Source organism: Onychostoma macrolepis, chromosome 14 (genome assembly GCF_012432095.1).
Source record: "Onychostoma macrolepis isolate SWU-2019 chromosome 14, ASM1243209v1, whole genome shotgun sequence".
NCBI classification, from domain to species: Eukaryota; Metazoa; Chordata; class Actinopteri; order Cypriniformes; family Cyprinidae; genus Onychostoma; species Onychostoma macrolepis.
Window position 1 is genome coordinate 2766962 of NC_081168.1, and position 144179 is coordinate 2911140.

The 144179-nt window shown below is 36.0% G+C and overlaps 7 protein-coding genes across 9 annotated transcripts in view; 6 read left to right on the forward strand and 1 right to left on the reverse strand.

Annotated features, from left to right (window-relative positions):
* Positions 1-507: 507 nt before the first annotated feature.
* On the forward strand, positions 508-31242 carry atp7a (ATPase copper transporting alpha). The gene is made up of 23 exons (XM_058797651.1): positions 508-921; positions 2168-2294; positions 5189-5654; positions 9164-9844; positions 10352-10376; positions 13862-13874; positions 14926-14942; positions 15651-15741; positions 15781-15873; positions 16010-16243; positions 17222-17313; positions 17404-17531; positions 19457-19611; positions 20604-20738; positions 22033-22227; positions 22307-22489; positions 23374-23584; positions 24480-24626; positions 25570-25712; positions 25788-25991; positions 26459-26576; positions 27443-27545; positions 29802-31242. Exons 2-23 carry the CDS (start codon positions 2175-2177, stop codon positions 30073-30075), a joined length of 3828 nt encoding a protein of 1275 aa, XP_058653634.1. The 5' UTR covers positions 508-921; positions 2168-2174; the 3' UTR covers positions 30076-31242.
* A 6159-nt stretch (positions 31243-37401) lies between these two features.
* sowahab (sosondowah ankyrin repeat domain family member Ab) lies at positions 37402-39361 on the forward strand. The gene has a single exon (XM_058798238.1). The coding sequence runs from the start codon at positions 37558-37560 to the stop codon at positions 38920-38922; it is 1365 nt and encodes a 454-aa protein (XP_058654221.1). The 5' UTR covers positions 37402-37557; the 3' UTR covers positions 38923-39361.
* A 2959-nt stretch (positions 39362-42320) lies between these two features.
* On the forward strand, positions 42321-48453 carry gdf9 (growth differentiation factor 9). Its single transcript, XM_058797078.1, has 2 exons — positions 42321-43076; positions 46317-48453. Exons 1-2 carry the CDS (start codon positions 42734-42736, stop codon positions 47255-47257), a joined length of 1284 nt encoding a protein of 427 aa, XP_058653061.1. The 5' UTR covers positions 42321-42733; the 3' UTR covers positions 47258-48453.
* Positions 48454-48965: 512 nt separating this feature from the next.
* On the forward strand, positions 48966-54073 carry nudt22 (nudix (nucleoside diphosphate linked moiety X)-type motif 22). 3 transcript variants are annotated; one of them, XM_058798521.1, is made up of 7 exons: positions 48966-49034; positions 49269-49445; positions 49972-50476; positions 52196-52309; positions 52439-52536; positions 52634-52727; positions 52972-54073. In XM_058798521.1, exons 2-7 carry the CDS (start codon positions 49360-49362, stop codon positions 53071-53073), a joined length of 999 nt encoding a protein of 332 aa, XP_058654504.1. In that variant the 5' UTR covers positions 48966-49034; positions 49269-49359; the 3' UTR covers positions 53074-54073. The 3 variants fall into 3 exon arrangements, with proteins under 3 accessions (XP_058654504.1, XP_058654506.1, XP_058654503.1); XM_058798523.1 differs by having other exon boundaries at positions 49024-49042; XM_058798520.1 differs by lacking the exon at positions 48966-49034 and having other exon boundaries at positions 49049-49445.
* A 243-nt stretch (positions 54074-54316) lies between these two features.
* On the reverse strand, positions 54317-64590 carry si:ch211-107m4.1 (heterogeneous nuclear ribonucleoprotein U-like protein 2). Its single transcript, XM_058798519.1, has 14 exons — positions 63857-64590; positions 63628-63757; positions 62525-62601; positions 62289-62428; positions 62078-62180; positions 61834-61946; positions 60660-60923; positions 60459-60581; positions 59202-59312; positions 57625-57793; positions 57350-57532; positions 57210-57259; positions 55051-55140; positions 54317-54962 (listed from the first exon to the last, which is right to left on the reverse strand). Exons 1-14 carry the CDS (start codon positions 64371-64373, stop codon positions 54903-54905), a joined length of 2130 nt encoding a protein of 709 aa, XP_058654502.1. The 5' UTR covers positions 64374-64590; the 3' UTR covers positions 54317-54902.
* A 2824-nt stretch (positions 64591-67414) lies between these two features.
* smyd5 (SMYD family member 5) lies at positions 67415-81134 on the forward strand. The gene is made up of 13 exons (XM_058798896.1): positions 67415-67552; positions 67879-67987; positions 69075-69214; positions 71162-71283; positions 73675-73744; positions 74083-74187; positions 74330-74392; positions 75451-75521; positions 75600-75706; positions 75958-76014; positions 76195-76289; positions 77533-77603; positions 79280-81134. The coding sequence occupies exons 1-13, from the start codon at positions 67460-67462 to the stop codon at positions 79422-79424; spliced, it is 1248 nt and encodes a 415-aa protein (XP_058654879.1). The 5' UTR covers positions 67415-67459; the 3' UTR covers positions 79425-81134.
* A 34805-nt stretch (positions 81135-115939) lies between these two features.
* gfra4b (GDNF family receptor alpha 4b) overlaps positions 115940-144179 on the forward strand; it is a 56786-nt gene continuing 28546 nt past the window's right edge. Inside the window, exon 1 of the mRNA XM_058798191.1 lies at positions 115940-116274. Coding sequence (XP_058654174.1) covers positions 116232-116274 — 43 coding nt within the window. The 5' untranslated portion in view covers positions 115940-116231. The remainder of the gene's footprint in view (positions 116275-144179) is intronic.

A 144179-nucleotide genomic window follows, 5' to 3' on the forward strand; every position in this document is an offset into this window, starting at 1 on the left:
GTTTATATCTCGCAATTCAGAATTACGAGTTTATATCTCAGAATTATGACTTTTTAACTTGCAATTGCGAGTTTATATCTCACAATTCTGTGAAAAAAAAGTCAGAATTGTGAGATAAAAAGTATTTTTTTTTACTTTTTATTCAGTGGCGGAAACGGGCTTCCATAGATTAGCATCAAGCAAAGGAGGGGTTTGGAAAAATGATTCGTTGAGCAAATAAGGTAAAAATAAATGCATATTATAAGAAAATGAAAGTGCATGCATGTTAACCTGTTGTTGAGGACTCCCAAAACCAAAATATGAATCTTTCATAACCCATAATAGGGGCGCTTTAAAAGCTTATTCAGCTTGCCACACTCGCAGATCTAACAAAACAGTGTTCTAATATTGTTATATGATGTATCTGATATATCATTTATTTTTTTGGTTAAAAAAACGTATATAACAGTGGTTTTAGATGTTGAGCTCAAATAAAAATACAGTAGTGTATCCTATCACAAACTTCCCACACGTGGCGACGCATTACTGAAGCCCTTGAATCTGCCACGCCGTCAGTGATGTCTGCGCAGTCGGCAGCGGCGGTTGACGCTCTTGAACACGCTGGGAAAGATGTGCGTTGTAGTCTGTGTGATAACCAGACATTCCGCATGGATTTAACAATCTCCAGCGTGATTTCTGTTAGGATACACTCTCCTGCTGTGGGCACACACCACACACGTTTGTGTCTCGCTCGATGTGGACCGGCTTTATACTAGTGAGGACTTAAAGGCTGCTCGAGACGAGGGAAAGTACATGTTAGCCAGCTAACTGCTGCTGTCACTGTGAAAGTGACAGTAAAACTTCCCTAACAAGTGACTTAAACGTCCTGCGAGGCTCAAACTCGCTGTTCCTGTGACTCTGGATCATCACTTCGCATAAAAGGTAAAGAAATCGTGCTGTTTTGTGCGCTTAGCATCTGCTGTTTATGTTAGCTTGAGGGCAGAGAGCTCGAACGAGGCACGTATCTCCTTAAATCTGCCCGAAGTACTGGTCTTTCCTCGTACACTAATGTACGTTTTATTCGTTTTTTTGTAAATAACGTTTAATGACATGTCAAAGCTTTGTTTTATTAATAATTAGCAGCATTTCGGATGAAAATTGTAGCTCTTTTGTAATGGCCAGGTGTTGATTATCGAACACTAATCTGTATTAGTGTTTATCATGTCGCTCGGATTATTATATTAGTTTTATGAGGTGACATTTTATAACAAGGCTAATGCGTTAAATAACATTAAAAATGAGAAATACGTTTTATAGTTATTATTCATATTTATTAACGTTGTTAGTTGTTTATTGTTCGTTAGCTCAGGTCCATTAAATAACTAACAGATATAACGTTCGATTTGAATAAAGTATTAGTAAATGTTGAAATTAACATTAACTAAGATTAATAAATACATTAGTGCTAGTTTATGTTAACTAATGATAAACAAATGGAACCTTATTAAATGTTACTGTTAATAATTCTTGTTTCTTAGATCTAATGTCTTACATTTTCATTATTCAAACAGGCATTAAAACAGATAAAATACCGATTTAGTTTTTTTTTTTTCAATTTTGTTGTAATTTTGTAATCTTGTATTAACACACACACACACACACACACACACACACATATATATATATATATATATATATAAACAGGCTTGTGATGTCAAAATTGTGTAAATATTGATTTATTTAGTCACATTTACGTATTTTTTTTCTCCTGGAAGGGAGGCTTTAAGTAAATACCAATGAATTCAATCAGTAACATTCACAAGGTTTTTAGCGGGTTAATTATGCTTAATTGTTAGGACAGTCAAGTTTATTTGATGAGACTGTTATTAAAATTGTTAACAGTTTAATACTAGCAAAAACTACTCATAAAAGTACCATCTTTTGGTCTTGATAATACCATGGTATTTTTAAAGTACCTTAAAATACCATTCATGCAATTGTTTTTCATAGTTTGCTTTTGTTGCTGGAAAACTGCCCTTTTATTTGGTCATATTTGTTTCACTGTTTGATGTCTAAAGTGGTTGAAGAAAATGTAAAGATCTCTGCTCTCGTGGGTCAGAAAGCTGCCTGTGTGTCCAGTTTTACATGCATGTTTGTACATGGCGTCTTGTTCGCTCTCATCTTCCAGAGGAGGAATGGCGTTGAGCGCTAGCCTGTGTCGTGTGACTCTGGGGGTCGAGGGCATGACCTGCGGCTCCTGTGTCCAGTCCATTGAGGGCCGGATTGGGGGTCTGCCAGGTGTCAATCATATACAGGTGAGAGCGACATTAATGCTAATCACACCAAATAAACACAAAGTCATTACAAATGAGTAGATGTGATGATAACCTGTTGTTATCTTTAAATGAATCTTTTTATGAAAGCAATTATTGAAATTGTAACCATGCATGCTTGGCCAGTTAACAAAAGTGTTACTACTTCCTTGTGTGGGTTTCAAAGTATACATTCAGTCTATAAACATTTCCTTTTAGTGTATTTTCAGTAAACGTTGTGCAAAATATGCATGCATGTATATATGACACACATTTGTTTGCAGTATTTAAAATTTTAATATCCTCGTACCTTATAGTTGCAGGTATGTATTTAGTTGTATATTAAAGGTTTTATTTCACAATGAAACATTTAATATACAATTTTAATAGACCATAATGTATCCAGGTTTATTGCTAGACTACATATCTCTCTGAGTTTATTACTGGTCTGAGCATATGTTTAGTTTCACTATTATTAACACATTTCTTATGGAGCGTCTCACAATGATAATGAGTGTAAATTTCATCCTTTATCCCTAAACAAGCACATATAACCCTAGCTAAGCCACAGATTAAATTTCCAGGTGTCCTTTTTCCACGAATCATTGTATGTGACTTGACTCTTGGCTCTCTGGGTGGCTGACAAAGCAATCTGACAGAAATATATGGTGGTAATAATATTTGCCAGAGCCTTCCCTCCAGCAACAGTCGTGTAATTGAAGAAAGTCACTCGTATGTTCAACTTAGAGTCAAAACATAATCGTTGCTAATTCGTCCTGCCCTTTCCCTTAAAACACAGTTACCCTGCAGACACGGGTCAAATGAGCGGATAATTTAATAGTTTGTTTGTCTAAGATGCTGTTTTAACCTTTAAAAGGCCATCTGGTGGCATTACTATTGACCAGTACTGGCGAATGCCAAATACTGTAAACGTCTTTGTTAAACACAGAAACGAACCGTATGCTTCTGTCTGAGAGAGCAGTCAATGCACTGAACACAAAGAAGCAGCTCGGTCTAGAATTGTGCTTATTGTGCGGAAACAAACTTCCTGGTGTCTCCTCGTGAGGATTTGAGGGTTTAAGGGTCATATGATGACATGTGAATCACATTGGGTTCATCGTTGTCACGCACATGCGATAGTTTAAAGCTCAAATGCAAATGTAATCATTAGCAAAACACATGCTTAAAGAAAGTAAATAATACCTACACTACCATTCAAAAGTTTGTGATCAGATTTTTGATGTTTAATGTGTTTTTTAAAAGAGGTTTCTTATGCTCACCAAGGCATCATTTATTTAATCAAAAATAGTTAAAATATTTTGAAATATTATTATGATTTAAAATAACAGTTTTCTATTTGAATATACTTTAAAGTATTTTTTATTTCTGTGATGCAAAGCTGAATTTTCAGCATCATTACTCCAGTCTTCAGGGTCACATGATCCTTCAGAAATTATTCTGATATGCTGATTATCATCAATGTTGAGAACAGTTTTTGCTGCCTAATAGTTTTTTGGAACCTGTGATACCTTTTTTTCAGGAATAGAAAGTTGCAAAGAACGGCATTTATACAAAATATAAATATTTTTTAATAAGTTTTTACTATGACTTTTTAGCAATTTAACACATCCTTGCTGAATAAAAGCATTAATTACTTTAAAAAAAAAGAAAAGAAAAGAATACATACTGACCCCAAACCTTTGAACGGTAGTGTATATTGTTTTGAATAAATGCATTTTTTTAATTTTTTATTTTATTTTATTAAACAGAATCTTGAACAGTTTATGACAGGTTCCAAAAAATATTAAACGGCATTGAAAGATTATGTGTATCTTTAGTCAGATGCGTTTACATGTGACTGCACCTCAGAAAATGGTTATTTTGAATTGTAATAATATTTCACAATATTACTGGGGGGTTTTTTCTGTTTTTTCTCTTAATCACATAAACTCGTTGATGAGCATACGAGACTTCTTTAAAACCCATAAAAATCTTACTGATCCCAAAAGAAAATTGCAGCAATCTAAAAGAATATAAATTTTCTAGTGCTGTCAAACGATTAATCGCATTCAAAATAAGTTTTTGTTTAAATGATATATGTGTGTGTGTGTACTGCGTATATTTATTATGTGTATATATAAATACACACACATACATGTATATATTTAAGAAAAATGTTTATATTAATGTTAAATATATTTATAAATATAAATTATATGAATGTACACACATGCATGTAAATATTTTCAAAATATATACATGCATGTGTGTGTATTTATATATTCATAATAAATATAGACAGTACGCACACATACATTATGTAAACAAACTTTTATTTTGGATGCGATTAATCGCGATTAATCGTTTGACAGCACTAAAATGTTCCCATGAGATAATTGTTTTGAATGTTGCAGAAAATTAACAGCGGGTTTTATCAGATAACATCATGTTATTCACAACAGAGTTAATCATAAAATTTATGGCCAAAATTTATAGTCTAAAAGAAAACCCATAGTCTAATGATACTCTAATGTCAGAGGTATGCATCATAAAAGTCAACATATGTATTTTCATATGCATCTTCAGCGGTTATACCAGGAGTCTGTAAGCTTGCTGGAAAGGTTCTCAAGAAGGTTTTTTTATATTAATATGCTGTTCAGCAATCTATCTAAACAAATATACTGTATTAGAGTACAGCTGGAATGCTGCATTAGGCAATCAGCTTCCGGAACCGGAACTATCTGCTGTATAACGAAGTGTTGTGCAATCACAAGCACGTGTGGCATTTCTAGTTACTGGAACAATGCCGCTCTACGAGTAACCGTGTGGCTTTTATTGGGCAGTTTACTATTTTAGAAGACAGATTAGCACATTATGAGTTTTTTTTTGTTCCACAGGTGTCTCTGGAGCTGAATAATGCAACTGTGACATATGACCACACTCGACATAGTCCAGAATCCCTAGCAGAGGCCATTGAAGACATGGGCTTTGAGTGCAGCCTGACAAACGCCACGTCAACACCAGTCCAAACAGAAACCAAAGTCTTCAGCACAGCAGGCTGTAGCACAGACTCTATCCAGCAGGCACGGAGCGCGCTGGCCCAAACTAAAGGGGTGGTGGAGACACAGGACAGCGCTGATAACCAAGGCCTGGCTGTCACGTACGTCCCGTCTCTGATCAGTGCGGAGCGGCTTGAGGACGTGATGAGCTGCCTGGCTCCTGATGTGCAGGTAGGGCCGAGTTCTCGCTCCTCCAGCGGAGTGGAAGCGGTGAAAATGCGTATTGAAGGAATGGTTTGCCTGTCCTGCACTACAACCATAGAGGGCAAGATTGGGAAGTTAAAAGGCGTTGAGAAGATTAAAGGTATGAAGCCTGTGACATTTGCCTTTACTTTAGTTAAACAGTGGTCACATTGAACTTTTAACATTTACTGGTGAATCATGTCATGCATCGTGAAGTTTACGTACAAGGTTAAAGTCATTGACATTGTGCCATTGTACTGTAGATAAGAAATGAGATCTTACACAATCTATACGTTTAGGTTAACGCAATATGACCTTCCCTTTCTCATATCTTGCTTAAAGTTGCACTAAAGCAAGGCCGTAACTAGAGCTGGTTTGATTACCTACATATTGTAGTCCGTTACTGATTACAGATTACATGATGAAAATTGTACTAAGTAATGTAATCTAGGTTACTCATTTTAGGTAATGTATTCTGACTACTTTTTTGTATTACTTTTAGATTTTTTTTTATCCAGCTTTTTCTAAATTTACCATTAAACATAATATATTCATATAAAAAAGCAAAGAGAAAATTTATTCCATTTTTTGATAGCAACAACATCATAAAATGTGTATGATATTTCAAGTAAATATTTTATTTTAAGGCGTTTGGCCGACAAAAACATTTGGAAATCCCTGCATCAGTGTTTTGTAGCAATAGCCAAAAATACATTGTATGGGTCAAAAATGATAAATTTTTCTTTCTTTTATGCCAAAAATCATTAGGATATTAAGTAAAGATCATGTTCCATGAAGATATTTTATAAGATATTTGTAAATGTATAAAAACTTCATTTTGATTAGTAATATGCATTGCTAAGAGCTTAATTTGAACAACTTTAAAAGCGATTTTTTGCACCCTCAGATTCCAGATTTTCAAATAGTTGTATCTCAGCCAAATATTGTCTGATCCTAACAAACCATACATCAGTGGAAAGATGATCAGCTTTCAGATGATGTATAAATCTCAATTTCGAAAAATTGACACTTAAGACTGGTTTTGTGGTCCAGGGTCTTAATATATATATGTATATACTGCTAGCAGGAGAGAATTGATTACAAATAAATCAATGTATGGGAAACACTGCTGCATTATATTAATAAACATGAAAACAGCGATGACATGCTCAAAGTCTTCCAGGTCTGAAACATTTTTGTCCAGATTTCCAGAATCAACAGTTACTGAAGGCCACTGGATATGATGACTACATAGTGTTTCACAGCTACAGGTGCTGGTCATATAATTAGAATATCTTCAAAAAGTTGATTTATTTCACTAATTCCATTCAAAAAGTGAAACTTGTATATTATATTCATTCATTACACACAGACTGATATATTTCAAATGTTTATTTCTTTTAATTTTGATGATTATAATAACTGACAACTAAGGAAAATCTCAAATTCAGTATCTCCAGAAAATTAGAATATTTACATTTGAGTTTGAATAAATGACCATCCCTACAGTATAAATTCTGGGTATCTCTTGTTCTTTGAAACCACATTAATGGAGAAGACTGCTGACTTGGAAATGATCCAGAAGACGAACATTGACACCCTCCACAAAGAGGGTAAGTCACAGAAGCTCATTACTGAAAGATGTGGCTGTTTACAGAGTGCTGTATCAAAGCATATTAAATGCAAAGTTGACTGGAAGGAAGAATTTGGGTAGGAAAAGGTGCACAAGCAACAGGGATGACCGCAAGCTTGAGAATACAGTCAAGCAAAGTCGATTCAAACACTTGTGAGAGCTTCACAAGGAGAGAACTGAAGCTGGAGTCAGTGCATCAAGAGTCACCACGCTCAGACGTCTTCAGGAAAAGGGCTACCAAGCCACTTCTGAACCAGAGACAACGTCAGAAGCATCTTACCTGGGCTGTGGAGAAAAAGAACTGGACTGTTGCTCAGTGGTCCAAAGTCCTCTTTTCAGATGAAAGTAAATTTTGCATTTCATTTGGAAATCAAGGTCCCAGAGTCTGAAGGAAGAGTGGAGAGGCACAGAATCCATGTTGCTTGAAGTCCAGTGTGAAGTTTCCACAGTCAGTGATGATTTGGGCTGCCATGTCATCTGCTGGTGTTGGTCCACTGTGTTTTCTGAAGTCCACAGTCAACGCAGCCATCTACCAGGAAATTTTAGAGCACTTCATGCTTCCTTCTGTTGACAAGCTTTATGGAGATGCTGATTTCATTTTCCAGCAGGACTTGGCACCTGCCCACACTGCCAAAGGTACCAAAAGCTGGTTCAATGACCATAGTGTTACTGTGCTTGATTGGCCAGCAAACTCGCCTGACCTGAACCCCATAGAGAATCTATGGGGTATTGTCAAGAGGAAGATGAGAGACACCAGACCCAACAATGCAGATGAGCTGAAGGCCACTATCAGAGCAACCTGGGCTCTCATAACACCTGAGCAGTGCCACAGACTGATCGACTCCATGCCACGCCGCATTGCTGCAGTAATTCAGGCAAAACGAGCCCCAACTAAGTATTGAGTGCTGTACATGCTCATACTTTTCATTTTCATACTTTTCAGTTGGCCAAGATTTCTAAAAATCCTTTCTTTGTATTGGTCTTAAGTAATATTCTAATATTTTGAGATACTGAATTTGGGATTTTCCTTAGTTGTCAGTTATAATCATCAAAATTAAAAGAAATAAACATTTGAAATATATCAGTCTGTGTGTAATGAATGAATATAATATACAAGTTTCACTTTTTGAATGGAATTAGTGAAATAAATCAACTTTTTGATGATATTCTAATTATATGACCAGCACCTGTATACATCACCAGTGATTAGTAACTGGCATAATTATTTTTTTCAATTATTGGTTGCAAATTAATTTACATGATATTTGTGAATATAGTTCAAGCTAAATAACACACAGTAGGATTGTTAGTAAGGAAAATTTAAAAGAGAAAAAAGACGAGTTGGGGCAAATCAATATAATATGAATAATTTACTGCCTTTGTGTGAATAATCATGTAATCCATAAAAAAAGTACCTATAATCTGATTATAAGCATTTTAAAATGTAATCTACTGTAATTACAAGTACTTAATTTTTTTAATCTGATTACGTAATCCTGGTTACATGTAATCTGTTACTATCCAGCACTGGTCAGTGGTCATAACCATATCTTGAACATTGGGGGTCCATTGTTTAAAAAAATAAATAATAAAAACATTTTAAAAGCTTAAAGAAATAGAACACTGAAGGAAAAACATGCATTTTAAGGTTAAACTTTACATTTTGATGTTAAATCCACTATTGTAATGTATATTTCAGTATTAAGTTCAATTACATAAGAAGTAACTGTAACTAAATTACAGGAAAAAAAAATAAGAGTAATCCCTTACTTTACTTTTTCAAGGGAAAAGTAATTAAATTACAGTAACTAATAACTTAGTAATTAGTTACACCCAACACTGTTCCTAACAACAAACAGAGAGGTATGGCCATTATTGCATGAGCAAAACATATACAAACTTTATTTATTGAGACAAGTGTGCATATTCTTATTAACTCTCAAAGACTATAATTTCCTGAGTGTTATTGATTTTGGTTTTGTCCGTGTTTTTTTCAGTCTCTCTAGAATCCCAGGAGGCCGCTGTAGTGTACCTGCCTTACGTCGTCACGGTGGATGAGATTGTGAACCAAATCGAGGTGGCTGGTTTCAAGGCCATTGTTAAGTCAAAACCTCGTCAGTTAAAGCTTTCAGTGAGTGAACTAGAGCGCTTGCTCAGCGCTCCCAAACAGACTGCCGCCTCCTCTCCAGAGGAGAAGCTTTCAGAGCCGTCCACAGACTCCAGCATCACTACAGTGCTTCAGGTGACAGGAATGCACTGCAAGTCTTGCGTGGTCAATATTCAGGACAATATATCCAAGCTGCCTGGAGTGAGTTCGGTCGTCGTGTCCTTGGAGAACAGACAAGCTTCGATTCAACACAACCCAAAACAAATCTCAGCGGTGGAGCTACGGAAAGCCATCGAAGGCCTTCCTCCAGGGAAATTTAAAGCTATCCTCCCAACTTCCTCAGAGCCAAGCTTCCTCCAGCCGCTGGTATCAGTCACAGAGATCCACATCGAGGGCATGACCTGTGGCTCCTGTGTTCAGTCCATCGAGGACATGATCTCCCAGAAGAAAGGAGTGAGATCGGCCCGAGTGTCACTGTCCAATCATCAGGGAACCTTTGAGTATGACCCTTTAGTGATGACCCCTGAGGAGCTGAGGGCCACCATAGAGGACATGGGCTTTGATGCTTTTCTCCCTGGTAAGTGCTTCTTATATCTTCCCTTCTTTACTACTGACAGTTATATAGACTTGATAGCAGCTCTACATTGTCCCAATTATGGTGCTTTTTGGTCATAAATACCTCTGATGCAGCACTTAAAAACATAATTAGTGCTGGTAGATTACTTACAAATTGTAGTCTGTTACTGATGCCCAATTGCATGACAAAAATTGTAGTTAGTAACGTAATCCATTACATTACACATTTTAGGTAATGTAATCAGACCAATTTTGACCTAACTCGTTTATCACATTGATTTAAATTGGATGATCTTGTATCATATTTATATGCAGGGGTTTGTGAGTTTAATGAAAACTAAATCATAAAAAAGTAAAATTAAAATAATTTCAAAATAACAACGATCAAAATAAAACACTTACTAAAAAAAGATGAAATATTTTATTTGTCTATGTCATGTGACCATTAACTAACATCAGAACTGCGAACATGCAAATGTGTTACTTAATTATTAACTTTTTATCTTAAAATCTGAGGGGTACTTCAAGTAAATATCTTAGATGAAAGAGGTTCTTATGACAAAAAAAAGTTTGTGAATTCTTGCATTACTTGTAAATAAGAAGTAATTGTGCATTTTAATGCGTTTGAAAGACCAAAGCTTTCTAAAAACAAAGACTTTTGTGAATATGTAATCAATAAAAAAAATTAAGGGTATTTTAAAATGTATTTTTGGAATCTGATTGTGTAATCCAGATTACATGTAATCAGTTACTACCTAGCTCTGCACATAATAAACCTGAATCATAAGAGTGACAATAACTGGGTGAATCTCAGAGGCATCGTGCCCAATTTGTTTTGAGCCAGGTGGATTTTGAATGCAACTTCCTAAAATGTGTCTGTCTTTGGTAATTTAGTATGATTATTGTAGGTAAAAAAAATATTGTAAAAGTGTTAGGTCACCCAAAAATGAAAATTCAGTCAAATCCGCAAGACTTTCATTCATCTTTGAAACACAAATGAAGATATTTTAATGAAATATGACAGATTTCTGTCCCGTCATTGAAAGTTTATTCCACCATAACGATGATTCTTCAGAATATTTGTGAAAAGACATTGTAAATGAATCTAACCAGTTTAATCCATGTCTTCTGAGGATACATGATCACTTTAAATGATGAGCAGATTTAATTTAGGCTCTTCTTCACATGTACACATTGATCAATGCACATAAATAGAGCTCATCAAACATGGTAAAGGAAGTTAAAATGTGCTTACTTCATGCATGAAAACCAATGAGATTTGTTTTTGCATTTGAGCTTTCATTTACCAGATTTAATAACATATATAAAGACAGACACTGGATCAAAAAAAGGTAAAGGTTTTACTTCCCCACACAGTAAAATGAACAAAAATAATAAATAATGTTGTGCATTAAGACGTGAAGTCTAGTTTAGGGCGGTCAATATTTTCTGGCACTGTGACACTATTGTCATGACAAAAGCACATTCATTTCCTTCCCAGTTCTCAATAGTGTCATGTGTCCTGATGATTTATTTATAGAATACAGAAATGCAAGTCATAGTGTTATTTACAAAAAAAGAAAAAATCTCAAAAACAGTTCAGTGATACCATGATGTTTCAATACATGAATTTGTCTGGTTCTGTTAACGTTTGATACAATTTTAGTTTAGGATAGTATAGTTTTAATTTAACTAAAAAGAACGAACAAATTAATAAGTTATAGGAGTAAATTCTTAATTTGTGGCCACAATATCCTGTTGTTTTTTTCATGTTATGTTATTGCTTTGGGATGCAGATTAGGCAATTTCAGAAAACACAGCAACAATGTCCTATATTGTCATTTCCACGGAAACCAATATCAGGTCACTTTTAACTTTGTCCTGTCATGTTTACAGAGACTAATTCGTTGGTGCCTTCAGTGGTCAAAAGCCCATCGCCGCCAGCACCGTCTGTCCGGAGCTCGTCGTTATCTCCGGTCTGGTCAGCTGTGAAAGAGAATGAAGCGGAGAGTGACGCTGAGCCTTCAACAAACACTATTTCCAAATGTTTTATCCAGATTGGTGGAATGACCTGTGCCTCCTGCGTGGCCAACATTGAGAGGAACCTGAAGAACGAGCATGGTAATCCCCTGTGCTGGGTCCGTTACTGATTACAGATTACATGATGAAAACTGTAGTTAGTAACGTATTTTAGATAATGTATTCTGACTACTTTTAGATTACTTTTTAAATCAAGCTTGTTTTAAGCTTACCATTAAATGCACCACACTGATATAAAAAAGCAAACAGAATTTTTTTAATTTTTATTTATCAACATCATAAAATGCATTAAACATTACATTACAACTGGGCTTGATGTAAGAAATGCAGTGGGTTTGTAATAATTAAATAATTAAATAAAATGCAGTGGGTTAAGCTACTAATTAAACAAAAAAATGTAAAATAAAAAACACTTGAACACTAAAAATATAAATGTTTTATGTTTTTAAAATTTAATAAAATTTGACCATTTAGAAAGGAAAATTAAAAGAGAAAAAAAATTGGGGAGAATCAAGAAATTATGAATAATTTACTTCTATTGTGCGAATGATATGTAATCCATTAAAAAGCAATGGTAATTGATTATTATGAGCATTTTAAAATGTAATATACTCACAAGTACTTAATTTTAAAACGAGGAATCTGATTACGCAATTCGGATTACATATAATCAGTTTCTACCCAGCAATGGTAATCCCAGGGTGTATTCCAGAAAGCAGGTTATGTGACATACCGGGTATGTTTGAGGATAAGTGAGCGGATAACCTCAGCTTTCGGTTCCAAAATCGGCGGTTACTTTCAGGGTATGTAAGTAACCATAGCAACTGCTCTCTGAAGATAACCTGCTCCAGAGCAGGTTATGTTCCAGGGTTAGTTCACTTCAGCGCTATCAGAGCATGACAGATAGCACACAATATTATATATTATTACAATACAGTTATGTGTGTGTATATATATATATATATATATATATATATATATATATATATATATATATATATATATATATATATATATATATATATATATATATATATATATATATATATATATATATATATATGCTATTTTAATGATAAAGTGCTAATTTAAGTAATAAATAAGGTTTGCCTATATATTGCTCTAATATATAGGCAATTATTATATTTATATAGGCATTTATATATATATATTATTATATAGGCAATAATATTTTATTGGCATATACAGGTGCTGGTCATATAATTAGAATATCATCAAAAGTTGATTTATTTCACTAATTCCATTCAAAAGTGAAACTTGTATATTATATTCATTCATTACACACAGACTGATATATTTCAAATGTTTATTTCTTTTAATTTTGATGATTAGAGCTTATAGCTCATGAAAGTCAAAAATCAGTATCTCAAAATATTAGAGTATTACTTAAGACCGATACAAAGAAAGGATTTTTAGAAATCTTGGCCAACTGAAAAGTATGAAAATGAAAAGTATGAGCATGTACAGCACTCAATACTTAGTTGGGGCTCGTTTTGCCTGAATTACTGCAGCAATGCGGCGTGGCATGGAGTCGATCAGTCTGTGGCACTGCTCAGGTGTTATGAGAGCCCAGGTTGCTCTGATAGTGGCCTTCAGCTCATCTGCATTGTTGGGTCTGGTGTCTCTCATCTTCCTCTTGACAATACCCCATAGATTCTCTATGGGGTTCAGGTCAAACGAGTTTGCTGGCCAATCAAGCACAGTAACACTATGGTCATTGAACCAGCTTTTGGTACCTTTGGCAGTGTGGGCAGGTGCCAAGTCCTGCCGGAAAATGAAATCAGCATCTCCATAAAGCTTGTCAACAGAAGGAAGCATGAAGTGCTCTAAAATTTCCTGGTAGATGGCTGCGTTGACTGTGGACTTCAGAAAACACAGTGGACCAACACCAGCAGATAACATGGCAGCCCAAATCATCACTGACTGTGGAAACTTCACACTGGACTTCAAGCAACATGGATTCTGTGCCTCTCCACTCTTCCTTCAGACTCTGGGACCTTGATTTCCAAATGAAATGCAAAATTTACTTTCATCTGAAAAGAGGACTTTGGACCACTGAGCAACAGTCCAGTTCTTTTTCTCCACAGCCCAGTTAAGATGCTTCTGACGTTGTCTCTGGTTCAGAAGTGGCTTGGTAGCCCTTTTCCTGAAGACGTCTGAGCGTGGTGACTCTTGATGCACTGACTCCAGCTTCAGTTCTCTCCTTGTGAAGCTCTCCCAAGTGTTTGAATCGGCTTTGCTTGACTGTATTCTCAAGCTTGCGGTCATCCCTGTTGCTTGTGCACCTTTTTCTACCCAAATTCTTCCTTCCAGTCAACTTTGCATTTAATATGCTTTGATACAGCACTCTGTAAACAGCCACACCTTTCAGTAATGACCTTCTGTGACTTACCCTCTTTGTGGAGGGTGTCAATGTTCGCCTTCTGGATCATTGTCAAGTCAGAAGTCTTCTCCATTATTGTGGTTTCAAAGAACAAGAGATACCCAGAATTTATACTGTAGGGATGGTCATTTATTCAAACTGAAATGTAAATATTCTAATATTTTGAGATACTGAGTTTTGACTTTCATGAGCTGTAAGCTCTAATCATCAAAATGAAAAGAAATAAACATTTGAAATATATCAGTCTGTGTGTAATGAAGTTTCACTTTTTGAATGGAATTAGTGCAAGAAACCAGACCAGACCATTATTTACAACATTATTACCTGTAATCCAGAGTCTCAAACAAACGGATAAATCTGATTTTTTTGCGCAAACTGGTTCTTTCGGTTTACTAGTTTGCTTACATAATCACGCAAAGATGTAACATATACACAGTTATATTATTAAAGCACCCAATAATGATGTAAAAAGTGAATGTTTTACATGTCTAAAGCTTATAAAGTGAATTAACTAGTCTTCATCAGCTCATCCTTTTACATCAACGATGAGAAACCATAAAACCTTTCATTTAGTCCCTTCATTCAAGTGTTCACGCATGCTCATATCAGCAGTTTCCTCAATTCAGTGACAGTTGGAGGAACTGAATCAGTTCATTCTTCATAGGATCAGATACGCCGCTATTTTGGTAATCAGTCGGAGTGACTGTCAGGCGTCTGAAAGTGAGATTTGATTGAGTAACTTGTAGATCTGTGCTGCTCAAGCCGTGAACAGTTTCAGATGCTTCAGTCCGATTTGGTGAACCGATTCAACTTGTTCACCAAAGAAAATGACATCCAAGAAAAGGACCGCTTGCCTGAGACTCTGGATTTTCTTGTTTGATAATGTCGCAGATATCTCTCTTTCTACAATCGTGAACGTAAACACCACTATGTCTGTTTTTCTTCCACACGTCATGTGTGGGGCTCCATGCCAAAGCAGGCGTGCAATGCTGTCTTAATCTTGACAGAAAAGGTTGCTGTTGCATCTACGATGCCTTAGGGGCCATTCAAACATTGCTTTGAAAAATGCAAGATTCAGGCACTGGAAAGGGGTTAAAAAATAAAAAAAAAGATACTTAAAAAAAAAAAATTTTTACTTAAGCGCTGCATTTTTAGATTGCTCTCTCATGTGTGAGATGCTGCAGAAGACATGAGACAGGGCTTACAACAGTGATACACGTCTGTCTAGTGCATTTACATAGAAAGTGTTTTGTGTTCCATTGTTTTTCTATGTAAACAGTCTCTTAAAATGCAGTCTAGTTAGGCAGCTCACAAGGCAGTAGATCAGAGCTAATGTTGGTGTCCTGTTTCCTCGCAGATGGAAGAGATCATTTCTCATCAGCTTGTTTTTCTGCGTGCCTGTTATGGGCATGATGATGTACATGATAATCGTGGATCACCAGATGGACGTGTCCCACCACCACAACACCACAGCCGAGGACAGAGAGAAGTACCACTCCACCATGTTCCTGGAGAAACAGCTTCTGCCGGGGCTTTCCATCATGAACCTGATCTCGTTTCTCTTCTGTGTCCCTGTGCAGGTCGGTTACCTGCCAGTTTGTGGCTTATTAATGCGCTTTCTATGTTTAAGTTCCTTGCTTACTGAAAATATGCCAAGACATTGGCAAAGATCTCTTTGTATTTAGTCACCATACCGGTTTTGTCTGTCTTAAATAGTTTATCGGTGGGCGGTATTTCTACTGTCAAGCCTATAAAGCTGTCAAGCACAGGACGGCCAATATGGATGTGCTGATTGTTCTGGCAACAACAATCGCATTTACATACTCATTGGTGATTCTCCTGGTTGCCATGGTGGAGGGAGCGAAAGTGAACCCCATCACCTTTTTTGATACTCCGCCCATGCTGTTTGTCTTCATCTCGCTGGGCAGGTGGCTGGAGCAGATAGCAAAGGTGAACAAGCATTTCCAGTTACACAAGCTATTCATCTGCATGCTTGTAATTATTTACATTTACATTTAGGCATTTAGCAAACACTTTTATCCAAAGCGGCTTGCAAATGAGGACAGTAGATGCAATCAAAACCAACAAAAGAGCAATAATATGCAAGTGCTGTGATAAGTCTCAGTTAGCTTAAATGTAGCAAGGTTGTTGTTTTTTTTTTAAAGTAATAAATAAAAAAAAAATCAAGTAGATAGAACAGAAAAAGAATAGAGAACGTTGGTGTTAGAGGGTCTCTTTTTCCTTTTTTTTTTTTTTTTTTTTTTTACAAACAAAGAAAAGTCGAAAGAATTGAGAACATTAGTGTTAGAGGATCATTTTTTTAAAATAAAAATAAAAACAAGTAGATAGAATAGGCAAGGCAAATTTTATTTATAGAGCACAAGTTTAACACAAAAGTGCTTTACAATAAAAATTTTAATTTAAAAGAGGAAAAAATGGGGGGGAAGATAACGGAAAATAAAACAAGTATCAAAAACAATTAAAATGTAAATTCATAAAACACCAATTAAACTATTCAAATTACATACACAGCATCACTCAAATGCTAAAGAGTAAAAGTAAGTCTTTAAGCTAGATTTAAAAGCGTCTGATGATGGAGAAGCTTTGATGTTCAAAATATAGAATAGAAAAAGAATAGAGAATACTAGTGTTAAATACTCTATTTTAAATAAAAAGAAAGCAAGTATTGTAAAGAGTGCAAGTGTTAAATAATCAAGCGTTATTTTTTTATAAGTAAATAGAAAATGAGTAAATAGAATAGAAATAGAATAGAGAGTGCTAGTGTTAGAGGGTCAAGTATAGATGGAAGAGATGTGAATTTAGCCGTTTCTTGAGTAATTATCAGAATTATAAAAATCCAGAATTATATCTCTTAATTTGTTGCATTGTTCTGCGCTAATGTTTATACGGCTTTGTCTTTAATCGCAGAGTAAGACCTCGGAGGCTCTGTCCAAGCTGATGTCTTTACAGGCGACAGATGCCACTGTTGTTACACTGAACGATGACATGTCCGTGTTAAGGTTTGTGCGTCTCCTGTGCTGTGAGTTTGTATTTCCTATTAAAGCTGACTGCTTTGCACATATGACCTTGTGTATCTCTCTGTCTCTCAGCGAGGAGCAGGTGGATGTGGAACTTGTGCAGAGAGGAGATGTTGTGAAGGTTGTGCCCGGAGGGAAGTTTCCAGTCGATGGCCGAGTGATTGAAGGACACTCGATGGCAGACGAGTCTCTCATTACAGGTTCAAGAGGGCACTTTTATCTTTACTAATATGAGAGCAATCAAACGAGGCAGGAGAATTGTTGTGTGTTCCATGTATTAGGGCTACACGATGAATCGTATTGTTAATCATGACCACAGTTTCTGCTTCTCTCGATTTATAGAGCATAATCATATGTGACCCTGGAGCACAAAACCAGTCTCAAGTCGCTGGGGTTTATTTGTAGCAATAGCCAACAATACATTGTTTGGGTCAAAATGATCGATTTTTCTTTTATGCCAACAATCATTAGGATATTAAGTAAAGATCATGTTCCATGAAGATATTCTGTAAATTTCCTACCGTAAATATAGCAAAAAAAACATTTTTGATCAGTAATATGCATTGCTAAGAACTTCATTTGGACAACTTTAAAGGTGATTTTCTCAATATTTAGTTTTTTTTTTGCACTCTTAGATTCCAGATTTTCAAATAGTTGTATCTCAGCTAAATATTGTCTGATCCTAACAAACCATACATCAATGGAATTTATTCAGCTTTTAGATGATGTATAAATTTTAATTTCGAAAAATTTACACTTAAGACTGGTTTTGTGGTCCAGGGTCACACATGTGATATTTGCCCACTGGTTGTTTATGCAGAAAAAAATTCAGTTTAATTTGCCTCTTGCATTGGTAGCAAGCCTCTACAAGCATGCATTGTTGCCAGATGTCAAGAGTTTAAATCTCCCAATAAGTTTTTTTGAATTGATACATTTTCTGCCCGTTGGTATAATTAATCTTCTCCTCCTGGCAGCCATGCAACCATTTTTGCTTTATGAAAACAAAAAAATATCCCTGCATGAGTTTTTATTTGAAGATGCAGTAGGACATCTTGGAAAATACTAATTTTAGCCTGATAGCACTGAAAGCGAACGTCCCACCCTCCCTTCAAATCACTGTCCAAAGCCACGCCCCCTGTACACATATATACACACACAGATCAGACGACCAGAGACAACATTACTACAATACATCATGTGTCATTCACCGCTGAGAGAACTTTATAGTACAGTTAGTAAATGTACTACCATACCAGGAAGGAAGATCAGGTTGTTAATGATTGCCTGCCAGATAAATACAGTTTAGACCACTGAACTTAATGATTGCTATCGGGATGTGAAGAGACTTTCAACCAGCATAACAAAAAATGTTTCTGAAGACAATCACCTATTGTATCACCTATCATAGTTACACAATATGGCACAAGCAACAGCTGTTTTCCTAAATATTGGTGTGTGAGCCTGATCGCAAATGTGATTTTAAATTTTATACAGTTCAACAAACAAGTTAATATTGAGTGAGTTACATTTTAGACACAATATTGTCTGTTTTTCTCTGTTTCGCCCACGAAAATGGTTCCAGTCAAAGCCAGAGAAGAACATTTGTGAATCTCAGAGCAACACTGCGGTGTTTCGTTTTTGAACGAATCATTTGAGTCAGTAATTCAATGATTCGTTTGTAAAGACAGCCACTTGCTTCATTTATAAATGGATCATCCGCTTTGAATTAATGATTCAATGAATAACTCATTAAGTCAGGGGCTTGCTGCCACCTGCTGGTGGTTTTAGTGTCATATTTGTTAATCCATCACAGGCCTAAAACACACTCAGCAAAGTATCATTTAATTATTGTTCTCGAATAAATCCCAATAAATATTGGGATATCATTTTTTCAGTATCGCAAGATATAATGATCATGACATGGGGTGTGCTCTTATTACTTGGGCCAGTAAGTAACTACGTATCATCCTAGCAGTGTCGAACAACTGCTTAGCAATGTCAGAGCGACCTCACCTCTCCTCAAATTGACTAGAAATTGACTTTCTGTGTAATGTTTTATCACTTTATTTGCCCATTTGTGCAGTGACTGAAATCTAGAGGTATAATGATGTGTCTCGTGGTGTAGGTGAAGCCATGCCCGTCACTAAGAAGCCGGGCAGCACCGTCATCGCGGGCTCCATCAATCAGAACGGCTCTCTGCTGATCAAAGCCACTCATGTGGGCACAGACACCACCCTCTCTCAGATCGTCAAACTGGTGGAGGAGGCGCAGACTTCAAAGGTGCGTCTGTCAGATCAGCATCTGCTATCACAGCATGTCTTTTGAAAATAACAGCTTCTGATTCTCCAGATTAGTCCAGATTAATGTGCATTTGTTTATTTATTTGCAAGACAGAGTAGTTATGTCAATTATACTTTTAATTTGTTTTTTATTAATATTATTATCAAATTCATGTAAAATTTATGACAAAATCCGAATAATAAAAATCTACAGCCTAAACTATGGTTAATATATAATATTGTCCAGTTGCATTGTTGCATTACACTTGAAAGTTCGGACACAAATACTCATGCCTTACTATTAAACTAGAAAAACAACATGAAATAAAAACAAAGCCATCAAAACTATGAAATAAAATAAATATAAAAATATTTTATAGTAAAAATTTTTTAATTTTTTAGTCTTACAAAATAAATGAATAAATGTATGAAATAACCAGATAGTGAGTTTATTTTTATTTTTTTTTATGTTTTTGACTCAAAGGCCCCCTCCATTGTCCACAACAATTTTTAAGTCTCAATGACTTTTCCAGTCTCATGTGATTTTTTTTTTTTTTTTTTTTTTTTTTATTAGATAATGATTTTAAAAAATAGGTAGCAAAGTGTATATTCATTAAAAAAAATGCTCAGGTAGATGTAAGAATATTATCAAATTACATTACTTTTCCAGGTCTAGAAATCACACCTTGGTCTTGCTCTTATATTAAGGTTTTATTAGTCTGGTGGGTAATAATTACAATAAATATATTTAGATTTTTAGTTGTTTTAGCGTTGGTTTTTGTTATTATATTAGCTTTGTGTTATTTTAAATAATTTGCTGAGGCCCCTCCTGAGAAGCAGTGCTTTAAATCTAAAGGTTTTTAATATCATGAGAAACAAACTCAGTGATGTTTGTCCAAACATTTGCATTCTTTATAACCAGTGTACAGGATCTGCATATCTAACCTCACCGTTGGTCTTCACATCACCTTCTTTTAAACTTTCCAATCTCAGGCTCCCATCCAGCAGTTTGCGGATAAGATCAGCGGCTACTTCGTCCCGTTCATCGTTGGGGTTTCCTTCCTGACTCTCGTAGCCTGGATTCTGATCGGCTTTGTGAACTTTCCGCTTGTGGAGAAGTATTTTCCTGTGAGAGAAGCCGTCTCTGTAGATGCATGTTCGTCTAAGGCTAGAATGCCATTTAGTTTTTTCTCTGAAATCCACTTACTTAAGGTTAAGTCAAGGTTTCAATTAGTCTAGGTTAGCTTTGTGAACAGTAGAGTGTGTTTACACAGTTCATTGAACTCCTATTTCAGAAGGGCAAGAAAAATCCTGTTTTCCCATGACATGCCCTCTTGAAAATATTCATACTTGAGGGTTTTAAAAGGATAAATGAACATTTGCTGTTAATTCACTCACCTTCAGACCATCCGAGATTACTTTTTTCTTCAGTAGAACAGTAAAGAAGATTTTTAGCTGAAACTGTGCTCCTTAGTGATTTATAAAATGCATATCAGTGGCTGCACATTTTTGAGAATAAAAAAAGCATATCAAGGGACACAAAATTGTTACCCATGGCTCCTGACAATATATTGAGGCCTTATGAAGCGAAACAATTGGTCTGTGCAAGAAAATGAGCATTATTTACAGTATTATGACCTGTAATCCAGAGCCTCAGAGGCAAACGGTCCGGAGTGATGTCCGGGTCACGAACAAGTTGAATCAGTTCATCAAATCTGACTGAAGCTTCTGAAACAGTTCACGGCTCGAGCAGCACAGATCTTCAAGTTACTCAATCAAAACTCACTTTCAGACGCCTGATGAGCCACAATAGCGGCGTATCTGATCCTGTGATGAATGAACTCATTCAGTGCTCCGGTTCCTCAAACGGTCACTGAACTGAAGAAACAGTTGACTCGAACCAAAGACAATGAGCTGCTGATATGCACAAGTGTGAACCAAACACTTGAATGAAGGGACCAAATGAAAGTTTTTATGATTTCTCATTGTTTATGTAAAAAGGTGAGCTGGTGAAGACTAGTTCACTTTATATGTTTTAGACATGCAAAACATCCATAATTATTGGGTGCTTTAATAATATAATTGCACATATGTTACGTCATTGAGTGATTACCTAAACAAACTAGTGATTTGAACTGTCCAAAAGAACCAGATTTGCCTGAGGCTCTGGATTACAGATAATAATACTGTAAACAATGTTCAGATTGATCGTTTTGCTTCATAAGACCTCAATATATTGTCAGGAGCCACAGGTATTTTTCCTTGATGTGCATTATTTATGCCATTGACTTGCATTGTATGAATCACCAAGGAGCACGGTTTCAGTAAATTAACAGCCAATGTTCAGGTTTAGGTGAACTATTCCTTTAATGCTAGACTAGGTTTACGTTCACACTGAATTAGTTAATGTCTCTCTCTGCAGGGTTATGATAAGAGCATTTCTGAGGCAGAGGCCGTCATCCGCTTCGCCTTCCAGGCCTCCATCACTGTCCTCTGCATCGCCTGCCCCTGCTCTCTGGGTCTGGCCACTCCGACCGCGGTTATGGTGGGAACCGGTGTGGGAGCCCAGAACGGGATCCTCATCAAGGGAGGAGAGCCGTTAGAGATGGCACACAAGGTCAGAGACGGGCCGCTTATTTTAAAGCTGTCGTGTTGTGCAGAGGAAGACCATTTTATAAATCTGTTTGTGCTTTCAGATTCAGTCTGTGGTGTTTGATAAAACCGGCACCATCACGTACGGAGCTCCTAAAGTGGTCCAGGTGAAGATGCTGGTGGAGGGCAATCGGATGCCACGCTCTAAGCTGCTGGCGATCATCGGCACTGCTGAAAATAACAGTGAACATCCACTGGGTGCTGCCATCACCAAATATTGCAGACAGGTCAGTTTGACTTCATGGTGTGTAGTTTCTTTACTTAAAGACATGTGGTGGTATTTACATGGTAAATTAAGCCAATTTAATTAAAATATGTAAATAAATTGCAAGGGCTGTACTGCATTAAGAAAACAGAAAATCCATAGTTTAAAAAAATAATTAAGAATCCTTTTTATATGCAATTAATAACATTGTAAAGCTATGTATTTATTATGACAAATATAATTTTAATTCAAAACTTTTTCATTTCTACTGTTGTCAAATGGCATGAACTTTACTGAAAATATTAACGTGTTTTCTTAGGTGCAACTTTAAATAACTACATTTACTAATTATTGTTTTTTTTAATGTACTTGGAAAAAAAAAATACAGTAAATTTTTAAGCCATAATTATCAAAGTGTCTGCATGACTAGGGTTTTTAGATGTAAATCATACCAAAAGATTCACATTTCAAATAAATGCTGTTCTTTTGAATTTTCTATTTTATCAAAGAATTGTTTGATAAATAGAGCAGCATAACTGTTTTCAACATTGATAATAATCAGAAATGTTTCTTGAGCAGACTGGAGTAATGATGCTGAAAATTCAGCTTTGATCACAGAAATAAATGACATTTTAGCATATATTCAAGTATAAAACAGCTATTTTAAGCTGTAATTATTTTTTACTGTATTTTTGCTTGCCTTGCTGAGCATAAGAGACTTCTTTCAAAAACATAAAATCTTACTAATATATTTGTTGTGCTCTTAGTGCCAAATCAGTTTCAGTACAGCTTGTTTTGGGGTATTTTGTGACTGCTTTAAACATCATTCCCTGTATCAGTGCACTCCTGATATGCACGAGAGTCTGTATTTGGCCTTTAGATTCACAATGTCTCTTCTGTGTTCAGGAGCTGGGTACGGAGTCTCTTGGCACCTGTACAGATTTCCAAGCCGTGCCAGGTTGTGGGATCAGGTGTCTGGTCAGTAACACAGAAAACCTGCTGAAGAGAGACGACAGCGACAGTGAGGAGAACCAGCGCAATGCCGTCTTGATCCAGATCAGCGACACCAGAGCGCACGGCAATAACCACCCGCTCATCATGGACCCGCAGCCGCTCAGTGAGTGTCACATGACCGCTTCTGCAGGATCCCATTGGCTGCATACTCGAACTGAAATACAAATCTGGAAGTTCTGAGAGTGTAATTGTATGTAATCTACTGTGAACACACCAAGTCAATGCAAAGACGTGAATAGAGGTGAATTAGCACTGCGACTGCGCGATATTCGCCTCAATCGCGTCTTTCAAGCAAGTTCAAAAATATCAACACGAGCAGAAAATTTGCATGACGTGTTCTCACGCAAGCCAATCAGTGAAGAGCTTATTAACAAGTCCGGCTGAATCAGAAAATGGAAGAGAGCCGTCTGTGGACACCCCGAAATGTATGATATAGGTATCTGGAGCATAGAAAAGAAATAAAATCAGTTGTAGTGGTTGGCTAGTTATATTTTATTAGCATGGCTACAGAGATGCTGCTATCAATTAAAAAAATGTCAGTGTATATACAGTAGTAAAATGTAATACACACATATTGGATTTATTGGATGGGACGCGCACTATATGTACGGTTCATTCATCAACTGAAAACAAAATCGATTGGGATTTAAGAATCGATATTGGTTCATAAAAATGAGAATCTATTGAAATCGTTTTTTTGTTTTACCCAACCCTAACATATTTCGTTGTGTGTGCTGAATATGAAAAGTACTCACAGTCTCTGCTCATCTGTTCTCTTCATAAATAAATAAATAAATAAATGCATAAGCCTATATGCCCGTCCTGTAGGTTCATTATGAAAAATGAAAATGTGAGCAAAAATACAAGCAGTTAAAGGTATTATAATTAAAATATGAAAATTTAAAATGACTGGTAATAATAGATTATGACGGAATTTTTGCGACCCCCGTCCATCAAAATGACGGAAAATGTTAAAATCTAACGGTTTGTGGTTTCAGCTGTAGTCCAGACGGCCTCGTTCACCGTGCTGATAGGGAACAGAGAGTGGATGAGGAGGAACGCGCTGCAGGTGCGAGCAGATGTGGATGAAGCCATGACGGAGCACGAGAAGAGAGGACGCACTGCTGTGCTGGTGGCTGTGGACAGTGAGTGAGACTCTGTGATTTCAGACACACTTTGATCACTAGGAATTTCCATATGAAACATCAGGTGAGAGATTGATTAGTTACTGAAAGAAAAAATCTACCGAGGTCAGGAATATTTTTACAATCCTTTTACAATGATGCATTCAGTTCTAGGGCTGCTTCTGACTAAATATGTGACCCGTGCTGTGTTCTTCATTTAAAATACCTTCAAAATGACGTGACCCTGGAGCACAAAACCAGTCTTAAGTGTCCATTTTTCGAAATTGAGATTTATACATCATTCTGAAAGCTGAATAAATAATCTTTCCATTGATGTTTGGTTTGTTAGGATCGGACAATATTTGGCTGAGATGCAACTATTTGAAAATCTGGAATCTGAGGGTGCCAAAAAATCTAAATATTGAGAAAATCGCCTTTAAAGTTGTCCAAATGAAGTTCTTAGCAATGCATATTACTAATCAAAAATTAAGTTTTGTTATTTATGGTAAGAAATTTACAAATATCTTCATGGAACATGATCTTTACTTAATATCCTAATGATTTTTGGCATAAAAGAAAAATCGGTAACGCTTTATTTTAAGGTGTCCTTGTTACACGTTACATATACACTTACTATTATAATAACAATAAATCACGCATAATTACATGCAAGTAATCCTAAACCAAATCCTAACCTTCCCATATAGTAAGTACATGTAGCTAATTAATATTACTCAGTACTTAAATGTATAATTACACTGTAACAAGGACACCTTAAAATAAAGTGTAACCGAAAAATTTATAATTTTGACCCATACAATGTATTGTTGGCTACAAATATACCTGTGCTGCTTATGAGTGCTTTTGTGCTCCAGGGTCACAAATGGAGGTTAATTAATTGCAATTGAAGATTGATAAATATGCACATTGTTTATCTTGAGCATGTTTGCTATTTCGTTCTCAGATGAGCTTTGTGCAATGGTGGCCATAGCGGACACGGTGAAGCCTGAGGCTGAGCTGGCCGTCCGCACTCTCACAGCGATGGGGCTGGAGGTCGTGCTGATGACGGGAGACAACAGCAAAACAGCTCGAGCCATCGCTGCCCAGGTACAGCAGCCTTTAACATTCAGTAATAATTGTTCTCCTGGAGCGGTGATTATGAGCAGCTGGGTTTTTTTACAGGTGGGCATCAGGAAGGTGTTTGCCGAGGTCTTGCCATCTCACAAGGTGGCGAAAGTGGAGCAGCTCCAGCAAGCGGGAAAACGCGTCGCAATGGTGGGCGACGGAGTGAACGACTCGCCGGCGCTGGCCATGGCAGATGTGGGCATCGCTATAGGCACGGGCACAGATGTAGCCATCGAGGCAGCCGACGTGGTGCTCATCAGGGTACGAAGACTAGGGCTCGGAAAATAAATTGATGCATTTCGAGTCGATTCTGAGCTTAGTTTTGAACAGCAGATGCAGCTGCATGCTTTAGAAACAGCCGTACTCTGCTTGTTTCCAAATCCTTACACACACTTGAACCTAAAATTCATAAAATTCAAAAAGGTTGAAGCAAATTGCAAGGGTGTTCACAGTGGGCTGTGTTTACATTAATCTTGGATGTTAGAATATAAAAGTATAAAATCTGCCTGTTTGAGATTTTTTTTTTTTTAAGTGAATTATTTCTTTATTTTTACAAAAGTAACATTTTTAACCATTTGTAGGGCTAGAAATTTGTTTCCTTTTCTTACCCCCTTTTTAACCCAAACACAAAGCTGTTTAGATTAACATAAGTTTCTTGAGATGGCACTTTTTGATTCATCTATTTATTTATTAATAATTAAATTTTTTGTTGTTGTTGTTATAAACAGAATGATCTTCTTGATGTTGTTGGGAGTATCGACCTCTCTAAGAAGACCGTGAAAAGAATCAGAATCAACTTTGTATTTGCACTGATCTACAATCTTGTGGGGATTCCCATTGCTGCAGGTAAGAACAACTAAACCAAATAAGATTAAAATATTAAATTATATCCGTATTATTGGCACTTTCCACAAACAGGGTACAGAATAGAGCCTGAAATGCTTAAGAAATAGTCAACAAATGGTGAGAGAAAAGAGTGTGCATTCTCTAAAAACCTTGAACTAACTGTTGAACTAAATAATAAATTAGCTATTATATTTTCTATTCATCCAATTGTTTGAAAGTTTAGGGTCAGTAAGGTTTTTAATTATGTCTCTTCTGCTCGCCAAGGCTGCATTAATTTGATCAAAAATACAGTGAAAACAGTGAAATATTTTTACAATTTAAAATAACTGTTGTCTATGTAGATATATTATAAAATGTAATTTATTGCTATGATCAAAGCTGAATTTTCAGCATTAGTCTTCAGCGTCACATGATCCTTTAGAAATCATTATAATATGCTGATTTGCTGCTCAAGAAACATTTCTGACTATTATCATTGCTAAAACGTAATTTTTTGATGAATAGAAAGTTCAAAGGAACAGCATTTATTTGAAAAAGAATTGTTACATTATAAAAGTCTTTACGGTCACTTTTGATCTATTTAATGCGTCCTGGCTGAAAAAAGGCTGAATTCTTTTTTTTTTTTTTTTTTCCTCCAATGTTTTACAGTTCTTTTTCCAGTAGAATAAAATAGAACACGTCAACATAAACAATATTGTAAGTTTTAGTAACTTTTCATTGAAGGTCAGTATTATGTTGGATAATAATGTATCAGTTAGGTGTCTCAGCAGAAAGCACAGGATTTATGCTTTTAAATTGTATTTGGACACTAATCTGAACATTTGTATGATTTCTTGAGTGTCATTATTGGATGCTGTTGTGTGCAGGTGTGTTTATGCCGGTGGGTTTGGTGCTGCAGCCCTGGATGGGCTCTGCTGCGATGGCCGCCTCCTCCGTGTCTGTAGTGCTGTCCTCTCTCTTACTCAAATGGTAAACCTCTCTGATCTTCACACAGTTCGCTTTAATAAACATTTTTGCATGCTTTAGTAACGTGCTTTATTATTTTGGACTCAGCAGGCTTTGTAACCGTTTCCTTTAGGTGTTTTAAGATGATCGAAAGAGAACTTGACTAGGCCTGGGTGATAAAACAGTATCGGTATTTATCAACTGTACACCTTCATTGATAATGACAGAAAACATGTTCGATATACCGCAAAGCTCATGCACGTTTCATTTAAAGGCGCGTGCTATGAGTGACATGCAGACAGCCAATAAATTGTGACAGCAGAACACACGAATGCTGAAATAAGTGTCATGCATGTCTGCATGTCTCTTTGGGTTTGAGACTTTAGTCTTTGCAGCTTTACGGATCTTATCTATGCACAAACAGCTTATAACACTCCAAAGAGAAAGGAAAACTTGAAATTGCCTCATATGAGCCCCTTTAACGCTAATCTGCGTATAGATAATTGTTTAAATTTTATTTTGTGTTTAAACTAAAACTAAAATTATTTGTTGTTTGTCTTAATAGATTGTGTGAGTTAGAACGGAGAAATGCACACAAAATGATGTCGAATTGTCTGTTTTGACGAGCATTCATGTAAACACAGTTGTTTACATCTTAAGTGAATGTAAACAGTAGGGAGAATATCGGACGTGTGTCAGTACATTGCATCCATTGCATTCGGTTTTAAAGGGACAGCAGCCGAATTTAGTTGCTATTGTCTGTGGCATCGATGTTAATCAAGCAACAAAAGACAGACAAAAAAATCACTCACTGCTCTTGACTGAATCACCTTAGTAGCCCTAAAGATTAATCTAAATTATTTATAGAAATAAATATGTCTGCTTGAAAGAATGAAGAATATGGTAAACAAGTTGTTATAAAGAATGCATAATTAGCCTATATAACCATTATTTCATTGAAAAGAAGACCATGTTCTTGTTCTTTATGACAGCGTGTTTATGACCACATCAAACCGGAGATGTTTCAGACGCGCGCTCCAGCTACACCTCAGTGCCAGGTGCGAGTCAAACGAGTGCAGGGTTACAGGGCTCGTAGCGCGTGATCTTCAATTGCATGCACAAAGGCGCCGTTGCGCTGTAGCCTGTATCTTTGCATATCAAGTCGCGAAAGAAACTACGAGCATGCAATGTCGTAGTTATGTCCTCAGTTAAGCTATGAAGTCACCAAAAAGGCAATTAAAGCTGCCTTAAAACGGTGTATGTATTTGTTATATGAGTCACATTTAAGAACATGTCTCTGAAATGCAAACTGTCCTGGAGCATCCCAGCACTGTCTCCCTCATCTAACACACCCGATTCAACTCATTCGAGACTTTAAGAACTGGAGTGGGTCAGAATAGGTAAAGAGATGCGTGTCAGATCCACATCACGTTCAGCAGCGGCAGCTCTTAAAGGGACAGCAGACCAAAAAACCTAATAACCAGCTGCTGTGATGTCTGGTAATCAAAGATCAAACGAAAAAAAGGGGAAATCAATAACTTCTATAGCTTTAAGGATTCATCTATATTTAATTTAGAATTTAGTGTTTCTGTATGTTTCCTACTTGCTGAAGGGCACAGGTAAATATGACATTATAATGGGTTTATTGTTAAGATTGTTTTAAGTTCACTTGAATTAGAAGTTATTTGAAGTAGTCTAATAAATGTAAAAATTTACATAGCTTTGTAATGTTGAATGGCTAATCAATGGTTAAATATTAGGGGGAAAACTATTATATTTGAGTGATACTGGCCTTCAGTCATAAAAAAAGATGCCTTTATACAAATATTAAAGATCTTTGTACATTAATTTGAAGATTGAATGTTAAATTATTGCAATGTAAAAGTATTTAAAAAAACTTTAATGTTAGGTGGGATTAATCACGATTAATTTCAGAAAAAAATGTGCAGCACTAATTTTAACATGAAGGCATGTTGTGTCATCGCAGTTAAATCGGTGTCTTTCATGACAAAACCTTGTGAATTTGGAAGTTTTAGAGAAATGCTTAATTAAATGCATTACACTGTAACTAAACCTTTTAGCCGACTGAATTTACTGTAGATTTAGAAACTAAAACGACTCTGATGATTAAAACTAAATGGCATTTTAGTCAAAAGAGTATGATTAAAACTAAATCAAAATTTGCTGTCAAAATTAACACTGCTGTTAAACGGTATGTCGTGATCATTTTTAGCTATATCATCAAGCCCTAAACTTGACCCTCGTTTCCCGTTTCTGCAGCTACACTAAACCCAGCGCTGAGAAACTGGAGAGACGACTGGGCGAGGTGAGGAGACACGGCAGCCTGTCGGACGTCAGCGTTCACATCGGCATGGGAGAGCTGCGCCGGCCCTCGCCCAAACTCAGCCTGCTCGACCGCTTCGTCAACTACAGCCGGGCCTCCATCAACTCGCTGCGCTCCGACAAGCACTCGATGAACAGCATGGCCCTCAGCGAGCCCGACAAGCACTCTCTGCTGGTGGGAGACGCTCACTGCGAGGAGGAGATGGTCTGAGCTTTACCTCAGTGCCTGTAGACCAGGGGCGTCCCGATTCAGTCGCCTCAGGAGAGGTTTGTCACAGTGATGCTGCATGGGTCAGCTTACACAGCTTTGGCTGTCCGGCCGTTCGTATCACTAAAGGCTTTCAGAGGCGCTCCGTTTACATTACGAGTATTCTCGCTGACCAATTTAAAGGGATAGTACACCCAAAAATTCTATCATTTAGTCACACTCAAGTTGTACCTGTATGAGTTTAGCCACAAAAAAAGAAGGTATTTTACATATGTTTGTAACCAAACTGTTGCTAAATGCTATGAAAAAATACTATGGAAATCAATGGGAACCAGAAACAGTTTGGTTACCATCATGATATCTTCTATTGTGTTCTGCAGAAGAAAGAAACTCATAGAGCTTTGGAACAACGTGAGGGTGAATAAATGACAGGATTGTCATTTTTGGGTGCACTGTCCCTTTAAGGATGACAATCCAGGTAAGGAAAATCAACTAAAAAAAAAAAAAAAAAAATATTTTTGTGAAAACAGCAATTTAAAAGTGATTGTGTTTTATGATCATGATTAAGTGAATATTTATTACATCTTTTATTTATAGTATATTATATACTTTTTTGTGGAACATGAAGGAATGTGAAAATTTCTTTTAAAGGCGAACAAATGAACTCTACGTTTTCATATTCCTCAAGTGCTGAGATGCATTACATTCCAAAGAAACCGCAATCTGCCGTCAAAGGATCAGGTCGTTTGTGATGTTAGTAACCAAGAAAACGCTAAACCATTTTAAGTGTCTTTTAAGATTCAGCATATTCATTTTATCATTCAGCAACACTTGAGCTGCCTTTGCCATATTTAAATGTAGATTAGCTCGTCAACTTTAAGCTTTTAAATGTAGTTTTGTTTTTATCTTCATTTAATTTGAACACCCAGTGGTTTGTGTGAACTGACAGCGTGACTGAGCGCAGCACATTTGTATACAGCCGTTTGCATTAATGCCCTTAACAGATACATAAATATTCAACATGTCACAGCGCGACCTGAATCAGGTTACTGAAATACATTACTGACTAACACGTTCTAAGCTTTTGAAATTATTTTGAAAATTATTATCCTAAATAAATAAATAAATTTAAAAAAAAAAAATATATATATATATATATATATATATATATATATATAAAATTACCCAGCGGTAGTTTTGTTACTGTATTATTTAAGGTCAATTAAGCGATGCAGTCTTCAAACGAAATAAGTGCACTCGTTAGTAAGTAATGATTAGTTGTTGCTTGTTTTTGCCAAATGTGTTCAAAGTGGAATGACAATGTAAACATCCTGAAATTGTGATTTATGCACTTGATTGTTTTACTAAATGTGGTCTGGGACGATTCTTATTGTAGTTTTGCATCTTATTCTTTCAATAAACAGACCTTTTTCAGTAAGCCAGCATGCATTCATTAAGTACTTTTTTCGGTGTAAGAGGATTTTTGATTTGCATATAAATGTGCACTTGCTTGCAATGTTTGAAAAAAATCAGATTTTGGTAGTTTTGTAATTTCTAAAAGTGCTGTCACATTAACATTTCTATAAAATTTAGCATTCAAAAAAGGTGTATTGTCTATTGCCAGCAGAGGCGTGAGCTATAGATCAACACTGCAAATTTGGGAGACCAACTTGAACGCAAGTGACATTTGGTTTGAAAGTGACTTCTGTGTGAAAGTTTTTTAATATGAAGAAATCAATAATAAAAAAAGTAAAAGTTCACCTCTGATCTCTAATTATCAGTCAGAAATGGCATGCATCTATGCAGTGCTGGGTAGATTACTTACAAATTGTAGTCTATTACAGATTACAGATTACATGATGAGAACTGTAGATAGTAAAGTAATCTTTTGGATGTATTCTGACTACTTTTTGATTATTTTTGACATAACTCATAATAAAATATTCTCCATTCTTTATCAACATCATGAAGTGCATTGAACATTTCATTACGCCAGGGTTTCCCAAACTGTTTTCTGAAAGAAACGGGGTTTGTTTACAAATGTGTATATATATACAGTTTTTAAAAAGGAAAATTTAAAAGAGAAAAAAGAATAAAAAGGGCGAGTCATTACATTATGAATAATTTACTGCCATTTTGTAAATAATATGTAGTCATGTAATCTATAAAAAGTAACTAATCTGATTATGAGCACTTTAAAATGTAATGTAATCTAACTAGGAGTACTTCAATTTTGGAATCTGATTATGTAATCCAGGTTACATGTGCCCAGCACTGTCCAGTTTCATTTGACAATGTCCTTGTTTCATTCCTTCAGTTGTTTGTTACTCATCACAACAGCGCTATGTTTTTTTTAAGCTCATATTGTTCTCCAGTAATTATACATAATGCCATTTGTTTTGTAATTCAACAAGTACATTAATCAGACATAAACCAATGATAAGCATTCTGATTTAGTTGATTATTATTATGATGCCTGTTTCTAGCGCACGAGATAGAGCAAGCAAAGCATACACAAGTAAACAGACATTCAGATGAATAGAATTTTTATTCTTTTTTTTTTTTAAATGAAAAATCCATAAGGTCAAAAAATAGCATTTTTGCAACCCTTTTTAAAACCATTTTGATTGAGAGTTGTAGACAAACCTTAATAAAAAGATTTTTAAAGGGCCTTCAGTCTCTTGAGCACTTCATCTTTATGCTCATTTACAGACAACGGTCTTAAAAAATATAAAGTAAAAATATTGAGTTAAAAGTGCAGCTAGTAGTTGAAATGAGTATCGCAGTCCAAATTCAAAATATTGGAGCGAGTCGTTTCTCCCAACCCCGTCCTCCTCAGACTCGATGCCCAAGCGGGTTGCCAGATTGACAACACACAATAGGAACGACAAGCCTTATACTGTAATTTGATTAACTGAGTGTTAATATTCCTCCCCTCACAGAGCTTTTTAGATGCATGCTGAAGCGCTTCAGGTCGGGTGGAATCTGCGATCTCTGACCCAGTTCGTTGCTTTCATGGCTGCAATACTGGCAACCCGAGGTGCTGAAATCCTATTGGTTAAAACTGCAGTGGGCGGAGTCACACAAACCAAAACAAAAACAGATATTCTGACACAGAACGCACATTTTAAAGTAGAATAACTGGCTGTAGTGTTGTTTTTCAGAGAAACAAGTGTGTGAACTTAACATGTTCCCTAAATATCTGCAAACATACTATACTATTTTTATGCTTTAGTACAGTCTAAAATTACAGCACCTTTAAGATTTTAGAGCTTGACATGTATATGGAATTTTCTTGTTGACGACTTAAAATCAAACCAACAGAATATACGTGTTTAAAAGAGTTTGATAAACAGAAGCTGAAGAAGCTGCGTGGTTTGCAGTGTTGGGGTTTTGTGACCTCTTCTCTGCGTCCGACTCCAGAAGAAGCTCAAGCATACTGCCGTATCTGTGATGCTGGTCTGCCGCTCCACATACTCTTCATCTGACAAGCAGACAAGGACACACAGTGGTGGCCAAAATTATTAGTACACTAGTATTTTCAGTCTATTATTTCTATCTTTTGCTGTAGTGTGTCAGAAGGAAATATCAGTTTACATTTCCGAACATTAAAGATAGAAATAACTGACTTAAAACCATTTTTAGCTGCTGAAGATACTAGTGTTTTAATAATTCTAGCCAGCACTGTAAGAACAAAACTCTCATGGTAGGCCACAAATGACTGAATTTGTAATAGTTGAAACCGTTCCCTGCTCCCATCTTACCTTTTTGTCGAGCAGAACGTCAAACCCATCTGTGATTCTCCTCGGTTTTCTGCCGTATTTCACAGCAGCGTTTGGAGGAGCGGAGATGAGACGAGGCCTGCAAGGCTGAAGATCAGCTTTCCTGAAAGTAATTACAGCATCCATCGACTGGACCCTCTGCCTCACACATTGATCTTCTGGAAAATAATAACATCTGGCTTTCAATGCATTTAAGGTTTTCATTTTACCAGTTCACCGATCAGTCATTTTGAAGCACAACTGAAATACTACAGCCGTTTCTGACTGAAAAAAGTTGCATTAAGGGCAGAAAACCTACTATTACATGATAAAACACAATTTAATGCTATAAAACATAAATATATGTTGACATGTTTGAAAAAATGATATGATTTAGGCCTACCGGGCACAGCGAGGAGCTGCTTTTTCAGTTTTGAAGCTAAATCGTACCAGTCTTTGGGTGTCTCTGACACCTCAACAGTGTGTGTCAGCTTTTGTGCCATAACTCTATAAAATGTTAAATTGAGTTATTAATCTCTTTTCTACTTTGTCAATTTAAGTGTAGATTCATGTTGAGAAACTGAAGGCATGAACGTCGCCGGCCATTCAAGCGGTTTTTCCAGGAGGTGCTTATAAAGATTTTGATTTCAGCTATAAAACAAAAAATAGATTCAAATAATTAAAATCAATTAGGCTAATATCACTGCAACATTAATTAGGTCACAATACAATATATGCACAAGCAAACTAAATTAAGAATTACTGCAGAAATCAGAAACATGATATATACACGTTATGTTTTTACATACTTCATCTTTCACACTTTTATTTCAAAGGGTTATTAATGACACATCATGTGGATATTTTCATGTCTGGGAAAAAAAATAGGGATTAAACTGCCATTAATTATCTGCTGTTCGCCCAGTATAACAAAGCCATGTCTGTTTTATTAATTAATATTCATACACTGTACATACCTTAATTGATTCCATATTATACATACACACTCTCAGAAATAAAGGTACAAAAGCTGTCACTGGGGTGGTACCTGTTCAAAAGGTACATGTTTGTACCTAAAAGGCCCATTTTGGTACCTTAAAGGTACATATTAGTACTTAAAGTGTACATTTTAGAACCTAATAGGTACAAAACTGTACCTTTTGAAAAGGTACCGCCCCAGTGACAGCTTTTGTACCTTTATTTCTGAGAGTGTATTATATTCCATATAATTATATATTATATTCCACATGATGAGGGGTAATTTGTAAATTAGGTTAATTTATGTGTGTTATAAGTGCTCCAGTTAAAAGCAAAACTTGAGTACTTGGCCACATTAGTAATATTTTACGTATTTCATGGGCTGTTGTAGTAAAAAAACAGGGATATCCTCAAGGACAGGCCACAAAAACAGCAATGCCAACATAACACTGCCAACATTCACGAACTTGCATAACAGTCAAATCAAGCACGTTATTAAGTTATATGCGCTGACGATTCTCTGATGTGATGCTTTCAGAGACAAAGCCTGATGCAATCGCACATAATATGCTAATCTTGTAAGCGTAGTTAACGATTTAGCAATGCCTTATCTGAGTTTTTCGTGATCTTACCTTCAAATGGGCTGGTGTTCAATAACACCGAATGTTAAATTCCGATTTCTGCGGTTGTTGGACGCAGTTTATGATTTCTAGGCCAGGTATTTTCATTTAGTTATCCCTGCAGCCCGGAGACCTACGAGTGGGAGGAGCTTGAGAACAGCAAGTGGGAGGAGCTAGTTACTTTAGGCACGCACCCCAAAACAAGGCTCAGTTCAGCGACCAATCAAAACTAGTTTCACTTTCCAGTTTTCAACGTCATTGCATTTCTCAGTCCTGCAGGACTCTCTAGTGTGAATTTATGGAACTTAATACCAAATTTTATTTTTTAATAAATTAGGTGTTTTTTTTTTTTTGAGTAATTAGAATCCTGAAAAAAAGTCATCCAAACTATCTTATTTTCAAAAAAAACTTTTTAAAATAATACAATCTTTTTAATCTTCATATTTGTATTTAATCTAGGATAAAATTTTAAGTGGTCTTTAATTTACAAGCATAATTTCCCCCACATAGTTAGCTTATATAATTTGGCACAACAGAGATATACTGTACAAAAATAAATCAATTTACTTTAATAGTTGGGCAAAAAAATATAATATTTTGGTTTGTCAGTTATTTAATGGCAAGGGAATGCCTTTTAAATATGAGGAATTTTTGACCTACTATAAAAATCCCAGTTTCAGCGAGAGAATTTGCTATTGTTGGAGCCATTCCTTCTAGTATTTTTATGTTTATGAAGGGTTTTAATAACCAGTTTCCCATTAACTGGGAAAGAGTGTGTGGACTTTACCTCAGAAATTCAAAGAAGTGTCTTATAAAATGATACATCGATGCTATCCTAGTGTTTTTTGGTGTTGTTGTTGTTTTTTTTTTACAAAGGTTTTTTTCTGATGACTTTGTAAATTGCTCGTTTCTGTGATCAGCAAACTGAAGATTTGTCTCATCTTTTTTGGTATTGTGAGTATACTAAGAATCTCTGGAAAAACTTATTGAGTGTTTTTTGTGGTATAAATTCCTGATTATTTCACTTGATTTTGTTCCTGGCTAAAATTTTATACATAAATGTAAATTTTATAAGCGTAAGCCTTTCTTTAGAATTTTTCTTGACGATTTAAAACTCTATACGGTATTTCTGACTCTTCTAATAAGAAAGCTGTAAGAAATGTGAATCTGTTCAAAAGGTATAGCCTACATTATTGTATTGCTCCCTATGTGATATATACTGTCATTCTGTTACATCTGTTTATAGCTAATAAAAAAAATAAATTAAAAAAAACTCTCTAGTGTGAGACTTTTGATGGGGTAGTCTAATTCAAAATGTAATGTTTTTAATGAAATATAAATAAAATTGTGTTATTTTTAGAGTGTGCAAATTGGTGTTTTTCCACATCAATATATGAAGATCAACAGGTCTACCAGCATTTTTATTTTGTAAAGCCAGCCTCCATCATGAAAATCAATCATGGAAATTGTGCTTTTCCAGTGGTGTACAAAGGAATATTAATTGTTAATACTGTCGGCGTGTATTAACTACATATTAACTAAATTATACTACATTTTTTAAGGTAAGTGGTTGCAAACAATTTATTTGATCTACATTTAAGTAAAAAATATATATGTTGAAAGTCAGTCAACTAAATTTGTTTATTTAAATGTAGCTAAAATAAACTGATTGCAACCACTTACCTTACTTTTTTTTTCAATAATTCAATAAATCATTTTTTTTTTTCAGTGAAAATATTACCAGAGCGATAAAAATGAACTAACCGGAAGATGGCATGCAAACCACCATATTCTCGGCTTGGCGTGTATGCATTTAATATTTAGGATTTCTTTGTTTGTTTGTTTGTTTGTTTAATGACTTAATGTGCTATTAGATTCGTTTGTATAGAGTTAGAGTTGTGGACGAGATGCACACTTACAAATCTTTTCTATCTCTTTAGAGGATGCTGCTGCTGCGCGTGAACTCCGCTCCCCTCCGCCGTGCACGCGCAGCCGCATCCTTCATTCATCCGCCGCGCGTTCGCGTGCTGGTCTTGGATGCACGCGGATTTCAGAGGATAACCGGAAACAGCAGGTTGTTTTTGAAACATCTCACACAGACACTAAAGAAGAAAAAGTATTGAGAAATGGCTCTGACTCAAGATATGATCCTAAGCTTTTTACTGGCGCGCGGGGGGAAAGTGAAAAACTCGGAGCTCGTGAGCAACTTCAAAGGACTTATAAACTCCAGCGATCCCGCAGAAAAGAAACAAAACCGAGAGCTGTTCAAAAGCCTGGTCAACAGCGTCGCCGTGGTGCAACAAGTCAATGATGTAAAGTACGTGTCTGTGAAGAAAAAGTACCTTGGATGCATCGCAGGTGGAACAAACAGTTTCATTGAATCTCCGTGCATCATCAAATCCGTGCGTGATTCCAGTGAAATAGAGAATGTGGATATTATTAATAACAATTATTGCCATTGCTCCCCGCAAGCTGCGAGTAATAGCTGCAAAAGTGGATTTGATGTTGAGTTTGTTCACTCAAGAAGTCCCTCTGATTATAATGTGAGGGAGTCTTTGACAGCAAGAGTGCTTAATGTGACAAGTGATGCTAGAAGTGCCAAAACAGGGGCTGTTTTTGCTCTTGTGGCCGTAAAATCTCCATCATGTGAGCTGCAGCATGAGGAAAAGAGAAAAACGAGCTTAAAAACACTGATAGTAGATGCTAAACCGCCATCTACAGCGACTGCAGAGCGAGCTATGAAGGTCAAAGCATATCAGAGCTGTGTTGCTGGAGAAGGCTTTCTCTACAGGTCTCTGAGAGCCAAACGAAAGGAGCTGGATGCACAGGGTTCACCACAACTGAGAAGGTGTAGCAAACTCACCAAATCTGGTGGTAATGACTCTGATGGGATTCCTTTGGGACCGATGGAGCATGAGTGGCTTGTGAAATCAGCAACGGGAAGCTGGCGTCAGATCTACGGCCTCCTGCTGCAAGACCCTCGGCTGGCAGACAAGCCAAATTTCATGTCTGGATTCACCGTCCTGCATTGGGCTGCTAAAAGCGGAAATGGTGAAATGGTGTGTAAAGTCATCGATGTTTCCAGACAGAGAGGCACAGGGATCGATGTGAATGCCAAGTCTTATGACGGATACACAGCGCTCCACATAGCCGCCATTCACAGTCACGAATGTGTGTTATCGCTGCTGGTGAGCGAATACGGTGCCAACACGAACATACGGGATAACAGTGGTAAAAAACCCTACCGCTATCTAAGTCCAGACGTGTCCATTGAAATCCGAAAGATGCTCGGAGACCCTCACAGCCTGCAGAAGGATGCACAGAACCTCTCAGACCTCCCTAAAGGATTCAACACCCTGAGTAAACTATTTCAGCCCCACATCGCTGGACATAAAAAGAAATACAGACGTCGACCGAGCTTCCACTTCATCAGAGATGATCGTGAAGACCCCAAAAAGAACGTCGCACTTAATCGCAAACTGTTACAGTAAAACATATCAACTGAAAGATAACAACGTGCACTAAAAATAGACTTGTGTTACTAGGTTTAATGTAACGTGTTCATTTAATTGGTGATTGCACAGTGACAGCCTTGCGTCTACTGATGATTGTGTTTGTTAATGAGGTTGATAAGTTCAGGAAAATGCATTTAGCACTAACACAGCTGAACGGCTGAACAATATGTACAGGTCGTGTTTTACCCCAAAAGAAGGACAAAAATGCGTTATGTAAATATTGGGTTACACTGACATTTCAATGAAAGGTTTTCCTAAAAAAAATTAGCATGCTGTAAATGCAAAAAATAAATAAATTAAATTAAAATTTCATAAAGCTTAAAAATGTAATACTTAAAATGTACTCCTCAGGCCATCCAAGATGTAGATGAGTGGAACAGATTTGGAGAAATGTAGCATTGCATCAGTGTCTCAGCAATGGATGCTCTGCAGTGAATGGGTGCCGTCAGAATGAGAGTCCAAACAGCTGATAAAAACATCACAATGATCCACACCACTCCAGTCCATCAGTTAACATCTTGATTAGCAATATTATGCTTGTTTTGTTTCTTACAAACACACAGCTTTTGTCTTCTCCAGATGTTAACTGATGGACTGGAGTGGTGTGGATCATTGTGATGTTTTTATCAGCTGTTTGGACTCTTGTTCTGACGGCACCCATTCACTGCAGAGCATCCATTGCTGAGACACTGATGCAATGCTACATTTCTCCAAATCTGATGAACAAACAAACTCATTTACAGATGGCCTGAGGGTGAGTAATTGCCGAGTATTTCATGGTACTAATTGTACTGCTCTTAATTTATGCTGAAAATTATGGAAAAGCTTGTTACAGTATTTTTAATCTATTCTGAATCATTATTGAGAGGAATTACAAAAAAACTCAAAAATAAAATATCTGAATTCTTTGTAATGCAAATATGGGGGGAAATATGCTTCATTGTCAGAAAAATAATGTCACCATGTGACTTGAGAACATTTCCTCAAACAGTGACTCTGTCATCTTTCTTATCTGATCGCTGTGCTGTGAATAATGCCTATAGAGAAGCACTCATGCTGCTGAATGAATGGAGAGAGAGAGAGAGAGGCCTCTTTGTGGGATGTAGCATGTTGTCCTTGAACTCATTATGCTTGATGTGATGTCTGTGTAATACTGAAGAGATAAACTGTAGCTCGGTTCTTTAACTTTTAAATAAGCCAAGGCAAATTTAGGTCAACCTTTATGCAAATAGCCATTTTACTGATCTAATGTGTAAGAATGATTCCACAGTTTTAACCAGGAATTTATCAAACAGCCTGGAAAATATAATGAAGCCTTTGTCACAGTCAGGCAGTGATTCAGGCATGATTTCATGGGTGCCGGAGCTTAGCATAACTTCATTCAGAGCCTTTTGACTGGTGTGCAGTGATCTGGAATGATGTTGCCTCTCAGTTAGAGCTGCTCTTGTTCAGCGCCGAGGTGAAGGTCGTTTCAGAAACTATATCCTTTGGGTTTAGAGCGGTTCACTGTTGAACGTGAAGCTGTCCTGAGCCAAATTTGAGCTCTTAAGTTGCACATTCTGACTAGCATTGTAAGCATTAATTCTTTTATTACTGGTAGTGATATTTAATTCAAGTTTATGTAAATAATGTTGAGTGAGTTGTGAATTCTTCATTTTATGGTCTCTGTATTATCTGTCTGTCACAAATGTAGGCAGTTTGCATCTGTGTTAGAGAAAGCAAAATAATAGTTCTTTGTGTTTTGCTGACTAATTTATAGGGTCATTGTTTGACCTGTGGGATGTTTCTCTTTTTCATTTCTCGGCCATTATGCAGGATCCCACGGTCAGCCTCAACATTAAACCGCCTCAATTCACTGCAAGTGTCATGGAAAAAATGCTTATAATCTAAAGGCTTGCTAAAAATACAAATGTCAAAAAGCTTATTTAGCTAGGAAATGATAATTTATTAACAGTTCCACCCTTTCAAATAAAATGGAAAATTAAAGATAATAAAATAAAGCACAGATGGCATTGTTTTGGTATTTTTGTCAAACAAACAACAAATGTAACATTCAGAATGATGTCATGTTTGTAATTCCACGCTCAAACATTCTAAAGTTTTATTTGAATGCAGCTGGATTTAGAATGTTGGTAAACAGAACTTTAAATAGCATTTCAAACAAAGTATGAGAATAGATAAGTCCACACACCACAGTTATACTGATAACGACACAGAGGAACAATATCAGAGATGGTCTTATCCTTAAAGCTTTGACAATATCATTGGAATCACTTTTTTTCCCAGCTGATGTATGACAACAACAATCATGTCTTTTAGTATTTGTTGGGTCAGGGTAAACAAGCCTTAAGAAGTTGAACAATTTAATAAAGGTAATCATTTGACAGCAATTTGAAAAGAGTGATTGGAAGCCATACATTTTCAATAAAAGTTGGCAATTTGAGGTGATGTTGCAAAATTCATTAAATTGCATGTATTTATGCTGTTGTTCTCCCACAGTGATGTCACTTCCTGCAAGGTGATATAATTAGGGAATGCAATTTTGATATTAAAAAAACAAAATCCATCCATTCAGCATTCCAATAAAAAAAAATTTTGATGAAAGAAAAATGAAGAAATGCTTTAAAAGAATATTTCTTAATAAATTGTTAAAAGTTAGCTTACATGGCACCACGGGAACATCAAAATCAAAGTTTACCTCTATAAATGGTGATATTGTGACCAAAGAATCCTAATATTTTCCATCTTTTTTCAAAATACTAAGACATGCATGATGGGAACAATGAATGTAGGCCTACGTTTATTCATTCATTATAAGCAGCTTTTTCCCGGACATGTCCTGGCCTGGATTTCTAAAATGTCCAGGTTTTGGCTTTGTTTTTATTTATTAACGTTCTCAATGGTTCTCATACATTATATTCAGTGCTGTCAAACGATTAATCGCATCCATAATAAAAGTTATTGCTCAAGTAATATATGTGTGTGTAGTGTGTATTTATTATGCATATATATATACACATCCATGTATATAGGCTAAATATGTTATATTTATATATTAATAGCATATATTTATATATAATATAAATTATATGAATATAAATAAATACATGTAAATATTTTCAAAATATATACTGTATGTGTGTATATTTATACATATATATATATACACACACACACACACACTATACACACATAAATTAACACAAAAACCTTTATTTTGGATGCGATTAATCGTTTGACAGCATATAATATTATTTGCATTACTTTGGCCGTTGTCTGTAGACGCCTTCTCGCACGCCGTGATTGGTCGATCATGTACAATACCTGCACGCTATTGGTCAAAATAGCCTACTTTTCAGTATAAACAAGTGAGACAACAATGGGAAAACAGCGAAAACATAGACATTTATTAAGCAACTTGGAAACCCCGGTCAGGGGTCTGACGCAGACCCTTGACTCCCTTAAAGTAATTAGCGGTGTTTCTTTTGTTAACCAATTTCACTCTTTTGGTCATAAAATCCAAACCATCACTTCAGATCCGCTCAAACTCGTGGACACGGATCTAAAATAAATGTGGCGTTGTTTGAGACGTGTAAAATCAAAATCTGTGAAATCGTACTACGTATAACATTTTGTGGATACCTACACCGGCTTTTCTGCCAAAAAAAAAGAAAGAAAAGAAAAAAAAAACAAGTCTTCCTGATTGTGCACACCTGTCTGGCAGGTAAGGGCGACGGAAGCGCGGTTTGGCCGGAGACTCTGAAGCCTTCTCCGGCCTGTATTTATTATGGCGACGCCGCTATTTAAACGTGGTGCGCGTTGTTCGTTTATGGTTCTCGCGATTATCTGCCTGTCGTTTCCATCATGCTACAACTTGGAAAACGAATCTGTTGAACCCGACTTGTCCCTTCACCATGGCAATATCCTGAGCCCTTTGCTGAAGGCTTTGTCGGATCAGAACCCATGGGGAGATTTCACACCACGAGCCAAACCTGACTCCATATATGTGCGCTACATGAAGAGACTGTACAAACTATCCTCCAAACCGGACCGGAGTCACGAGGCCTCTCACCTGTACAACACTGTCCGTCTGATCACGCCTCGAGAGGAGTGTCTCGAGCAAAACCGAGGTATACCCGCTTCTGATTACTGTTATCTGAACCTTAGGGCTTGATCAGACATGTTTACAAACTATACATGCGGTAGCTTTAGACCCGTAACATCGATTTGTGTTCAGAATACTTTGCCATTTACTTAACTGTTTACAGTATGCAAGTTATCTATATTCATGGACTTAAATTTCCCAAAGTAGTTCACATACTGCATAAAATACAGTTCAATATCAGCTGCGGGATATATATATGAGTACAACGGGGCTAAAGGCCCACCTTAAGAAAAAATGTGTTATTTACTGCGCCTAAAGTGTATAATTGCAGAAAAAATATATACGTCGTATTGAACATTAATGGAGCAACAGATTCTGTGTGAAAATGAATCATTCAAGTTGTTTATTTTGTTTAAAAATATTAGAAATGTGTGAGGTGACCCCCACACACACACGGTATTGATACAAATACTTCAGCTAAAATAATGCTTTTTTAAAGTTAATACTTGTTCAAAACAATCACTTTAGCAAAGTTTGTACCATTTTCTGCTTATTTTGAAAAATAAAATAAATTTTTGTTTGTTATACTGTCATTAAAATGTTAATATAAAAAAATATATTTTAAAATACAGAAACAAAATCATTTTAATAAGTAAAGATTCCCATAGTATTGAAGGAAATCCAATTATAATTGAATATATATTTACAGTAGTAAGAACAAATGATATTTTATTATATGATATGATTAATATCATGTTTTTAAATATGATGGTTTCATTCTAAACATGGTGATTATCTCTGATATGGACACCCAACATAATACATGATATTTACCATCTGAATCTAACCATGTCATGTCAACAAATGCCAAAGTCAGCGATCTATTAATTATCATGTTAATTACTGTGTGCCTTTAGTCCCAACAGCAGGGGTGCTTTTTACCCCAAATACCATACTTTTACATATTTTTTCGTTATTTAAACTGTTGCTTTAATTATCTTAAACAAAACTGAAAATCATAAAGAAGACCTTTGTCTCAAAATATATGCATTAATTTTAGTGATTCTCATTTGCTACTTAAATCTACAACATTTAAAAAAACATAAAATATGAAGTATGCACAGAATCATCTTTGCGCGGCTGCACGCGATCGCGTCAAGGATCAGACAAATTTGCACGTGCAACTTGAAAAGCGAATGTTTCGGAAAGTGCTACCCAACGTTTTTGTGCCATCTAGTGGTTTAGATGAAAATAATATCAAAGGTGCTTTACCCCGTTGTACCCTATATACAATATCACATTAATAGGCTATATTGATGTAGGATATTAAGTTGCAACAGCATGATTGCAAGTGTGATCTTGCTTATACTGTTTAATAAAGTTAATCTTATTCTTTAGGCAAAATGTATTGAAAATGCAAAAGAAAAGACAAATCTAATGTTTTAATCTTTAAGAAAGAGTTCAAAGCCATGAACCAAAACAACCAACTAAAAGATATTATTACCTTTGGAAAAAAAAAAAAAAAGAAAATCTGAGAAGTACATTAGAATGTGTATTTTTCATTGAAATACATATTTAATGTAAGTGCAAAATATTTTACATTTATTGCAAAATATATACAATTATGTACATTATTTAGGGAGACTACCTCTTTCTATGGTCACAACACTTTCCCTGATTGGTGGACCCAAGGGGAGAGTTCACCCAAAAAATGTCATAATTTACTCAAACTCATGTCATTCCAAACCCATAAGAGTTTTATTCTCTTCAGAAGACTTCAAATAATATATTTTACGGCCTTAATATATCTTTATGACCTTTGGTGGACAGAGGTTTCAATAAAAACCTCTTCATTCATTTATTGAGAATGAGTGAAAGTCTTGTGGGTTTGGATCAACATGACCATTCTGTCAGCGTTACTCACCTTCATTTCTGAGTGAACTAACTTTTAAGGATTGTGGGTAGGATTTTAAAAAATGTATTTTTGTCTTGAAAGTTTATGTTCTTGGTTTCAGCTGAGATTCACAGCCACATTACGGGGGATAACATGACTTCAGAAAGATGGCAGCATCATTATATTATTTTTACACAGAGGTTGGTAGGACTGTTGGTTGACTTGATCTGATTATATGCCAACGGTGACAGTTCAAAAATGGAAATAATGTGTAGAATCTTATCTATAGACTACTGAGAGGAAGTTTATATGCCTTGACCTTTTCAGTGTATTTTTAGCACTCAGACAGTATGTTCTGTACAATTGTTTTGATCGAGAGAAACAACCTACATCTACTGGAAATGGCTATTATTCAACAATCTGGACCTGGAGCCACATTGGAACCCCTCTGAAATATCTCTGAGATTGAACCATACAGGGTCTTAAAAATTAAGATTACAAAAAGAAAGTTGATTTAAGAACCGTTATTCAAAATGATACTGAGATATATTTAACATTTCTTGAGTTACAGGCATGTGAACTTGAAAAGTGTTTTCCCCCATTTTTAATTGGTCACCATTAGCATATAATGCAACAAAGATTGCTAAAATCAAGAGATTTTACTTATAAATCTACCAATCTCTGTGTAAAATTCAAATAATGATGCTGCCATCTTTCTGAAGTCATCTGGCTCCAAATCTCAGGTGAAAATGGTAATTTTGACTCTTCCCTATAAAGTGGTTACTCAGTAAATATACATCCATGTCGCTTAATATTTTGGCATTACTGTATCTATTTAATCAGAAGAAGTAAATGTTTACATAAATGTTTAACAAACATCTCAGGGGCCTGTTTCATAAAACAAGTTTACCAAATAAGCCAGGTTTATTTGGGCTGGTTGCACTGTTTAGACTAGTTTAAAAAAAGTTAGTAATCAGATTTTTTTTTTTCTTCTTTTCCTTTTTCTTCAAGACTGGTCATAACTTTTTAATTTCAGTTATGAAAAGGTAGATTGGTCTTATTTGTATTGGGAAAGTAAGACTGATTACACCTTGGCGACTGCTAGTTGGTCAAACTAGTTCTTAAGACAGGTGGCTAAGTTTATGCAACGGTTCAAAATAAGTCAGAATGACTGAATTAAGCCTGGCTTATTTGGTAAACTTGTTTTATGAAACAGGCCCCCGGTTGAGTTGACGCAAAATGACGGAATTTCATTCCAAACGAACTGCAGTCAAACAATCACAAGTCACTCTCAAGCAATAAGTAAACACGGTATAACTGAAGTCAAGCAAAGGATGTGTTTCTCAATGGTGCTATGTGTTATCTTGGCAGAGTTCTTCATGCAGGATATTTCCTACAGTCTGACTCGAGTGAGGTCTCAGGAGCAGCTGCTGAAGTCGGTCCTGCTTTACTCTTTTGACCACAACCACATCGCCCCCTTCACATCGCTCTGCTATCTCGATGTGAAAGAACAGAAGCCCTCGAAGGATCAGATGTGTTCTCCACACTTCGGCACGCAGCAGTCAGTCCCTCTTCTCAGCTTCCGCGTTCACACCGAGAGAAGGGTCCGCCGCCGCTGGGTGGAGGTCGACGTGACCTCCTTCCTCCATCCTCTCATTCAAGCCCATAAGAAAGACATCCATCTGCTGATCAACCTGACCTGCGTCAAAGACATGATCCCAAGACCCGGAGGCCAGGTTCATAAGAGCCCGGTGGAGTTAACTCACAGATCTCCATCTCTCCTCCTTTACCTTAACGACACCAGCGAGTTCGCGTACCACAGAAGAGCCTCACGAGGTCAGATGGTAGATCTGACGTCAAACCAGTGGGATGGAAAGTCCACATGGTGGGATTCAGCTTCACGAAAGAGACGAGGCACACTAAAGAGCACCAATTCGCCGCACGCAAGTCCAGAAACAAGCATGCCCAAACTCGTCCCCATGTACGACTTTCCCACAGATGACTGTGACTTGTACGATTTCAAAGTGAGCTTCAGCCAGCTCAAACTGGACCATTGGATCATAGCGCCTCACAAATACAACCCGAGGTACTGCAAGGGATATTGTCCGAGGGCTGTGGGATATATTTATGGGTCGCCGGTGCACACGATGGTTCAGAACATCATTTACGAGAAGCTGGACTCTTCTGTGCCCAGACCTTCATGTGTGCCTTCAGAATATAACCCGTTAAGTGTTTTGACCATTGAGAACGACGGCTCCATTGCTTATAAGGAGTACGAGGAGATGATTGCTACCAAATGCACCTGTCGATAAGATTCATTCAGCTTTTTTTGTTTTTGTTTTTTGTGATGCATTGCTTTTTGTTTTTTTTGTACATAATGAAGATGATTAATGACCAGATGTATCGGATAATTTGCGGCAATGCTTTGTTTAACATTACCTTTTTATCTGATTCATTAATGCTTCGAATATTCAAATCAATTATGCAATTTAATTAATTTGGTGTTTTCTTAGACCCTTTAATATTTATATGTGGGGTATTTAATTGGCTAAAAGGATATCTTTCTTCTATAATGAGCAGTTGTGTTATTTTAAGTTTGGTTCTTTCGGTTGGTGGTCTTGTCTCGCACTTTCTATTCCTTAAACATGAATGACAGAATTTTAAATCTTCTAGTTCTGGACAGAATATATATATAAAAAAAGTGTATTTCTACTGTCTTATCAGAACACTTTTACATTGTATTTTTTAAAACCTGGGAATTGCAGACGGTTGTCTCATGGGCAACCTCTCTCTTCTTGATGTCCAGAAAATAAGTTGCCTTAATTGTGGGCAACTTGATATTTTGTGTATTAAGAACGTAATAGATGAGAATGTGTCACATGACTATTTATATAATTTATGTCTGTGTAAATTAGTCAGGCTAGCTTTGGTTTCACAAAAGATGAAAGAAAAGAAGGAAAAAAAAATAAAAATCCCACATGAAAATGTAAAATAAAAACATAAACTCAGCAAACAAACTTTTTATTTTTTATTTAAATCAAACATTGTTGGCTTGTCATTGTTATTTCGTAGTTTAGAGAAAAGCTAACATCTATGGTTCGAAGTCTTAATTGTAGTGCTGGGTTAAGAACATTTCTTTGTAGTAAACTTTAACAGGACTAAAAATGAACAAAAATATTTTTCTCTACTTTCAATTAGTATGATGAATGAAGAATTGATTTCGTTTATTAAATATTGATGGAGCACTGGAAATAAATGGTAAAGTTTTTGATAAAATGTCAATTTAAAGTCAGCTAAACAGGCATTTCACTCCTCACTTGGGATAAAAGTGTGGTGTAGAAAATTATGCAAATACTATTGATGTAGAATGCAATCATAGTTTGAGTAACATCGAAAAATTGCAATTTTCTATTCATATAATTCTGTTTAAATAATCTCTTCAGACCCATTAAGCGAAGCTGCCTATCTCCTGCCAACACAAAATAATAAATTATATGTACAACACAAGATATGATTGAGCCAGTTTCACTTTACTCGGAAAACTTTTTAGTGCTGTCAAACGATTAATCACATTCAAAATAAAAGTTTTTGTTTACATAATATATGTATGTGCACTGTGTATATTCATTATGTATAAATACACACACATACAGTATATATATTTTGAAAATATTTACATGTATATTCATTTATATATTTATATTCTTATATTTTATACAAATATATATAATATATAAACATAACATATTTTTCTTAAATATATACATGTGTTTGTTTTTTTATATACACAATAAATATACACAGTACACGCATATATATTATGTAAACAAAAACCTTTATTTTGGACGCGATTAATCGTTTGACAGCACTACTTTGAATATTCTGGACTCTCAGGTGAGCTTTTCTAAAAATATAGAAAATATAGCGTGTATCATCATGTGCTTAATTTAAACGCATTACAGTACGTTTAGTTGTTATTTCTATTTAATCTTTATCGTTTTCAGCAGACGCTCTGGTTGCAGACCTTTATTTTGAAGTGCAGCGCTTCCGGAAGTTGTTGAGTTAAGAGTCCGACTGTGTTCGGTTTAGGTAAGGAAGTAAGTTTTGCTTAGTAGCTGTAAACAACAGAATTAGTAGCAGTCTCAAAAAATACATTTAAACGTAGCGTTTCTTAGAAATTAAACGACCACTTTCTGTTAACTTAGTTCGCTGTTTTTTTATTTTTAACCGTTTGTAAGGTTAATTTAACTGTTTTTAAAGTAGGTATGTCAAATGTTTCACAACTGATTAATTTAACTCTCTCAAAACAAACTTTCTGTCTAGATATACACTGTTCAGAAATCATATCTAGGTAGGCGCTGAGAAGACACCCATGCTGAAAGTCCACTTTGGAGAAGTTTGAAAGGGTTTTGTCATGGATCCAGAGGTGTCTCTCATGCTGCACTGTGATCCATTACAGGCTCTTGGAGAACATCAAATTCACGTAGAAATTTCAGACAGGTACAGTACAAATATCCATCACAAATATGTTTTCTAAATTGTTATATGTCATATTAGTTAAAAATATTTGTACTTTTAAATATTAAACTGTCACGAAACAGGATTGTAATAATCAATAAATGGTGACCAGTTAGTGCTGTCAAACGATTAATCGCATCCAAAATAAAAGTTTTTGTTTACATAATATATATGTGTGCGTGTACTGTGTATATTTATTATGTATATATAAATACACACACATACATTATATATTTTGACATATATATATATATATATATATATATATATGAATATATTTAATATATAAAAATGTTTCTTAAATATATACATGCATGTGTGTGTATTTATATATACATAATAAATCATTAAAAAATAAAATAAAAACACAGTACACACATATATATATATATTATGTAAGCAAAAACCTTTATTTTGGATGCGATTAATCGTTTGACAGCACTACTCTATACATTTTTGATGCTACAAAAAATGTCAAAGTCTTTGACTCGCTGCAATCCCACTTTAGGTTCAATCGGCAGAGTTTTCCTGAAATCGAGCAGCACATTGAAGCTGTATGGAGTGACCGAGTGACCAAAGAACCATGGCTCTTCAATGGAGCTAAATTCAGATTGCATTCAGCGGTGCTCTCCGTCATGGAAAAAGGACCAGTGGCAGAACAGGCCGTCCAAAACCTAACACACTCACAACGTGGTGAAGGAGACCAATTAGAAAGCGCTGATAAATCCTCAGACAGATTGGCCAAAGATGAGCAATCGTGTGTGCTCACATTACAGTTAGGCCTGACCTGTTATAAAGACTATCTTGGGACTAACTGGTCACGAGAGGCGGAGAGGCTGCAGAGTCACGGACAGAACGAATGCGCAGATCCGCAGGCCTTCCTCGCACAGCCGCTGGGGGTCGGCGTGGTCATGGCCACGGCGGACGGAGACGTCGTCCTGCTGAGGAGAAGTCAGAAAGTGGCAGAGGCTGCAGGCCTGTTAGACATACCTGGAGGTCATCCTGAGCCAAAGGTCAGAAACTCTGAGAGCCGCTCGTTACTGCCATCATCAGGAGTCCTTTCGTAAATGTACTCTTCTGCTCACCAAGGCAATATGTGACCCTGGAGCACAAAACCAGTCTTAAGTCGCTGGGGTATATTTGTAGCAATAGCCAAAAATACACTGTATGGGTCAAAATTATAGATTTTTCTTTTATGCCAAAAATCATTAGTATAGTAAGTAAAGATCATGCTCCATGAAGATATTTTGAAAATTTACTACCGTAAATATATCAACACTTCATTTTTGATTAGTAATATGCATTGCTAAGAACTTCATTTGGACAACTTTAAAGGTGATTTTCTCAATATTTTGATTTTTTTGCACCCTCAGATTCCAGATTTTCAAATAGTTGTATCTCAGCCAAATATTGTCCGATCCTAACAAACCATGCATCAATGGAAAGCTTTCGAAAAATTGACTGGTTTTGTTGTCCAGGCTCACATATTTATTAGTAAAAACGGTATTGTGAAATACTGTCACAATATAAAATACCTTTTTATTTGAATTAGTGATCCACTGATAATGACTTTTCATGGCTGATTCCAATTTTTTTTTTTTTAAGTAAATTGCCCGATTGCAATACCAGTTGTCAACTTTTTTTTTCTTTAAGCAAATTTATTTGTTGCTCTATTTATTTGCTCTATAACAGGCAAACTGGCTTTAAACCAAAATATCTGTAGCCATTTGAAATTAGAGGCAACCACTGCATTTTAATCATGATTCAAACAAAGATGCTACACATGTAGCATGAGCATTTCTTTTTTTTTTTTTTGGTCAGAAAAAAATAAAGATTCGCAAGCCCACTCCGATTCCCTGAACTGAATCAAATGATTTGCAAACCACACTCCGAAGTCTAAATCAAATGTTTCACAATATGCGAAGTTCCGATCTAAATCAAGAGATTTCCGAACCCACTCCCAAGTCCCGATTTAAATAATGATTTGCGAACCATCATTTCAGATCAGGACTCGTAGAGCAGATCGCGAATCATTCAATTATGTGAAATGATTTGCGAATCCGCTCCGAAGTTCCGATCTGAATCAAATGACTCTGAGATCCGATTGGAGCGCTTCGAAACAGTGAATCATTTTGCGACACAATGGTTTAACTGATTCAGAGTTTAGAAAAGCTAAATTTCACACATCACTACGTGCTTTTTAAGTGAATGGTTCTGCATGGCTTCGAACGTAAGACTGTGAATTGTTATTGTGGACAGTTTTAGAATCCATCTGTTGCATTAAATTGATCAAAAGTCACACCTATAATAATCTTGCAAAAAAAAATGTAATTCAAATAAATGCTGTTTTTTTTTTTTTTTTTTTTTAAACCTATTCATTAAACAATCAAAAGTTTTTTTTTTCACTAAAATATTGGGCAGCACGACTGTTTTCAACATTGATAATAAACAGAAATGTTTCTTGAGCAGCAAATCAGCATCTTAGAATGATTTCTGAAGATCATGTGACACTGAAGACTGGAGGAACGATGCTGGAAATTCAGCTTTGATCACAGCAATAAATTACATTGTACAATATATTCACATAGAAAACATTCATTGTAAATTGTAATAATATTTCACAATTTTTGATCAAACAAATGCATCTTTGGTGAGGAGAAGAGACTTATTTCAAACACATTTAAACATCTTTATTCCAAATGAAATGCAGTAGTATCTGTGTGTGTCTGTAGATGTTGTGTCCAGGCGTCAGTGAGGAGGCCATATGTGCTGATCTCCTGCAGGGTAAGGAGAGAGCCGTTGTTTCAGAGATCTTCTCCTCGGTGTGTGCAGAGATCAGTGATGAGGTGTGTATCTGTGGATTTACGTTCGATAGGCGACGCTTCAAACCCGTACTGGGAAACTGTTGAAATTAATGCTGCTTTGTGGTCTCGTCATCGCTTTGTTTTTTGTTGTCATTCCTATTCTCATCACAGGTGAACGTTCCTATCAGTTCTCTGAGCAAACCGTTGTTTATGGGAATTGCGCTGAACCACACTAGTGCAGGACGACCCAGTGCAGAGTTTTACGTCCGGTAAATATCATTCACATGATGTTTAAATCTTTAACAGCCACATGATGAGCTGTTAGCTTAAAGAGCCAGTCATTTATGTGTTATTTACTCTGTGAAGATGCACTTTGACAACAGAGGAAGTGAGAGATTTCTACAGACATGGAGGTCCAGAGGCCCATGAGTCCACTGAAATACTGTTTCTGAGTCGAGCGGTAAGCGTTCATATAAATGCAGACTAATCCACCACATCAACAGATGAGGTTTTGTTTATTCTTACTCTTCTTGTGCTGTTTTTTTTTTTTTTCATATTCACATTCTCTTTACATATGCAAAATGCTTATAGGATGTTACAAAATCATCAAAAACAGAGTACAAGTACATAAACGGGAATTTCAAAAGACATTGTTGCAATAAAATATTGCATTTCTATGTCATTTTCTTAATTCTATTCTACAGAAAATGTTCCAATTAAACGAGTGCTCCCCCCTGTGGTCAGAGATGTGTCCTTCAGCGAAAGGTGCAGTGCTGCTGTATCAGAGGGTGATGCCTGATTGCTGAATTTAATCAGATACTCGACCACCTCTGAATAATTGCACAAGCAGGTTATATAAACATGAGTAATTACATCATTTAAAGGAATAGGTCACCCAGATATGAACTATCTTACCCTCATATCATAGATGAGTTTCTTCTTTAGACTTGGAGAAATGTAGTATTACATCACTGTCTCAGCAATAGATGCTCTGCAGTGAATGGGTGCCGTCAGAATGAGAGTCCAAACAGCTGATAAAAACATCACAATAATCCACACCACTCCAGTCCATCAGTTAACATCTTAAGCTGCGTGTTTGTAAGAAACAGATCCATCATTAAGGCACTAAAATGCGAGTCCATTATAATGTTATAATTATAATCTCCTGTTGTCTCTTACATCAAAATCCACTCACATATTTGTTTAGAATATTTTGGCTTGTAAAGAGTTTTTTTTTTTTTTTCACTGGAGGAAGTGTTGTAATGGATTATGGACTTAATGATGGATTTGTTTCTTACAAACATGCATCTTTTCACTTCATAAGACATTAACTGATGGACTGGAGTGACGGCACCCATTCACTGCAGAGGATGCATTGCTGAGCAAGTGATGACATGCTGCATTTCTCCAAATCTGATGAAGAAACAAACTCATCTAAATCTTGGATGGCCTGAGGGTGAGAGCATTTAAATATTTGGTTAACTACTTTTTTTAATCAATTTTATGCTCTATCAGGGCCAACAGATTTTTTTTGTCCTGCATACAGTACTGTTTTGTATAAGGGACTTGTTTGGAAGGTTGCAAAAACATACATTACAAAACAGTAGTTTTTCCCCCTTTTTGCATACTGGTAGTCATTAAAAGTTTTAATACTTTTCATAATATTTATACAGAAGTTCTTGTATTGAACACATGTAAAGTATATTTTGCATCGTTTCTATGGGAGTGTATTATTTGTGACGAACTTTAATTTGAAATTTATTCTTGGTGACAGAATTTAAAGAAACAGCTTTTTATATTAAATTAATAAAGGTTTAAAAAGAAATGACTATGACCTTTTAATTTGGTGAAAGATTCAGTTTGGGATTCTCAGTGAAAGTCTTTTCAAATAAGCTCAAGTGAACATTTATCAAGCCAAAACAAGTTAAAAAAATATCATCTGGAAAATATTCACTTTGTAGTCCCACTATTGATGTTAGATGCATTAACCTGATGAGAAACATTTTCAATTAAAATTTATTAGCAGAGTTTCCACAATAAATATTTGTCTAAAACAGTTTTACAGAGAATATTCCCTAAATGTGACAAGGGCAAGGAGAAGCTCTGAAGAAAGATTTACACACATTTACAAAATGTCCTTGAATGTCTGTTGTGCAAATAAGTACAGATATTAAAAACCGCCTTCTTCACAGTACACTGTTAATGGTAAAATATATGTCTGTCGACGAAATCAATCATGATTCTGTGTTTAGAAAGCAGAATAAAACTGTATCAAATTCAGAACATCCCTAAAAAATACATTTTAACAATCCTTGATAATTGTAACAGATGAATATAAACATAACCATCTATGTATGAGCAGCTCTGACATTCAACTGCTTTTGTGTTCCACAGAAAAAAGCCACGATGACAGAATGTTCAGTTTTTGGGTTTAACTGCCCCTTAAAAACAAACTGCATTCTGGTACTCAAGCTGGCTCCTCATTATAAGCAATGACCTTTGCTAATGAAATTACAGACAGACAGAACCAATTATTTTTGTAAAGGTGAAGCACTGCTTATCAAAGTCAAACAGGTTCTGATTGGGGTGTTTTTCCTGCTGCATCAAAGTTCTGGGTTTATCAGAACGATTCCAACTAACTCGAACAGCCATAATACACACTGCCATAACTCTGGTTTTGCTCAGACAAGCTCCCCTGCAAGAAAAAATCTGTTAAGTATATGCATTTTTTTCAATTCTATTCTTCAAACGTCCACAGATTGGCACCCATATGATTTTCTTACCTGGCCAGTGTACGGTCTGTAATAATTCCTGTATCGCTGTGGGTCGCTGCTGCATCCGTAAGAGCGACCGAAGGCAGATGCATGGCAACCCTAAGAGTGCAATCCGTCAATATATACAGTTTCTGAGTAAAAGTATAAATATCCTAATAGAATATTACTCTAGTAAAAGTATTAAGTACTCTTTTTCAATTTTACTAGAGTAAAATTACGAAATTATTTGACTTCTAGTGTACTTAAAGGGGTCATCGGATGCCCCCTTGAAGTTGATATGATTCTTTAGGATTTCTTAATGAAAAGTCTATAACATACTTTGGTTAATTTCTCAATGGTAGTGTAAAAAACTCCCTTTTTACCCTGTCAAAATCAGTTCTGTTTTTTAGTCCATGTCACTTTAAATGCTAATGAGCTCTGCTGACCCCGCCCCTCTCTTCCGTGGGGTGACGAGCAGACTGTAAACTTCAGCCGCAAAACTGGCTAACTAGTTCATTATTAGTTTAGGCGATTTGCAAAGATTCATAAAAACCCTTATACTCACTTCTTCTGTAGATGAAGCTGGATCACGAATGATTCGCGTGAACATTGACGCATTTAGGCAGATCGGGGATCGTCGCATTCCCTTAAGTACATTAATCCTCTGCGTCTTCAGCGGCTCAGATGTCGGGAGTTAATAACGGCTGCTATATTCATTACTACACATCCAACAACAAAACCCCTCAATCGCTTAATCGGAGACATCTTGTCTTCCCCAGCTCTCGGCTAACTGAGGGCGGGTCTAAGGTAAGACGGCCTTGTCAATCAACTATCGTGGGAGGGGCCTGCACAGAACTACGTCATTCTGACAGGAATCTCAGAACAGCCTGATTTGAGAGAGGATTTTAAAACAAGGATTTAAAAAACACTGGGTGGATTTTTATCATTATAGGATGGATGTGTACACACACTTCCAACACATTTATGTTCAAACAACTTGTAAAGTGAATTTTGCATCCGATGACCCCTTTAAGTATTAAAAGTAAAATGTATGAATCGATGAATGATTATTTTGTAATTTCAACATATACTTCATGCAAGGTTGCCAGGTCTGCGAAACAAAACCAGCCCAATTGCTAATCAAAGGCTTGCTCTGACTGGATTATTTGAATCGGTGAGTTGTTGACTTGAGAACAGTTGCAGTCCGATCAGTCCAATTCACAAATGAATCATTCAGTGCAATTTGCGAACTGATTTAACAGGTTCATTTAAAAGAATCCACTTGTTCAAGAATCTGACACCGCTATTGCATCTTCACGTCTATTGCAATTTCTTCAGTTCAAAGTAACGAGGAACGACGTGTTTTTAAGAAATGTAGTGAAGTAAAAAGTATGATACTCTAGAATGTAGTCAAATAAACTACAGATACTGATAAAAATACTGTATTGACCCGAATATAAGACGACCCTGATTATAAGACGACCCCCCTTTTTCCAGATGTACCTTTTGGAAAAAGGCTTTTTGAAAACCAAATCTTGTTTTGTTTTTTTCTCTCTCTGTAAAACACATTTTTTCTTAAATTATTTTCATATTGCATATTTTAATATATGCCTATTTTAATTTTTGTTTTGAAAGAATGGTAAATACTGGTAACATGTACCAACAATGACATTGAAAAATATACACTTTTTGATATACCATAAAAATAACAGGTAGCCCATCTGAATTATATAACATTTAGGCTATCCATCTCATAGTAGCCTACCAAAATTTTATTAACAGTAGAAGTGAAATCTTATTGTAGTCTTCAAATCTGGGTACTGTCTTATGTTTTAAAATCACTTACAGAGGAAGTTTGGTCCCATCAGGCTAACATGACAGTCACGACTCTGCCGCTGTAAGCTTTTCTTTTTGTTTTCACTCACGAGCTTTACAGCACACATTACATTACATATTTCATGGCACACTCGTTTTAAGCGTGTATGGCGCCACCTATTGTTGTGGGTGTATTATTGACATGTCAAAGTCTAGACCCTGAATATAAGACGACTGCGTTTTTTCAGATGTATTTCCAAGAAAAAAACTGTCTTATATTCGGGTCAATACGGTACTTTGTTACTATCCACCTTTGGTTCCTACAGATTTTATTTTGAATATCTAATCGTGTAACATCACATTAACAAGGTTACCTGTGCTTTCCGGGATGTATAGTGTGAGCCGAATGGACCTCCTCTCCATCCTTGGAAAATGAAAAGGAACATGTTCATGACTTAAATTCAATATAATGCTCTAGGATCAAGATCTCAACGATGCAATCTTCTCTTCTTACCACACTGATGAACGGGGCGGTTTTGATTTCCTTGTCTGTGTTTTTTGCGTTTGGGAGGTGTGGGCAGGAGGTGGCGAGCTTCCTCTTTATAATGCGTTAAGAGCTTCAGGGCCTCGTCGGAGCTGAGCTCCACAAACATCACCTGATCCAGATGCTCTCCCTGCTCCGGCAGCGTGAAGCTCGCTGGAAACAGAAGGAGAGAGGAACACAACTGTTTCATGAGTGTGCAGCTGTAATGTGTCTTCACACTCATGATCGGGTCATTTAAGTCTGACCTTTGGCTTTAAGAAGAGACGTGTCCTGAAGAGCCGTGCCCTCCTGCTCTTGCCGCTGTACAAGACGTCTCCTCCACACCTCATCAGGTGGAAGAACAACCACCGCTCTTCGCTGGTAACCATGGAAACACAGCATCTTGTGTCGCCGGGCAGATGGATAAATGTTGGCCTAGAAGATGAAAGTGAAAAAGTGAGAACGTGCATTTTCTGAACAGGGTTTCTGCAGGGTTTTTAAGCTCAAATGTAAGACTTTTTAAGACCTGCACAAATAAAATGAATACCATATGGGCAGGGTAAGGCAATGTCTATAGTAACACATTAAACTGTAAAAAGCATGATTTACAGTTCAGATACAAGTTTTCACAAAAACACTTCACATTTCAGCCTTTAACCCATTTTTAAGAAAATGGATTGACTTGAAAGTATTAATTATTATATTAATTTAAACAAATATTATCAATAAGTTATTTTAATTAAATTACATATAAATACATTTTACTGTTTAGATTTTTATTATGCATTATCATTTTATCGATAGACCAGTTCACATTTACAGCTCTGCGTGTTTGCAGGGTAAAAACATGGGTCAATTTTCGCATTGGTCTGAACAAAAACAACAGGCTCATTGAAAATGTACATTCATTCTCTGCCAGCAGGTGGCGCTTTCGGAATGGCAGAAATATAACCGTTATCCCGGTAACAGCGTTAAACAAAGCAGCGGAGCACTGGACTTTGAAACATGCAGCGCTCATGTTTATTTAATAAAATCATAGCCTTTTGGAAGTTAAATCGTCACATTAAGCTGTATCGCAATTCTTGTCTTACCATCTCCAAATTTAAGACCTCTTGAAATCATAATTTAGATTTAAGACTTTGTATGGCCCTAAATTTGATACTAAATTTAAGACTTTTTCAGACTTTTTAAGGACCCACTCTGGCCCACCTGACTAGTGATGGGCAAATGAAGCCTCGTGAAGCACTGAGACTTTCCTCAGACTGTTTCGGTAAAAGATTCAAAGCTTTGAGAGTGTCGAAAGCAGTGCTATCTGGTGGTTAGTAAAAAAAAATTAAGCAGCCAAATGCCGATCCGTCGGACGAAGCAACCACCACACATTCAATAGATCGATTCATGTTATGTGCACAAATAAAATCCTAACTGTGTGTTTGTTTGTTGAATTTCTGTCTCTGATAAATTCATTTACCCATTAAACTGTGGCATTTAATGCCAGTACAAATATGATGTAGTAGAAGAAAAATGTATGGCAAGTATTTAATTTTCCTGAAATAATGAATATTATTCATATTACTTGTATGACTGGGCACTTCAAAATGTAATTGAATAAGTCTGAATGAAAACTTACTAGTAAAGATCTGGTGGTTCGGACATTCCGACATGCGAAGTGAATCGCTCACGTGATTGGACAGAATGTGAGGCTTCGTTTGTCATTGGTCACGTGATTTCAGTTAACAATACAAGCCTCGAATCAAGGCTTCATCTGGCACACCCCTTTATTCTCGAAACAAGCTTGGGTTCACGTCACATCACTACACCTGACTGCACACGTATTCCTCACTACCTGATCGAGGATATAGTTCCTCCTCTGGGCTGCAGCTCTTCTGATCAGCTGACTGACGCACTGAGTGGCCTGCTGCAGCATCAGCTCTCTGTGACTGGCTCCAGGAGGCTCCTACAGGACAGGAAAATAAAGAAAATAGATCCATGCTCAATGAGTAACAAAAGAAATGCTAGGGTAGGAATTAAGATTTACAAATTTCTGTGGCTCTCCCAGATCTAGTTATTTATTGCCATATCAGCATTTAATGTTATCTTCATGGTAAAAACTGAGTTGCGAAATAATGCTGAAATAAAATTAAAAATACATAAATATGAGCCTTGGCAACTAATATAAATAGTTTTAAAGTACTAAAATTACTTAAACTGAAATATATAAATTAAAACGAATAAAACAAATAAATATACATATCAACTCTTCTAAAATAAAGTTGTAAAGCACTAAAATTACTAAAAGTGAAACTAATAAATTAAAACTACTCATATATATATATAAAAAAATAAAAAATTCCAAAAGCATATAAAGATAAAGCTTAAACTGAAAATATAAAAAATACTATAATGATTCTATATTATACTATACTAGTATAATAAGAAATAAAAACACCTAATAATAAATAATAAGAAGAAGAAATTATAATTCTATAATAACCGTGTATAACACTGGTACTAGTCTGGATCTCATCTTAATGGTAAAGGCCCATTTACAGCATGATAAATATTCATCACATAAAAATCGATGCAATAAACATTTTAATGTGAATCAATATTCACATGCCATCAATGCAATTTTTTTTTTTTTTTTCTAATCACTTTTTCAAGACGCTTTGATGAAAAAATGGACAACCAATCAGATTTGTGCTTTGGGTCACATGACCAGAGCTGCCATGGTTTATAGTTTTACATAAATCTATAACCTGGTGGCATGTGCAAACTAAATTGTTTTGCCCCAGTGAAAGTGGATACACAAGACGAATCCCAAACTGTATGTGGATGTCAAGCAGCTGCTGTGTTTGGTGTTGACAGCCTTTTGATAAACTCACAGAGGGACCTGCTGTAGTAAGGAATTACACATTAAACCGTAGTTGACGGAGTTATTTTTTCTGTATTTCTTTTCTATAAGTGCCATCGTGGCAGGGAATGCATTAGCATTTTCATTCAGCCCCTCTCCCTTTTTCCACATCGATATGAACCAATTATAACCAGACATTGTGTCTATATGATTTCAGTTCCACACAATAATCTTGATAGATTTTCTCACCCTCATGCAGTTCAAGATGGAGTTTGTACTCAGAAGATTGTAACATTTCCTTGGGTTCTGGAGCATGTGAGCCTGAGCCCACTGGCTTTTACCAGAACCCGGCAAACCAACCATCATCAACACCTGAGAGATGAAGAGGGCGATCGTGAGAGAACATTCATCTGATGTTAATTTTTGTTAGGGTTCAACGTGCTTTCCTACCTCACATTCACTTTTAGATGCTGTCGGCAAACGTGCACGAGTCCTTTGACCGGGAGGAAGTGTGAGCAGCGTGCGGAAACCAGCGGGAAAAGGATGCCAGGGAGATTCTGGGTCGAGATTTACAGAAACTGAACAGTTTTTGCAAAGCACATGGGGAAAGAGGGCTTGACCTCCAAGTGTAGAAGAGTTCAGGTGAAACGCCACTCCAAGAGAACGTCCATTCTTGTGAAATGAAAGCGTCGCCTCTCCTGTCTCACTGATGAACTGGATAAGGAATAGATATGTAGCAAAAATTAACTTGAACTGAATTAGAGAAATAGCTCACCCAAAAAAAATGCGCATTTGCTGAAAATGTCCTCACCCTCAGGCCTTTCAAGAGTTTGTTTTTTCATCAGATTTGGAGAAATGTAAAATCGCATTATTCGCTCAGCAATGGATGCTCTGCAGTGAATGGGTGCCGTCAGAATGAGAGTCCAAACAGCTGATAAAAACATCACAATAATCCACACCACTCCAGTCCATCAGTTAATGACTTGAGAAGACAAAAGAAACAAATCCATCATCAAGATGTTTTTAACTTCAAACCATTGCTTACTGCTAAAATTCGAGTCCTCTTTCCATAATATTGCTTTCACCAGTGAAAAACTCATCTGGTCTGAATCAGGAGAGAAATCTGCACAAATCAAGCACCGTTTGCAAGTGAAAACAGTCCAAAACGGTTATGTGACACAAATATGTGGCTGGATTTTGATGTGAGAGACAACAGGAGATCTGGAGGAAGCGTTATTATGGATTATGGACTCATAATTTGATCAGAAGAGAAAGTATAAAGTTAAAACGCCTTAATGATTGATTTGTTAGCTTTCCACTTTTTAAGACGTTAACTGATGGACTGGAGTGGTGTGTATTATTGTGATGTTTTTATCAGCTGTTTGGACTCTCATTCTGACGGCACCCATTCACTGCAGAGCATCCATTGCTGAGCAAGTGAAGCAATGCTACATTTCTCCAAATCTGATGAAGAAACAAACTCATCTACATCTTGGATGGCCTGAAGGTGAAGACATTTTCAGCATGTTTTCATTTTTGCGTGAACTATTCCTTTAAGCCAAGAGCTAAAGAACATAGTATGCATACTTTAACCTAATTATGTACAATTATTTTTTAAACTTACTGCATAGCAACCGATGACATCTCCTTCTGTGAAAGCCTCCCCAAACACCTCTTCCTTTCCTCCAGTTACTATCCTCCCCCGTCCATCAAAACCATATGACAGCTCCACCTCGCCTGAGAAAACAAAAAGCAATAAAAAAATGCTAATTTATAACAGGATACTCAGCACTTTTTGTTTATCATCTATATAATCATCAAAAGCATTCAGATCTGTAATATGTATTATTTTATAATGTTATTTTCACCTAGCTGAAGGCTTGTGTTGTCCACAGACCAGCCCACTCTGAGCACATGTCGATCCGGGTCACAGCTTGTGTCTAATGCAGGAGCTGACAGTCGCTTCACAAACTGGGGACCCAAATAAGAAATAGTAATTCACCAAAGGTGGCATTTAATTAATTACTTCTGTTGCTTGCCGTACAAAACATTTACCAGATTCAAACCTCAAGTTCACACCTTGGCTTCGAATCCGACCTTCCCTTCACAAAATCCATGGGTCATCCTGCACCCTGACCACAGAAGGGGGAATTTCTCCCAGAAGAGCGGCTGGCCGCTGCTTCCATCAGAGTCCACCTCAAAATGCAGGTCACAGTTATCTGTGAAACACAAACACAGGCTTTCATGAAACTTTCATCTTGAATCAAATGACTCATTCAGTATCTGAAGATGTATCGGGGTCATGATGAATTTACAGGAATCCAATCGAACATCTTCAAAATCTATTTCAGCTTCTTCCTCGGGCTCCGGCAGCAGCTCTGGTGTTTTAGCTCTGAGGACAAACAAATCACGGAGAAGAAGTCAGAAATGTTCAAATCTGTTTTGTAAGATCTGTTTAGAGTCAGTAGGACTTGTTCATTCAGCAAGGACACATTAAATTTAGTTATATAAGATGATACAAACAGTGCTGGGTAGATTGCTTAGAGATTGTAGTATGTTACTGATTACAAATTACATGATAGGATTGTAGTTAGTAACAATCTGGATTACACATTAGGTAGTCTGACTACTTTTAGATTACTTTTGACTTGTTTATCACATAGACTTGCATGTGGGATTATATCAAACTGATAAAACAAGAGAAAACAACAAAGAGTAATTTAACTGTAATCTGATATTAAAATGTAATATAATCTAATTACAAGTAAATCCAAATAATATCATTACTCTTAATAAATATCATCGCTCTTTTGTTGATTTTGATTGCTTCCATTGTCATTTGTAAGTCGCTTTGGATAAAAGCGTCTGCTGAATGACTAAATGTAAATGTACAAGTACTTAATTTTTGCAATCTGATTACATAATCCAGATTACATGCAGGGATGGGCAGTATTTCAAATAAATGTATTTCAAATGTATTTTGTATTTAAATGCATTTAATCTTAGTATTTTGTAAGCTTAAATGTATTTAAATGCAAAAAGGTAAAAACAAAATAGTATGTATTTGAAATACTGCCCATGTATATTATACATTATATTTACATTTCAAATAAATGCTGTTCTTTTGACCTTTTTATTCATCAGAATTTCATTAATCAGAAATGTTTCTTGAGCAGCAAATCAGCGTATTAGAATGATTTCTGAAGGATCATGTGACACTGATGCTGAAAATTTAGCTTTGCATCACATGAACAAATTATATTAAAATATATATGCAAAAAGAAACCAGTTCCTTTAAATTGCAATAATATTTCTTGGTCTTGGTGAGCATGAGCAATTCCCCCCAAAAAAACATCATGTTCTTTGAAATACCTTGAATTACAAGCTCCTTTAGTTTCTACAGACCGATAATCAATACCTGTTGTAATGAATGTCCTCTTTGAACTCGTAATAATCTCTGCCTCTCTCCTCACAAGGCCTCTTGAGCTCCCTGCTCTCCTCTGTGGTGGAGTCCACTGTCTCAGGTCCACCTGACAGTCTGCGCAGCACTGCCGGAGAGAGCAGTCATCATATAATCATATTACTTTAATTTTAGTATATGACCAGCAAAGAAACACTTTATTAATTGTGTTCTAATGATGACTCACACTGCTCTTGTTGCTGTGCTGCTTCTGGCTCTGAAGTGGCTAAGACTGATGGTGAGCATCCTGACTCTGCATCTTCCGTAGCAGCGGTTGCCAAGGCGACAGGATGCAGATTCGCGGCTGGATATTCGCGGCTCTGCTCTTCAGATATAACGGCCTCTGCGATGGCTTTTGGGGCAGTGCATGAGCACAGCTGAAGTGGGTCAGTCTGTGTACTTTGATCAGTATAAGCAGTCATGCTCTTTTTAGGAGGACTGATGCACACTGGAGACCGCGTCCTAACGCACTGCTCGGATTCAGGGGAGTGAGACTTCTGCGGCTCTTCTGCTGGCTCTATACTCGTCGTTTCACTACCATTTCCCCCCTCATCTCCACTTTTGACGGGTTCAACACCGGCTTCGATCGCAGAGATCAGCCTAACCACCAGCTCGGCCTTCAGGCCTCTCGAGTCCAGACCTCTCTCCGTTAACAGTGCACGCAACTCGGCCACTTTCAGCCTTTTCACTTCCGCTAACAGCATTTTCAACAAGAGCTGTCAATTCCACGTTAAAACTAAAACGTTTACACACGCTGTATGTTGTTATTTAGTGACGGTTGGCCAGTTAGGCTCACTCTCGAAACTTTTTGGGAATTTTCTCACTCTTACCTACCAAAACACACGACGACCCATTGAGACAATTCAAGAGAGTGGACTGAGCACTGATTGGCTACCGAGAGGAAGCTGGTCGTTGATTGGTTACCAGCAGTGACGTAAACTGACTCTTTTTCGCGAGTCAGTTCTTTCGAACAATTCGTTTCAAAGAACCATTTTTTTTAAATAAAACGATTTATTTATTTATTTTATTTAGCTAGCACATAACATTCACAGGGAATACATACAACAGAAATATTGTTTAAAATATTTTTGTTTACACTATCATACATTTATTCATTTAACACACATAGGCTACTTATTACATTTCAAATTTGCACCTAACATACCTGTATATACTAAATTGTCTATTTTGTATATTGTGTTTGTGCTATTTTGCACATTGCCTATTCTGTATATTTGTTGTATAACATATCTTTATTGAGTTTTTACAAAGTTTTCAAAAAACACATCTTTCCCCACAATTTACCTCCGACAGGTTAAAAAAAAAAAAAAAAAAAAAAATATATATATATATATATATATATATATAATTAAATAAATAATAACAAATACCATACACTTCTTACATTCCATAACTTCACACATCTAAAGCATCTTCAAGATCTCCATTTTTAACAAAGTCCAAAAACACCTCCCAGATATCAAGAAATTCAGAGGGTTTCTTTCTTATTATGTATAGTTTTTCAAGAGCCAAACATGTTTTTCAGCCATAGTCCAATGGAAGGGCGATTGGTATTTTTCCAGCACAGGGCAATAGAACGTCTTGCTTGTAATAGACACAAATCCACCAACTTTCTTTCTTTAGTGGGCAAAGAGCAATCATCTTCATACACAAAACACATAATACAGGACTTTAACATATCGAGTCACCCCGACCCAAAACTTCTGCACCTCCTCACATTCCCACACAATGGAAAAATTTACCTTGAAGCATATTACATTTAAAACACAGATCGGGAATATTAGGGTTAAATTTATTTAATCTTACAGGGGTTATATAAGTTCTCATTACCCAGTTATATTGTAAGAGGCTTAACCGAGAGCTCAAAGTTTGTGTTTGTGCATTTAAACAGTCATCTACTGAAATATCCATATTTATATCTTGGATCCATGCTTGTCCTTTATTTTCAGAGCTTTCTTTCTGATTTCCTCTTAGTGTGTTGTATAATTGGGTAATCCGCCCTTTAATGTAACAATCTTGCAATGTGAATGTTTCCAATATCGACGTTGTGTAGAATTCTTTAAACGTGTAAAAATAAAACTTCTAGGTTGCAAAAGTGTTTCTAAAGGTATGTGAAATTTCACAAGATTATCAAATGACATTAATATATTATCGTCATACAAATCTTTCAATCTAACCATGCCCTTATTCATCCACAATTTGAACCCCATATCCTTTTTAGCTGGGCTATATTTTGTATATTTGTATATTATTGTCTTTATTATCTGTGTCTTGTCTTGTCGCTGTCATTCTGTCGCACTGCGGAGCTTCTGTCACCAAAACAAATTCCTCGTATGTGTTAACATACCTGGCAATAAAGCTAATTCTGATTCTGATGCTGAAAAAAAGAACAATATGTGACTGATGCAAAGCAATAACATACATTGGTTGAATATTTACTCACCTTCAGGCCATGCAAAATGTAGATGAGTTTGTTTCTTCATCAGATTTGGAGAAATGCATCAGTGTCTCAGCAATGGATGCTCTGCAGTGAATGGGTGCCGTCAGAATGAGAGTCCAATAAACATCACAATAATCCACACCACTCCAGTCCATCAGTTAACGTCATTCTTTTACTGAAGAAAACAAAATTATGGATAGAGGACTCGTATTTTAGGTGAAAGAAGTGGTTGTTACATGCACAACCAGAATACAAAACACAATAATATTCTACTAAAATAATCAGGCCAAAAAAAAATAAAATTATAATAATAATACCGTAAATAAAAAGAAATATAAACAGAAAAACAAATAGATAAAACTTAACACAAACCTCTTAAAAAAAATAATAAACTAGAATAAATAATTGCACATAAGAATGTCAACTTCAAAGAATAACCAGGAGGTAACCCTTACATCAAAGTCATTCTTTTTTCCATCAATACGGTTGTTTTAGCAGCTTTCGTATTAAGTGATGAGCAGAGAGATTAGAATAGTTTCTGATCCATGCAAAAAATCCTAGGCATACAATCAGTAACTTTACATTAGTGAAGATGAAATATAGGCCACAGAGAGTTAACAGAAAACTATTTAGGGTTGTGACTAGAAGCAAAAATAACAATAAATTACATCTGCTACCTATTAGATTGTGTTTTATTAACGTCTACCCCTTACAATAATGCAAAAAACAGTAATTTTCATTGTACAGTGTGAGAAAAATTAGGCTGTATTGATGTGCGCATGCTCATTTAGGGACCACATCTATTATGTAATTTCAACGTGTTTTAAAATATTAAAATCAAATTTAAGTTTAAAGGGTGTTTATTGTAATTTTGTACATTCCAGTTCAACTTGTTGCAGCCATGATTCAGCTCGAAAAATATAGGCCTAAAACAGAACCTAAATATAGTTTTAATAAAGCGAAACTCATTAAAACCAACTCGTATGTTTGTCTATAACTGTCACATTCAAGTTGTTAGCATATTTCCGCGATGTTTAATTTGTAACAATTCTGCTTTTCAATAATTGTCCGCGAGTCAAAAGATCCGACTCAGAAGAACGATTCATTCAGTTGCTCCGCCTTCCGATGCCACATTTTTATGTTTTTACCAAGCAGTACCAGAATAAACATTCTCAGCGTAGCATTTATGTTTACAGCATACAGCACCGATATTTTCTTCCAGAATAAATATATTTTTACGCAGTCGAGCGTTGGCAGAGAAATCAGATTTGTCCCATGTACACTATTGGTCTATTCGAGAGGTCAGAGGTTGATATGTAAATATCCAACATGGCGGCGCCCGTAGATGACATGTTTTCTCGCTGCGTGGATCCTGCCAAAGCCAGTAATTGCGTGGAGGTCCGATTTATCGATAATGTTAAGGTATGCAACAGTTAACCCATGACAGAGACGCATCATCCTCATATAAAGTAGTTCGCTTGTGTTTTTATTTAGCGGTTTAGCTGTGATTGTGGAGCTCGCACCCCTCCCAGATCAGCCGGTTTATTCTCATCTCACGCCAGAACCTGCTGATCAAAGAAGTGTAGACAATCCAAAATATGCAAACTGTGACAAATAATCACGTGCATGTTCTCTAAAGTGGACACATGTATAAGACCATGTAGTTTTAAATGGGGTTCTCCCATCTCGCGCGTCAGACAGCAAACGAAAATATATAATTTTATAATTATTGAATTATTTCTCCTCAGGGCAAAGGATTATTCGCGAAAAGACCCTTCAAAAAGGGTGACACCATTTTTATTGAGCAACCTCTAGTCTCATCCCAGTTCTTGTGGAATGCCTTGTACAAATACAGAGGTGAGTGCATAGATTCCTATCATTCATACAGATGTTTTTGATCATATTTTTGTGATAAAAGACTTTAAAATATGTTATTTATTTATGCGTCACTTTGAGACCCTGGGATGCCAGAATTATTGCAAAAGTTTGGGATCAGTAAGATTTCTAATTTTTTCTTTTTCTTTTTAAAGAAGTGTCTTTTGCGCATCAAAGCTGCAGTTATTTGATCAAAAATACAGAAAAAAATAGTAATATTTTGAAATAATATTGCAATTTAAAATAACGGTTTTCGGTTTTAATATATTTTGAAATGCAAATTTATTTCTGTGATCAAAGCTGAATTTTCAGCATCATTACTCCAGTCTTCAGTGTCACATGATCTTCAGAAATCATTCTAATATGCTGATTTATAATCAGCGTTGGAAACATTTGTGCAGCTTAATATTTTTTTGGAACCTGTGATACTTTTTTCAGAATTCTTTGATGAATATGAAGTTAAAAATAACAGCATTTATTCGAAATAGAAATCTTTGTATAACAATATACACTACTAGTCAGTAATTTGGGGTCAGTATTTTTATTTATTAATTTATTTATTGAAAGAAAGAAATGTTATTTTTATTTTTTTCAGCAAGGATGTGTTAAATTGTTAAAAAGTGATAGTAAAGACTTATGTTGTTAGAAAATATTTTGAATAAATGCTGTTCTTCAGTATCACAGCTTTCAAAACAATATTAAGCAGCACAACTGTTTCGAAAATTAATGATAAATCAGCATATTGTTAATAAATCAGAATGATCATGTGACACTGAAGACTGGAGTAATAGCTGATAAATTCAGCTTTACTATCACGGGAATAACTTATATTTTACAGTATATTAAAATAAAAAAAAACTGTTATTTTAAATTGCAATAATATTTCACAATATTGCTGTTTTTTCTGTATTTTTGATGAGCATAAGAAACATTAAAAATCTTACTGAAACCAAACTTTTGAATGGCAGTGTACATTATGCATCTCATACATTTTATTATATATAATATTTATCCTCATAGTTTTATTTTAGTTGCAAATACATTTCTATTGTATTTATGCCATCTTCAGCATGTGAGTACTGTCTGCGAGCTCTGGAGACGGCGGAGGAGAACGCCAGGCGCTTGAGTGGTCTGCCGGCTCTCAGTCTGCCTCACCCCGAGCTGTGTAAAGTGCGTCCGGATCGACACCAGGCCTGTCCACACTGTCAGGTACACGTGAGCTTAAAGTCTTGATGTTATCTAGTGTTTGATTCAAGTGGCACTTCATAATCTGGTTACTGCTGTCGATTGATTACACTGATTATGAACATTTCACTTAATATCTGTTGTTCAGAATATAATCTTGTAGACATTAGAAGAATGAAAAATGTTGTTGTTTTTATGGAAAAGGTTGTCATTATGAACAAACAAACAGACTGTATGATATTAATAACCCTGTTAATGAAATAATTGGCAAAGTGTTCTTTTTTTTTATTTATTTTTTTAATAGAACTGTTTTTGAACCTCCAGACAAAATATTAAATAGTTTATAGATGCATTTCATGTTTTGTATCATGTTTGTACACCAGGCTTTTAAAGCTCATACAGTATGATATAGTGTGTTTGTGGAGCTCATATTGGAGAAAGAATAAAACCGTTTTATTTAGAGGCCCAAACCGAGCAAAACTCTGCAATTAGGTGCAGATGCTGATATTTATGTGGTCTAAAAGTACGATTTTTGATAGCTTGTAATGTAAACAGCCAATATGCTAGTAATATGCATGCTAATTAATAGTGAAAATTGGTCCCAAAAATAAAGTTATTCTTGTTTACTTTATAAAAATCAAAGATTGTACATTAAAAAGACATGTGTACCACAACCTGATGTTGGACATTTTACAATTATACTAAAAGGCCTTTTGCTTGCTAAAAAGGTATAAGCTATCAGGAAACAGGAGGCATGTAGTAGATTGCGTACAACAGGTTTTTCAGCAACCGGAAGAAAAAAACACTGATAATCTAAATGCCTTGGAAATTCATGTATCAAATAAGATGAGATTTTATTTTATCCCCAAGGGGAAATGTAGACAATACAGCAGTATTGACAAGACACTAAAATAAGGAAAAAAACAATAATGCAATAATGGTGATGGAATATACACCAAAATCATCACAAACATGCACTGAAGAAAACAAAACATTATTGCAACAAAAACAGGATTATGTGTTCTGATCATAATTATACAGGAATACCAGCAAATAATTAAATACAAATGAGAATATTACATAAATGAATACATTTCCTGAATATGGGTAAATATGCTGTCCTACGGCTAAAGCTGGTCCTATAGGAGGGTCAGACCTCAGCTTCAGTGCTGTTATTAAAGATACGATATCAGATATGTGACCCTGGACCATAAAACCAGTCATAAGGGTCAAAATTGAGATTACTGAATAAATAAGCTTTCCATTGGTGTATGGTTTGTTATGATAGGACAATATTTGGCTGAGATACAACTGTTTGAAAATCTGGAATCTGAGGATGCAAAAAAAAATCAAAATATTAAGAAAATAGCCTTTAAAGTTGTCCAAATGAAGTTCTTAGTAATGCATATCACTAATCAAAAATGAAGTTTTAATATATTTACGGTAGGAAATTTACAAAATATCTTCATGGAACATGATCTTTACTTAATATCCTAATGATTTTTGGCATAAAAGAAAAATGGATAATTTTGACCCATACAATGTATTGTTGGCTATTGCTACAAATATACCTCTGTGCTGCTTATGACTGCTTTTGTGGTGTAGGGTCACATATGATGCTGTAGGCTTCATAGGGTTAAACCTTTTTGCTTTAGCTGACCATAACTCTGACCAATCACATAGTTCACTGAAAAGTAATTTCATTGGGTTTTTAATGTACAATTTAGGAAGCACAAGGATGTTCTTAAGTCATGATGACCTGCAAAAAATTGAACTTGGAATGTCGGAATGTAAAAAGCATGTTTTCTCATTGGAAACTGAATTAGAGTATAATTGTTCTGCTTCAGTAGTACTTGAGCAAATTCCCCCAAAATAATTAGGCAATTAAGTACAGATAGCCTGCTAATGTGTTTTTGTGAAGCGGTCTGTGTGTGAGTCACTCTGAATGGACTGGATGTGCGCTCTCTTCAGGTGATGTACTGCAGCGCTGAGTGCCGGCAGGCTGCATGGGAGCAGTACCACAAGCTCCTGTGCCTCGGCCCGTCTCACCGTGATCCAGATCATCCGCTCAACAAGCTGCAGGACGCGTGGCGGTAAATGCTCTCTCGTGCAATCTGGATTACGTAATCAGATTCCAAAAAATGAAGTACTTGTAATTAGATTAAATGACATTTTAAAATGCTCATCAGACTACAAATTATTCGTAGTTTATTGATTCTCGCTAATTCTTTTTCATCTTATTTACTTATTTACATGTAACGCAGAAATTCTCAAACTTTTTTGTCAGCCGAATCAATTTCACCTAATATATTTACTTGAAGTACTCCTGAGATTTAAAAAAATATATATTTTAATAAGTAACACTTTTGCATGTTTATGGTTCTTTGACGTGGGATAACGGTCACATGCAAGTAAACAGATAAAATATAAAATTTTTTAGTAAGTGTTTTATTTTGATTGATGTTATTTTAAAATTATTTATTATAATTTTACATTTTTATGATTTAATTATTTATTTGCTTTACATTAAACTGGCAAACAATCTGCAGTTGTCTTATGAACTGCAATGTTTAATGCACTTCATGTTGTCAATAACAACAAATTAAATATATTTAATTTTTCTTCGCATTTTTATATCGATATGGTATTATCCTGTTAAATCAATGTGATAAACGAGGTCGGTCAAAATTTTGTCCTGTAATTTTGAATCGGTATGTAATCTACCCAGCTCCGCATACTGAAAACATTATCAAAGTCTATACAATACCTTAATGGGACTTTGATATTATGCAGAACTAGGGATGAAACAGTTACCCGTTTGATGATAAACCACGGTTAATATTACTGTTTTATATTTGATTATCACGATTTGAAAAACTCAAGGTAAATACTAATCAAGTTAGCAGGAGTCTCACGCAGGTGCGACATACAGCTTATTAGGTTTCTGAGTGCTGAGAGGAATTTTATGGAAGAATGTCTGAATAAATTAATTAATTATTAAGGCATAAGGGGGAACTGACTCTCTACAGAAAAGTTGTGATGGCATTTGCTTTTCATCTTCCCTCTGTGTAAAGCCTGATAAAGTAGTGTTTATAAGCTAGAGCTGCTTTGTTTTTCAGAGGTTACCGTGGAAACCGCGTTGAAATTTCATAAGCGCCACCTGCTGTCACACAGCGGAATTACATTTTCATTTATTCTGTCTGCTGTTTGTGTTCAGACCAATGCGAAAATGGGACTTTAGATTTTTGTTCTAAATCTTAACCTGTAGATGGAAAACAAGATAATGTGCTTTTTAAAAGTCTCAACACTTCTGATAAGGTAGCCTCTGTAGAATTGTTTATAAAGCAGATAAAATGCCTATAATTTATCATTTTGATTCATTCTTTGCTGAAATGTGAGATTTATCATTTTATAAAACCTTTTTGTTGTTGTTGTTAAAACCTTAATTGGTCTTACCTTAATTGAAAACCAGTTTTAAATGTGCATCTGATTACAGATAGCCTACGTGGGACTACACAAGATTTTTATTTTGAAGAGAACCAGTTCAAAGGAAGAATAATTTGCTTTTTGGCTCAAAAGAATTTCTTTGTATGACATTTGAGTGGTATGACAATTAGAGATTACACTGTACAGAAATTGAAATCTACACGTAACGCTACACTACACTAGTCACACAATACTGATATTGTTAACACGAACAATTTGAGAACAAAATATAACAGTAATAATAATTTGCACGGTTTGATGTGATCCTTAGATTTAATCACCATTGTAGCGCGATTTATTGTAATGCTTTTTTCCTCATAGTTGGTCAGAACAAAAGGGAATATCCACACCGGTGCGGTGACTGACAGACACACATACTGCTCAAAACATTAGATTCAACCGCGCTGGAGCCGTGCCAAGGCACAATACAAGCAAAGATAATTCTGCAAATAACTGTAATTCCAGGTTTTCAAACCAAGATGGCAACAAAGAGGCAAAACTTACAGACTGCAGCTTTAAGTATCTAGAGAATTAGCCAGCAAATAATCTAAAAAGGGGCACCACACCTTGTCAAAAGTCCTTAAAGAACCAGTGAGTGACAATCAAATTTTATCCAATTTAATGCAAGCAAACACTTCTTTCAGCCATGTGTCAAAAGAAGGTGGTTACTGTCATGTTTAATGTCCATTTTAATGTTTATGCAAACAAAAAGTGCATAGTGCTGCTAATTGTATTTGTTGCTTTTCAACATTAAGTTAGGTGATATGATTTCAGTAGCACATTTTAACAGTACCGAAACTATCGATAACTCTGATCATTTTCTCTGATTGTGATGTGAATTTTCCATACTGTTTCATCTCTATGCAGAACACTGGAGAAGTGCTGCGGTTGCTTGCTTTGTCAGTAATTGATTGCTGTGGTTTGAAGGCTGCTGGTGCAAAGGCCTTGAAGTAAATGAGTCTGCTTTTGAGTTAAACTCATTTTTGCATATTATTCAGGAGTGTCCACTATCCTCCGGAAACATCCAGTATCATGATAATGGCAAGGATGGTGACCACCATTAAGCAGGTTATTTTCTCTTTATTGGTCTAAATAAGAGGATTGTTTACATAAATTAATTTTTTGTAAGTATGGAAGCTTGTTTCTGTCATTGAATACTGAATATCATTATATAAGATATATACAGATATAAACCCACAATTGTAAGAAAATAGTCTTTTTTCCCTCAGAATTGGACTTTATAACCCGCAATTGTGATTTTATATCTCAAAATTTTGAGAAAAGAAGTCAGAATTGCGAGATAAAAACTCAAAATTCCCTTTTTTATTTTTTATTCAGTGGCGGAAACAGGTTTCTATAAGTAAGTGTGAAATAACTGGAAACAACTTGTTTTGTTGTTGTTCCAGGCTCAAGATAAGGGACGCTGGCAGAGGCTGTTCTCTCATTTTTGTAGCCGTACAGCAAATGAAGAGGAGGAAATAGTTCATAAATTGTTAGGAGAGAAGTTTCAGGTGAATGCCATAGTCTTTTGTCTTCATTTTTACAGTAGCGACAAGTTAATGATTTCTACAATGCAGAATATTGATTCACATCTTAAAAGTGCCCCAAAATACAGTGCTGTTGTTTATTATTTATATATTTATTTTTTATCAGGGACAGCTGGCCTTGCTGCGTAATCTGTTTACTACAGCGCTGTATGAGGATCGTCTCAGTCAGGTCAGACTCTCATTTATCCGCCTGTCTGTCTGTATCACTGTCCATCTGTCTTTAATTATTTAATTAAAAAGAATAAGGGTCATATATATATGAAAGCTATATATGAAAGCTACATTATCGTTCAAAAATATGGGGTCGGTAAGATTTTGGTAAGTCTCTATTGTCAAGGCTGCATTTATTTGATCTAAAATACAGTAAAAACATAAAATTATAAAATCTTATTACAAAAATAACTGTTTTCTGTCTGATTACATGTTAAAATGTAATTTATTTCTGTGATCAAAGCTGTATTTTCAGCATCATTACTGCAGTCTTCAGTGTCACACGATCCTTCAGAAATCATTCTAATATGCAGATTTGCTGCTCAAGAAACATTTCTGATTATTATATTTTTGTATATTTTTAAAAAATATGCATTTGTTGAAACTGTTACAGTGATTTTTCAGGATTCAGGAAAAAACATTTATACTAAATACATTTCTTTACTGTCACTTTTAATCTATTTAATGCATAGTTTTTGAATAAAAGTATTAATTTCTAAAAAAAAAACGGTAACACTTAAAGGTTTCATTTGTTAACATTTGTTAAAATGAACTAACAGTGAAAAGTACTTCTAAAGCATGTATTCCTCTTAGTTGATGTTGATTTCAGCATTTATTAATGCATTATTAAAATCATTTAAAAATTATTACAAAAATGGGCATGAGCTAACATGAACGTATTTTTATTAACTAATGTTAACAAAGATTATTAAATACAGTAACAAATATCTCCTTGTTAGTTAATGCATTAACTAATGGGGCCTTATTATAAAGGCTTACCAAAAAAATCTTACTGCACCCAAAATCTTGAAGGCTAGTGTTTATTTTCTTCAATACAATATCTGAAGAAAAGAAAATGTCAGATTTATTGACAAGGCTTGATACCGGTTACTGACACTAGGGGGAGTTAACACCTGTTAATTGGTCGAACAGGCTTGAATCTGGTACATGCGATTTATCACCATGTGATGCCTGAAGAGTGCAAATAAGCTAAAACGAGTCTGTTCTTTGTTATAGTGGTTCACCCCAGACGGGTTTCGCTCTCTATTTTCACTCGTTGGGACCAACGGTCAGGGTATTGGCACCAGGTAAGATCCGCTCAATGCAAACAATCACTTTATTTGACCATAGACGAGTGTGCAGTGGAATAATACTCCTGTGTGCAGTTCTCTGAGTCAGTGGGTTCATGCGTGTGACACGCTGGAGCTTCCCAGCCAGCAGAGGGAGCAACTGGACGCTTTCATCGACCAGCTGTACAAGGACATCGACACAGGTCATTTTTCTTGTAGACTCCCACCTGTTTATAGAGCTCGGCCCCTCACACATTGATCTGTATACCTGCGACGGTTGAATCCATCTCTGCGTTTGACATCTGGTTCCTCGAGCACAGCTGAGACAAAGACACACATTTTACCACTTAGACGGCCATCGATCTGTCTAAAATATGAGTGTTTTGTGCAAAAGTGTGAAATAAATCCGAGCGATGAAAGGCTTTCTCTTTTTTTTTTTTTTTTTCTTTTGCAGAAACCGGCGATTTCCTCAACTGCGAGGGCTCCGGTCTTTTCCTGCTGCAGAGCTCTTGTGAGAACCGTCTTTATTCGTATTGGCACATCTTTCAGTTTGCACAGCTGTGATATTTTAATTTTTACACGCAAGTTGACTTTGAGTCGTGAAAATCAGGTCAGCTTAACAAATGAGGCCTGTCTTCTTGCTCCGCGAAAAGAGACGTGAAGATTTATGAGGGTTTCCTGTGTTGCACAGGTAACCACAGCTGCGTTCCCAATGCGGAGGCGTCTTTCCCCGACAACAACTTCCTCCTTCACCTCGCGGCCCTCAGCGACATCAGCCCCGGAGAGGTCAGAGGAGCATGTTGGATAATAGATGCTAAGCTGAGGCTCGTAATGTTTTCGAAAGCCTTGAGTGTTTCATTGTCGGTAGGAATTACAGTCTAGAGTCTGAAGATGGGAGTAGTTTTGGCAGCTTGTCAGATAGATTGAAAAGGCCTACATCTGCCTGCCTTCGCTACTGTTCACATCACACCGACTTATTTCATAGGTTTGTTTATTTGAATCATATTAGCCACTGGATGACAGCTTATCGGGAATTTGTAATGGCTTTAAGCTCTGAATACACATTGTAGCGAACAAAGAGAGCGTTATCTAATGCCAAATTTGTTGCGTAGTGTCCATTTATTATTATGTTTTGCAGAGTTGTGTGCTATTGAGAACGCTTTTCAAATTTCAATTCAATTCCTGAGTTTGTTTTGAGGTGAGGTAGCAAACAGGGGTGAAATTGCAAGGAAGTAGAATTAAATGGAGAAAAATTGTAATGTCGTTACACATCTGTGTGACTCTCTCTACTGTTCAAAAGTTCAAGGAAGTATACTTTTATTTGGCAGTAAAGACATTTATAATGTTACAAAAGAGTTCAAATAGTAGTACTAACTACGGTTCATTATCAATGGTATTATCAACCTTGATAATAATCAGAAATGTTTCTTGAGCAGAAAATCAGCATCTTAGAATGATTTCTGAAGATCATGTGACGCTGAAGACTGCAGGAACGATGCTGAAAATTCAGCTTTGATCACAGAAATAAATTCTGTTTTAACATATATTCACATAGAAAACGGCTGTTTTGAATTGTAATAATATTTCACAATTTTACTGATTTTATTGAATTTTTTAAAGCAGCCTCGGTAAGCGTTATAGACTTCTTTCAGAAGCATGAAAAATCTTGCATTTCCATATCGTGATTGTGTATGAAGGTCCGTCAGAAAGGACAATAATAAATGAATAGTATGAATAATGATTTCAATTTTGGTCTGCTGGTGATCAAACTAGTTAGCGAGCATCTGGAAAAATGACATGTTTACCGACTTTGAGAAAAATGTTGTAATTAAGACCACTGACAAACATTATGAAAGCTGTCAGACTCGCACATTGCTTTTTCATGATTCTGGCCAATTTATAAAACAGAAAAGTGTTGGAAAGCTTTTTCTGATTATTTCTGTATAACTTAATTCCCTCAGCTCATCATATAACTGCAGAATTGCTTCATTGTTGATTGTCCCGTGAATTTCTCTCCTCCTTTCCGCAGGAGATCTGTATCAGCTACCTGGACTGCTGCCAGCGAGACAGGAGTCGTCATAGCCGACACAAGATCTTGAGGTAAACGAATGCAATCCCTTGTTTAAGCATTCTGTGTGAAACTGGCCAGCTGAGTCCGCCTCCAGAGAGGATCAATGGCCTTGGTCCCTGGCAGCAGCTCTGGGCCTGGATAACCACGGGGGCCGCTGGCTTGCTGCTGGGGCCCCTGCTCTGCTATTGATCACTTACCTGTCAATCGCAGCAACTATGCCGCCCATATGACCAATGAGGGTTTGCTCGGAAATCCCACTTAATCTATATTCACTTTATTCCCGTGAAAAGCCTGACTTCACCTTGAAAAGAACCGCTGACCTTCTTGGATGTGAAGTTGAGATCAGAGTCGGACCCCCTGGATCTGATGGATATTATGCATCTTCACTTGTTAGGGAATAAGAGTAGATGGACTGAACACATTTTTTTTTTTTTTTACTTTTTTTTTTTTAAATATTAATCATCCAAACCCTTATATTGGGATGTTTTTAAGTTTTATTTATGTACTTACAGTGCTGGGTAGTAAATGATTGCATGTAATCTGGAAATACCCAGTCCCCCTGAGATTTTAAGGCAACACGTTTTTAATTATTTAACACATTTCACATGACATGCAGGTGAGCAAATAAAATATTTAGATTGTTGTTGTTTTAAAATAACTTATTTACATTTTTACAATGTTTATGATTTAATTAATCATTAGCTTTTCACCGAACTCGTTTCTTCATGAACCCCAGGTTAACTTTGACATAATGTTTAATGCACTTCATGTTGTTAATAACAATGAATGGAATATTTTCTTTCTGTATGTATTTTTATGTCAGTATGGTATAGATTATCCTATTTAAATCAGTGTGATAAATATGGTAGGTCAAAAGTAATCTAATTGTATTACCTAAAATGTAATGTAATGGATTACGTTACTAACTACAATTGTTTTTTTTCATGTAATTTGGAATCAGTAACAGACTACAATTCACAAGTGATCTACCCAGCACTGTTTGTTTATTTTATTTTCGAAGAATCTTTACAGTTTTTGTTCCTGAAAGGGCAAAAACCAAGCATTTAGACAGAGAACAACAGTAACTAATTATTACTCATCTAGTTTTCCTTTCACAACACTGTGGTATGACTTCAGAAGACTTGGAAAAAAAGAGCAGCGTAGCAATTCTCACATTCATTTTTTTGTGTGTTTATAACATATATGACCCTGGACCACAAAACCAGTCATGAGGGTCAATTTGTTTATACAATAAATAAGCTTTCCATTGATGTATGGTTTGTTATGATAGGCCAATATTTGGCTGAGATGCAACTATTTGAAAATCTGGAATCTGAGGGTGCAATAAAATCAAAATATTGAGAAAAAGTTGTCCAAATGAAGTTCTTAGCAATGCATATTACTAATCAAAAATGAAGTTTTGATATATTTACGGTAGGAAATTTACAAAATATCTTCATGGAACATTATCTTTACTTAATATCCTAATGATTTTTGGCATAAAAGAAAAATCTATAATTTTGACCCATACAGTGTATTTTTGGCTATTGCTGCAAATATACCCCAGCGACTTAAGACTGGTTTTGTGGTCCAGGGTCACATACAAGCTAATGTGGTTTTGTAAAGACACGAGTGTGAGTAAATAGTGTCTGGATTTTGGCTTTTTAAGTGATAAACCACCTCATTTCTTCCCTCTCATTTTCAGGGAGAATTATTTATTCGTCTGTTCCTGTCAGAAGTGCGTGTCCCAGATGGATGATGCAGATATGACATCCGAGGATGAGGAGGAAGCGGAAGGTGAAGGAGAAACGGAGGGAGACGACATGGAGGATGAAATGACCGATGTGTGATTGCACTCAGGTTTCTCGGCTCACCTGAACCACCTCACCTGTTTGTTTGTGGACTTTTCCGATGTGATCCTGACCCCATCACAGGGCATAATATCTCCAACATCACACTTACAGTAGCAGTACGGTTAACTGTCTGGCTGTTATAACCCTAATATCAAAGCCTATGCAAAATATAAGTGCGCTATTTTTATCATGTGCTTTTTTGTCATGATTTCTACCATGCAATGTCTCAAGAATTATGTTTAATAAGACACTGGTTTCATGTGCAGAATTCAAACATTCTTTGTTTTTGACACCATGATGTGCTTGATAAAGCAAGTAGCTCCAAACAAAAACTGTGACCGAGCTTGAAACATGATCTGTCTGTGCACTAATGGGTTATACATTATACAATAACCTTTCAAAAGAACACGAATCCTCTGTTTTATCACATCTCAGAGAAACTGTACAGTCATCGGATCAAGAGAACTTGTTCATGTTACTTTAAAGTGTCTGAAAATCAACCGTTAATCAAAACTGACCCTGTTTACTTATTGTATGCACAGATTTGATTCACCTTTCAAACGATATTTCTTTTCAGCTGACGTCACTTAGGTCACACGGGCACAGAAAAAATAAATCAATTTATATCCAAATAACTAGTTAGACATTGTTTTAGGTTATTGCTGTAGCCTTTCTGAAATCTTGGCAATAGTTAATGTAAATTTAATTAAGGTTATGACAATAATAACAGTAGTTATATATGCAATAGTAAGAACAACAAGATTTCAAAAAGTGTGCATCAGTGGTTTTTATTTGTGTAGCACTTTTCACAATCCATAATGTCTCAAAACAGCTTTAAATAAAATGTTTTAAACCAGTGAGAGAACCATAAGAGAAAAAAACACAAGTTGTTTAGGTAGTGAAGGGAAAAACCTTGAGAGACTCATTTATCATATATACTTAAATAAACATACACTAGTATTATTTTTGAGTCTCTTCTGCTCATTTGATCAAAATACAGTAAAAACAGTAATATATTATCACAGTAATAACTTCTCTCTTTGAATATTGTTTAGAATATCATCTTCTTCTTTTTTTTTTTTTTTTACCCGGTGATCAAAGCAAAGAAACATTTCTGACTATTATCAATGTTGAAAACAGTTGTGCTGCTTCATATTTTTGTGGAAACTGTGATACTCTAGTATTTAAAAGTTTGGGGTAAGTAATGTTTAAAAATAATAATAATAGTTAGTTTATGTAAGGATGCATTAAATTGATCAAGAGTGATAGTAAAGGCTTTTTAATGTTACAAAAGTTTTTTGTTTCAAATAAATGTTCTTTTGAACTTTCTATTCATCAAAGAATCACGTGTCATGGTTTCCACAAAAATATTAAGCAGCAAATACTGTTTTCAACATTGTTGGTCATAATAAGAATTATTAATTAATAATATTAATTAATAATAGAGCACAAATTCAGTATATTAGAATGATTTCTGAAGGATCATGTGACACTGAAGACTGGAATAATGATGCTGAAAATTCAGCTTTGATCACAGGAATAAATTACATTTGAATATATATTCACATAGAAAACAGCTATTTTAAATTGTAATAATATTTCACAATATTCCTGTTTTTACTGTAATAAATGCTACCTTGGTAAGAATGAGAGATTCATTCCAAAAACATTAAAAAACTTAATTATTACAAACTTATGGCGTATGCAAAAGTTTGTGAACCTCTTGCAGAAAATGTGAATAATTTTACCAAAATGCATGTTATTTAGTACTGTCCTGAGTAAGATATTTTACATAAAAGATGTTTATATTTAGTCCACAAGATAATAAAAAAAATTGCTGAAATTATTAAAATCCCCCCCTTCAGAAATTTGTGAACCCTTGGTTCTTAATACTGTGTGTGGTTACCTGGATGATCTACGACTGTTTGTTTTCTTGTTTTGTGATGGTTGTTCATGAGTCCCTTGTTTGTTCTGAACAGTTAAACTGAGCTCTGTTCTTCAGAAAAATCCTCCATGTCCTGCAGAATCTTCAGTTTTCCAGCATCTTTTGCATATTTGAACCCTTTCCAGCAGTGACTGTATGATTTTGAGATCCATCTTCAAACGTTTTCACCCCCCGGCTCTTAATGCATCAGTGAATGTTTGAATCTTTTTTAATAGTTGTGTTTGAGTCCCTCAATTGTCCTCAGCGTGAAAAGATGGATCTCAAAATCACACAGTCACTGCTGGAAAGGGTTCAAATATGCAAAAGATGCTGGAAAACTGAAGATTCTGCAGGACATGGAGGATTTTTCTGAAGAACAGTGCTCAGTTTAACTGTTCAGAACAAACAAGGGACTCATGATCATCCAGGTTAACACACAATATTAACTTTTGAATGGGGTCATTTGAATAATTTCAGCTATTTATTTTGTCTTGTGGACGAAATGTAAACATATATGTAAAATATCTTACTCAGGACAGTACTAAATAAAAAATAACATGCATTTTTTATGATCTCTCTTATTTAGTTAAAATTATTCACATTTTCACAGATTCTCCAAGGGTTTCCAAAACTTTTGTATGCCACTGTATGTAATAATAGCCACATATTCAATGAATAAATGATTCGGTGTTTAAATAGTAAGGATGATTCGAGTGATGCAGGCAGCGTCTGGCTGATATAGGCTGCAGTGGCAGTCCTGCGTTGATGTATAGCCTTTTGAAATCCATCCTAAACGACTGGAACGGTGATGCTGTCTGGCTTATATAGGCTCTAGCTGGCTGTCATTTGCTGTCTTTGAAATCCATCCTAAATGGCTGGGATGATGCAGGCAGCGGTCAGTGTGTAGGCTGGAGTTTGCAGTAACAGATGAGGTGGGAGTGGGACACAGAACTGGACCGAATCAAACTCACAAACTCACATCCACGGCTGGCTCCTTTCTGATATCTAACGCCCACTGCTCACGACCCAATCAATTCTTGATGGATAAAATCAAGCCTCTTGTTGAATATTCTGTTTCGCTTGGAAATACAGCACGGTTTGAAAGTCAAATGCGAATGCCGCTTCATGTTGACTTTAACTCTTTCCCCACTTCATGGCCCCCAGAATATTTTGTTGTGTGAATATGTGAACTTGCAATATTTAAAAAAAGAGCAGAGCCTCTTAAACAAACAAACAAATCTTATTCTAGCTTCGTGCATTCTTTTTATCAACACTTGAATGTGGGTAAGTTAATAAAAAAGGTAACATTTTGAACAAAAAGAAGAGAAAATCGCGTTTTTTTATTTTTATAAAAGGCTACATCTGGAATGGATTCAGACATCAAAACATAAACTGCTTCCATCAGCACTGATTTATATGCTGTTTAATGATCGCGTTAGTTTTAGATTGCTTGTTTCTGCTTCTTTGCCTTGTTTTGATCTGGATAATTAAAGGCTTAGTTCACCCAAAAATGAAAATTCTGTCATTAATTACTCACCCTCATGTTGTTCCAAACCCATAAGACCTTCATTCATCTTCGGAACACAAATTAAGATATTTTTGATGGAATCTGAGAGCTTTCTGATTGTCCAGCATAGACAGCAAGGATACTGAATGTAAACCACGCTGATTACATTGATTACGTTCTGGGGTGTTAACCATAGTTTTACTATAGTAAAAGTGTAGTAACCATGTTTTTTGTATAACCACAGTTTTACTACAAATACCATGGTTAAACTGGTTAAACTATGGCTAGTGTAGCAGAGCCATGGTTAATTTGTAGTTACCATGGTTTAACTAGGCTATTAAAAAGAAATCTGACCAAAATTTCGGTGTGTGGGTACATAGGCAAAACAAGTGAATGACATCTTCCTCAATTTGGATTAACTCTTTAATCTGTTGTTTGACCTCTTCATATTTAAGTAGAGAACTATGGTTTCCAAAGTCGGACATCACTTGTTATGATTTTCAAGGGTGTATAATTTAGTAGAGACGCTATAGCATGTCCCTACCAATATCAGCCACTACTAAATTGTCCCTAGCAATAATTTTGGTCTGTTGTCTGTAGTTGTACCAAAATCATACCTATGGCATTTGAATGAACTGCTCGTTTTAAAAACGTACAGGTCTACTGAAATTTATTATGACATCCGCTTCAAACTTTACAATAATAACTTTCGTTAACTTTACAGTAAGTAATTCCACTTCCCCAGCTAATAACTCATCAACATGCTATAGAGCTACTGCAAAAATGGAAGTTCAAAGACAAAATTCTAAAGATGTCTGTGCACTTGTTTCTCTGATGCACGAGGTCTAAAACTGAAAAATTCGGTCAATGTCGGTGAAAGAGTTAAAGTAGCCGAGTGGCGTCATCTGCTGGTAAAGACTTGTGTGTGATTAGGTGAAATCAGGTAGCATTGGCTTTGCCATTATCCAATCATGTCTGACTTCCCGCGGCCAATTCACCTGCTGTTTGTCATCGCAATTGTATCAGTTGTACAGCAGTCTGGAGTGCTGTGCTAATCTCGCTGATGGCAGATCTGTCGTGAGTAAGCGCTGCCGTCGTAGTTGCCAAGCTGATGAATTTTGCCCCACAATTCTCTGTTTGATGTAGAGTGAGGACGATCTGCCATGTTGCAGAAAGTATGAAAATCCTGGCAATCCCATTTTATACCTCTTGTCATAATCCTCCAGTTTTTAATACTCTCATCCTCTGTTTATGAAATTCATCTCGCAGCTCTCACACTTCTCGCTCTCTTCTTTTCACGGATGATGTTATTGACAATTTCTATGTGTCTTCCTCATCAGACACATCTGCCAAAATAATTAAACATTTAGTGGAGCAGACTCTAAATAAAGCAGAAACGGGAATGTTTTCCAAGCAAAACTAAACATAATGACAGATAGGGAGTCTTCTGGCTTTGAAGATCGCAAATAAACTGTTGCTGTGTTTTAATGGCGCTTGCTATGAGGAAAGCATCTCTATTACTGCTGCTCATACTTGGATTTGAACAACTTTAGTGAACTTTGGCATGTAACTCGACGCATTTGTGTTTCGCACATGAATTATACAAATTGGGCAGTTTTTTGAGGAGAAGGGTGCTATTACATTTATGAATTATGCATTCTGACTTATGATTTACACATGATGGACAGTAAAATGGCTGAGAAAATAAAAAATGCAAAATGACAAATGGCTGAAAAAACATTCACATACCAGAATATCAGACTTCAATACAGAAAATCACAATATCACCTTCTCAAACATGCTGTAATCTGATAAAAACACTTTGAACACCTTAGCAACCTTGTAGTAAGATGCTAAAACACTCAGAATGACTTGGCAACCAAGCAGTAATAAAACACTTTAAACTCCTTAGAAACCATTTAGAAAGATGCTAAAATACTCAGAATGACTTGGCAACCAAGCAGTAATAAACCACTTCAAACACCTTAGAAACCGTTTAGAAAGATGCTAAAATACTCAGAATGACTTGGCAACCAAGCAGTAATAAAACACTTTAAACACCTTAGCAACCTCGTAGTAAGATGCTAAAACACTCAGAATGACTTGGCAACCAAGCAGTAATAAAACATTTTAAACACCTTAGAAACCGTGCAGAAAGATGCTAAAACACTCAGAATGACTTGGCAACCAAGCAGTAATAAAACACTTTGAACACCTTAGAAACCGTGCAGAAAGATGCTAAAACACTCAGAATGACTTGGCAACCAAGCAGTAATAAAACACTTTGAACACCTTAGAAACCTCGTAGTAAGATGCCAAAACACTCAGAATGACTTGGCAACCAAGCAGTAATAAAACACTTTGAACACCTTAGCAACCTCGTAGTAAGATGCCAAAACACTCAGAATGACTTGGCAACCAAGCAGTAATAAAACACTTTGAACAGCTTAGCAACCTCGTAGTAAGATGCTAAAACACTCAGAATGACTTGGCAACCAAGCAGTAATAAAACACTTTGAACACCTTAGAAACCGTGCAGAAAGATGCTAAAATACTCAGAATGACTTGGCAACCAAGCAGTAATAAAACACTTTAAACACCTTAGCAACCTCGTAGTAAGATGCTAAAACACTCAGAATGGCTTAGCAACCAAGCAGTAATAAAACACTTTGAACACCTTAGCAACCTCGTAGTAAGATGCCAAAACACTCAGAATGACTTGGCAACCAAGCAGTAATAAAACACTTTGAACACCTTAGAAACCACGTAGTAAGATGCCAAAACACTCAGAATGACTTAGCAACCAAGCAGTAATAAAACACTTTAAACACCTTAGCAACCTCGTAGAAAGATGCTAAAACACTCAGAATGACTTGGCAACCAAGCAGTAATAAAACACTTTAAACACCTTAGAAACCTCGTGCAGAAAGATGCTAAAATACTCAGAATGACTTGGCAACCAAGCAGTAATAAAACACTTTAAACACCTTAGCAACCTCGTAGTAAGATGCTAAAACACTCAGAATGACTTGGCAACCAAGCAGTAATAAAACATTTTAAACACCTTAGAAACCGTGCAGAAAGATGCTAAAACACTCAGAATGACTTGGCAACCAAGCAGTAATAAAACACTTTGAACACCTTAGAAACCGTGCAGAAAGATGCTAAAACACTCAGAATGACTTGGCAACCAAGCAGTAATAAAACACTTTGAACACCTTAGAAACCGTGCAGAAAGATGCTAAAACACTCAGAATGACTTGGCAACCAAGCAGTAATAAAACACTTTGAACACCTTAGCAACCTCGTAGTAAGATGCCAAAACACTCAGAATGACTTGGCAACCAAGCAGTAATAAAACACTTTGAACAGCTTAGCAACCTCGTAGTAAGATGCTAAAACACTCAGAATGACTTGGCAACCAAGCAGTAATAAAACACTTTGAACACCTTAGAAACCGTGCAGAAAGATGCTAAAACACTCAGAATGACTTGGCAACCAAGCAGTAATAAAACACTTTAAACACCTTAGCAACCTCGTAGTAAGATGCTAAAACACTCAGAATGACTTGGCAACCAAGCAGTAATAAAACACTTTGAACACCTTAGCAACCTCGTAGTAAGATGCCAAAACACTCAGAATGACTTGGCAACCAAGCAGTAATAAAACACTTTGAACACCTTAGAAACCACGTAGTAAGATGCCAAAACACTCAGAATGACTTAGCAACCAAGCAGTAATAAAACACTTTAAACACCTTAGCAACCTCGTAGTAAGATGCTAAAACACTCAGAATGACTTGGCAACCAAGCAGTAATAAAACATTTTAAACACCTTAGAAACCTCGTGCAGAAAGATGCTAAAATACTCAGAATGACTTGGCAACCAAGCAGTAATAAAACACTTTAAACACCTTAGAAACCTCGTAGAAAGATGCTAAAACACTCAGAATGACTTGGCAACCAAGCAGTAATAAAACATTTTAAACACCTTAGAAACCGTGCAGAAAGATGCTAAAACACTCAGAATGACTTGGCAACCAAGCAGTAATAAAACACTTTGAACACCTTAGAAACCGTGCAGAAAGATGCTAAAACACTCAGAATGACTTGGCAACCAAGCAGTAATAAAACACTTTGAACACCTTAGAAACCTCGTAGAAAGATGCTAAAACACTCAGAATGACTTGGCAACCAAGCAGTAATAAAACACTTTGAACACCTTAGCAACCTCGTAGTAAGATGCCAAAACACTCAGAATGACTTGGCAACCAAGCAGTAATAAAACACTTTGAACAGCTTAGCAACCTCGTAGTAAGATGCTAAAACACTCAGAATGACTTGGCAACCAAGCAGTAATAAAACACTTTGAACACCTTAGAAACCGTGCAGAAAGATGCTAAAACACTCAGAATGACTTGGCAACCAAGCAGTAATAAAACACTTTAAACACCTTAGCAACCTCGTAGTAAGATGCTAAAACACTCAGAATGACTTAGCAACCAAGCAGTAATAAAACACTTTGAACACCTTAGCAACCTCGTAGTAAGATGCTAAAACACTCAGAATGACTTGGCAACCAAGCAGTAATAAAACACTTTGAACACCTTAGAAACCACGTAGTAAGATGCCAAAACACTCAGAATGACTTAGCAACCAAGCAGTAATAAAACACTTTAAACACCTTAGCAACCTCGTAGTAAGATGCTAAAACACTCAGAATGACTTGGCAACCAAGCAGTAATAAAACATTTTAAACACCTTAGAAACCGTGCAGAAAGATGCTAAAACACTCAGAATGGCTTAGCAACCAAGCAGTAATAAAACACTTTGAACACCTTAGCAACCTCGTAGTAAGATGCTAAAACACTCAGAATGACTTGGCAACCAAGCAGTAATAAAACACTTTGAACACCTTAGAAACCACGTAGTAAGATGCCAAAACACTCAGAATGACTTAGCAACCAAGCAGTAATAAAACACTTTAAACACCTTAGCAACCTCGTAGTAAGATGCTAAAACACTCAGAATGACTTGGCAACCAAGCAGTAATAAAACACTTTGAACACCTTAGAAACCACGTAGAAAGATGCTAAAATACTCAGAATTACTTAGCAGTCATGCAGTAATTTGATTAAAAAACACTTTGAACACCTTAGAAACTGTGTAGAAAGATGCTAAAACACTCAGAATGACTTAGCAAACAAGCAGAAATAAAACACTTTAAACACTTTAGAAACTGCGTAGTAAGATGCTAAAACACTCAGAAAGACTTAGCAACCATGCAGTAATTTGATAAAAAAAACTTTGAACACCATAGAAACTGTGTAGAAAGATGCTAAAACACTCAAAACGCCTGAACAAACATGCTGTATTCTGATAAAAACGCTTTGAACACCTTAGCAACCGCGCAGTAAGATGCTAAAACACTTAGAACGATTTGGCAATCATGCAGTAATTTGATAAAAACACTGAACACCTTAGAAACTGTGTAGAAAGATGCTAAAACACTCAGAACGACTTAGCAAACATGCATTAATCTGATGAAAATGCTTTGAACATCTTAGCAATGGTGTAGCGAAATGCAATCATATAATCAAATAATCCTAAATCACTTATAGCACATTAGCAAACACATAACAACATGCTTAACAATCAGAACATAATAGCAAGCATTTCATAATGTGCTAAAAGCCATCAGAACATCTTAGCAATCATATAGGCCTAATAACATCTTAAAAACACTCATAACAGATTAGTAAACACACAGCAACATGCTAACAATCAGAACAGCATAGCAGTCTGATAGTAATGTGCTAAAAACACTCCGACCACATTAGCAAACTGTGATGGTGTGTTTTGCGCTGTGGTTAGTTTACCATAAAAATCCAGTTAATCTTGCTGTGAAATCAAATTACGTTTCTATTAATGGACCGGTGGTTATTTTTGCAGCACATTTCCTTCAACACATGAATAGGTTTATTTTATTTTTCCTTTTAATTAGCAATTAATCCCTATTTGGGAAGATTTGAGATGGTTTGTATGTGCTTAATCTCTCTGTGGAGCAAGACAGCGCTGAAAAAGTTTCTTTTCGCAGACAGTGAAAGCCGGCTGCATCTGCAAACAATCTGTTTGTGTGTCTGTGTTGAACCCGTATCTGCCTCTGCTCCTCTGGATGTTGTTTTATTGAATGAGCCCATGATACAAGCTGGACATCCTGCGAGGATGAAAGAGACGGGAATTACAGGGCAGAAGGGAAGGACACCTGGGGTTGTGCCTGTGAGGAATAACCACTGGATGCAGCTGGCAGCACAAAGCCAGCTGGGGCCCAACAGCTCAGGCCAGCGGCCCCGCAGGAGCATGTCCGAGTCTGCTTTGAAATACTCTTGCAGAATGGCCCACTGTGAGAAATGCCACACAACAAGTGGAGCTCCAGAACGAGAAGGGTCAGAGGACGGATCCCTGGAGGACACCGGCTGATGGAGATGTTGAGGAGAAGGGCAGCACTCAAATGAAAGACAATTACGGCTACAGAGAGAAAGAAGTCTTTATTCGGAAGCAGCCTGGAGCAGAAGGACCAAATTTACATTGTGAAAAGGATTTCCAACTCATGACTGAAATAACACTTTACGTCACATGTATCAAATCTACTGCATTTCCAACAGACCCAAGCCGGCTATATTTGCAAAGTCCGTAACTAATGAATATACATAGTTTACACTTCAGGATAATGCTAATGAGTGCTCCCTTTTTAGTGCGTAATTAACTTGCGTGCTGCATGCTCTTATTTGCACACATTTGCTACAGTTCGGTGCATTAACACAAATCCGTGTGCTCATATTTCCTTGAACAACAACAACGGAAAAAATATGCAGAACTTTGTCCTTTATCAGCAGTGTCATAAATAGAGTCCAGTCCTCAAGGGATTCTTGTAAAGGAGTAAGAGCCATGAGTTTTTGCATTTATAAAGTAGTGGTACGTGCTGTTTTAAAAGCAGTTCTTTGAATTAGAAAATCTCACTGTTCTAATAGTGTTTTGGTTCTAAGAATTGATTTTATTCAGCTGGAAGATCCCATTTTTTTTTTGTATTTTGAAATGTATATTAAAGAGTATTTCAAGAAAGATGAGTAATCACTATTTAGTACACAAATATTATGATGATGCCATCGCTGCCAAGCATTTAGCCTAATCGATGTTTATTCATTTTTAATATATCACCTAAAACTTTTGTCAAATATTTGTTCATTAATATACTTTAATGAGGATATATTTAAACACTGCCATTCAAAAGTTTAATTTTTTAAAGAAGTCTCTTAAGCTCATCAAGGTTGCATTTATTTAATCAAAAATACAGAAAACACAGTAATATTGTGAATTATTACAATTTAAAATAAGTTTTTCATTTTAATATACTTTACAGTATAATTTTATTCCTGTGATAAAGTTGAATTTTCAGCATCATTACTCCAGTCTTCAGTGTCACATGGTCCTTCAGAAATCATTCTAATATGCTGGTTTATTATGTGGAAACGTGGAAAATGTTGGACACATTTTGCTGCATGCTTAATATTTTTTTGGAACTTGTGATACTTTTTCCAGGATTCACTGATGAAAAGTTAAAAAGAGCAGCATTTATTCAAAATAGAAATATAGCTCTTTACTACCACTTTTTATCAATTTAACACCCTTTTTGCTGAATAAAACTACAAACATCTTTAATAAAAAAGAAAAGAAAAAATGAACTGACCTCAAACTTTTGAGTGGCAGTGTATATTGAAAAATCAACTTGAATTCAGTGGGAAAACAAGCGTTCAGATGTTTGTTCTTGTTTTAAGCATAAACTCTCTTTTATCAGTTTTGTCAAACTGCATATCTTCACTTTGCATCTCACGTAAATGTGTCTTGATTTAAGGATGTTTAGATATCTGTCTTACAAAACAATGGAAAATAGAGGTAAATTCATTTTGAATGCAGAAATCTCAAAAAACATTAGCCTTTGAGTAGCTTTAATACTTTTTGCTTTAAGATGAGACATCTGTGTCTTTAACCTCTGTGTCCCGCCACTTGGCGAGATGAGCTTACTTAGCATTACTGTAGTTGCATTTTACACATGTACATGTTTATGCAGACGCTGCACAATGAAAAACTAATTAGCAAGCTGCTTTGCTCAGAACCGTTTCTCAAGATGAAGTATGAAGCACATGGAAGCCATCAGCAGCGAGCTGTCCAAATCTGTTAGTGCTGTGAAAGCCATGAGTGCCCAGGAGGGAGATTGTAAACCAGAGTGACTGACTGCTCCTGTCCCGTGGAGCTGATGGAAAGCTCATTTGCACAACTACCCAGACTCCGCTGACATAAACACCGAGACTAGCGCTGCAGAATTGGGCCATGAACGTCTCACGATCGAGACGCTGTTTCACGTGCGTTCTGAATGGCTTAATTTTCTCGAAGGTTCAACAAACCATTCCTGAAATGTTCTTACAATGGCAGACGTTTGTCAAAAAAGTCCCAGCTGGGAGATCGCAAGTGCTTTCACGGTTCACGGAAGGTACACCGCTTTTTTAGAGCAAAATGTTTTATTAATTCAAGCAAATTCAGACTCTAATGGATATAGGCATCACACTGTTCTCTTTTTCTTTACATCTGAATAGAGACCCGTGGAGGTTAGGAGGCAATTGTGTTCCATTTGCAGCGTTTTGGTACACAGCGAGGGTTTTGGAGGGTTTTTTTTAGCACAGTAAATGGATTGTTGCTTTCCCTCTCATTCATTATTCTGTTCTCTCAACAGTGGCTTGAGACCTTTGGAATATGTTGACATTTGCAGAAGTTGTCCAACCCTATCCAATTTTGAATCCCAGACAATCAAAATAAAGCCGTGTTTTTCCAGAAGAACTGGAGTGTGCCGTACAGATGATTTCATCCACACATAGCTGTCCCAACGAGACTCGTGAAGTGTGAAAAGGCGCTGGTCATTCAGTGGTCCGTCTTCCTATCTGGGTTTCTAATTCATTACAACAGGTTCCTTGTTAAATGAAGCTAATCTTTTTTTTTTCTGCTTGGCATTTTGAAGTCGGCCAATGTAAAAAGAGGAACACTGAACAATTATGTTTAACTGATTCCGGGAGTCTATTTAGTAGGTCGGCGAGATATTCCACAGAGATAAGATATAACTCCCTTCTTGTCCTCGGGCGAAGCATTTACTGGGTTTTATGTCACACAAAAGGTCATTCATGAAGCAATTATTTCAGAAATGTTTGGCCCACCGCAGAATTAACGTGGAGCTCTGACACAATTCTGTGATTCTGTGACTTTGACTTCCTGTTCAGAAGACATGAATGAACCGATGGAAATGGCATGAGCGGTTCAGCAGATGTCACTCTTGACTGACGAACAATAAGCCGATGTTAGCAACTTTTTCATCTTAAAGGGGTAGTTCACCAAAAAATGAATTTTCTTTAAATTTATTCACCATCATATCATCCAAGATGTAGATGAGTTTGTTTATTCATCAGGTTTGGAGAAATGTAGCATTGCATCAGTGTCTCAGCAATAGATGCTCTGCAGTGAATGGGTGCCGTCAGAATGAGAGTCCAAACAGCTGATAAAAACATCACAATAATCCACACCACTCCAGTCCATCAGTTAACATCTGGAGAAGACAAAAGCTGCATGTTTGTAAACAAATCTATCATTAAGACGTTTTTACTTTAAACTGTTGCTTCTGGCTAAAATATGAGTCCATAACATTGCTTCCTCCAATTAAAAAATGGTCTGGTCTTAAGAGAGAAATCTGCACAGATCAAGCACCGTTTATGGGTAAAAACAGTCCAAAAACAGCTCTAAACAAATATGTGAGAGGAGAACAGAGAATGGTCTCAAACATGCAGTTTTTGGCTTCACAAGATGTTAACTGATGGACCGGAGTGGTGTGGATTATTGTCTTGTTTTTATCAGCTGTTTGGACTCTCATTCTGACGGCACCCATTCACTGCAGAGCATCCATTGGTGGAGAAAGTGATGGAATGCAATGAACATTTTCATCTAATTTTCATTTTTGGGTGAACTATATTCCTTTAACACTCCCTTTATCTGAGGCTACAAACCTCTGATCCTGAAAGTCATATTTGTAAATTAGATTGTTTAATTTTCTAAAGAAAATGAGTGGTGCCAAGGTGTTGCTAGATGGTTGTTTACTGGTCCAAGTCTGTTACATGCCATTTTTGATTATAATTTGGAGTAGTTTTTCACTAATTAATATTAATATTACTTAACTTTTTGGGCCACTTTTACTAATGGCTTGCACCAGTGCAAACCCTATTTTGGCATTAAAAACTACTTTCAGGCACACAATGAAAAATTAGCACTGGAAAGGCATGGACACAGTCATTTTTGCTGCTGACCTCATTGCATATGCATTTGTAGGAGTTTGCCTTTGAGATGCAACATTTATGGGAGGAGAATATAACACAATTTACTGAGGTAAATTTGCTCTGCTCTCGGTAGATTGCGCTGGTCATTATGGAAATGATCCGGCTGCATTTGTGTTCTTTAATGTGCATTGTCAGTAGATCAGAAGAAATTTCCACTCCCATCAGCCCTTTTATGGGATTGTGCTCTCATGCTAATTTGCCCTGTTTTAGTAAATCTGGCCTCTAGTCTATATGGCAAGTCACATTTTGAGTGCAGTATATATACAGTAGAATGTATATCTGAACCTGTTTGATCTCATTAAGGGAAATGAGCTCTTTGGAAACAGGCAGGAGATTAAAGCCCAGCCACACAATAACACAAAAGCAGCGTTTCTCTTTTAAATGGATATCTTTGTATGCTGTGCTTAGTTTCCGCTGATTAATTACTCTTATATGGTCCGAGCACACTTCAACCAAATGATCTGACGCTTTCCTGTAAAGTCACCTTAATTAAGGATGCATTGTGCTCAGTGACATCCTGTGGATAGAGCTAAACGAAGAGCACACCCGATAATCTTTTTTAATAAATGAAAAGGTTTTGAGATATTTTTAGAAGCTTCATTATCCTAAAGGCACATTCATTAGCTGCCTTCCTCTGTAAAACATGTGTTGCTCTGGTTAATGTTGGGTATTGATTGATGTGGGAGCCGTTTATGGACAAAGCCAGAGCTGTGTTTTAGGAGTAGTTGCTGCAGTCAATAACTGTGAGTACTGTTTGGACCTGATATTGATTGCAGAGTAAGGGACTTGTGTGATTTGTAAACTGTGGTCACGTCAGCCTCAGGTTGGGCAGAATTCAGAAAATAAGAACTGACAGTTTAGTTTATGAGTGTGAATTTGAATTGAATCGTTCACGGGATACTGAACTGTAGTTTGAATGGGAATTGCTTTTTAAAGCACATTCTTGGAAACGAAGTGTCTTCCACCCTGTTCCATAAAATGAAAGTTCATTTATTAAATGTAATGCAGTCGCAGTGAAAATTATGGTTCACACTTTATAATATTCTGTCATTAGTTAACTACAGGCAAAACCTTTGCACTGGTCAATTTTAAGATTTTAAGCTATCTTACTTACATAACGAATTCTTTCAGACTAGTGAAAAGAAAACATCCAAAATACACATTTAAGTGTCTATTATATCACACATTAAGTATTTGTGCCCGTAGATTTCAGTCATAAAACATATATTTAAATATATATGTTTACAGTATAATTACAGACTTCATCAGCACTTACACACTCTAAACTGTGCAGTTTTAGTCCTGTCTGTATTCTGAACATGGTGAACACACACATTTACATTTATTCATTTAACAGACGCCTTTATCCAAAGCAACGTACAATTGAGGAATACAATATGTGATTCATCATAAAGAGGCAAATAAACACAGGAGGTGCTCGAAATACCAAGCTTCAGGCATTGTTCAGATATATCCAGAAATCCCCTTTAATATGTCAACAAAATGATTCATTTTTAGATTTCTGTTCTGAAAATGTATATGCAAATTAGCGCATATTGAAATAGATAAAATACTAATAAAAAGTATGCTTATGAAAAAAAAAAAAAAAAGTTTGGGAAGCCTTACATTACATGTGAATACGAAATCATGTGAATTGTAATGTGTTAATAAGACAAACGCCTTCCAAAGACACAGAAATACATGGTTAAATAATGCAAATCAATAAGTCAAATAAAAATGAATCTGAGAAAACACTTGAAATGATTGAAATCAAATTGAAATGATTTCTGTAAATCTGTATGGCCTTTGAATTTTCTGTGTAATTATGTCCACCTGACTAGTGACTGGTCATTGTGTGAATGTCCACAAAACTGGGAGACTTTCTGAATGTATATATAACCGGTAGGTTATTTTAGAAAGGAAAATTTAAAAGATGAAAATGAAGAATTAGGGAAAATCCATAAATTGTGAATAATGTATTGCTATTGTGTGAGTAATATGCAGTGTTGGGTAAGTTACTTTAAAAAAGTAATTAATTATTACTTACTAATTACATCTTCATTAGATTACTGTACAAATTACTTTCTCCAAAAAGTATTTATTTACTTATTACTAATTACTTTCTAAATCCTATATCAACCTCGACTAGTAAATAATACAAGGATAGACATGAAACGGTTCTTTTAATTCTTTCAAATAAATAAGAGATAACTACATCAATTATTCTAGGATCACCAAAGTATTTAAAGTAAGAAGGGTACATAAAAAGCATGCATTTTAAGGTTAGACTTTAAATTTTGATGTTAAATCCACATGTTCTACAGTCTACACACAGTATTAAGTTCAATTACATAAGAAGTTGATTTCTCTGTGGCCGTGCAGGAATGTTATTCATGTTATTCTTCATGTGAACGACCCACAAGACTTCTCTTGTCCCAGCTCCGCTTATACAACCTTTCTGTCATCCTTATAGGAGTTTCTCCTTCCTGTCCCGCTAATGGACATACCTTAGGGAGTCTTGAGATCCCCTTGAGGTGTTCTTAAGATCAATGGTGAGACTCCACTTGTATTTATTAGGAGGAGAAACAGATTTCTCATTAGCATTGGGGGTCGGTGTGTTTCTGCAGATCGGCTCTGCCCTGCAGAGATACTCACCACATCATTACATTTTCCACTTTGAACCGCTCTTCCCCTTCAATTTCAATTGATTACACATCAAAACATGCCACACAGCAGATCAGCTTTCACAAGCCGTCTGTTTTGCTGAAAAATCTGCAAGGAAGTTTTATCTTGCTACAGAGTGCACAGCGAATCCTTCAGGATTGTTAAACAAACGAGACGAATGATATTTGGCCTGTGCTTCTGCAAACCTATAGATTTATGCATTCAATTACCTACTCACTCGAGGCTCTGATTTGGTTTTCTGTTTTAAACACACACACACACACACACACGAGAGAGCTGTCAGCTCACACGTCAAAGCGTTTCATTCTCATATACACACGCGCATGTGGTGAGTGACATTTCTATTGTCTTCATTTCTTTACTTAAAAACAATCACATGCAATCAAGCCAACAATTATGCAGAGTGACCTTTGGGAAAATGGAATCACTGTTTGAAATTGTATTCATATATTCATGTTTTAATAATCAAGATCACATCTCTACGGGTCATGTTGATTGAATTAAATGGGACGTAAATAAGGTTCCCTGTTTTATGGAAAATTACATTCTGGTGTGCGTGTCCAGTGTATTCTAAATTATGAAAAGACATCCAGTGTTTACAGTGTTTATCAGGAGTCTATCAATTCTACGCAGCAATTAAAATAGGCTATCAACACTGGTTTGTGTTTACGTTCATAAATATATGATCAGTGTGAGCAAGACTGATGTACACATTAAATTTCTTTGCATTATTTAGAACAATAATAAAACAAGGGTTGCTTGTAACTTTGTACTTTAATATCAGTAATAGTGTTTTCCCCCCATGCTATTTATCTCAAACTTTACATAATTTTCTCACTTACTGGGCTACAAATTACAGTGTAAACAAATGTCAAGAAAGAGTGTTGTTGATGCAACTTACTCCACTACCGATGGGCTGTAACAGTTAACATAATGTTTTACAACTGTACAATTACAATTCTAATGCATTACTTCATTTTCAAATGTTTAACCATCAGACTTTTGATAGGAAACTTAAGGGAGCCTTTAAGAAGCAGAGATGAGTTTATGAGGAGCAGTGTTTACTGTGAACCGAGATGCTGCAAACACTGACAGATCATGAGCTGTCGTAAGAGAACAGTGTCACGCAGTGCATATATTTACTTAATTAAATTGCAGCCTTTGCAATTTTATAATTGCACTAAGCCATATCAGGATTTTAGTTTAATTTAAATGAATCTTACTGGAACAGATGCAAATCTTTTTGCAGAAAAAAAAGTTTTGTGTATTTACATAATAAATCGCACCTAATAAAAAGTAGGATCTACTAGTAGGATTTTATTCAGAGGGATTTTCCCAATGTACCTCAGTTCATGATATATTTATTTCACATCATAACTGTGAAATGCTGAAAATAATCGTGAAAGCCATAACCCTTTGATTCTCCCACTAAAAAACAAAATCTCCTCTTTGATGAGTTCCTATACACGTTGGATCTGCCAAGCCTGACTCAGTCTGGCACAGCAGGGCATTTGTGTTCAGACTTCACATTTTAGATTTAGTTTAGATGTACACTTCTCGATTCTCCCTGTGCGTCCATTCAAAACGTCTTCAAAGATCAACTGCGTGATCTTTAGGGATGCTCAGATCTCTCTCGACGCGAGCAGGAGTCACGATTAAAGCTGCTGTCTGTGGTCACAGAGAGTCACACAGGCAATCCCATACAGCGCTGCGTGAACAGGCAAATACCTCAGGAAACATCCAGCGTTTATTTCACATAAACCTGTTTAGTGTGACACTGGATAATGCAGCTTAAGTGACAGATGATTCTGTTTAATTCGGCAGAAGTTCTTGGACACTTTGTGGGTTTTGTCGCTCAGGGCTGTTGGAAATGCTGCTTTTTACTGCGACCCCAACGACACTGACATTTCCTTCACTTTGTGAACGGCTTCCTCTCTCCCCAGAGAGAAGATATAAAATAACCCCCCTTGCTTAGCAGGCTGTGCTTCACAAGCAGCTGCAGGTTCTCCTGACTGAGGCTGTAGTGACTGGTTGCTTTCTGCCGAGTGAACGACCCCCTCAGGGACAAATGGGTCCTGTGCAGGTCACTTTCCCCCAACCAAACGGTCAGCTTGAGGGCCATATGGACGTTTTAGATTGAGAACCTTTAATTGCACATGTGTAGCCTTCATGTACTGCTGACACCGGGGGTCGCACTGCTTCAGGTACGTCTGTCACTTGTGATTTTCATTACACTCTCATGTTGTTCCAAACACGCATGACTGACTGACTGACTTCTGTGGAACTCAAAAAGAGATGTTTAGCAGAATGTTCATGCTGCTCTTTTACACATGTTGAAGGTAAAATTTGATGCGGCACATCTTTACATGCCAAAATTTGAAATTGTGCAATTGAAAATGAGATAAGGGAAATGCCATATGGGGAATATTTCAGTATTAAAAATGTTTACATTTTTACATTACATTTAACATTTAAAAGCCTGACATGAAATAATAGTCTGAAAACATCTATTTAAATTTATTGAACCTTTAGGCAAAAACATAAATAAATAAATAAATAAATACAATTTTCATATGTGTTCGCTGTAAAAAGTGATGTTGACTTAACTTAAAAAAGGCCCAAACTGAGCAAACATTTGCAATTTGGTGCAGTTGTTGATATTAATGTGACCAAAAAGTAAGATACAATTCTTACTTTTAAAAATCTCATGAAATAAATGAAATGCATAAAATGTGTATACATATCAGTCGTCAATCTATATCTCCCAATAATATGTAATAATAAGATGATATTTAAATGCTTAGTTTTATGATCCAAGCTCTGTTTTATTGTGAGGGCATAACATATGATGCAATGCAATACAATACAATATGACTGTTTACTACCATTTTTGGCACGTGACAGTCATTCACTTCCACTAAATGGAAAAAAGCATCAGAAGCATTTTGCAAAATATGTGTTTCAACAACATGAGGGAGAGTAAATGATGACTGTGTTTTCATTATTTTGGGATTGTGGGTTCATGCATCATACGCCGTGTGTCAGAAACAATCTGCATTGGCGTCATTGGTTAATATTTCCATCCTCACCAGCCGAGTCTCAGAAAATGTTTCAGAGGGTTTTGTTTTCCTTTCAAGTTGACCGCCGAACCATCACAAACACAAACACACAAAGCCTGAAGTTGTGGGGCGTCTGTCTGCATGTACGTCTGGGTCTCAGGGTACTGTGAGATGCAGACTTGATCCAGCAGACCTTCAAAGCCACGGCTCTGTGGTAAGAGTTGGCAGAGTTGTGTTTTGCACAGCTTGTGCCTCTTCTTCAGCTCACTGCAATGCACACACTCAGTAAACCACTGAATTATAGATGCAGAAACAGGAAATTCATTCCTTCCATAGCCACTGTCCCTCTGACCTTTGACCTAATCAATTAGCCGGGCTACAGGCAGGGTTCCTGCGCAGTGCGAGCGTCGCTTTGGAGAAAAGACTGCCCGTGGTTAGTAAAGTGAAAAACAAAATACAAGCTAATTTAAATCGCTTCAGCCCCAAATGGACGGGTTAGATCTGAATCACTGTAATTTCTTCAACACGGATGTTGAACATTGCATGATTGCGTGTTTAATTGAGCATTTCATGAGCACAGCTATATTAATAAATTAACAATTAATGTAATTCCCCGAGACCTCCAGAGTGCATTTACAAATGTAGATGCGTAGATTTTCTTGAAAAGGCATTTAATAGGAGGGCTGGAAGAATCAATAAGCTCTGAATTTCCCATCTGATTTGTTTTTGTGCCACTAAAAAGAGAAGCCTGTTGTTCTACAGTCCAGCTAATTTAAATTCTCTCATCATTTCCTCATGTTTTTCCAATCCATGAGTGACTTTCTGTCTTCTGCACAACACAAAATGGGAAATTTTGAAGAACTGTGCTAGTTAATTTTCCATGCATTGATGCAATGAATGGGGACGGACTGGAGCTTTCAAGCTTCAAAAAAAAAAAAAGAAAAAGAATGCAAAACACAATAAAAAGCATAATGAACATAGCCAATACAACTCTACTGCTCACCAAGTCTACATTTATTTGATTCAAAGTACAGCAAAAACAGTAAAATTTTGAAATATTTTACTATTTAAAGTAACTGCTTTCTATTTGAATATATATTAAAATGTAATTTGTTCCTGTGATTTCAAAGCTGAACTTTTATCATCATTACTCCAGTCTTCAGTGTCACATGATCATTCAGAAATCATTCTAATATGATTTGCTGCTCAAAAAATGTTTATTATTATTATTATGTTGAAAACAGCTGAGTAGAATATTTTCAGGTTTCTGAAAGTTCAGAAGAACAGCGTTTATCTGAAATAAAATCTCAATTTAAAGCATCCTTGCTAAATAAAAGTATTAATTTCTATCATTTCTTTCCTAATATATATATATATATATATATATATATATACTGACTCCAAGCTTTTGAATGGTATATTGTATAATGTTACAAAAGCTTTTTATTTAAAAAAATTTGACTGCTAGTGTACAAATTATCCTTCGCTCCAGTGAATTTAACTTGATAAGAAGATCAGTCCAGCTCATCATAATTTTATTTTTGTGTGTGTGTGTGTGTGTGTGTGTGTACTGGATCAACCAATGCATTGACAAGAAGTAGGGGTGTGCTATATTTATGGCCTCTGATAATATCATAAATGTTGTTTTAACGATATGCAAGTTGACAGTATCGAGTATGTCACTCACTTTGCAAAAAAACGAACAAAAACACGTCTTGAGAGTCCAAAAGCATTCACTGTCATGAAGCCTATTAGAATACTATTAAAACGACCCTATATTCAGGTTATGAAAGCAAAAAATACCAATATATGGGTTTTTGTTTATTATATTTATTTAGTTAATATCACACAAGCAAAAGGCATTTTCCTAAATATTAGAGTGTAAGCGCGATGGCAAATGTGTTGTTATATTTTGTTCCTGAATTAATCTATTTTTGAACAAATCAGTTGAGTTAATGATTCAATGATCCATTCACTTGCTCTAAATGAATCAGCTGTTTTGAATGAATCGTTTGAATGAATGATTAAATGAATCACTCATTAAGACAGGGATTGCCTGCCAACTACTGGCGTTTTTAGTCATTTCATTTCATTTATTTATAAAGCACAAATAAACACAGCAGGAGTTGACCACTGTGCTTTACAGAGTATAAAACTAAGATACAAGATAAAAAAGAAAGACAGCAATAAAACATAATTAACAATTGCTAAATTCTCTGGCCAGAAGAGAAGACTTTAACTTTGATTTAAACTCATGTACAGAGGACAGGGATCTCAGATAAAAAGGAAGACTATTTCAGAGCCTAGGTCCAACAACGGCAAACGCATGAACCCCTCTCGACTTCAGTCGTGTTCGAGGCTGAACCAGAGAGTAACTGTTTGTGGACCGTAGACACCTGCCTGATGTATTCAGATTTAAAAGTTCAGACAGGTACGAGTGTGCAAGACCATTTAGAGATTTAAAAACAAACATCAATATTTAAAAAAATCAACTCTATGACCTATACCGGCAGCCAGTTTAGAGCCATTAAAATAGGAGTAATATGTTGATGTTTGCGGACTCCCGTTAAAAATCTGGCTGCAGCGTTTTGAACCATTTGAAGTCTTGTAAAAGAGGACTGGGAAATTCCAGCATATAAAGAATTACAATAGTCCAATCGAGATAAAATGAAAGCATGTGTGACTCTTTCAAGATCTTTGGCGGACATAAAACGCTTTTCTCTACAGAAGTTTCAGATGAAAAAAGCTCGACTTAACTACTGTGTTTATGCGTTGATCAAACTTAAAGGAAGAGTCCAGAGTAATTCCCAAACTTTTCACAGTTGCTTTGATATAAGAGTGCAGATTTCCAAACACAATTGCTTCAGTTTGACTCGCATTAAGGTGTAGAAAATTTGAGGACATCCAGGATCTTATATCATTTAGACAAGCAAGCAAGGTTTCTAAGGCTTTCTTGTCAATGTGCTTAAAAGGCAGATAAAGCTAAGTGTTTTTTATTTTTTATTTTAGTGTCATATTTATTTATCCATCACAGGTCTAAACTAGCCAAAATACCAGTTCGAAAACACACTCAGCTCAAAATATCGTTTAATTATTGTTATCAAAAAAACAAAAAAAAACCCCTCCAGAATATATCAAGATATATTTTTTTGTCAATATCATCAATAATTTTGTCAATACCCCAACAAAAGAGTGATTCCTTTAGAAGCTTGAAAAGAAATAAAGTTTAAACAACAAGAGAATGAGTAAATTGGATGAACTATCCCATACATAAAAGAATCATGCCCTCAATATAACATTTTCTCTTTCTCTATATGGGTAAGTGAATGGGGTCAAAGCCCACCGGATTCAGGGACCAGATGTGAATCTCTCCAATCCATTCCCATCTGCGGGAGTTCTGGCGGTCATGTTTTACAGGGAAATAATAAGACATTTGTAAGCCTCGTACTGCTGTGACGCTTTGAAAGGCTGGACAAACAGTTCTTCAATGACTCAGCTGAATCAAAGAGCCCTCTGTGGTTTACAGGAATCCACCCCTGAAATGTTTAACACTAGAACAGAGGAACTGGTTTTCCATCTCTTTGCTAGGTTTTGTCTGAGTCCTTTATCTTTACTAAGAATACTTTGGTATAATAGATAAAAGCGGCTCTTGATACATCAGACACTTGACCACATGTCAATGAGACTTAGAAGTTCATCGCATACAAAGAGAATAAGATATGGCTCGAGGGGTGGTGTTACAGTCATTATGTTTCAGATTTTTTACATTTATTTTTATTTACTGATGAAAGGTGAGCTAATAAATTAGTTCCTAGAGAGGTAAGCTTCAAATCCAAGACTGTAAGAGCAAAATAGAAGACTGTTCATCAAAGAATTCTGAAATAATTATGGTTTCCATAAAAATATGAAGCAGCACAACTGTTTTCATCATTGATAAAGATTAGAAATGTTTCTTGAGCAAAAAAATCAGCATATTAGAATGATTTCTGAAGGATCATGTGACACTGAAGACTGGAGTAATGATGCTGAAAATTCAGCTTTGATCACAGAAATAAATTACATTTTAACATAGATTCACGAAGAAAACAGCTATTTTAAATTGTAATAATATTTCACAATATTTCAGCTTTTACTGTATTTTTGCTCAAAGAAATACAGCCTTGGTGAACAGAAGAGACTTCTTTCAAAAACAGTGTGTGTGTGTGTGTATATATACAGTATATATATATATATATATATATATATATACATAGAGAGAGAGAGAGATAAATACATAGATATTACTGTTCAAAGAGCGTGACTCCTGTATGTAATTCCATACTTTGTATAATTTGTAATATTTTTTTTTTTTTTCTCGGTTAATCCTCATCAAAGATTTAACAATTGAAAAAACGGCTCCTTAGAGATGGCAATTTAATGCACCATTTAAGCATTCACACACTATGTGGCTGGAGGACTTTTTGTTATATATATTATTTCTTTAGTGTATAGGTGTGAACTGGACACAATATACTTCCTTTTCAGGGTAATTTACTATCATTATTCCATTTAGAGCGAATCATTAGATTGTGAAAGATATTAAAGGTGAAAGGTGGTTTGTGACTGCAGAGACAGAGATATGAGCTGTGTGTCGTCTGAAGGTTTCAGATCCTGTCTCTTCCGCTGGAGCTGCTCCCATCAGTTTTGTTGGTTTTGTGGTTTGGCCGTGACCCAAATGCAGTGCTTTACACTCCAACCAACCCCAAAAAAAGCAGCTGCAGCCGCTGTTGGTTAATTAAGTTTTGACGGATGAACTCGCACCTAGATTGGTTTCATTTAATAACGTTGTGTTAACTTTCATCACTTAGATTTTTGAAATGTGCTTTAGTCACATGAGACTGGAAAGGCTCTTCATTCATGCACACAGTAGCCGAGCTTCTCAGGACAATACAAAAATCACATTTGTTATTAAATGCAGTTGTGCAGTTCTGATACTTTTAACAGATACATATTGACAGGGTGTAGCACAGACACCACAAGCAAATGTTGCTCATTATTTATAATGTCTCATAGCCAGCAATGTGAATAGCTTAACAATGAGCTTTCTGCAGGGCAAGGCAGCACAAACTCAACACGCACCAAGCGCCCTCCATCCAGCCGCCATCCGGCCTCTGTCGTTTCAGATATTGACTCACCTGCACACGCTGTCATTCTTGCTTTTTTTAACATCTATTTGCTCTTGAAAACCAAAACACCATTAACAAATTTTGAGGATGGTGCTTATTCCTCCTGCGCTTAAGAGGTTTCACTTAAACTCACATCCGTTCATGGCTGCCCATCTATCTCCGTAGCCACACAGACATTTTAATGGCCACCTTGATATTTAATGGCGCCGGTCACGGAAGACTAAATAAACGCATTTGGAATGATAAAACACATATTGGAGTGTAAAAGCAGCCTTTGAAATGCTGAGAATAATGCATTATTCAGCAATGATGCACTCACTGACTTCAAGGTAAAGCAAAACCCCTGTGGTGCGTATCCATGAAGATGTCCACGCAGGTTCTGCTGAATTTTTGATGATACATTGCATTGTAGTAAACCTTTAAAAGATCTTCATGCGGATATTTTGCACACTGAAGGTTCATGGAACTGGCAAACTGATCGTTTGGTCGCACTCCATGATGGAAGACTCATTATACAATGCAAATTTTATTTTTATTCTTAAACCAACATCAGTGTAACGTATTTTGTCAATTCTATAATAATAATATCAAGTTTATTAAAAAATAGTGAGCAATATGTAACAAAAAAAAAAAAAAAGAGTGAGAGAGAATTTTACTTGCCTGGCAAGTTGTCTTATCAAAATGTCAATAATAAAAAATGACCGAAACTTCTAGAAACTTTTGGAACTTATAGGCCATCAAAAACGTACTTAGTTTTCTTATCAAATGTCAATAATAAAAAATAACCCGAAACTTATAGAACTAATAGGCCAACCAAAATTTTTGTGCGTAACAATTCTGATTTTATTACATTTAGTGTTAAAACGGTGATTGATCATTAACAAAGATCTTGCCCTTGACAGACTGTGTGTGAGGGAGACTCACTGAGAAATCAAAACAAACGAGCGCAACAGGGTTGTCAAGTCTACGAAACAAAACCAGCCCAATTGCTATTCAAAACTAGCCCAAAACTAGCACAATCCCTTTTTTGGTAGAGAGATCGCTTTAACCCTCAGACTAAAAAAACCCCCCCGCAGCAACAGTGTGATGGTGTGTGCACATCAAAAGCAAAATTAATTATTTGCGCAAGTAGATTACGTACAAAGTCAATGCAAAAACGCATATAGATGCAAATTTGTGCCAGGGTATGCAAATGATATATGCAAATGCAATATTCACCTCAATCGTTTTCCGCGCAAGTTGAAAAATTTCAGCTTGAGTGGGAAAATCACATGATGCTTCATCACGCAGTCCAATCATTAAAGAGCTTATTGACACGTCAAGTTTGACACATCCGGTTGTATCAGAAAACAGAGGAGAGCATTACATTTATTTATTGTTGTTGTTGTGAAGACACATGAGTCACACATCGCATGAGTCACGCGAAAAATACCCCCTGAGTAATCTGGAGAGTAACGCAAAGCGAATATTCGAGTAGCTTTTGATGTGCACACACCATAAAAATAGTCCAATTCCTCGTTAAATCTGTGAACTTGGGAACCCACTCACAGAGGGTTATTGAAATTACAGTAGAAATAAAAAACTATACAAACTATGCAGGTAGCGACACCAAATGACCAAAAGTGCTGTTTTCCCGAATCTCACAAAAGTAGTGCTGCTTTGCCCACGAAAATCATTCCACACAAAGAGTCTCCGAGCAACAGACAACGGTGTTTCGTTACTGGAATGATTCAGCAATTTTGAACGAATTGAGTGAGTCAATGACTCAGTGACTAATTCATAAAGACAGGCACCTGTTTCATTCTTGAACGAATCAGCTGTTTGAATGAATTGGTTGAATTAATGACTCAATAACTCACTCATTAAGACAGTCACTTGCTGCCACCTACTGGTGTTTGGTTTCATATTTAAAGTATCTTCAAACAGTGCCATGCCTTATTATTCTAACATAATTTATTGATAAGATTTTGACATGAAAGATGACTGTACATTTAATAAGGGGAGAAATGGTCCTTTATAAAGACAAAAAATGAGAATATTGCTTAAAAATTTTTTTTCCTGGACAAGTGCATGACTTGTCTGAAGGCTTAAAGGGATAGATCACCCAATGATGAAATGAATGAATTGTCATCATTTACTCACCCTCATGTTCTTCTGTTGATATTTTAAGGAATGTCTGTAAATAAACAGTTGACGGAAGCCATTTACATCTGTTGTACTTTTTTCATACTCTGGAAGCCAGTGGCCACCGTGAACTGTTTGATTTTATTTCTCTGAAATTTCCCTTTAATTTCATGCCTTGTGCAAGCATTACAAAAAGGCTAAAAAGCCCAACCGAGCACACAGCAGTCATGCCAATATTTGAATACTAACAGATTTTTCCATTTCAATTAACTTGCCAAGAAAGCAGACTGTTTCTGTATTATTGTTTCAGTGTTTATTTTGCACCCCAGGCTTTATTTTCAACCCCCAACCTTCCAGACCTTTTGCCCTGCAAACTGGTTTCCCCCTAATTTGAGTAATTAAGTGCATTGGTAGAAACCCCCAACCGGCCCCGCAGCTGTGAACCATGTCAGGTCAGGTCATTCGTTCCACAGCGACCGCCACACAATCCAAGGAGATGTCCTGCGGTCAGTCCTGTTTCAGGAAACAGCCGAGCGTTTTGACCACATGAGACGAGTCATAGCCACTCCTTCCCTGCTGTTTTCCCACACGCCGCTGAAACACATCTGATAACTTATGACTCTAAAATCCGCGGCTGTTGACTCAGGTGCCATCTGATTATTTTTGGCCACCAGGGGTGTTGGTGAGATCGGTGATAAATGGTGGAAAGCAACCTTTTCACCCCCTGTAAAGAGCCAAAGAGACAGTGAGGCCCTGTTATAAAACCAAACGATTTTATGAATCTAGCACCCGACACTGGCATGGGAATCCGATCCACCTGGTATTTCCCTGGGATGTGACTAATCTTTCATTAAAGGGGTGATAATGTGTGAAACTTTAGCGGTCGTCAGAGGAAAGAGGAACAACATGTGAGGCTCCTCCAGGCAAAGACCTAATTGTCACACTTTTTACTCCAGTGAATATTTGTCAGGGTGCACAGAAAAGAAAAAAAAATGTAGAAACAATTTTCACTCAGAAATTGCTAGTAGTAAGTGACACAATCAATTAAAGGTGTTATTTTGAAGTAAAAAAAAACTGAAATAGTATGTCTTCCAGTCTTAGCTGTGAAAAAGCTTTGAACTTTGCACTGGGGGAAAAAAAGAGGTGTGTGAACACATTTTGAATTGGGCATATTATCACACTATATGGGATAATTTACGATCTATTATAGGATTGTAAACAGTAAAAAAAATAAAAAATAAATAAATAAATCTGCAAAGTAACTAAATATCAAACTATTGTTGATATGGACAACACATATTGTAATTAATAAATTTAACTGAAACAAAAATGGTATAGGATTTTTATTTGTTGCATTAATTGTTACAAATAAGCAAAAATAAATAAATAAACAAATAAATAAACAAAATAACTAAAAAATAGCTGAAAAGTCAATTTTATAGTAACGCATAAATATCATACTATTGTTACAACACATTGTAATTAATAAAACACTGAAAACAACAACAACAACAAAAAAAATTGTTACTCATAAATTTCTAAGAATAAGCAAAAATAAGCATAAGGGAAAAAAGTAAGAAGTAAAATATTGACAAAAATGGCAAGTAACACATTGAATTAAATCCGAAATTGAATTAGACTAAAATGGCATTTTCTTGTAAAATGTAATCCAATAATATTTTGTTTATCTTTATGTCATCAGCGTACAGGATGGAACATTTGAGAGAGATGAGCAAATTATCACAAAATGTTTTAAACATGTTTTTGTTGCTGTTTTCCCACCAAAATGATGTCACGTCCTGCAGGATGAAATCATTCAATATTTGGCTTTTGTTGGTTAAAGGAATATACAATTATTACCAATAATAATAAAAAAAAGTTCCTAAAGCAAGCATTTTGCCCAAGTTTTGTTTCAAACATGTTAATTAGATAAAGTATAAATGGTTGAAACACTTCATAAATTGCTAGACGGTATTGCATGACAAAACTCACAACATCCACTCAAACCAAAGTGGTGAAAATAATTAAAATCTCACCTCTGTGATCTCTGAATAAATTAAAACCCATACCACTTTGAGTTTAATATCTTATCCACTATATTAAAACAGAAATGATATGAAATGTCATATGAAAGTGTGCCGCTGACCTGTATGTGTGTGTGAGGGAGACTATATTTAAAGGCGCACATGCAAGACCAATGCATCTTAACCTGTTCTGCCCACACCGCGGTGCGACACACGCCATCTGTTGCGGTGGAAAGTGAGAGGTCGATTACGTCTATGGCAATCCCAGCTTGGAATCTCTTGGAATTGAAACAATCCTGCTTGTGGCAGGTGTCTAATGCCTTCCTCTCGCACATCTCAGCCCGCTCAAACTCTTAAAATTCAGAAATAAATCTCAAGGCTTTATAGCTAAAGTGGAAGCTGAAGAGAAACAATTGTTCAGTGTTTTTTATTTATTTATTTATTTTTTTTATAAGCTTGTCGATGGTGCTGCATGCTAAATGTTCAAATGAAATGAAATTCGTCTTTGGCACATGATAAGAGTAACAAATAAAACTGGGTGGAAACACATTTGTATGAGAAAAAAATAGACGGCATGAAGTGCATGCTGATTACGCTTACTATATGTCTCAATCAGTGGCTCCATTGAGTTTTCGACAAAACTATGCTTTATAGTGTGAGGGAGAGGCCCAGTGTGGGTGTAAATGATCCAGTGAAATGACATCAGTGTCAAGGGACGCAAGAATAGCTGAGAGCAGACCTCAGCTCTCTCTCGTGCCCTTCAAGACGAGTCGGAAATATCCCAATTACAAGTTCCAAGTGCATAATTGACAAGTGGGGAACTGTGACACAAGAGTTGCCAAGTTGTAACGTTGGTTTGAAACACTGATCTATAAAATCGATAATATATCTATAACACAATGCAACTAAAATGATTATTTTTCAATTATTATAATTATTATTGTACTATTTTTTGAATCTAACATCCATAATTTGGTAACTATTTAGGTCAGGTAAATTTTAGAATTTTTATCATTAATTATTATTATTATTATTATTTTACTGGAATATACAAAATACAATGAAAGAGCAATGTCAATAAATCTATACATTCCTTTTTTCTATTAACAACCCTCAGTGAACCCTAAAGGAGGAGAATAAAACTCAAGTACATTTTCAAAGAAAAATAAATTGATTAATTAATAAAATAAAACCAAATTGACAATTATACAGAGTTAAATAAAACAGAAAAATGAACAAGAGACTAGAACAACAAGTAGAGGACCCCAGTTTTTATAAAATTTGTCAGTGGAACCTCTTAAAGCAAACTCATTTTTTCAATATATAGAAAAGACAACAAATCTTCTAACCGTGAAAAAGTGGGAGGAGATTTAGAAGACTTCCAGTGTAGTAAAATTAGTCTGCGAGCTATCAATGAGGCAAAGGCAAGAACATTAACATACTAGACCAAAAATAGCAATTAGGGGGCATGGTTCAAGGGAAATATTCAAAACTTTAGAAAAAGTATCAAAAAAAGGAATAACAAAAATCTTCCAGCTTTGAACAAGAAAAAAATATATGGGTATGATCAGCGGGAGCCAGAGAACTATCATTAATTATTAAAAAACATTAATTTAGTAATGATACGTTTTTGTGCTAATTACGCATTTTTTTAAAGGATATTTTGCTTTTACAAGGATGGGAACATTCTAGAAGTTTCTGGAACATTCCAGAACATTGTGGGTCATAAAAGACAAAAATCACTCAGCGTACACTTCTGAAGTTTTGATGACTCACTTTTTGTAGCTGTTTATGTTAAATGTTATTATGCATGTATCATGTCAATTTTATGCATGAGTAATAACAGATTAGCTTGTTGTCGACATATTTTTTAGTTTTCATGAGCACTGTTAATGATACTCAAAATGTAAAGCAATTTTCATATTCAGCATGTCAAATTTCATAAGGAAACATTGAAAAAAGCAAAACAAAAGTGTGTAATTTATTATAATCAATTTGAATTTCAGTTCAGGTTGTCGATTAGATTCTGGAACAATTTCTGCAAATTCTGAATGGTTTGACTCAATCTGACTCACAATGACATTCGATTTGATTCAAGTAGATTTGATTCTGATTAATGAGTCTATTCTGTATTCATTCATAGGATTATGTAAGTGTTTAATGCATCTACAAAACAAAACTAAGCTAAACTAAACTAAGCTAAACTAAACTAAACTAAACTAAACTAAACTAAACTAAACTAAACTAAAATCACTTAAGATTAATTATTACTCAAAACAATGTAAAAATAAACACATGAATGCATGTACATACAGGCTATTGAAATAAAACAAAGAGTGCAATGTGCTGATAAAGTATTTTCAGCACACCTAGGAACATATATAGATTTCCATGGGCTTTCTTTGTCTGGAAATAACCGATTTAAACAGCACCCCATATATAACAGTTCTATAAACAATAACTCCAGTAAAACACTATTTCTGATCATTTGCGCATGTCAGTTATTTAAAGTGTATATATTTAAAAAATGCTAAATAATATGTTACGATCTTCTAGGGTCAGCCATAACATAAATGAAATGTGCACTCACTCCCTTGATAGCGTCAAACAAAAAGTGCATTTATTAACAAATTTATAAGAAATACAAAACCAATAATAAAGGGGACAAATTCAGGAGTGGACAAGGCCAAAATAACAAACCCAACAACTAGTTTAAATAAACCCTAAATTCCCTAACCAAAATAAAACACAAAAGAAAAATATACAACACAACTTCCCTAACTCCCTTAACTCAAAACATAGAACAAACTATATATATATATATATATATATAAAAGAAATGGCGTCACACTCCCTACTTCCCTTAAACTAAATATTAACAAACATAATTAAAAGGTAACTAGAACAAAAGCAAATCTCTCAAAGCGCCCACATAACATCTGAAAGGAACCCAACCCAAATCAAAGCAAAACAAATGGCCCACATTCGGCCTCCTAGAATGCTTGAGGAGGTCCTTTTCACTGGAAGCGGAACTAGACAAATTAGAACGCAGCCAATCAGGATCTCCCATATCTCGTGATCTCCAATCAGGACGAATGCAGACCACACCTTCTCCTGCACAGACACACTCAGAAATATATACACATTTACCGGCAAGCCGGAGATGTAACAAATGTTTCAGTGAATCACGATCCATTACATTTTTAGCATATAAAATCAAAACAGATGAGTCACGATTCAAAAATCTGTGTTTTAAGATTGATGCGTATGCATCGGCAGGATTTTTAATCAATCGATCGAGAAAAAGAGTGAATCATTAGACCTCTAGTGAGTGGAAAGCAACTGGTGTAAAGTTAATCACTTTACTTTCATAGTTTCGTTGAAATGAAAAATAATTTATAGAAATGATTGTTTTCATTATTTTGAATTCAGATGTATTTATTTGGGTTTATTGTTGAACGTACAATTCTTTTGTTTCGTTTAGGCTATTGTGACTATACATGACATATCGTAATATTGAACTCCCAACTGAGGTATATGAGTTTCACAGGTGCACTTGAAGGCAGCATCCTTTCCAAGACATTAGCCGTCTTGCTTCCTATACTGCCTACAAAGGCAGCTGCCTTCTGTCTCTGAACCTCATAAATGACATGTAAGCTAACAGCTCTAATAAGCTCAAATATAAACAGATATTGAGTCAAATAGATTTTAGTGACACCTTTTTTCAAATGGTTCAAAAATGGCATTTGGAATTGACTCCAGTAGCACTAGCACCGTGTATTACTCCAGCTGCCGGTTTGCATAGTTGGCATTGTGTAATTCTCACATTAGTTCAGGCTCAGTCTTCTTTCACACCTGCCCTGTGTAGAACAGCAGAGACCTACAGGATCAATTATCAATCACAGAGCGTCTCTTATCAGGCCGTGTGATGCTCGTCTGTTTATTCTTTCTTCTGCAGTACCCTTAGTGGTTGTGGTAGGGGTCAGGGCAAGAAAGAGACAGAGACCACACAGAGGAACATACTGCCTCACTTCACAGAGTCACGTGATCTGAATAAAACAGACCGTCTGCTTCAGACACAGGTTTGTGTTTGCAGTGTTTAACTGCATTTAAACCAAACACAGTAGAGAGAGGTAAGTTGTGCCAGTTTTTATACAAAAATATTCTCTATCCTATCCAAAGTCCTATTTTGCTGCAGATTATTCACATTTTCTTATAGATTCTCATAAGAAAAGAAAATGTTTTATATTCAGAATATTTTAAGGTTGTTCCCTTTTTTTTTATTGAAAAGATCCTTGATTAGAGAGGGTGAACTAAGGCACATTATTTCATGTTCAAACATCAAGGCTGCAGAGAAATGTTGCTGCTTTGAAAATTTGTGAGGCTGAGTTAGCTTCATCAATACATAACGTAATGGCAAAAAAACTCTTGATCATTTTGTGGGTTTCAGTTTGGATTTTTTCCCCCCAAAGAAATGTGGTCCCCATTTCAAGTTTTTCTGAATTTGCATGCCAATTAATTTATGTGGTTAAGTTTGAGGTCAGTACGATTTTGTTCCCTGAATAATACCATTGACACCTTTATTCAACATTGATGTATTAAATTGCTAGTTTAAAATGTTACAAAAGATTTCTATTTAAAATAAATGCTGGTGTTATATTCATCAAAACTCATCAAATCTGTTTTCCACAAAAATACTGCTTTCGACATTGATACAACTTAGCATTCCCGTCACATTGAAATAAATTATATTAAATAAATCATAAATAAATTATATAAATAAATATAATTTAAATTATATAATATAAATTAAATTATATTATAAAATATATTAAAATAGACACCAGTTATTTTAAATTGTAATAATATTTCACAATATTACTGTTTTTACTGCATTTTTGGTCAAATAAATGCCACCTTGGTGTTTCAAACACACACACACACACACACACACAAAATAATCAAATATATGCATGCTGTGTTATGATTAATGCATACAACTTAAATATAAATATGAGGTCACATGACAAAAGTGGTGCACAGTTTGTGACTCAGCTCACCCCAATCTCAGCTACATAGTTACAAAATGTATAATACTAAAAATGTTTTATCTTTTTGTGTGCATAAAATATGCATTTTTTTAAAGTTTCATTTAAACCAACAAAAATGGAGAAGTTAGTATATTTAAAAACAACAGTTTAAAAAAAAAAAAAAGTTTAAATTGTGATTTTGCAAATTTACCCTGCCCTGTTTCCATATATTACATTTTTTTCCATTAATTTTTTACAGCTGCAGCCCAGTGGTCTACAAACTGTATTACCGTATTTTATATCACAGTATAAAAATATAGAAACTGCCAACTTGTCAAGTTGGTTTTCAGTCCAGCAATGCTTATAGTATTACATGCCACTACGGCCTATATTAAAACATCTTTCTACTGATTTTCAAAGTCAGTTGCAGATATTTTATTGCTTTTCTTCCCTCCAGCGGCAACACACAAGCAGTTTTACTTTTTTTACGTTTATTACCTTGAAATCCTCTTATAATTTATCCAAGCTGTCAGTGCTTTCTTACCACATCTCTTCCCCTCATTTCAGAAACACCCTGAAGTCTACTATCACCCATGTCACGACACATACACACAGCTCAATCCTGAAAGAGCTCCAGTTTAAACAATGGAGCACACTCTCATTCCGGAGCGCGCACAGCTGGACTCAGTCCTGTCATCAGCACGCGTGAATGAACAGACTGCAGTGAATGAGATGGATTGATTATGCCACCGCCTTTTGACCACACGTTTAAAAAAAAAATAAAGCTTCCAAACAGGGGTGATGCCATAGAAGAACCATTTTGAGTTCCCTTTCAGTGAACAGTTCTTACAGGAACCTTGTGAAGATTCAGAGGATTCTCCATGGAACCAGAGATATTTTTAACAGTGACTAACTCAGTCATGTCTTTCTTTACCTTGAATCGCCATGGTTCCTCCTGACAAGCATATATAGGATAGTTAATTATTCTATTTCCGTGTTTGTTAGTATAACAACTACAACGAAGTGTAGCATGTCATAATGACATGGCTGATAAAAAAGCAATACATGATTGTGATTATGAGTCATAACACCCAGTTTTAATGAGCTCTACAGTGCTTACGCTTGCACTAGTATGCATTCATTAAGAATGAAGGCCATGGCTTAAGATGTAGCACCACAGCCTTGGTCAGAAGGTTAGCAGATCTCAAAGGCACTCTTTGATTGCCAATATGAACCAGAGCTGTAACCACAAGACATTCCCCTCACACAAGGTGTTTATATCTGTGATCATTGAATACAGGTTTTTCATGGACTGATCTTGATCCCTGAAAAAATGGAAATTTGCTGAATATGCCCTCACCCTCATGCCTTTATCAGATAAATGTAGCATTACATCACTTTCACCGCAATGGATGCTCTGCAGTGAATGGGTGCCGTCAGAATGAGAGTCCAATAAACATCACAATAATCCACACCACTCCAGTCCATCTGTTAACATCTTGTGAAGCCAAAAGCTGTGTGTTTGTAAGAAACAATTCCATCATTAATGTGTTTTAACTTCAAACCATTGCTAATGGCTAAAATGTGAGCCCATAATCCATAATATTGCTTTCCCCATTGTAAAAAATCTCCTGTTGTCTCTCACATCAAAATCCACCCACACATTTGTTTAGAACTGTTTTTAGCTTGTAAACGTTGCTTGATCTGTGCTTGATTTCTCTCCTTGACTTTTTCCACTGGAGTAAGTGTTATTATGGATTATGTACTTGTATTTTAGCTGAAAGCAATGGTTTGAAGTTAAAAATGTCTTAATGATGGATTTGTTTCTTACAAACATGCAGCTTTTTGCTTCACAAACCATTAACTGATGGACTGGAGTGGTGTGAATAATTGTGATGTTTTTATCAGCTGTTTGGACTCTCATTCTGACGGCACCCATTCACTGCAGAGCATCCATTGCTGAGACACTGATGCAATACTACATTTCTCCAAATTTGATGAAGAAACAAACTCATCTACAGGGTGAGTCAGTTTTTAGCAAATATTCATTTTAAGTGGACCATTAACTTGGTTCCTTTAAAAGTCTACAGTAAATGGTGCAACATTTCCTTCCACCACAATAATGACTGTCCTTTCAGCCAGTCTGCGGGACTCATTCTGTATTACTAGATAGAAGGCAAGGAGATAAAAAAATAACAACTTTGAAGAGTTTTTCAGCTAATATTTCAGCACCGGCTTCTGAAATCCACAGTTCAAAGCCAGAATCAAAGTGCAGGGTTTGTAGCAGACAGTTTGATAGCCTCTCTGACCCAACGGCTGTGTCTCAAAACATACTGAACTGCCTAGACAGCATTTTGAGGCACACATCACATGTATGGACATTCATATCATACAACCTATGTAGGCAGCTTACTAGGTTTTGAGACACAGCTCAGCTCAAACCCTAGACAGTCTCTCTCCCTCTCTCCCTCCCTCTCTCTCTCTCTCTCTCGCTCTCTGTGCTCAGAGTTTGATCTTCACTCAATGAAATCTGACTCTTCATTCACTCGTGTTATTGCCCTCGGAGGGAACAAATGTCAATATGAGATAATGGAGCAGATGGAGAACTTTCATTAGTGCTTTAATTTCATTTCAAGCTTTCTCTGTCGTCCTGATTGACAGTTTGACACTTGGCGTTGCGGCGCGCGCGGCGGCTCTGCGTGTTCAGCAGACGTTCATCTCGTTTTTGACCATTTTAAGAGTCTTTAACACGCTGAATTGATATGTGCAGGACGGCTACTCTCTGTTGGTAACCTCAGAATATAACAGAGACAGTTTCGCATCATTTCGAGCCAGTTCTCTTCAGAAACGCGCAGAAATGGATCTTATGGGACTCTACCTGCTTCATCTCAGCTTCGCCGGTAGGTGATGTGCTGCATGCGCGTTTCATCTTCTCCACTTACTGACATCAAAGTTCCGCAAAACACAAAGCTGTTACAATGTTGAGAGTTTCTTTTATTATTGGCTGTGTGCGCTAGCGTTCCGGCTTTATATAGACTTTTGTCTTGATTAATAAGAACGGATCGAACTAAAAAAAAAAAAAAAAAAAAAAATGTGAGCACGATAACCTGCTTTCTTCTCATTTGGATTTATGAATCCATATTTTGTTTTTGCGTTATTTGTCAGCTAATGAGGTGTTTGCTCAGGTGTGAAAGGTTACTGCTTTCATTGACATTTGTTCTAGCAGTCAATTACTTTTGGTAAAATCATTGCTAAAAGAGCTATATAAATTTTATCCCACTAAACTTTTAATTGCTGCTTTAAATATAAAGTGGTGCCAAACATACAACCTGTAATATGCTCATTGCACTTTTTGATTGTGCGTATATATAAAATCCATGTAAACTCTGTTCCTTTGTAAAGGATGCAGTGTGTTGTCACTGACCTGAAATTTGTAGCCTCAGTTGATTGAAAAGCCTGTGCATTTTAGCAGATTGGATTTTTGTCTCTGTGTTGCTGCTAATATAATTAGGTTTTCAGGTAGACTGTCTTTTGTGTGTGTGTGTTGTGTATGAATCAGAGGATGCATGCATGCATTATAACAAGTGCATTTGCATGTTTTGAAAATGGATTCACAGATGAAAGCTCTGAAAAATGCATTCACAAATGAAACCAAAAAACATAACCACAGGTTTGAAGCATGCTTTTAATTTTTTAATTTTGAAACATATTATGCATTAATATGGCAGTGTGAAAACTTCAGTCATCTCAAAAATCAGGGCTTTTTCTGACTGGACCCTGATTGCTGATCATTTGCTGATTGATAATCACTGATTTAAGAGTTTATGTGTATAATATGTTTTATTTTATTTTATATATTTACCTTTTGGTTTGTCTAAGGCAATCAATTATTCAATATTCCTCTTTAAACAGAACAAAGTAAATCTCTAGAACAGCAAAACACACCTAGCTGTCGTTTGAATTACCTGCAACAACAAGCAGTAAAAAGACTGATCTCTTGCATTCCCGAGAAACATTAAGAAAATGTAGCTCACCTACAGTAATGCACCTGCTTTTTATGACTTGGTTCTGAATGGTTTTCCTATGATTCCTCAGTAAAGAATTTTAAACCTTAAACCAAACCAACCAGCTCTGAATGTGATTGAACTGCTCATCACTATTAATTTTAAGCTATATGGACGTTTAAACATGCAACTGTTATGCTCTGTTCTTCCAACATTTCTCCATTATTATTTTCCATAGTTATGTGAGTTTGAGCAAAGTCCATATCTGATTCCTTCCATTATGACCATCAATCAAGCCCTTTTTCAAGCCCCACATATACATTCTGTGAACCTGTGAATATAGGGCTCAGCTCCAGTTCTGCAGGTAATTCCACTGTCACTCAAGGGGGCTGAAAAGCAGGCAGTTTGTCAGCGATTAGCCAAGGTAAAGATCGATTCGTGCTCTGAGAGCTTGTAAATTAGGAACTCTATCAATGTCCATTAGCTCAAGCCATGACTGACATATGCTAATTCTGACCTTGTTGTACAAGAATAATATCATTATCAGTATTGACATGGATTTACACTACAATTGGTCATTTATGGTTCAGGTTTTCAGAGCATTATACTTCATAGCTCAGGCTTCAGCTGAAATATGCAGTTCAAAGCCATAATCAAACTGTAGAATTGTAGCCGACAGCTTGAAGATCAGCCTCTCTCCAGCAGCCGACTCAGTGTTTCTCACTGTTATGCTCGACAGTCTGTCTCTCTCACTGTCTGATGCCACACGCATAAACTGCACTCAGAGAAATATGATTCTTAATAAAGTAGCTTGCATAAACTTTTATGAAAGCCGTAATTAATGAAAAAATGCCATTTAGACATACTTAAGTCATACTTATTTAAGATTTTACTTCACAGTAGTTACTGTGAAATGCTCAAATTATGATGATAGAAACTGAGTCACTGTCAAATGTCAGTGTCAAATGGTCATTTTTTTCTGATAGAAGCTTAAATATCTTAGAGAAATATCCAATCAATGTGCTATAGCATGCATTAGTGCTCATTTTAAAAAAAACAATTTTTTTTTTAGGTGTCTTGGCTCCGGAAGTATTTTTTCACTGATTTTCCTGTAAGGAAAAAGGCTTTTATAAGTCTTTGTTAAAGCATTAAAGGCCATGAAACAAAACAACCAGCTTTGAAGTGAATCAAGAAAGGTACAGAAAGAAAGGTACAAAACAAATGATCTATCTATCTATCTATCTAGGTCCTCAAATCTGATTGGCTGAGAGGTCTTTCACCGTTTGTATCACTTGCAGATTTCTCACAGCGAGTGTCATGGTATATAATACCGCTGTTGTGTCATGGAATGTTGATTGTAGTTGTAGGAGTTTTTTTGTTTTGTTTTTTGACGAGAATGTAGTTGTTTATGCGGTTTGTTAATAAAGATTTGCCACAGGCTCTGATGTGGTTAAACATGAGCTATAATTCGTTTTAGGTAAATCTAACGGGCAGTCTTTGATCTCATTAATCTGTCATTTGTTTCAGAGCAAATAGTTGTGGCTGAAGGCACAATTTAAAATTTTTATATATAACCTTAATGCTGTATCAGAGCGCTGCCTTTGTACTCTTGACTGAATTGATTAGCACCTTTTATAATGTCTACTGTTGTTTATTACATATTATTATTTGATAAACAGTAACAAATATTTTATATAATAGTGGTATTTAATTAATAATAGTATTTGGTATTAAGAAACGGTGTGTGTGTTAGTTATGCTGATTTTAATTACATTATTCCGCCATTAGATGGCAACAAGAGACAAGTTTTTATGAGCGAGTCAGCAGTAAAGACTTTTATATTAAAAGAGACAGAAACAAGGTTGTAAACAAGGAAGTTATTTTACATTCAACAACACCTTGTAAGACGCAGTTAACAAATGCACTGAGCAGCGCTGTCACTGGAAATCACCCTTAACGGATGAAAGGATAGTACGACAAAGATATCGCTTTCCTAAGTGGACATTCAAACTAATGTTTTATTGTGAATATGAGATTGAGCTGAAGAATGAATGTTGTATCAGATGCAGGTAATCACACTTGCTCACTCCATGTCTCTCATCCTAATTTACTCTATATGATAGAGTGATCTTTCAATGAAACAACTCAACATTCCTTTGTTACTAGTTCTAGAGTGATGTTTACAAATTAGTAACAGTGTCATGGTAAATAAATCTGTTGACTTGAGATTCGAATCTGTGGCGGAACGTAACTTTGTTTTAAAAAGTGGGTAAGACCAGTATTGATATCAATTTAATCTTTTGTTCTTTGATTTACATCAATGAGAAACTGCAGCAGGTTTACCTTTAAAAGCAGTACTGTCTCTTTAAAACTGATGCTCATGATGTGGGTCTGACAGACATCTGGTTTTCTCCCAACTCTTTCCGGTCATTTGGGTCTTATTATTCTCATTTAAGTCTGTGTTTATGTGGTCAGAAGCATTTGTGGCTTACAAAACAGTATCCCATCACTTAACAACATTACATGCCATAATAGTTCTGATATTAGTTATTTGCCATCACTAAACTATCAAACTATATGCCTTAACATGTCATTGCTGATTAGAATTCAGAGCAGCTGGACTTGAGAAATCTGAATTGAATCTCTGGCTGGTTGCAGTGTTAATGTGTGAAGTCTAAAGGGATACGGTGATACAGCTGTTATATGATAGCAAAATCGCATTGGTAGTGATGGTAGAGCATGGTATGCATTGATTTTATCATTTTATTATTGATTTTATCTACATGACAAATGTGTAGACCATTAAATGTGACAGAATAATGCTGCAAACGGCACAGAACTTGCACAGCGTAGGCTTCTCTAGAGTTGTTATTTATTTATTTATTTATTTTTATTTTGTAACAATATTGCATATGAAATACATTTATGAGTTAACTGTCATTGGGTGTGAAGAAGCTGCTCCAAGTTGAAACTTCAGGAAATTACACTGAATATTAATGGCTCATTTTCTCTGGCGAATCCACGGATGGCCCTGAAGTGTGATATCTCTGAAAATGAGTAATTAGTTAAAAGTAGACTTAGAGCAAACCCTTAACCCTTATTAAACTGGCACGTGTGCTGCAGATATTAATGATACCTCAAATTGTGCAGCTTGTTGAGGAGAAGCCTGCTATTACTTTTCCAAGTAATGAGAATTACACCTGACGGAAGTTAAAATTGACCAAAAAAATAAATAAAAAATCCAACATCCCAAACACACTCTAGCATTGTGGCTGCAACTTTGACTTACTCACACTGCCTGCAGAAACTGTAAAAATCCATTGATGGCTTTGTGATTTATCCATATCCATATAAAATAGATCTATGTTAAAATGACAAAAAGCCAGTATCACCAGAATCAATACTAATGTCCCCTGTCATATTTTTCATGGAGTGGATAACAAATTTTACTGGTTGCACAGCGTAATAAGCCATTACAGGCATATCACTCACTGCTCAAAGAAAATATTACACAGCTCTACTAATAAGTGAGCGTTTACAATGAACTTCAACCATTTAGCATCCATACAGCATTATGTATTTCATCTCACAATAATCGATTGAGCGCATTGGTTTGCCCGTCGCACTTCATTCTCTGTGATGACCTGATAGCCGACTGATTGCGCAGTTATCAGACTTTGATCCAAGTGAGTCATTGGCTTTCATAATTCCTCTTCTCTTTCAGGCCGAACACATTTTTAGTGTTTAAGCAGCAGGGGCGGCTTTCAGATTTAAGAGTGCCAGCGTATCATTCGCTCTGGCAGACAGAGGTGTTACAAGTCAGAATGGGTTGTAACGTGGGCTACCTATGCTGCCACCTCGATTCTGCTCTTATATTCAAACCTCTAAAACGGTTCTTATGTTTAATTATAGATGCTCTAGACCCCGCAGTTAAGCGGCCTCTCTGCCATTCATCTAACGTCAGTCAGTTTGATGGTTTTGACCTTTCATGCTGACATTGTTCAATTCTTCACATTATCATCTGCCTACAATATTAAACCGTAATAGCTCCAAACAGTACATAATATAAGGAGTCAGATGGAGGCACAGTTGAGAACTATAAGGTTCCCTGGTTAGGATTAATCTTAGTGGCAGGTCATTTAAAATGGTCGCTGAGCAGTGGAATGGAAATTAGCCCGCAGCCTGAAACACTGTGTGTAGAGGGATATTTGCTTGGAATAAAAGGTTAGATCACTTTCCCCACTAGTCCTGTTAAGAAATTCAGGAGATGGCTCCGGGGTTAGATGACTACGGTGTCCTCTGAGGGCCAAACAGAGGCTCATTAGTTGAGTGATTGTTGACAGGTACCCTGGCATAGAGAGACTGACAGATAGAGCGCTTTCCTGGCGGACATACACTGTATGACGGCCACGTTTGCATGGACTGCGATAACTCGGCCCATTTAAACAATTTCCAGAAGACAAAATTGATGTGTACTTTGACATGAAAGAGCAGTAAGCAAGCACAAACCATAATTGACTTTCTATTAGTACGTGCATTGTGTGTTTTTAGAGTCTCACCAAGACCCCCTCGTGGCAATTCGTAACTTTTTCACTGACTGTGATGATGCACTTCCACTATAATTAACATCATAAATCTAGCAAGGCTTTTTAATATTTCCAGTTTTAAAGTTAATGCACATTTATAATTATATTTTGTGTTGTATTACTTGGCATAAAGAACCTAGAAACAGGAAACTGCTGGGGGAGTGATGACAAATCTTTCTGTCTTCTGACCATCATAATTAACAGTTTCGGGGGTAGCTTACTGAGTTAAGTAATCAGATTACTTTTTCAAGTAACTAGTAAAGTAAAGCATTACTTTTTAACTTGCAAGAAAATATCTGAGTAACTTTTTCAAATAAGTAACAGTTCCTTTTTTCTGACAGCTTCTCTGTTTTCATGTTTAGAGAAATCTGGAGTAAGTGCAGAGGGGTTGTGTGCGCTGCGTGAACATGTTACTGTAGTTTAGCTCTAAATCTTAACTTGCATTTACTCATCTCACTTGGACAAAATCAGATTTAATATTCCTGAAAAGCAAATTTAGAATATGACGCAAACCTGCAATAATTAAATATGTTAAATAATGCAAATATCCTTTATGTATTTAATCCCATCTTATTAACCAGTGTCTTTGCTGCTGACCTTCGAAGATCCAGTTCAACCATACTAAGCAAAAATGACATTAGATAAACATAACTTTTGTGTTTCTTTATTGCTGAAGTGTTGAACATTCTACTCCGTCCTAATGAAAGGTTTGTTTGAGCTGCGAACTCTAATGTACAGACGTGAATTTACATTTCCTCCAGCCTGAGGCTTATTCATTTCACTTTTGGTGTGAAAGGGCTTTTGCATTTGCCAAAAATATAATTATTTTACATGAAAAACAAACAAGCAAGCCTAGCCCAGGTTTAAGAAGTAATACAAAAGTAACACAAAGCGTTGCTTTCCATAAAAAAGTAACTATGTAATTTTTAGGGAGTAACGCAATATTGTAATGCATTACTCTTAAAAGTAACTTTCCCCAACACTGGTAATCAATCTCTCAATATTTTTTCCTCTTTTGGAAAGTCTTAAAAATGATGTTGTTTTTTTTTCTTGTCTTTTGTTATTAGAACAAATGAGAACATAACAAATATATTTGTTTATCACTTATTGAAGCTTATGCCAACTTCCACTCTGAGATCCCTGGAAATATAAAAAAGGGTCTGTTGGTGGCGATTTCATTTGTATGATTTTGTATGATCTGCTTACGCTCCACTGTTTTTATTTTTCATGAGATTGGGTTGGTCTCACTGCATGAATTTTGTGTTTAAAGGGATAGTTCACCCAAAAGTGAAAATTCTGTTATTATTTACTGACCCTCGATCTGTATGAGTTTCTTCCTTTTGCTGAACACAAAAGAAGATATTTTGAAGAATTGCTGTTGAAAACAGTTGCTGGTAGCCATTGACTTCCATAGTTTTTTTTTTTTTTCCATACTATGGAAGTCAATGGCTACCATCAACTGTTTTTTTTACCAGCATTCTTCAAAATAAATTATTTTAAATATACAGGTGCATCTCAATAAATTAGAATGTCGTGGAAAAGTTCATTTATTTCAGTAATTCAACTCAAATTGTGAAACTCGTGCATTAAATAAATTCAATGCACACAGACTGAAGTAGTTTAAGTCTTTGGTTCTTTTAATTGTGATGATTTTGGCTCACATTTAACAAAAACCCACCAATTCACTATCTCAACAAATTACAATATGGTGACATGCCAATCAACTAATCAACTCAAAACACCTGCAAAGGTTTCCTGAGCCTTCAAAATGGTCTCTCAGTTTGGTTCACTAGGCTACACAATCATGGGGAAGACTGCTGATCTGACAGTTGTCCAGAAGACAATCATTGACTCCCTTCACAAGGAGGGTAAGCCACAAACATTCATTGCCAAAGAAGCTGGCTGTTCACAGAGTGCTGTATCCAAGCATGTTAACAGAAAGTTGAGTGGAAGGAAAAAGTGTGGAAGAAAAAGATGCACAACCAACCGAGAGAACCGCAGCCTTATGAGGATTGACATGCAAAATCGATTGAAGAATTTGGGTGAACTTCACAAGGAATGGACTGAGGCTGGGGTCAAGAGCCACCACACACAGACGTGTCGAGGAATTTGGCTACAGTTGTCGTATTCCTCTTGTTAAGTCACTCCTGAACCACAGACAACGTCAGAGGTGTCTTACCTGGGCTAAGAATAAGAAGAACTGGACTGTTGCCCAGTGGTCCAAAGTCCTCTTTTCAGATGAGAGCAAGTTTTGTATTTCATTTGGAAACCAAGGTCCTAGAGTCTGGAGGAAGGGCGGAGAAGCTCATAGCCCAAGTTGCTGGAAGTCCAGTGTTAAGTTTCCACAGTCTGTGATGATTTGGGGTGCAATGTCATCTGCTGGTGTTGGTCCATTGTGTTTTTTGAAAACCAAAGTCACTGCACCCGTTTACCAAGACATTTTGGAGCACTTCATGCTTCCTTCTGCTGACCAGCTTTTTAAAGATGCTGATTTCATTTTCCAGCAGGATTTGGCACCTGCCCACACTGCCAAAAGCACCAAAAGCTGGTTCAATGACCATGGTGTTGGTGTGCTTGACTGGCCAGCAAACTCACCAGACCTGAACCCCACAGAGAATCTATGGGGTATTGTCAAGAGGAAAATGAGAAACAAGAGACCAAAAAATGCAGATGAGCTGAAGGCCACTGTCAAAGAAACCTGGGCTTCCATACCACCTCAGCAGTGCCACAAACTGATCACCTCCATGCAACGCCGAATTGAGGCAGTAATTAAAGCAAAAGGAGCCCCTACCAAGTGTTGAGTACATATACAGTAAATGAACATACTTTCCAGAAGGCCAACAATTCACTAAAAATGTTTTTTTTATTGGTCTTATGAAGTATTCTAATTTGTTGAGATAGTGAATTGGTGGGTTTTTGTTAAATGTGAGCCAAAATCATCACAATTAAAAGAACCAAAGACTTAAACTACTTCAGTCTGTGTGCATTGAATTTATTTAATGCACGAGTTTCACAATTTGAGTTGAATTACTGAAATAAATGAACTTTTCCACGACATTCTAATTTATTGAGATGCACCTGTATATGGGTACATTTAATAAGGTACCTAATATTATATTAACACATAAAAAGATAAAACAACTATAACCTTTTATTGCACAAATCTATCAATGTCAAAGACTCCAATAAATACCAGCACAAAACCAGAATGATACGCTTCAGAGTAACTTGAGCTCTCGGACTCACAAAGTGCTCTTCACTCCCTTGTTCAAAAGTTCATAATTAGATCAGAAATATTGTAAGAAACATCTAGTTCACATCATCCTACTGTTAGTTGAAACCTTTTGTGCTGCAACTATTTATTGAAACATTCATCTGACTGCTGTGTTTCGACAGACGCCCGGGAGCTAGTAATAAACAGCAAGTCATAAACAAAAATCTCTCAGCAACACCTCACAAATAAACCTGTGGATTGTGCATAATAAAGGGAACATTGATCACAGCGGGAGATTTGATGTCTGCCAGTGTCTTTCAATTTAAACGAGGTGATTTTGTACACAAGCACTGTTTTGATGGCCATGGCAGTGCATGGTGCTTTAAATGAAATGAATTAAGAGACAAAGATCTCGGTGATTGTTTTGCCGTGTTGACTATTAGTAGAGCAGACTATCAGCATGCAAACATGTTTTAAAGTCTGCATGAAATGAAAATTCATCCCATTTTCGAAATGCATTTTATTGATCTTATTGTGAAAGATTTAGCCATACATCCATACATTATTTTGACCAATCCTTTGTAATGCATCACCTTTAACATATCAATCTCGTTCATGACTATATGACCATCTCGACTTTCTACTCTAGTTTTTCTGGCATTTTCTGGCACATACTGCAGTCGAAGTTTTTGACAGAGCATCTTTGGTGTCAGTAATGTTGCAGGATGTTGTCTTTTCCATGTAAATGCAAATGTGAATGGAATGAAATGGCTGGAACAGTAATAGACAAACAGCTCGGTTAGGACAGGCCAGCAGTCTGAATATTGCTCTGCATGTAAACGTAGCCGGCTTCTCTGTAACACAACTTCAAATAGAGGGCTTTAGCTGTTTGACAGTGTAAGTGCCAGTTTAAGACGAACAAACAACCATAGCCGGAGTCTGTGCTGAAGTCTGATAGTGCGTTGAACACCGGGTGGCTTATGTATTTTCTCAAGAGTCTCAGCGGGATCTTTGGGATTCTGCGTTGTTCCAACTGCTCCTGTGTAGTATGTTTTTTTTTGGACACAGTGGTGGGGTCTTTGGTCTTGGAAAAATATGTGGTTGTTTTGATCTGCCTTTTCTGAATGTTTGCAATGAAACTTCCTTGGAAGCATGCTTTTAAGAGTATGGTGATTTATAACACACAGTGAACATGTTGCATCCACTTGTTACAATGGATTATATTTTGCATAGTTATAATGTATTATAAGTCTCATATATTGCCATCTTTCTTATGCTACTTTATTTAAAGCAATCAAAGACCACTTATAAGTATAGTAATAATAATAATAATATAATTTTTTTCTCAAACAGCCATAAGATCAGATGTCAGATCAGATGAATGTGTAATATGACACATTTGCTTTGAACTATTTTTATAGTAATATCAGTTTGATTATTTTGATGGTACCCTTTAGACAGCTGTTGTTGAGTAACTCTGCAACTACATGTCAACTAGCAGTCGTTGGAGTATTAGTAGTATGTCTGCTAAATATATGCTAACACTTTATTTTGATGTTTCCCAAAGAGACAAACTGACTATAAGTAACTTTGCAAGTGCGTCAACATTCTACCAACCCTAACCTTAACCTAAGCCTACTAATACTCTAATGAGAGTTAGTTGACATGTAGTTGCAAAGTTGCTTATAGTTAATAGACTAAGGGGACCATCAAAATAAAATGTAACCTAACATATAAACATTGAATTTGTTTCCCGTTTAAATGATTAACTAGCTCACATCAAAACCACTTACAAGATGTAGTAAGATACTGTGTAGATCTTAAATAATGTCAAGATATATAGTCCATTATAAATGTAAAAGTATATTTAATATGGTGTTCCTTGCGTGTTATAAATAATCATAATCTTAAAAGTTATAACCACAAATGCCCAAGCATTATAATGTATTATAATTGTTGTTATGATTATTTATAAGATATAACATACTATAAGGTTTTTTTTTTTATTATGCATTATGCATTCATTATAATGCCTTAGAAATACCCTTATTATGTATTATAAATATGGGCTTCATAGAAAGTGTTACCAAAGACGATTTAGATATGAATACTGCGTGTTCTGAACAACGTCTCCAGAACTGCTCTGAGATATAAGTAATGAGCAATTGAGCATTTCATGAGCACGAGAGTCACTCCACAAACATTTATTTTGAGAAAAATTACAGTCATATCATATACACACACAAACAAAACTCTTCACGGCAAACCGTCAAAATAAAAGTTTGGTTAAACTTGAAGAAATTGTGACAGAAATATATTACTATTGTACAGTGGAAGGTACATCTTGATACTACTATAAAATTATTAAAACTTAATTTTTTAAGGAATAATCACACATATTTTCTTCCATGTTTTAATTTTAACAGTAAACCTCTGCTGTGCAGCACTTTGTTGATGATGAAAAATGAAAGGGTTTGTTTGTAATTAAATACTATTATTGCAACAACAAAAAAAGAAAAAGAAATAGATAAATACATAAAATAAATAAAGTAATTAATTAAAGATTATTATTAAAATAAAATAAAATCCAGAAAACAAAATTAAAATGGAAAACACAGAATTTAAATAAATAAATACATACATACATTAATAATAATAATAATAATAATGATAAATAAAACAGAAATTGAGAAACAATAAAACATTTCATAGGGCCCTAAAATTAGGATTTTTTTAAACTTTGAATAAATTGCTGTTAACTTGTATACGTTTCATGATTTCAATTAGACATGCCTTTTGATTCATAAATTAAATGTAACTATTAAAACAGACTCCAGAAAAAAGAAATTGGGAAAAAAATAAATGGTAAAATGGGGGTTGGGGGGCATCATCTGCGGACAGGGCTTCTTTTGTCAGCCATTGACCAGAAAGTGGAGCTTCTGTCTTTAGCTGGATCCTGGGGGAAATAATCTCTTGAATTAGATGTCAGGTCATTTTCTCAACAAGAGCCAGTCGATTTTTCGGTAAGGGGGCCTCAGATTGTGAAGGTCTTTCTTACATGTTTTTTTGGTTTGGTGTGTGTGTTTGTCTGTCACAGTGGGTTAGATCCGTTGACTGATTCTTGCCTTTTAGTTTTTCTCATGAAGAGCTGTTATCTTCTGGGCTTCCCTAGAGACGGACTCCTGCATCGACTCCAGCACAATCTGCAGCACAGTCAGAGGTTTGCAGAGCAGGCTTTTGACGTGAAAGGCCATTTTAATAGCATCTCAACAGGCCCTTTATTAATAATATAGTATAAAGTAAAAACATTCATAAAGTGTTGATTGAGAGCAAAAAGCAGACCGGTTTCACTGCTGTTTGTGCGAGTGGATCTGCGCTTCCTGATTGAACCACTCAACACGAGCCACAGGACAGCGAATCCATTTGCTTGCATGACACACTGCGGTGCACAATTCAGTGTTTGCTTTGCACTCTGATGTCTGATACATTTTAATTTTTCTTCATATTTTCACCTTGCTGAATTAATGCCAGGAATATTCCGCATGCATTGCTACCTGATGTAGATTTTTTTTAAATAAACTTGGTGTGAGCTCTTTTCTTTAGTAGGTGATTTGTATGCCTTTGATTTCACGTCACGTACATCAGCGAGGGCTCGATTTATAATATGGATGCATGTTTGACTTTTTATTTCATAATTATTTCTTTATCTTGTAATTTTGAGATGTTAACTCACAATCGCATGTTTATAACTCGCGATTCTGAGAAAAAAGACACTTGGAATTGCAAGAAGAAAATAGAATAATGTGTTTATATCTCACAATTTTGACTTTTTTGTCTCGTAATTGTTAGAAGAAAGTCAGAATTGTGAAATAAAAATTTGAAATTGCCTTTTTATATTTGAAATTCTTTGTTGGATTCTTTGTTAAATTAATCATATGATTAATGATTTACAATTATAATTAGCTTAAATCATGTAATTTCTTATTACACAGAAGCCTAATTTTACAAACATTTGCTTCTAGGCGATAATTATTATTATTAGTTATTAATTTCAAGATTTATTTCAAGATTTATATTAATATTTATTTATTTCAAGATTTATTAATATGTAATAAATGTAATTTATTAAAATATTATGATAAGTAATAACAAGAACAACAACAAAAATAATGCATACATATTCACATAAATATTAAAATATCTAATATTATATCATAATAAACTAAACCAAATTAGCCTAAAGTCATGTTATATTATAACAAAAGCACAGTATCCTCTAAAACAAAGCATTTCTTACCTGTGGATATTAGCTGGATTTCAGCATGTTCAACTCATTACCACTTGCATGCAAGACAAAATGTAAAAGGATTCACTCTTTCGATTTATTTACCCGTGCAGGATGTGCATGCCAAAGAAGGCTGGGCGCTTTCAGACGGGAAGAACCATTGAACAAACTCTGTCAAATAGAGTGAGAGAGAGAGTAAGTGAGCTGGATAGTGGGGTAAGGAACTATGAGGATGTCACTGGTAGAACAGTGATGGATGCGGTTGTCTGATCTCATTGTAGTCGCAACGCAGCGATTATGACAGCCAGAATGAATGAGCTCCTCGAGCTGAACAGCTCTTACACTCACACGCGATGCATACATTATTTTCCTTTTAATCACTTACTTGCATAAACATAAATTCAGGTTCAATACCAATGGCATTCAATTAATAACAGGTCACTCAGATGTTTACACATATTTGTAAATTACAAAACGCTTGCTTATCGGTGAGTGCAGGTCCAATGCAGCGTGCAGTTCATACGCCACTGTTTCTAGTGTCATATGAAGATTTTGGTTTTGGATTGGTCAGTTTTAAATAGGAAATATAATGAAGTAATCAATCTGGAGTGGTGTGGCACTCCAACTGGAAGGTTGTACTGTAGGTTTGAACCTGACAAGGGGTGCAACCAATGTGCACTTGAGCAATTTCACCTCAGTTAGACCTACTAATACTAACGGTTTGAAGAACGCACATACGCAGTAGAAGAACATGGTACATAGCAGATGGTCTTTAGGCATACTAGTTTTTTTTTTCAAGTTGCACATGTGCTCCTACACTGAAAAAAAAGGTGTAGAAATGATTTTGAATTGCTAGTAAATTTCACAAATAATTATAGAATCACCAAGTAATACATTGTAAAAATGTGGAATTCTGAAGCAGAAAGACTCACCTAGTATTTTTTGTAAAACTTACTCCAATAATCTTCGTTTTATGTATTTATTCATTTTACAGTGCAATTAAAAAAATGTAAGAGTGCCTAAAGAACTTTAAAAAGATATGAGACATTTACAAGCAAAATTATTTAATTGATTTGAATACAAACAATACACATTAAAAATTTTTTTTTTTTTACTATTTCTGCTATAAGATGTATTTATTTAATAATTATTTAACTATTTATATTTTTAATTAAATACCAGATTTTTAACTGTAGTAACCAAAATACCAATAATAATAATCAGTAATAACCAAAAGTACTAACCAAAAATATTATAAAACAAGCCTGAAATACACCAACACTCTTATTTTGAAATTTCTTCAGTACATCCAGCTGTTCATTCAAACAGATGAGGAAGATAAAACACAATATAAATATGCAGTATTCACTTGTGATCTACATTGAAACAAGCCTGTGGAATGCACATCAGCGCCATGTTTTTTTTTTTATTCTGTGCCAGAAACAGGCTTCCATACTTTTTAAATACTATTTAAGATATTTAAATGACGCTCAGTTTGAAACAACAGCAACAAAACTCCTGAACTGAAGACTTTTTTATTTTTGGGTAAACCTCCCTTCTCTTAAATTTGACTGTTTCTCATGTGAATAAACTTCAGAATATAGGAATGGTCTTGGAATACAGCACAAAAGTCTTGGACTAAAACTCCATGCTCACAATATGCAGTAGGAACATTCTTTAAAACATTGACACATGGGTTTGCAATGATTTTTTTTGGGTGAAGTACTGCTTTAACTGTAAGCTTCTCTCCAAAGCGCCATTCAATTTGCATCAAAAAATGTCTGATCAATATGCCCATGAATGCGAAGGAAAAATGATCCTTGGAGAGTTCTTATCTCAATTGCTCAGATGTTCATTAGACAAATCCGATATCCAGGGTTCAGAGAGTTCTGGGGGCACATATATAACACACTAAATATATTTAACCCCATATAGCTCCCTTCAGTTTAACTCATAGGTCTTTGGACACAGGGTCATGATGCTTTTCGAGAAAGAGACATTTCAGCCTAATCTCGGGTTCAATGGAAATGCCACAGTACCTCATACTGCGATGATAAAGGTCTGAGGAAGTGCATGCGGGCTTATTGTCCAATGCGCCAGGAATGGAAACAAACCATTACCAGTGCAGCAGACAGAAACCGGCTGGAGGGCACCTGCCTCGCCGAAATAATGCTGGATTTACAACATCTGCTCGAGTCAGGAAAGGCTGCAGCCTCTGCCCACAATGTCATGATTAATATACCGTCTAGCCATGCACGCTAACTTGATGTACAAAAACAATGTTCTTCAGTCATTATTATGGTATGCTACTTCATTTTCTAAATCATGCTTCAATTTAGTTCACTATTTTCTTTCAGTCTGAGAGAGCTTCGCTTCAAGGTCATGGCACACACAAAACTCTCATTTTGACGGTTATGAAAACGATTAGATTATCTCAACATAATATTTGCACATACATTGATGGCAGATGCGTCATCTCTTGAGTGTTTGTGCCATTCTTCATGAGTGCTTGACATAAAATTGAGGGTTTCATTCTTTTAGAGTTATTTATTCATCGCACCGTAAGGCTGTTATTGTGTCTCCTCCACTTCTGTCACAATGCAACTGTTGTTGTACATAATAGTTTTGTGTCTGGCGTCATCGAAGACCCAACCTCTCGCCTTTACCATGGCTTGTTGGAGCTAAATTGGCTGGGGAAAGAGAATGTCAGTAAGCATTTGACGGTTCGGTGTGAATAGTGTTTAGGACTAGTGGCTCAGAGCCAAAGACCTGCCTCTGGAGAGCGTTCGCTCCATATTAGACCTATTTACACACTCTCTCACCCAGAGTCAATGGGAATTAGCTGTAACTTTAACTTAAACAGTCGAATGAAACTAGAGCCTTCGCAGACATCTCTATACAGCCGACCTTAAAGACTGCTTGAAATTAGAATTTACCCTGTTAAGCTTCTTAATAAATCTCCCAAGTGTAAGGAAAAATCACAAATGAGATCTTTCTAATAACTTAATTCTTTTTCCTTGACAGTAATGAGATTAAATGGAGGACTAATGGAGCACGTGCACATTTGTCTCCTCTGGTCTTTCAGAAAATATCTCCACATTACAAACTGTGTTTAGATTTGCAGATTTTTCAGTATGAATTTATGTAAACATTTCTCATCAGCTGCTTCCAAAACCAAATGATCTGAGCTATTCAAATTTATTTTTGTAGTTGTAAGTTCAGAGTGATGTTTCTCTGAAGTTAATACTTAGATGAAACATAAATGAGAACTCATTAAGTCTACACTAGGAAAAAAAGTTTCCATAATTCATCAATATGTCATAACCTTCTCCGGCTCTAAAAACTAAAGTGAGGCCAAAAACAATATCATCACTTTTCACTTTCATATCAAATTAAGATGTATTAAATCCAACCCAAGCTCAATGGAAAAACATGCATGTACCTACACGTTTGCAAACGTCCAAAAATGGACCTATAGAATTTCAGTGAAGTTTCCAGCTGAAATGAACACTAGTGTCAGTAAAACACCAACAACTTTATTTCTTTTCACACAAATTTTGATTATAGGAGCAGATAATTAATTAATAAATACTTATTTTCGTGCAATTCCTTGAACAATACTGTGTTTTGACCCCCAAATACTTTCAATATAGTGCGTGATTTGCAAACTAATACTTTTTGACACTTGCATCACATTATCAGCTCCGTATGTATGGCTTTTCTGACATAGCGAACTTGCTCTGTAGCGCACCCGGTACAGCATTGCACTTCCTATGCGAAGCACTAGAGTACGAATCCTGTGAAACATGAGTTATGATAAAAGATCTCAAAGACTTGTTGAAGCAAGATAAAATGTCATTGTTGCTTTGTCAAATGTGTTTTTATTTCACGTTTGGTATGTTATTTCCAAATACGAGAACGCATTAATATTTTGCACCATTCACTATTTGACTTTAAAACTGCCACGATTCGTACAACAACCAGCATAATAAAACATAGCCAGAATCACATTCTTCAGTTTTTGTTAAAACTGAACACGCTTTAGCGCCACCCACTGGACATTTCACTTAGAAAGTGTTGTGAAATGTGCAACAAGCAGCATAATATCATTTTGCAGAAATGCCAGCACCATGCACCAGTGTTTGGGGTAAAGCATTACAAGTAACATGAGTTACATAATCAGATTACTTTTATCAAGTAACTAGTTACTTTTCCAAATAAGCAATTCATTTCACTTTTGGTGTGAAATGGCCTTTACAGTTGCCGAAAATATAGCTTTTGAGGTTTTTGTTGTTAAAAAACAAATAAGCAAGCCCAGTCTCAGGTGACAAAAAGAAACAGAAAGGTAACACAATGCAATTGTTTCACTCAAAAATATATCACAATGAGGATTAAATATTGCAAATGCCATTTCATGTGCTATGCCATTAACATCTTTAAAATAACAGAGACTGCATAACAACTTCAACCTGATGCTAAGAAGCTTTATTTCAATTAATCATTAGCATGAGAAAACATATACACATAAACGTAACGCGGTACATGTCGTACTGAATAAGTCATATTTGTTAATCCTTTCACAGCCTTATCATGCAGCTCAGTGAGGGGTGATGAGACTCATTGGCAGTCGACTTGGCATCGTTGTTCTGGAAAATGCATATGAAATGTGTGAAAACTTTATCTCTGGTGTACCACGTAGCTGCAGAGGAGTGATGCCAGTGCCATATGTTTCAAAGAGTTACAGAGGCATTTTAGAAAGTAACATACGCACCTGCTAATGCACATTACCTGCTGTGGCAGAGAGATACAGATGCTCTGTGGGCACCAAATGTGATGTGGCAAAGAGTCTCAGAAGACGTTCTGCTGGGGTGAAGAGTCAACATATGGTGCGATGTTTCCTCACTATGCCGAGGATCATTTTCACTTTGCTTTAGATACTCTCTAAACTAAAGTGTAATGAAATCATCATTGTCTTCAAGAGTGAAATGCAGTTTCTGTGGGCGTCAGTCTCTACAGGATCCAACTGTCCTTTTACTGTCTCTAATGTGAAAGTTGGTAGGTGAATCATATTTTTGTGTGTCTGAAATAACAACAACATCTTTCAGCATCCATGTCTACTCACTGCATATGTTCCATTAATTCAGAGATGGATTATATCATCAAGAGATGAGCAATAGGTCTTAAACAGTCTAGCGGGATGTTTGAGCAAATTTAAAATGTAACTTTACGTATTAGTCTCTTTAATGTAATACTTTATGGTAATACAGTAGTGTGGTTCAATGAGAGAACATGTTTCCTTGTTGCGCCACATGACATTGTGCAATCTGGAATGACCTTGCTTTTTCATGAAAATGAAAAAGTGTCTGATATTTAAGGAACTTTCATACACAATCCTTTCCATTGTTTTAATTTGTGTGAATATTGGTTATATGAGTTAAGACAAAAAATTGTGACATTTGTGAAGCAGTTTTATTATTTTTTTATAAAAAAATAAAATAAAATATAAAAATTAATAATAATAATAATACATTTTTAAAAACTACTTAAGGTTCTCCTCTCAGGTCTTTTTCTTCATTATGACATCAGGACAGTTGCATTACCCTGATATTTTTGGTGATAAAAAAAAAAAAATAATAAAAAAAATAAAATAAATAAAGACAAAGTTTTATTACAGAAATTAAACAATCATCATAGAAGAGGTGTGTTTTAATATGAATAGCATTTTTTACTTTTGAAAAATAAATAAATAAAAATAATTTTTAGTGCAAAAATAACAGCATTGTTTGATTTCCAAACTCCAAAAGGAAGAAAGGAAGAACCAATACTCTCTGGAAGCCGTCATCTTTTTTTGGCTGGAACATATTTAATTCAATTAATTGACAAATTAATACATTTGTTCTTTTTTTAATTATTTGTATGATAGGAAGATGCATGTCTATCTTAAGTGAATAGGAGTGATGCTGGTGATGTATGCCTGATGCTGCAATCGGGTCAGTGAGGGAGTGGGACTGAATTTGGGCTAAAAAATACCTGCAAGCTTTGAGGTCAGACTTATGTGGTGTTTCATTTGCATTCAGCCCATGTGTTCAGTCTAGACCTGAACAAAGAGAGTGTTCTTCTCGGTGTGTGTTTGGCAGCTGAAAGCACTGCACAGATGCAATGTTTTGGTAAACTAAAGACTTTTTCTCTTTTCAAGCATCAGACATCACTGATTTTCCCTTTGCAAGTTTTTAGTGCTTTACTATTTCCATGGTAGCCCATCTTGTGTTCACCTACTGTTGTGTTCAGATAATGTAAAGCTGGAGTCGTAGCTCACTGATGGCATGAAATGGCATGACATTCTCACGTATGCCCAGCATTCAGCAGATTTACACTGCCTTAAGCACAGCAAGGCCGACCGCCGCCATCTCTTGACATCATGAGAAAAATGAGACGGCCTTGCCGCTCCTCATGACGAGACGCCATGAAATTACCTACTCTTAAATCATTATAATAGCCATAAATTACAGGCCAGTAGAGACAGATGAAGAACATTTATGGTATTTAAAAATAATGCGGCACTTTGAAACTTTAGCTTCAAATATTTAAAGTAATTATGCTGAAAAAATGTCAAGGTAGGAGTTCCATGGTGCAGCGATGGTAATGACCTTATTCCATATTTCACATTATTTATGTGGTTTTCTATATGTAGTATTAAAATCAGAACAGCATTGATCTCAATTAGTGACATCAAAAATAAAAGCACACTAAATAAATGCATAATAAATACAACTAATAATATATACATACAGTTACAGCCTTTTGTTAATATATGAAAAGCACTACAAAAATAACATAACACACATACTGTATATAAAGACAATGTACACTAAATACAACTTATTTGTTTTTATTGCATATATATCAGTGCACATTACAACATCAATAAAACTAATTCATAAATACAATAATACAATATAAATAAAAATTAATACATACAACAATGTATAATGTATGTATACATATATGTTTATTATATAACATATGTATATTATATAACATATAACATGTTTTTGTATTTACACACACACACACACACACACACACCAATGTAATTTTTCTTCAATTTATATATGGATTCATGAAAATGACTTGGAAAAAGGCAAGACAAGAGGGTCTGTTCGATTATTTCTTCAGTTTCTGATTTTCTCATCTCTAGCAGTGATACAGAGTGAATCTCTGCGCTTCTCTCTGGGGTTTTCTGCGTAAGTGCACAATTTGAGGCTTTGACTGCTGTATACTGACAACAGAAATGCCCGAAAAGGTTCAAAGGAACGGACAGACACAGATAGGTTGTATAGTTACGCAGTTCATATGCCCTGAATACTAGAAAGACGCAGATGGAGATGGGTCCTGACATACTTTGCCCGTCGCACAACAATCTGAAACTCTCTTTCCTACAGTGAAGCACGCACATCACGCCAAGCGCCCTACAGATGACCTGAGTCAGTCAGTTTGTGTAGATCAGACAAAGGCAGGAGGAGGCAGTAATGAGGAGCTCTCGAGTGCCTGCTGACAGTCTGATCGCCGTTCATTTAGCGTGTCATGTTTTTCAATGCCAAACAAACCGTGTTTTCGCACCGGCACGATGCTACTCTATAATTAGCTTGAATGGCTGTTTTTGGATGTCTCACTACAACCTTCATAAAAAGCAACCAAAGTGCATTGAATCCATTCATTTTTCATAATTAAACTTTCTGAAATATGATTAAAGCCCCATTGATGGTGAACGTGGGGAACGAGTCTGCCCTTAAAAGAAGGCCGCACATGTGCAGTAATGCTAGCCAACATCTCTACTATTAACAACTTACCATATGCATGCAAAGTAAGCCACTTTTTAACATAATGGTACACCTATTTCCTGAGCACAGTGGATTTATCAACTCACATGATCAGTGCGTATTTATATAGTCATGCCTGAAGTCAATGGAAAATCAATCCGGACGCACTCATGGATTGTTTATTCCCTCATTTCCTTCAAATTATCCAATCTAATTTTACAAGAATGTTGTCAGAAGTAATGAAGCAACACTATTTGGATATGATGTCACTCCTGGAGAATATCTGACCATTTGTTATCAGGAGTTTTTTTCTCTGAAGGGTTTATTACATAGAATAACATTATCTCACGCACAGGCTATATGTGTATGATACACTCTCACAGCATGGGTCAAAGATGAGGTGCATCAAATTACATTTACAAAAGTGATTTTACATACGTAGAAGGCATATTAAATGTCATTCAGTGTAATGGACAGTGTTGGTGAAAGTTAAAAGTTTTAAAAGTAATGCATTACTATATTGCGTTACTCCCTAAAAAGTAACTAAATGAGTTACTTTGTTACTTTTTATAGAAAGTAATGCATTGTTACTTTTGCGCTACTTTTTCTCATCTGGGCTTGGCTTGCTTGTTTGTTTTTTATATAAAAAAGCTCAAACAAACCTTTCAGCTATGCTGCCATTCTGGACTGCAATCTTTATTTTTATTTTTTGCTTTTTTTCAACTACGCCATACATGCAGTTCGTTGACAATTCTGGAATTTCATTTAAATAGGCTACATGCTTATTTCACTGCTTATAAAACATACAATATGCTTCGAATGATCGCTCATATCTAGCCTATAAATACACTAATGTAGCGACAAGATAAAGGGATGCAGTTGTTGTGAGAACAGCATTGACATCAGCAATGTTGTCCCCTCCACCATGTTTAAAGTTTATGACCCGCCCAACTCGGAAACTCTGGTATCAAAATTATTTCCGAATTTCCCAGTAGTAAATATGACTTGAGAGGCCGTTCATAGCACGTGAAGGCAGCATAATAGTGTAATCTATTAACTACACATAAAAACCCTAATTTTTACTTAAGTACCAGATATGGGTGTCATGCCATAAAATATTTTTAATATGACTGACTTTGTATTTAATGTGAATTTAATAACAATATTAAGTTACTAATTATAACACTTTAATTTTACATAGAGCAAAGAACATTTACATTATCATAGAACATTTTCATTCAGTCTAGCCAGAGTTCAGGCACTCTCAAAAACTCCCATTAAAATCACTGAAGCTGTTTACTGTGAAATGAATCTCTTAACTTACATTCTAGGCACATTTGCATTTTGTTGTTTTTGAGGAGAGAATTCGCCAGATAATTCAATCAGCGAGCAAGTGAACAAAACACCGCGTTTCAGCGATGACTCATCTGAACGTCTCTGATTGGCCATTGCCTTCATAAGCTCAACAGAATCGTGTGTGATTGGTTATAATGCAGCGCTGTACAAACCGCGTCAGTCTCTGGCTCAGCGCCAGCCAGTGAATGCAGATTTGAATTTAGCAGCTGATTCTGTGCCACGCTGAATGATCTACCCAGACAGCAACAAGGTTTTGGCCCAAATCCAGCCCACATCTGGCCCGTGTGAAATCCATGCGGGCCAGATCTGGGCCGACACTGCTTGCTGTCTGGGTAATCACACCAGTGTGATTGTATCAAATATATATAAAAAAATATTATTCAGCTATTTTTTGTCTTTTGGAAGCTGCATTCAAAATCCACTTGGCTCAGAAATCTGAGGGGCATGAATGGGCATGACGCCTCTGAGTGGAGGGTATACGCAGGTATACGGTGTATACCCACTTCTAAATCCCCTCTGATGCGCATCATTCAGTACTGTCCTGCACTAGCCAAATCATGACAGTCCAGCATATGAGTAACTAATCCAATCGCATGTGAATAAATGCAAATATTCCCTAAAAACATCCAGTAAAGACAGTTGATGCGGTCAGGAACGAGACGTAAACACTCTCATGCAGTGTGTTTCATTTATACTCGAAGCCGGATGGTGCTCTCGGTCTAAGTATGCCTGACAAGATTTTTTGTTATATGAAGTATTGTTACTCTGAATGATTCTAAATAATGGTAAACACGTATGATAGTCATTATATTTTTTACTCAGAAAAATAAGATTAAAAAGGACACATGTACAGAAATGTATCAAAAATAATGTCCAGAAAACAAATTAAAAGCTGAATTTAACCCTTTATTGTTCTGCTGCTTGAAAACCCTTTTTCATTTTTCACTGCTGTGCGAAAAATATCAACATTGCAGGTGCTGAATATTTTTACATTTTCTTGTTCTTTACGGTTCCAATTTTGACTTTTATAGCAGCTACTTGTTTTAATTCAGAAATCCAGTGAGAGAAAATTCAGTAGCTTTTCCTTTACACTTTCTCTCGTGCTTTTTTTTTATTAACTTACGGAGTAGGAAATTATTCTTGACCATAATTTTCCCCTGGGAAGATGATTAAAAAGTTATCCTTACTTACGACCCGGCATTGATTACCACATTGCCTCATTAATCTGGTTTTATTACAGCTAGCTACAATCAGTATTTTCAGCAAGTGAAAATGTATCTCGAGTTGGTAATTAAATGCATAAAAAATAGCTCCGACAAGAGCTTGCACGCTGTACCACGGCTCACTGAAATGTGTTGAAGTTGCCACTGAATGCAGTTCTCTTGATTTCTGATGGCTGTTGGCTCTTTCACATGCAGCGCGTTGTGATAAAACCTGAGAAATGCGTGTAATCGAAGCCCTGTGGAATGGTGTGCGATCTCAGGGGAGCTGTGTGACGGATAACACACTCTCAAACATCTCCATGCCCTCTACTGGATGACCTTACAGACGCTGCCATTGGTTCATCATATTCTCTGGTTTCCGCTCTATTCATAGCTGTAATTTGTTTCAATCTAGTTCCTTTACAACTGGTTGTCACCGAGAGCAAACTCATAAGATTCTGTTATAGATCAGAGAAATAAATATGTATGTATCAGCAGTGTTGGCCAGAGGAGGAACAGATACGAGTCAAACAGTGCATCTTGGATCAGTGTTTGCTGTTGTTTCTTCAGTCGAGATAGTTCAGCTAAAGGTCAGAAGTAATGGGCTAAACAGGGCTCAGGATGTGATAAAATCCCACCAAAATAAAAAATATCTAAATAAAATAAAAATGGGGAAGCCAAAAAAAGCCTTGTGGTGATTTTATTTATTTGTATTTATTTTTTACTTTTTTTTGTAGCATCTAATATAGGCCACTCTTTAAAATTATATTCAACGCCTATTTATTATTCCATAAAATGAGTTGATGTTAAATACTTAAAGGCCATTATTTATCTTATTAAATCAGTTTTATAAATAAATTAACATTATTTACAGTGTTTTCTTGTGCTTAGAGAACAAAATGCCTTCAAAAAGGTATGAAATACCCTTTAAAATAAACTCCAGGGGGCAAATATTGATTAATAAACAAAATTAAAGTAATATTTAGCATGAAAGGTCATTGTTTACTAACCTTCATGCTGTATCAAACCCGTATGCTGTTATTTTTTGCCACGGACCATGAAAGTATCATAATTCAGCTCTTACAATACAATTTATAGTGACCATAGGCTTTGAAGCTCCAAAATGGACAAACGACATAAAAAACAACATAAAAGTATCATAAAAAGACTCCAAGAGTATCTGAAGGCGTATGATTACTTGTGTGAGAAACAGACCAAAATATAGTTCAGAAATAATTAAATGACAATCTTATTCAGCAAGAGCTGCTTAAATTTTCTTCAGAAATATCTATTTTCCACAGAAAAATAACAGCTTGCAAATTTCTTAATTTCTTAATATTTAAATTGCATTTATAAATGTAATTTTTTTGGGATAAACCAGCCTTTAATTTCTGCCACTAGTTCAGGTGTAGATCCACTGTCAGCACATTATGCAGCCTCTAATAAACAACCATAATACTATTAACTGCAAGACCGTTTTCTGCATCTGACTTGCAATCATTCTGGATGTTTTACGCAGCCTGCCGAACAGAGCGGAGGTTGACAAAGATCAATTTGTGACAGACCTCTAAGAGTCTCATTAGAAAGAGCTCTCATCTTTCTTTCTGATGGAGCACTTTGCCATGCACACGGACCTGCCGTCTTCTGCTGCAGTCGCCTTCGGTGACAGAGAGCTTGTGATGATGTCTGCTCAGAAGTGCTGTCATCCGGCTTCACATTCCCAGCAGCCATGCCAGCGCTTTCTCTGAGCTCTGCTCGAGATGAGTCAGAGGCGAGAATGGAATCGCAAGGGTTAATCGTAGAAAAACGGACATGCATCAGGGGTCATATGATTAAACACTGAGCTCATCATCACAGTGTAAACAGACTGCAATAATTAGACAGCTGGAATTTTTGAATAATCAGACAGCAAGAAATCAGCATGTAAACACTATTTTCCATGACCTGAATAATTCTGAGTTTGGAAAAATAATCTAATTAAGATGTGCAATTCTAATTCTTGGCGCAGATCTCATTCGTATGCGGTCATCCTGATGCTCTGTTCTCAAAGAAAGGGGAAACCCTGTGAAATGTCGAAGTGAGATGCGGACTGCTGTATTTTATCCACAATTTATAGTAAATTCTCTGATAAATTTATTGTATTTATAATTTTTCATTGATTCAGTATTGTATGAATTAATGTAAAATGTTTTTCATAGATCATAGCTTGCGGATGATGGAAAATGGTGGTGAGTTTCAACCTCTGAACTGCTCCTGTAACAGTCAATCTGAAGGGCCCTTGAGAATAAGCTATTAAACCCAAAGCATACTTTGTCTTTGTACATGTACGGTGCATTTTTATTTTTTTAATCAATATGGTACACAATAATCACATTCAAGTCCATGTGATAAACAAGGTCATAAAGGTCAAATATAAAAAGTAATCCAAAAGTAGTCAGACTATATTACCTAATATGTGTAATCCATTGTAATTTGTAATTGGTAATGGACTACAATTTGTAAGTAATCTACCCAGCACTGTGCATACAGTACCTGCATACTTTTTGGTGACAAAATCTGCGTTATTCGCACTGTACGGGGACCCTCATGTACACATAAAAACTGAAGTATACTTTGGACTGTACACACACTTCTGTTTGACAAGCATCTACGAATGGCTATGACTAAACATATGACACCTGAAGGAGTCTGTGTTGGGTGGTCAAATATATTTTTAATTAATACGGCTGTGGACAGAAAGACAATTTCAATTCAAAACAGACTGATACCATAATATGGTGCAACCAATTATACATTCAATAAATTTTTCCCTAAGGAAAAAATAGTCATTTACAATAATGAATCATGCTTAATTAGAGGTGTTTGCTGAGGCAAGCATCACTATTTGGATAGCTGATAATTAAGCTTTGGGATTTGAACAAATGACTAATGTAACTCTTGCTGCAGTGTTTGTTCTACAGACATGAATAAACAGACTCGTTGAGGTGAGATGTTCTGTTTCTTTTATAACTTAAATAAGTGAAAAAGTCCCATAGACAAATTTAAAGCATAGCATAGCAATATCCTAGCAACCACACAGCAATGCTTCAGAAACTACCCAAACACAGAAGCAACTGTTCAGAAACACTCTGATGACCACCAGAATACTCTAGCAATCATATAGCAAAGCTCTGACAACCACCCTAAACACCCTAGTAAACGAATATCTATAGCAACGCTCCGACAACCACCTGAAACACCCTAACTATCGTATCGCTATAGCAATGCTCCATCAACCACCTGAAACACCCTAACAACCATTTCACTATGGCAACCCTCTGAAAACCACCCGAAACACCCTAACAACTGTATAGCTATAGCAATACTCCGACAACCACCTGAAATACCCTAACAACCATATCACTATGGCAACGCTCCGACAACCCCTGAAACACCCTAACAACTGTATCGCTATAGCAGTGCTCCAACAACCACCCGAAACACCCTAACAACTGTATCGCTATAGAAACACTCTGACAACCACTCGAAACACCCTAACAACTGTATCTCTGTAGCAACGCTCCGACAACCCCTGAAACACCCTAACAACCATATTACTATGGCAATGCTCTGACAACCACCCTAAACACCCTAACAACTGTATTGCTGTAGCAACGCTCCGACAACCACCCGAAACACCCTAACAACCATATCACTATGGCAACGCTCCGACAACCACCTGAAACACCTTAACAACCGTATCGCTATAGCAACACTTCAACAACCACCCAAAACACATTAACAACCGTATCGCTATAGCAATGGTCTGACAACCGCCCGAAACACCCTAACAATCGTATCGCTATAGCAACGCTCTGACACCCATCCCAAAACACCCTAACAAACATATAGCTATAGCAATGCTCTTCGGAAAATGTTAAATTGTATTTATTTATTGCAATGTTTTTGTTTGTGTATTTTAAACAAGGTCAAGTAGTTAGATTATGTATAAACAAAGCTATTGTGACAGTGTTTAACAGTTTAACATGGACACTTGTACATTGTACATTTCAAAAACCATTTAACATTTACATTTTTGGCTAGTTAGTCCATAATAATGTCCAACCTCTAACCTGTTCACGAGCGGAGTGTGGCTTACTTATGAGTATATTTGCATGATAAAGAGCTGAGTCCTGAGCTCCATTCTTACCCTGACAATCAGTCATTAGAGGAGGACTGACGCTGGCCCTGTTTTTAATGACATTAGTCTCTCAACCACACAACGGCCGGAAAAAATGAGATGAGTCACGCTCTTGCTCCGCGCTCAGTGAAGGACAATATGCCGATAAGTTAATTGCT

What these genes read in the sequence shown, in the direction of transcription:
- atp7a (XM_058797651.1), top strand. Translation starts at nt 2,175, where the DNA reads ATGGCGTTGAGCGCTAGCCTGTGTCGTGTGACTCTGGGGGTCGAGGGC. An exon ending in CCGACGTGGTGCTCATCAGG is followed by an intron (nt 25,992 to 26,458) that starts GTACGAAGACTA and finishes TGTTATAAACAG; the next exon opens with AATGATCTTCTTGATGTTGT. An exon ending in TCCTCTCTCTTACTCAAATG is followed by an intron (nt 27,546 to 29,801) that starts GTAAACCTCTCT and finishes CCGTTTCTGCAG; the next exon opens with CTACACTAAACCCAGCGCTG.
- sowahab (XM_058798238.1), top strand. Translation starts at nt 37,558, where the DNA reads ATGGCTCTGACTCAAGATATGATCCTAAGCTTTTTACTGGCGCGCGGG.
- gdf9 (XM_058797078.1), top strand. Translation starts at nt 42,734, where the DNA reads ATGGCGACGCCGCTATTTAAACGTGGTGCGCGTTGTTCGTTTATGGTT. An exon ending in GTGTCTCGAGCAAAACCGAG is followed by an intron (nt 43,077 to 46,316) that starts GTATACCCGCTT and finishes TTATCTTGGCAG; the next exon opens with AGTTCTTCATGCAGGATATT.
- nudt22 (XM_058798521.1), top strand. Translation starts at nt 49,360, where the DNA reads ATGGATCCAGAGGTGTCTCTCATGCTGCACTGTGATCCATTACAGGCT. An exon ending in CACGTAGAAATTTCAGACAG is followed by an intron (nt 49,446 to 49,971) that starts GTACAGTACAAA and finishes ATCCCACTTTAG; the next exon opens with GTTCAATCGGCAGAGTTTTC. An exon ending in AGTGCAGAGTTTTACGTCCG is followed by an intron (nt 52,537 to 52,633) that starts GTAAATATCATT and finishes TACTCTGTGAAG; the next exon opens with ATGCACTTTGACAACAGAGG.
- si:ch211-107m4.1 (XM_058798519.1), bottom strand. Translation starts at nt 64,373, where the DNA reads ATGCTGTTAGCGGAAGTGAAAAGGCTGAAAGTGGCCGAGTTGCGTGCA. An exon ending in GAGGACATTCATTACAACAG is followed by an intron (nt 62,602 to 63,627) that starts GTATTGATTATC and finishes GTTTGTCCTCAG; the next exon opens with AGCTAAAACACCAGAGCTGC. An exon ending in ATACATCCCGGAAAGCACAG is followed by an intron (nt 55,141 to 57,209) that starts GTAACCTTGTTA and finishes TTGCACTCTTAG; the next exon opens with GGTTGCCATGCATCTGCCTT.
- smyd5 (XM_058798896.1), top strand. Translation starts at nt 67,460, where the DNA reads ATGGCGGCGCCCGTAGATGACATGTTTTCTCGCTGCGTGGATCCTGCC. An exon ending in GGTCAGGGTATTGGCACCAG is followed by an intron (nt 75,522 to 75,599) that starts GTAAGATCCGCT and finishes TCCTGTGTGCAG; the next exon opens with TTCTCTGAGTCAGTGGGTTC. An exon ending in GTACAAGGACATCGACACAG is followed by an intron (nt 75,707 to 75,957) that starts GTCATTTTTCTT and finishes TTTCTTTTGCAG; the next exon opens with AAACCGGCGATTTCCTCAAC.